The 119,333-nt window shown below is 41.3% G+C and overlaps 4 protein-coding genes across 4 annotated transcripts; 3 read left to right on the top strand and 1 right to left on the bottom strand.

The window, feature by feature from the left end:
• Positions 1 to 298: 298 nt before the first annotated feature.
• On the top strand, positions 299 to 13,694 carry CABP5 (calcium binding protein 5). Its single transcript, XM_057711947.1, has 6 exons — positions 299 to 1,182; positions 2,762 to 2,792; positions 3,482 to 3,625; positions 4,580 to 4,689; positions 7,686 to 7,833; positions 10,108 to 13,694. Exons 1-6 carry the CDS (start codon positions 1,120 to 1,122, stop codon positions 10,131 to 10,133), a joined length of 522 nt encoding a protein of 173 aa, XP_057567930.1. The 5' UTR covers positions 299 to 1,119; the 3' UTR covers positions 10,134 to 13,694.
• A 299-nt stretch (positions 13,695 to 13,993) lies between these two features.
• Positions 13,994 to 77,371, bottom strand: ELSPBP1 (epididymal sperm binding protein 1). The gene is made up of 7 exons (XM_057713676.1): positions 77,291 to 77,371; positions 33,126 to 33,214; positions 27,515 to 27,652; positions 21,259 to 21,405; positions 18,654 to 18,812; positions 15,701 to 15,865; positions 13,994 to 14,420 (listed from the first exon to the last, which is right to left on the bottom strand). Exons 2-6 carry the CDS (start codon positions 33,193 to 33,195, stop codon positions 15,708 to 15,710), a joined length of 672 nt encoding a protein of 223 aa, XP_057569659.1. The 5' UTR covers positions 33,196 to 33,214; positions 77,291 to 77,371; the 3' UTR covers positions 13,994 to 14,420; positions 15,701 to 15,707.
• On the top strand, positions 56,416 to 60,785 carry LOC130838131 (binder of sperm protein homolog 1-like). The gene is made up of 3 exons (XM_057710891.1): positions 56,416 to 56,419; positions 60,092 to 60,223; positions 60,643 to 60,785. Exons 1-3 carry the CDS (start codon positions 56,416 to 56,418, stop codon positions 60,783 to 60,785), a joined length of 279 nt encoding a protein of 92 aa, XP_057566874.1.
• On the top strand, positions 76,811 to 94,763 carry LOC130838130 (binder of sperm protein homolog 2-like). The gene is made up of 5 exons (XM_057710890.1): positions 76,811 to 76,835; positions 86,839 to 86,871; positions 90,169 to 90,309; positions 90,543 to 90,690; positions 94,643 to 94,763. Exons 1-5 carry the CDS (start codon positions 76,811 to 76,813, stop codon positions 94,647 to 94,649), a joined length of 354 nt encoding a protein of 117 aa, XP_057566873.1. The 3' UTR covers positions 94,650 to 94,763.
• The last annotated feature ends 24,570 nt before the right edge of the window (positions 94,764 to 119,333 follow it).

Here is a 119,333-nt window from a genome sequence, read left to right as displayed (position 1 = left end):
TATCACAGAGCTCATTCTACCTGTTCCCCTTTTGATATTAGGACCTCCCTTTTCCAACAGCGAGAAACCTGATATCCCATTATCCTTTATATAATCCCACACGACAAATCTCTCTTCTCCATTGCCATCCCACCCCTGTGGGGACACCTTTCTCGCCATGATCTGGCTTCAGCGCCCTACACCATGCTGCCTCCATGAGTGGCCATCCTCTTCACTCTGCTCACGGTGCAAACCCTTACCCTAGGCGATGTGTTACCTGCATGTAGCTGTCCTTGTCACTTAGTTCACACTCCAGTATTCCACACCAGGCTGCTCTTCCATGGGTTCATCCTCACCTTCCCAGGCCCCAACACTCTGGGCCATGCTACCTCCCTGTGGGTGCTACCCCCTTGCTCCACTACCCTGTTTTAAACTCTGACTCCCCACACCGATGGCCCCCAGTCCCCTCCCCATTCCGTGCAGACACCCTTATCACCTCCTTGGGCTCTGACCACCCCCACGAGCATGGATGCCTACCTTGCCCCTCCCCCCTGAATTATTCAGGAAGAAAGGAAGGGAAGAGCAGAGGAAGGGCAAATTCCACCCTCTTAGCCACTGTGCACGCCTATTCCTGAAGTCAGGCTGTCACGCAATTTTTGCATTCTCTCATTTACACACATTCCTGACTTACTTGAGAGCTCCTGGAGGCCAGATGTCCTCTCCATCTTCACACGCACAAAGGCCAGCAGAGGCCAGGCTTAGACTGATCACTCAACATGCCTGTTGGAACACTGTGTGAATGGATGCCCTCTGCTCTAATCCTAATTTTCAAAACTATCCTTCCAATTCTATTCTGGGGATAAAAGGTCAGAGCCTGACGCTGGCTCCCCCTCCAGTCTCCCTCAAGCCAGATGGGGAGGCAGGAACAACTGTGATCCCTCCCCAACCTGAGTGGAGATTTCCGACCCAGCTGTCACAGCTCGAAGGGAGCCAAGGTGACCGAGGGAGAGGCCAAGAGAGGCAGGAAGTGTTGGCAAAGGAGTGGTAGGGAAGCTAAGGAGGCTGAGCCACCAAGGAGGACAGGAAGGAGGGGGAGCCGTCTTGAGATTGGCGCCTGGTGAGCTCTGCCCTGCCGCCTCCATGCAGTTTCCCATGGGCCCCGCCTGCATCTTCTTAAGAAAAGGCATCGCTGAGAAACAGCGGGTGAGGTGGGGGACAATGGGGAAGGATGGTGGTCAGGGCAGAGGGAGCTGGGATGCGGGGAAGAGAAGGGACATGACAGTGCAGTGGAAGAGGGGAGCAGGTGGGGACAGGGTGAACTGAGAAGGTAGAAGAATTCCAGGGAGCGCAGTGGGGACATGCGGGTCAGTCAGATGGGAGAGGGTGAAATCGGAGGTCAGGACCAAAAGGTGGAAGATGAAGGAGGAGAAAAAGAGAAAGAAAAGGGGAACTGAGAGGATGTCATTGTGGATCATCTCATCATCCTTTTCTTTGGCACCCGTAGTGATGACAGGGATGATGGTGGTGATGGTGGTGGTGAGGACAATAGTTGCTACTTATTAAGTTGCTTATTAAGTACCCAGACTTGTGCACAGGGATTTGCATTCCTGATGTCATTTAATCCTCAGAATGACTCATGAGGTCTGTAATACTTTCGTTCCCATTTTACAGATGTGGAAGCTAAGGCTCTGAGTCCTGAAGTCCCTTGCTTTAAGCTTATACAGTTAGTAAGTGGCAGAGTCAGGTCTGTTTGATTCTAACGGGCATGATTTTAATTGTTAGTCTTTAACACTGTGAGAAAGAGAGAAAGGAGAGAGAGAGAGAGGTTGAGAGAGAAAGATCTGGGGGGAAGGGGATAGTAAGAAAGAGAAGCTGGGGGAAAATCTCCAAGGGTAAAGGGGGATAAGGGGGTAAAAGAGGCTAGGGGTTGATGGAATTTTCCAGGTGACATGCCATTTACCCAAGCATGACCCTTCAGGTATGTCCAGGAGTGGGTGGTGGCAACATGAAAGGTTTTAGGAATCTGGCATGCTGGCAGTGATCATCCCATCTGGGTGCCACTGAACGCAGCTCCCACACCAAGGGATTCTAACCCTTGGGAGGAAGCATGCAGGCAGATGGGAAAAGAATCAGTGGGGTATAGTGGAAAGAATTCTGACCTGGCAGCCAGGAGACCTGCATTCAAATCCCAGCTCTCAATGCACCTGAATTTCTGCATGACCTCAAGGAAGTGATTTAATGTCTCCCTGCTTTGGGAGGGGATCTGCCATTTATGAGCTGTGTGACCTCAGGCAGGTTCCTTAACCTCCCTGTCCCTTGACTTCCTCTTATACAAGATGGGAATGATAGTTGGCTCTACCTCACAGAGTGGTTCTGAAGTTTAAATGAAATGATTGTGGCAGCCTGGCACAGTCAGCACTCTGAATATGTTAGCTGTGATTCTAAGTCTGGCTTTCTTCATCTGGAGAAAGAGGGGATTGGATTCCATGGCCTCCAGGACCCATTTCAGCACAACGGGATGGATGTCTATTTGGGAAAGGCAGGAGGAGAGAGACCAAGATTCAAGGATGGGAGAGAGGAAATGAGAAGGGATGAGGAAGAGCAGGAGGAACAAACAGCCATGGAATGGGAGTCAGGAGATGGGAGAAAGGAGGTGAGAGGGGTAAAGGGGAGCAAGAAGGGAAGAGAACCAGGAAAGACTGAGGGTGAGATGTGTTTGGAGAAGTGAATGTAGATCCCTGATCCTCTCTCCAATTCCCCTCCCTGCTACATTCCTTTCTAGGAAAGACCACTGGGACCAGATGAGATTGAAGGTAACACTCTCTCTCCTAAATGCTCCCACATTGCCATCCACCCTCTTACCTGCTCTCTGTTCCCTGGTGCATTTCAGTATAAATCCCTTGACATGAAAACTTGACATCACTCTCTCTTCCCACTCAACTGTGATTTTGTGGCAGTTTAAGTACCTTCCAAAGTGTTTAGAACCCATCCCCATCCCCAAGTGTCTCAGAGACCCAAGAGTGACACATGAGTTTTAGGATGAGTCCAAAATTGTTGTTTTTTTCTCTTGGAGGTTTTGAAGTTTCCCATAACTTCACCCAAGAATGTGAAGGACTTCAGTGCTATCATTTAGTTGTCTCAGGAATTATTCCTCTAGCTAACACATTTCATACATCACTCCTTTTTTTTTAATGTAATTTTATTTATTTATTTTTAACACAACATTGTATTTTTTATTTATTTTTTTATATTTTGGCCATGCCACACGGCATATAGGATCTTAGTTCCCCAACCAGGGATCGAACCCACGCCCCCTGCAGTGAAAGTGTGGAGTCTTAACCACTGGACCGCCGGGGAAGTCCCATCACTCCTTTTTGAAATTTTATAACATATTCTTTTTTGAGGAATCTTTAGTTGGTGCCTCATTGATAGTTTCAAGGGATGCTACTCTTCCCCACTGACTGTTTCAAGTTCCCCAAAGTTCTTCTCTCTTAACTTTCAGAGCTCCGGGAAGCATTTCTTGAGTTTGACAAGGACCGAGATGGGTTCATCTCTTGTAAGGATTTGGGGAATCTCATGAGGACAATGGGTTACATGCCCACGGAGATGGAACTGATTGAACTGGGCCAGCAAATTCGCATGAACTGTGAGGCTGGGGGATGGGAGGAATGACTGGGCTTAGGGGAGGGCTAAAGGTGGAATTAGGAAGGATATGGAGGTTGAGAGTAGAGTTGGAGATAGGGAGGAGGGAAGAGGGGCTCGAAGTCTGTAAGGAAACAGTTCAGAGTGTACTTAGGGAGGCAGCATTTGAAGTGGTTAAAAGGGTGACTTTTAGAGATAGATTTGGATTCAAGTCCCAGTTCTGTTATTTACTAATTGCAATCATTATGAGAAGTGGAGTTGGCCCCCACTCTTGAGTCTCAGTTTCCCCATCCACCCAGTGAAAACAATATTACTCCTTACCTTGTGGGATTGTAGAAAGGAAGAGATAAAGACGCTAATACAGGTAAAGGCTTAGCCACCAATAAATGCTTATTAAATGTAGGTCATTACTGTCACCACTAAGATTCATCAGTGGAGTGCAAAATTGGAGCTGTATTTGCTGCTGAAAACAAACTTGGAGTTGGAGTCTAATGTTGGTGAATAATATTATAAAAAAGATGTGTTTTTAGATGGAGACCAGAGCTGATTTCGTGATCAAAGCTGGGATAAAATTGATACTGGGTTTGCTTCTGAGCATGTTACTGAGTAAACATTGAATTCAAGGAGATGATAGTATTCTCTCTGGAAGGGATTTAGTGCTCATTTAATTCATACTCTCCCTTCTCCAGATCTACAGATAAGGGAGCCTAAATCTGAACCAATTAAGAGATTTTCTCAAGGTCACACCAACAGTTACTTACTTCTACCATACCACACCCCATCCACTCCCGTTCAGATGAGAGGGACAAGAGGGCTCGAATTGGCTGAGAAAGGAAGCTCTTAGAAGGCAGAGAGATTGGAGCAGATCTATTTCTTGAACGGAATTGAAGGGCAAAGTGAGGTAATGGAGGGTTGGGGGCATGTGGAATCTCACTAGACCTGCCTCTTCTGTCCTCAGTGGGTGGCCGTGTAGACTTTGACGACTTTGTGGAGCTGATGACCCCCAAATTGCTTGCAGAAACAGCTGGGATGATCGGTGTCCAGGAGATGCGAGATGCCTTCAAGGAAGTGAGTTTCGTAATGTTGGAGGTGGGTGAGGGAGACCCCAGAGGTCTATGATTAGTCAATAACCATGGACAAAAAAAAAAAAAAACAAAAAACCATGGACAGAACCCATCAAAACCAGTTATTTTTCTAACTATGGTGGGATTTATAGGGAAGGAAAATAACACATTTCAGGCACTTGCAATGGACAAGGTCCTCTACCTATTTCATCTAATTTGGTCCTCACAAATAACATTAGGAGTAAGTAGTCATGTATCCCAACACTACATATGAGGAAACTGAGGCTCATGGAAATTACATATCTTATCCAAGATCCTACAATCTACAAAACACATTAGGACATCTAATTTCCGTGCCTGTAATAGGAAGAAGGAATCCAAGAATCTGAGATCCCAGAAAGGGGCTCCAAGACATCACCTGGTTGAACCCACTTGCTGTAGGGAAACTTAAAAAGATGAGATCCAGGGAGGGTAAGGGGCTTGCTGAAATTCACTTAGATTCCCTGATAAAATGCTCTCCTCACTCAGAAAGCTTTCAACTACAGAAGGCAAAAGTAAGGAATAGTACAGTATTTAGAAGGAGAGACCTTGGAGTCTGGCATACATGGGTCCAAATCCGAGCAAGATCTCCACTTACTAGCTGTGTGGTTTTCTCTCTCAGCTTCATGTAAAGAGCTAGAGCTGCATCATCCAATAGAACTTCCTGTGATCACGGAAATGCTCTGTCTGCAGTAATAACCACTGCCCTGAAATGTGGCCGGTGTGATTGAGGAACTGAATTTTTAGTTGTACTTAATTAAAAAAATTTTTATTGAAGTATAGTTGACTTACAATGTTGTGTTAATTTCTGCTGTACTGCACAACGATTCAGTTATACATATATAGACATTCTTTTTTCATTTTCTTTTCCATTATGGTTTATCACAGAAGATTGAATACAGTTCCCTGTGCTCTACAATAGGACCTTGTTTATCCATCCTATATATAATAGTTTGCATCTGCTAATCCCAAATTCCCAATGCTTGCCCTCCACTGCCCCCCTTGGCAACCACAAGTCTGTTCTCTATGTCTGTGAGTCTGTTTCTGTTTCATAGATGTGTTCATTTGTGTTATATTTTAGATTCCACATATAAGTGATATCATATGATATTTGTCTTTCTGACTTACTTCACTTAGTATGATAATCTCTGGGTCCATCCATGTTGCTGCAAATGGCATTATTTCATTCTTTTTTACAGCTGAGTAATATTCCATTGTATACACATAATTGTATTTAATTTTTATTAATTTCAATTAAATTACTTTCCATTTGTATTTAATTGACTATAATATAAATTCATTTAAACCTAAAAATAACTAAGTGCAATTATTGGAAAACTTTCATTTGGAACAACTTGGGTATGCAAATCTACCTTTTCAACTATACATTTCATGAAAACTAGATGCAGATCAGGTATTTCTGATAACATTTAGTGTCTGAATTGAGACATGCTGTGAGTATGAAATACATGCTGGATTAAGATTTAGTATCTTGCTTAAATATCCTTGGAGGCTAGGTGTGTTAACTAACCATGCTTAGGACATACTAAGTACTTAGTATGGTATTATACTAAGTCTTATGAAATCCAGTATACATAAAAAATATATATAACAGCCTTTCAGCGACTGTGAAGCTGGAGAGATCCTGGCCAGGAGAAGGATGGTGGGATCTCATTGTCCTTCCAGCCCTTTGACCCTTCCCTGAAGCCCCTCAATAAAATGGTTGATCCCAGGGGAAAAAAAAAAAAGAGAGAATATGACATAGCTCATTAATAATTTTTAAATTGATTACATGATTAAATCAATTTTAGATGTATTACATTTAAAAAATTTTAAATGATATTTTAGATAGATTAAGTAAAATTGATTATTAAAAATTAATTTCACTTGTTCCCTTAAAATTTGTGTGTGGGGGGTGCTGCTAGAAAAATTTAAATTACCCATGAGGTTCGCATTGTATTTCTTTTGGACCGTGCACTGCTCTAGAGGAAATCACATCCCAGGATTAGGAAGCAGCAGGTACAAACGCTGGAAGGTAGGAAGGCACGTCTGAGGAAGAGCAGAGAGCCTGGAATACTTGGAGAGGCGTGAGCCAGAGAGAAATAAACAAGGTCTCAGCTCAGAGTTGCTGAAGGCAGGACCCCATCTCCTAGGAGCTGGCATGTCACAGACCGGTGTCAGGATTTTCTTCTGAGTGGGATGGGAAGCCACTGGAGGACTTTAAGCCAGGGAGGAACAAGACCTGATTGGTGTTTTAAATGAACACAAGTGTCAAGTTCTGATGTATGGAGGACAGATTATGTAGGACCACAGTGGGAGCCAGAAGACCAATTAGGATGCTGTCACCATAATCCAGGTACGAGATGATTGTGGCTTGAACCAGGTTAGCATCAGTGTAGCTGGAGAAGGACAGTTGGCTCCCAGATATGTTTGGACATAGAACTTACGTTCTAAGACTTTCTAGTGGATTAAAGGTGTGCAGCATAGGGAGGGCTAAGGCTAAGACTTTCAGTGGATGACGTGCAAAAGCTCTTAGCTGAGTTTTTTGGCCACAGCACGTGGCTTGTGGGATTTTGGTTCCCTGACCAGGGATTGAACCCAGGGCCATGGCAGTGAAAGCGCTGAGTCCTAACCACTGGACCGCCAGGGAACTCCCATCTTTTTTTTTTTTTTTAAGTTTTTATTGACGTATCATTGACTTACAATGTTGTGTTAGTTTTAGGTGTACAGTAAAGTGATTCACACATATATATATTCTTTTTTTTTACATTCTCTTCTGTTATAGGCTAAGATATTGAGTATAGTTCCCTGTGCTATACAGTAGGTCCTTGTTGGTTATCTTTACCTGAGTTCTTGACTCATAGTAAGTGATCAATAAACACTGCTATTATTATTATTATTATTATTATTATTATTATTGTGATCATTGTTGCTGATTTTCTCCCCTGTGCTCCTATTCAGTTTGATGCCAACGGAGACGGGGAGATCACCCTGGTGGAACTGCAGCAGGCCATGCAGAGGCTCCTGGGAGACAAGCTCACGCCCCAGGAGATCTCCGAGGTTGTCCAGGAAGCTGACATTAACGGAGATGGCACCGTCGACTTTGAAGGTGACGTCGTATAAGGGCAGCCGCGTCCATTTCTGCAGTGTGATTTTCTTCCCAGATCAGCCACTCCTCCTCACTCTTCCCCCAGTTGGAGGTTGGAGGAGGGGGGTTAGGTTTTGGAAGTGTTTGTTGCATCCCTTTCCACCCATACCATTTCCAAGAGCTCATGCCTCTCACCTCTCCTTGTTTCTGCACTTGGCCACTCCTTGGAACACCCTGTCCAGAAGCCCATTCCTACCCCACCTCTCCCATCCCTTCCTTGTTCCCTGGGCACCTTTGTCATAGGAAGAAAATGTCCCATCCAAAGGAGAGTGGACTAGTTAGCCGCTGGGATGCTGGGGTCAAGTTCATGGGGTTCAAATTCAGGATCGTCTCTTACTAACTCTGTGGTCTTGTCCTAGTCACTTCCTCTCTTTCAGTGTCAATTTTCACATCTGCAAAATGGGGATGAGGATGACACCTTTCTCCCCAAGTTTTAGAGAAAAACTAAAAGAAATGATGCGCTACGGACCCTTCGCTGTCATCGCGCATGTCCTGTCTAGAACCTTTTCCTCTTTCTGCTGGCTAAGTCTTAGTTATGCCCCTGGATGGTGCCCCCATCTTTCCTACCAGGCTTGGCATCCCTCGGTGCTCTCAGAACACCCACACATGCCTCCGCAGTGATACTGACGCCTGACGTCACAATAGCTTCCAATCGTTGATTTCCTGTTTCCTTCTGTGGCCACAGACTAAATCTTTCATCCTTATACCCCCAGTTCCTAGCACAGAGCTCAACACGCGTGTATTGAGCTATTGAATAAGTGAGAACGATTGGAGTCTTAAGTGGATGGGAAGGAGAAACATTTTTGTGGGAGACATCAGTAGAGCACGTCAAGTTCTCATTGTAACATTCTCTGGTTCAAAAATACATCTGACTGCTGCCTATAAGGCAAAAGGCCAGACTTCCTAGTCTAATATTCAAGTGGATTCATGCTGCCCCACCCACCCACCCACCCGGCCATATCTTCTACAAACACGCTGAATTTTTATGCTCTGGTGCACACTTGGTACTGCTCTGTGTTCTCTAACTTCCATTCCTTTCTCCCTGCTCTTCCTTCCACTTACCACACCTTCCCCATGTCATCAATGCATTTTCAAATCCTATCCATCCTTCAAGAGTTCATGCCAGTGTAACCTCTGCTAAGAAGCTTCCCTTCATCTTTAGTTGGGCGTAGTAGTCCCAGCTGTGAAGACTTACAGGGGTTTTTCTATTCCTCTCCAAAGGAAGTTATGGCTACAGGGCCTTGAGTTGCAATTGCCTCCTGGGCTGTGAATTCCTGGGAGACAGAGGGAGCTTCTCTAAACCATCTCTGCTCTACAATTCCCAACATGGAAACTTAGATGTTTGTTGCATGGCTGCAACGTAGCAAATGTTTGCTGGATAGCTGCTGGATCTAGCCAGGCTCATGCGTACAGTAGGCATCAATGAAAATCTGGAAAAGGTAGAATGGTTTGAGGAAAGACATCCTCAGGCCAACTGCAGGCAAGGGAAGGACAGAAGTGCCTCCAGACCTGGGTGGGACCAATAAGTCCACCTGACATTGAGTCCCAGCAAAGTCAAGTACAACCTCGGTGCATTCCAGGGCTCTCCATTCACCATCCACGTGATCTCAGGCACGTTGGTCAACCTCACCAGCCTCAGTTTGCTTATCTGTAAAATGATACTTACCTGGTCGAAAAGATGAAATCAGAGACTCATAATGACTGTTTATTGAACACTGACTGTGTCTTCTAAGCATTATATTGTTTAACCATCTTAAAGTTCATATAAGGTAAATAGCAATGTTGATTCCCATTTTGGAGATGAAGAAATTGAGGCATAGAAGGGTCAACTAATTAATTTCCCAAAGATCACCAGTGGTTCCTGACACATAGTAAGAGCTGGAAAAAATAGTGGCAGCTGCTCTCACAAATAGATGCCTCACTTGGCACAGAGGGATAAATTAGGAGCTTGGGATTAACATACACACACTACTATATATAAAAGAGATAAACAACAAGGACCTACTATATAGCACAGGGAACTCTACTCAATATTCTGTAATAACCTATATTGGAAAATAATCTGGAAAAGAATGAGTATATCTACATGTATAACTGAATCACTTTGCAGTACACCTGAAACTAACACAACATTGTAAATTCACTATACTCCAATTAAAAAATTCTTTTAAAAAAAGCAAATGAAAACAACAACAAGAGCAAAGAGGTGCTTCACCTGAAATTTTGTTTTTTCAGAGTTTGTGAAGATGATGTCTCGTTGAGGAGATTCTGGAATCCCCAGTCGCTCTCCACCTGGCCAACGTGGATCAAGCCCTGGGGGAGGACCACATCCCCACGGGCCCTCACTGGAGAGAGGGTGGGAGGGGGTGTGGAGACTGGCATTGCAGTGCTATGGCTTGAGGTTAGATTAGAAATGATAGCTTTCGCCAGATGGGGTACGGGTTACATCTCTAGAACTAGATTAAGAAGGAAGAGTCCGTGTGTGGAATTGTGAACAGTACTGGGGTCTAGTTGCTGCTCCCCAAATTCCAAAGACTAATGACATCTTTCAACTTCATGTAATCCTAAATCCCTATAACCTGCCAGAGTCTCTTCCCTCAGTTCCTCTGGGTGAAAATGGTTTTTTCTCCTGTTAGACTTAGACAGTTCAGCACAGAGTCTACCCTTCTCCCTTCTTGTTTCAACTGCTTCAAATCCACTGTTTCTTTCTCTTGGTAAAAGGAGGCATGTGAATCATGAGGCTAGAAACAGGGTTCTCGATAAAACTGGGCTTGGAAATGGTTAATTAAAGAGGCATCCATATATTCCAATAAAAAGCTTTAAAAGGAAAAAAGAGGCATCCAAATGAGCTTAACAGCCCTGCCCCCTCTCCGCTCCCTTCCTTGATTTCCTGGAAACACAGTCTGTTTTTATCTCTCTTTTATCCTACTTCCTTCTCCTTGTGTCAGATACTCAGGCCACTGAATTAAATCACAAATCTGGATTATCAGGTTTAGAGCAAGCTGATCCCCCAGGGAATTAATCCCCCCTGAAATGACATCATGCAGAGAGAGAGAGGATGGGCACCTTCAAATCCTCGACTCAGTCAGGTCACCGTTAAGTCATTCCTGGAAGCCCCCTGCCTCTGCATCGGTCTGCCCTGGGCTGCTCAGAGACATTCTCTCTCTTAGATGGGAAGTTGATCCCCTCCCTCACATCCTGACCCTGATCTGTGCTGGGAAATTGGAAAGATATATTCCTCCTTACCTCTGCCTGTGAGCAGGGCACTTCAGTAATGCCAAGGTCCTCCAAATAAATGTTCATTTGACACCTTCTTCCGAGTTCTTCTCACTTTTAAAGTCCATTTAGTACAGATGTAGAGAGTGGGCCACCTAGTTCAATAGCCTCCTTTTATAAAATTTTAATTTAAATTTTAAAAAGTGGAACCAGAATATTTCCTAACTTCACTGAGGAAATAACATTCTCCTTCACCGTTCTTCACTATTCCGAGACCATTTTATTTTTAACTTTCTTCATTCCTTCCATCCCCCTTTCCCCTTCCTTCTTTCCCTGAGTCCACTCTTCATTTATTCGACAGCAGCATCTAAAGTGCCCTCTATGTGCCAGGCACTCGTCCAAGCATGAGGCTATAACTGAATAAAATAGCCCCAAACCCCAGACTCCAAAAGCTTCCATTATAATGGGAAGAGACAGACACAGGACAAAATAAATGAGTAAATATAATCACAACTCGAAGGTTAGAAGGTGATAAGAGTTATGGAGGAAATGGAGCAGGAATGGGGTTAAAGGATGGGAAGGCTCTGGGGATGGGGAAGAGTTGCCATTCTATGTAGGGACATCAGGGAGTTTATGAAGCCCTGGGGGCGTGTCCGGGGAAAGACATTTCAGACACAGTGTAGGGCAAATGCAATGGCCCTGAGGCAGGAATTGTACCTGGAGTGTTGGGTAGGTGGTCTGGGGTCTGAGCAGATCAGGGGTTAAATTATGTAAGTATGTTCTTAGAGACCATTTTGAGGACCTTGGAGGGTTTGGAGCAGAGAAGTGACATAGTCCAGATCACCTTATTTTTTTTTTTTTTCTGGCCATGTAGCATATGGGATCTTAGTTCCCTGACCGGAGATCAAACCTGTGCCCCCTGCAGTGGAAGCTCAGTGTCTTAACCTCTGGACCGCCAGGGAAGTCTCCCAGATCACACTTTAAAAGATGACTTCAACATCCTGTCTCATCCATCCCATCCCATCTCTACAGTCATCCATCCACCCATCCAGTCATTCATGCACCTGTTCAATATAATATTTGCTGAGTCTGTACTATATGCCTGGCATTGTTCCAGGTGATGGAAATAGAGCAAGGATAAGGTACTTGACCTCAAGGAGCTTGTATTCTAGAGCCCTGCAAGCCAAAAAGATCTTCTGCGATGGTGGACATTCTCTAGATCTGCACTGTCCAACATGGTAGCCACCAGCCACGTGTTGCTATTCCGTATTAAATGTAGTGAGTGAGGCTGAGAGACTGGGTTTCATTTTATTTTTATTTCATTAAGTTAATAACGTTTTGTTAATACATTATTGGCTTTATGAATTACTTGTTAAATTTAAATAGCCCCATGTGGCTGGTGGCTACCATATTGGACAGTACGTGTTCATGCTGTGAGCCTGGGAGTGTTCCAGGTCCTGGAGGTAGCCGGGTGACAAGGTCTTTGCTTTCTTGGAGCTTACAGTCCAGTGTTAGGGGAGAAGACAAAAATAATCACTTAAGAGAAGTTCAGACTGGGCTGAATCCTTTGAGGAAGTGGAGTGGTTACATCAAGAGAATTCGGGGAAGGCACAAGGGTAGTTTAATTAGCTAGAAGGGTCTGAAAGGGCATTTCTTAGAGACAGCCGTCTCCGGTTGGGCTCCCAGGGTTTCTCCTTTGAGAGTGGAGTCGAGCCTGCAGGAAGTTTATCAATGACTGTCCTTGGGATGGGTACCTGGGGAAGGAACTGGGATTGGGCAGAAGGAGAAGTTGAAAGGCGATGCAAACTCCACAATCTCAGCCGAGTGCACAGGAGCTCTTGACACAGCTCTTCTGACTTGTCTCATTTGGGTTGAAACAGCTGGGTCTTTAAACCTGCCCTTGGTCAGTTCTTGCATATGGACTGCCTGGGGAAGGGCATGACCTTGGGCAAGGGAGGCTACTCTGCAGTTAGGGACATCCCTGATTCAGGGCTGACCACTGAAGGCTGCCTGCAGATGGCACTCCCCAGAGCTGGGGGACATGTATTTTGTGGAAGGGGGATCTGGTGACACATCTCACTCTCCATCACGGGGCGTTTCAACAGAGACTGAACGAGGTGAGGAGGAGAGCTACAGGAGCACGAGAGGGGAAAGGGAACCCTGGCACCAGCAAGGCAGAGGCTGGAGAGAGCTTGGTGGGTTCAAGGAACAGAGCAGCAGCTTGTGTATCGTGAGTGAAGGGCACAGAGGTAGAAAATGGGATGAGGGAAGGCTCTAAGCAAAGGATGGAGATGTGGAATCTGGGAACAGGAAGACTATGTTTACGATGGTATATTTATATGCTTGAGTGAGGATCTACGCTCTGGCTGTTAAGCTAAAGTGAGAAAGATCTACCATTCAATTTTCAGGTTTCTCTCACATCTATGCAACCTCACGTTAATTTGACCATCAGATTGGAACTGAATAAGGCCAAATGGCTAAAATCTATTCCTGATGTCTGGTTGTAGTGAGGGACAATGGTAGTAGTTGCTCAGAGGGTTTTTATGAAGGAGGAGGACAGAGACGGAGAGAAGGAGAAGGATGGGGAGGGGAAGGGGGAGGTGGAGGAGGAGGGGAAAGAGGAGAAGGAAGGAGAGGGTGGAGAGGAGGAGAAGAACAACATGAGGTTGCAACTGGGCTCACAGGTAAACATTATGTAATCAATTTTTTTTCTTTACAAACTTTTATTGAGATACAATTGACATACAATAAACTGCATATATTTAAAGTGTACAATTTGATATCTTTTTCTTATTAGTAATTTGCATATGGCAGTCCCAATCTCCCATAATCAATTATTGATGTCTGTCATGGGCATAGGAAAAGAACAGTAGAGGCAGTCTTGCAATGAATTTTCTACCCTCCATTTACTTACTAATTTATTTATTAATGATTTAAAAAGTACCTACAAATGTTCCACCCAAATCTGTGATTTACCAGAAAGAGAAAGCAAGAATTACTTCCCAGGATGCCTGGGCTGAGAATCTGATCTCCCCACCATGTGACTCACCAACCCAGTCACCAAGGTCTCCTTCACCACACGTTTGGATCCCTCATCATCTCTCTCATTCTGGGAAGCAGGAAAGGCAGCCCCAGTGTTAACGTGGGTCTCCTTTATTGGTGATTTTTGCCACATTTCCCCTCTGTTCTTCACAAAGGACCAAGTGATTAAGCAAGACAGTGGACAGGGTCTTTCTAAAGGTGATTATCTAAGCTTGAAAGATGCTATGAAAAAGAAGAAGCAGGTTCCGGACTTAATATGTCAGCCTTCCGCTGAAGAGGTGTCTCCTTTCCTTGAATAAAATCAAAAGCCAGTGTTCAGGTCATAGGTACACATTGACTCAAAAATGTTACGTGAATTAAAAAGTGACTTTGTATTGAGTTTTAAGACTCAGCCGGATGTAAGATGAAGCGGTTGAGCCAAGAGCAGTTAGACACGCCCCCCAACCTCACGTTCGCTATAATAGGTTTGGTGGGAGCAGGACCTGCAAGAAGATGGCTCTGCTCTTTTTTTTTTTTTCCTGCCGAGGGGCATGCAGGGATCTTAGTTTTCCGAGGAGGGGTCAAACCCATGCCCCCTTGCAGTGGAAACTCGGAGTCCCAACCACTGGACCGCCAGGGAAGTTCCAAAATAGTTCTTCTCTGACAGATACAAATTGGAGGCTGGGGACTAAAAATGTTTTTACACTTAGCCATAGCCACAGCCTGGGGACCACTCTGGGTGTTTTTTAAATATCCACCCTGTTAAGATGGTACCCAGTGTCCCAAACCTACATCTTCACCTCTCCTCTGTTCGTGGGAGATAATTTTCACCACCAAGCCAAGTTTTAGGAAGAGTCACCAATTTTGGTGTCAGCCGTAAGTCACATACATCATAAGGGTAAATGCTGCTGGAATCAGCAGAATCGTCCACATATCTGATGAATGGGCTTCTGTTTACTTTTAAATTCCAGAATTACTGCCTGATTAGGTCAGCTGATCCATGCAGGAGGTCTAGAGAGAATTTCTATAGGCTTTAGAATACAGAAACCAGAAAGAAGAGAGTAGAAAAAAGGACGATGAAGTTGGTCCTGCGGAGATAGTTGATGAGATTATGTGCTGAGGTGTGGGAAAAGGCTCAGATGACAAGGAAGAGAGATAAACTCAGCCTTTTTCTTGATTAGCTACTCAGTGAAGGGGGTAATGGATCAACAGCAAGGCTTCTGGGGACTAGAGAAGCCTTGGTTATCTCCTTTCAAGTTTGTCTTTCATTTCACATTCTGGTTCAAGAAATTTTACTTTCCTAATTGTTCACACCCAAAGCCTCCCAGTACTAAAAGTTGGAATAATACCTTTCTGGTTCTGAAATCGTTCACCCACCTCCTCCCCCTGTTCTCCTGCTTGATAGAGACATCCCACTTTCTTCCAGCCTTTTACTTTGGGAAGTTGTCCCAGTCTCCCCCCAACCCCCGCTGAGTCCACCTTTCCCCTGAGAAATAGAACTCACCTCGCTGGGAACCTCAGTGAATCACGCTGGAATGAAAAGAGCCCACCTTCACATCAGCATTGCACCCAGGTGTTCTACATATCTCACCTTTGCATCAACAGTACACCCAGGTGTGGTCCCGGTCATAGTTGTAAGAGGTTGCACACCATAAAAGGTTCTCCTGTGATCCTTTGTTGGTGCAGTTAAAATAATTCTTGTTTTTATAGTTGAATGGAAAGTGGCAGGGAAAACCAGCCGTCAGTGAGGAAATTCCTATAGAGAAGATGGGGGTAAGACCGTGGTTACTCTCCTGTCTTCATGCTATAGTGAGGGTTTAGGCTCCACCCTTGCAAATGGCAGTGTTGTTTGGGAACTGATCAGAGGCTCCTGCTGGAGGGGTTAACATACTGACCTAACCCTAAATGTCAGGGGAATTTTCTTCCCTCAGAAGCTCCTTGAATTTTGGACTTAGGAAAAGGTGGGGGATTGACGAGGGTGGGGAGGGGTGTGGAATAGGGATGAAAGGCAGAGTGAAAGCACTAGGGGTGGGACTTCCCTGGTGGCTTAGTGGTTAAGAATCCACCTGCCAATGCAGGGGACACAGGTTCGATCCCTGGTCTGGGAAAATCCCACATACTGTGGAGCAGCTAAACCCGTGCACCGCAGCTACTGAGCCCATGCACCGAAACGACTGGAACCCATGCGCCTAGAGCCCGTGCTCCACAGCAAGAGAAGCCACTGCAATGAGAAGCCTGAGCATTGCAAGGAAGAGTAGCCCCTGCTTGCGGCAACTAGAGAAAGCCCGCAACGAAGACTCAACGCAGCTAAAAAAAAAAAAAAGTGCAAGGGGTCGTGGAGGGGAGAAAGACAATGTTATGTCACCCAGAGAACCAGGGAGTGGAGTGGGGGGCACACAGAGGACACAGTGGGTCCTCTTTATTCACAGATCCTGAATTTGCAAATTTGCCTACTCGCTGAAATTTATTTGGAACCCTGAAATCAGTACTTGCGGTGCTTCTGCAACCATTTCTGGACACACACAGCAGTGAAAAATTTGAGTCTCCCAACACCCACTTTCCTAGCTGAAGTCTAACAAGGCAATGGTCTGCCTTCTTCTTTCAGCTCTTTGTTTACCATAAACAAAGCTCCTTGTCTTGGCCTATGTCGTCCCTTCTCGTTTGCATTGTTGTGCTTTTTATTGGTGATGTCACTGTTTAAAATGGCCTCAAGTATAGTGCTGAAGTGCTGGCTGGTGTTCCTAGTGCAAGAAGGCTGTGATGTGCCTTATGGAGAAAATATTGTGTTAGGTGAGCTTCTCTCAGGCATGAGTTATAGTGCTGTCAGCTGTGAGTTCAGTGTGAATGAATCAACTCTATATACATTAGAGAAGATGTTTTCGAACAGAAACACACATAACACAGGTTATGTATTCATTGGTTGGGGAAGATGTTGTGATCAGAGGCTCGTGGGAACCTAACTTCCCCTAGAAGTGATGATTCAGCATTTGCCAGGTGGTTTTATAGATCGTAACTACCGAATAACAAGAATAGACTGTGTGAACCACTCCTGTGGACAAGTCTCCATCCAACAGCCCCGGGTACCTTAAGACCCCGATCAGAGGTTGGAGACTTGGATAACTTATAAGGAAATGGAGATGTGAAGGGAGAGCCTTGTCCCTGGACAAAACGATACCAAAATAAGCTCTACTGACCATTGCCCAAGAGCAGAACTGTGAAGACATATTACCAGTGTTATATTTTCCTTCCTCTAGGGCTTCTTCGTTGATCACCCACCGAATTTACTCTTGCTATCCTTAACAAAACTATCCAAAACTTGAAATGGGGCCACAAGATTGCCACTTGACCTTTTCGTGTCATCCTAGACCATTGTCTGTTAGACAATGTTGAGGCTTTAAGGGTCACCTGATTCTCTAACTCAGCAAACTTTTCCTGTAACGGCCCAGATATCCTCAACTTTGTACATTATCATACAGCCTCTGTCAAGACCACTTAGCTCCGCCCTTGCAGCCTGAAAGCAGCCATAGACATTCATCAATGAATGGCATGGCCGTGTTCCAATAAAACTTTATGTGTGGACCCTGAACCTATCAGTTTCACCTGTCACAAAATACTATTCTTCTTTTGATTTTTTTTCTAACCATCCAAAAATGTGTAAACTATTCCTAGATTGGGAGCTGTGTGAAAAGAAGCTTTAGTTCAGATCTGGCTCATAGGCAAGATGCAGTTTGCAGACCCCTGCTCTAGGGAAATACAACTTTGTGTGACTTTCTATCTGCTATTGATTGGAAGCCCTGACTCTGGAACAAATAGATGTAACTTGTTGAAGACTACTGGGTCTTGAATAGTTTTTGTTCAATAGAGATTCCAGTAATTTCTGTCTGGTAGACAAGATAAGCACAGGGGTTTAATTGCCCTTTGGTTGTTAACGGATTTTGTATCTAATTTAGCAACCTTGCTTCAGTTCAGCATTCTCTTTCTTCATGTGACTGTATACAGTCAACACTCCGTAACCACAGGTTCTCCGAGGATTCAATATCCAATTCGTGGAATTCAGTATCTGGTTGGTGAAACTGTGGATTCGGAACCCGCGAATACCAAGGGCTGGCTCTACTACACCATTTTATATAAGGGACTTGAACATCCACGGATTTTGTTATCCGAGGGAGATACAGGAACCAGTCTTGTAAGTCCTTTGAACTGGCTGTACCATCCTTCTAGCTCCCTTATTAATAGAGTTTTCAAAACATTAGCATGTACTTACTCTATATTTGTATCAGTGTTAGGTATTTAACATTTTGCAAATTTTATATTGGCCCCTTCGTTTTGGATCTTAAGCAGACCGTATTTTGCCTGTTGCCTTAACAGCATTGTTTATGCTATTTGTTCATCAGATCCATGAGGGCACGAATCTGCCTTATTCATCACTTTATCCCCAATGGCCAGCTCAAGGTCTGGTACACAGTAGGGCTGAAGAAGATGTTTGTTGAGTGAATGCATGAAGGAATCCGCCCATGCCCACCCAGTCCCCTTCCCCATAGTACTGGTGTCGGCACAGAGACTCCACTTTCTATCCTTATCCATGTTCTCCGTGGTCGGGCACCAGAGCTTGTTGCTTTCATCCTCAAGGCATTCAAAGATCACGTGATTTCTGTACATGGAGGGGAAGATGCAGGGCTTGCTGAAAGAATTTCCCCCGTACTCTGAAAATAACAATGGATATGTTACAGCTCAAGAAGAGATGTTGTGAAGGGCTCCCATTGATCACACAAAAACCATGTACCATGTTTTACCTCATGAATGGCAATATAATATGGAACATTCCCAAACAAGCTCTTGGTGTTACCATTTCCACTTTATAGACAATTGAGAGCTAAAACCATCCACACCCAGTTTTCTGTTTACATTAACCAGGCTTTACTGGTTCACGGATCTCATCAACACAACTCTACTAATCTAGGAAATTCTTGCCTTGTGGGATCTTAATTCCCTGACCAGGGATTGAACCCAGGCCATGGCAGTGAAAGCACCAAATTCTCACCACTGGACTACCAGGGAACTCCCAATAAGAGTCAGAACTTTTAACTTTTCTATAGATCCCATCAAAAGACTTTCATCTTAGAGACTCTTTGAATCCTTCTCAGAAATTTCACCTTGCCATGACCGCCAACTCTGAGCTGTCTATATTATGATCTGTACACAATCCTAATCACATCCTCACATTGAAAGACCCCAAGACCTCATTAATATCCTGACTTTGCCCTTCCCCCTCCAAGATGCTATTAAGATTCTGTCAAGGTAGTAATCTCCCTGACTTCGGTAAGCAATAAACTCAGTATTGCCTAACTAGAAAGGCTGCCGTGAGTGTTTTAGAAGGAGCAGATTTTGACTGAGGGAATTAGGGTTTAGAGGCAGTACCTACTAGGGATTATTAAGAGCAGGATTTCTGAAGCTTAGAGTTTCTAGGATCAAATCACAGCTCTGCCACTTTGTCACTGAAACTCTGTGAGCCTCAGTTTTCCCATCTGTAAAGTGGGGTTAATAATCAGACTTTTTACCTCAGAGGGGTTGTTGTGATGAATAAGTGAGTTATTGTATGTGAAGCACTTAGAACAATGCTTGGTATAGAGCAAATGTTTACTAAAAGTTCACTATATTGCGACCATTATAATTTTTATTATCTAATGTGGCCAAGATCATACAGCTGGTAAATGGCAACAGCAGAATTTTAACTCTTAGAATTCTAATTTCAAAGCCCATATTTTATGACTACTGGCTCAGGTGATAGGAAAGATGAAAAAGTCATATTTCTCAGGCATGCTATATTCAGGACGCCACGACAGATATTTTTTGAACGTGAACTCTAATCTTTTACAAAAACCCTTGAAATCAACCTTAGTGTCCTCATTTTGCAGGTAACAAAACTGACCAAGAGATTCAATAACTTTCCCCATGTAGTTGGGGAAGCCAGAGATAAAGGGTACGTTTTCTTCCAGTACCTTTTCTCAGGCATCTGTTTGGTAATTTATGCAAATTCAAATCTGTCACTCCATCATAATTGGGTCTAAGGAGCTTGGATAACATGAAGAAGAAATAGAAGTTTAGATATTAAGGCTGGCATTAAGTTACAATAAGATTTGAGATGGATTTAGAACTATACACAGTGTTACATAATCATAAACTTGATGTCTTAATCCACCTATTTGGTTTAGGGTTAAAAAATGCCTAAGGTTCTGAGTGTGTTCATGACAGAATTTGAAGTCAAGAGCAGAGATGGAGAAAGAGTTGGACTTGGGTGAAAATTAGGTTAAGCAATAGGACAGGGTTATGGTAACATTTAAGGATAAGGTTGGTTTAGGGTTAAGGAAATGAGTGATGGACAGCTAGGGCTAAGATAAATTAAGGTTTGATATGGGATTAGGATTTTTTGAGTGCTAAGGAAAGAACATAATTAGATTTTACACAGGAATAAGTGTACTCATATATAGATGCTTTGCATGCATTTTCATCTCTGGAGCCAATAATGCTTAGTGAAAAGGTAAGAAGGCATGGGCTTTGGAGCCCTATGGGCTTGAATTCAGATTTTAACTCTGACATCACCTAGGAGTGTGACCTTGGGCAGGACTTCATTTTACTGGGACCATTTACCAAGTGGGGAAAAAATAGCATCTCATAGAGCTTCCATGGAAAGATTCAATGGGTTATCGTATATAGAGCTTCTGGATCAGAGTCTAACACAGAGAGGACACCAGATTGAATGGAGGTCATTATTAAGTTAAGAGTAGGCATAGAATTAAGATCACATGTTAAACTGCTTTGAACTAAAGTTAGGGTCTGGCATTGGGTGAATCTAGTTACTGTCAATTCTAGAAACAGAAATACTTGAAAACCAACATCAGAACTACAGCCCATGGTTTTGCTCCTCAGGACAACTGGTTTTTCATACTGGCATTGGGGACTTGGAGGAACATGGCCTCAGGATGTTTCTGTCTCTTGTGGTTGTCACAGTGTACTCTCTGAGAAGACACCTGGTCACTAGAAATATTTCTCCTAGTTGCTCTGCTCTCCAACCTGCCACCATCCCCTCATGAGAATCATTGTCATCCACCTTCCTCCCCACCAAACATCATCCTTGCTCCAATGCCTCACCGTTGATTTCACAGTATTTCCACTGCTGCTTCTCATCAAAGCTGGAGGTGACTGAGCACCACAGCTTTCCCAGGAAGCTGCCTTCCGTGATGCAGTTATTATGGGACCTTCCTCGGTAGATGAAGGGAAAGACACATCTTGGGTAATCTGTATGGAAAGAAGTCCATGAGTGGCTGGACTTTCTCTCATCATTCATAGGACAGGGTTATTTGATCTCAGTCAATCAATCAATCAATCAATCAACCACCAAATTCCAGGACAAACATCAGGTTTGGAAGAGACTTTATACATTCATTTTGTCAAGCATTCAGTAAAGAAAGCCTACTCCACGTACTTTCACTCTCAAAGCTTCTCCAGTATGGTTCCTAGTCTCAACTCCTGGCACCTCTTCCCTGTTGAACAAATGTAATGTACTTTGCATAGAGTTTTAAAAACATCTGTTATAGTCACCAAAAGATCTGAAGGGATAAAGTCAAGATAAAGAATTTTGATGGTTTATTACCAACAGATGAAGCCAAGGTCTTGATATACAAAACATGGTGAGATTACCAAAAAAAAAAAAAAAAGTCAAATGTCAGTGAAGTCAAATATAGTAAAGTTATCACCTGGGTGCTTGTGTGTTGTTGCAACTTCCATAAATAGACTGAATTTCCCACCACAAACATAGTACAACAAATATAGTTTCAGGTATTATGTTTGTAGTGGGTGGATTTCCTCATACACAATGAGGGAATCAGGGTCATTTGGGAGTGATGGAGGAGCTGTCATAGATGATGGGGTGAGTGAAGGCTTCCTTGAGCACATGACATTTGAAAAGAGATCTTCACAGTGTGGAGAAGCCAGCCCTGTAGAAATCTGGCAGATGTGAGTTCCAGGTAGAGGGGATAGAAATGTGAAGAGTTCAAAGACAGGAAGGAGGTCTGAATATTCAAGAATCATGGTGACCATTGTAACCAGAGCTCAGTAGGCAAGAATAGGAGTGGTAAAAGATGAGGACAGAGAAGGATCAGATCACCTAGAACTTTTCAGACCAAGGCAAGGAGTGTTCCTTCCTTCCTTCTTTCTTTCTTTTCCCTATTAAGTTGTATGAGGGTTTTTTTTATTTTACATATTTTGGATATTAATCCCTTATCAGATATAAAACTTGCAAATATTTTCTCCCATTCCATAGATTGCCTTTTCATTTTGTTGATAGTTTCCTTCTGTACAGAAGCTTTTTAGTTTAATGTACTCCTACTTGTTTATTTTTGCTTTTGATGTCAAATTCCCAAAAAATCATCACCTAGACCTCTGACTAGGAGCTTACCACCTATGTTTTTTTCTAGGAGTTTTATTATGGTTTCAAGTCTTACATCTAAGTGTTTAATCATTTTGAATTGATGTTTGTACATGGTGTAAGATAGGGGTCCAGTTTCATTTTTTTTTGCATGTGGCTGTCAAGTTTTCCCAACACCATTTATTGAAGAGACTATCCTTTTCCCATTGTATATTCTTGGCTGCTTTGTTGTAAATTAACTCACCATACGTGTATAAGCTTATTCCTGGGCTCTCTATTCTGTTTAGCTATGTGTTGGTTTTTATGTCAATACCATGCCATTTTGATTACTATAGCTTTGTATTATAGCTTGAAATCAGGAAATTTGATGCCTCCAGCTTTTTTTTATCTTTCTCAAGATTGCTTCGGCTATTTGGGGTCAGGGTATTCTTTTTTTTTTTTTTTTTTTTTTGCCACGCTGTGTACCATGTGGATGTGGATTTTAGTTCCCCAACCAGGGATCAAATCCATGCCCCCTGCATTGGAGTGTAGAGTCTTAACTATTGGACCAAAAGGGACATCCCAGGATATTTTTCTAAGTTTGTTGGTCTGCCATGGAGTGGCATGAGCAGGGAAATGGCATTACCTGACTTAACCTAAAAAGGTTACTTTGGCTGATGTGTGGGGAAAAGATTGGAGGGAGGTGAGGGGTATTGCCATTTAGCAATATTTTGGGGCCAAGAGTTGATGGTGATTTGAAGAAGGGTGGAAGCATTGGAGGAATGGGAAGAAGCTGAAGTTGGGATCTATTCTGAAGTAGAATTAATAGGCTAGCTGGTGGATTAGATGTGAGGTGGGAAGGAAAGAAAAATCAGAGGTGACTCCCACTTTTCTGTTTTGTGCAGTGGTGGCATCTCATCCTTATTGAGGTAACCTGCAAATTAGTACATGAAAAAGTCTCTGCATGTTAGTTTTTTCTACTTATAGAAATAAAACTAACATCTTTGAGGATTGTCACATAGATTGAGTAGATGCATCCTGCAAGGCATTATTCGAGGTTGCCCTTGGAATACTAAGGCCCTTGTAAGCTAAGTAATGTTAAAGGTGTGCAGAGGTAGTGAGAAAGCTGCCTGTTATGAGACCAAAGAGCAGTACTTGGTTCAGAAATCAGAGCTGAGAGAAGAGATTCAAAAGGCAAGCCTTCATCTGAACAGGAGCCCTAGATCATTTGGCTGAAAAGAGGTTCAATCAAGAGCAGGGGTTCAATTCTTTAATTTGTTCAAAACAATGAAATGGTTGAATTAAATATCTGTCAGCCCTGATTGTGTCTGTATATATACTTTTGGAGTTTTGTCCCCATTTGTATGTTTAAAGCATGTTTGGAGACTTTTTTTTTTTTTTCAGTTCTTATTTATTTATTTATTTATTTTGCCACGTTGCATGGCTTGTGGGATCTTAGTTCCCTGACCAGGGACTGAACCTGGGCCCTCTGTGGTGGAAACACAGAGTCCTAACCACTGGACTGCCAGTGAATTCCCTGGAGAACTTTTTTCCAGAATTTTTTCCAAATGTCTATTTTTAATTTTCTAATTCAATTTCAGCCAGTTGATCCTCATTTGTTTGAACTGGATTGGAAGTTTTCAACAGAGGCAGTACAAGCTTACCTTGTTTTACTGCACTTTGCTTTATTGTGCTTTGCAGATATTGCATTTTTAATAAATTTAAGATCTGTGGCAACCCTGCATTGAGCAAGCCTTTCAGTGCCATTTTTCCAACAGCATTTGCTCACTTCGTCCCTCTGCGTTACATTTTGGTAATTCTCACAATATTCCAAACTTTTGAATTATTGTGTTTGTTATGGTGATCTGTGATCAGAGATCTTCGATGTGACCATTGTAATTGTTTTGGGGCGACATGAAACGCGTGAGCTATGGATAAGGAGTTGCTTCTTACGGATGAGCAAAGAAAATGGTTTCTTGAGATGGAAACTACTCCTGGTGAAGATGCTGTGCAGGTTGTTGAAATGACAACAAAAGATACCAAATATTATATGAAGTTAATTGATAAAGCAACAGCAGAGTTTGAGAGGATTGACTCCAATTTTGAAAGAAGTTCTACAGTACTTCGAGTAAAATGCTATCAAACAGCACTACAGGCTGCAGAGAAATCATTCACGAAAGAACGAGTCAATCGAAGTGGCAAACTTCCTTGTTGTCTTATTTGAAGAAATTGCCACAGTCACCCCAGCTGTGAGCACCCATCACCCTGATCGGCCAGCAGGCACCAACATCAAAGCAGGACCCCTCTACCAGCAAAAACTACACTCACTGAAGGCTCAGATGGTGGCTAGTATTTTTTAGCAATAAAGAACTTTTAAATTAAGGTATGTATTTTTTTTAGACATAATGTTGTTGCACACTTAACAGATGACAGTATAATGTAGACATACCTTTTACATGTACTGGGAAACCAAAAAATTCACGTGACTCACTTCACTGCGATATGTGCTTTATTACAGCAGTGTGGAACTGAACCCACAATTGCTTCCAGGTTTTGTTTTGTTTGTTTTCGTTTTGTTTTTATTTTGTTTGTTATGTTTTTTGGCTGCACTGCACGGCTTGTGGGATCTTAGTTCCCTGACCAGGGATGGAACCCCTGCGCCCTGCCATGGAAGCGCAGAGTCTCAACAACTGGACCGCCAGGGAAGTCCTTGTAGTCATTTTAGCTCATGTAATCAAAGAGATTCTTTATATGGCTGAGTAGTATTCTGTTGTATATATGTGCCACAGAATACTACTCAGCCATGAAAAGGAATGAAACTGAGCTATTTGTAGAGAGGTGGATGGACCTACAGTCTGTCATACAGAGTGAAGTAAGTCAGAAAGAGAAAAACACATACTGTATACTAACACATATATATGGAATCTAGAAAAATTATACTGTGACAGGGCAAAAATAAAGATGCAGATGTGGAGAAGGGACTTGAGGACACAAGAGGGGAAGGGGAGGCTGGGACATAGTGAGAGAGTAGCACTGACATGTATATACACCACCAAATGTAAAATAGATAGCTAGTGGGAAGCTGCTGCATAGCACAGGGAGATCAACTCGATGCTTGGTGATGACCTAGAAGGGCAGGATAGGGATGGTGGGAGGAAGGCTCAAGAGGGAGGGCATGTAGGGATCTATGCATACACATAGCTGATTCTCTTTGTTGTACAGCAGAAACTAACACATTGTAAAGCAGTTCTACTCCAATAAAGATGTATTTTAACAAAAAGAGAGAGCGAGATTCTGCTTAGAGGTACAACCCTGTGGCTACTTTTTAATGTCTTTTAGGTGACTTATGGTCCTGCATGCTTATTACTTTAGTATCAATTTCTTTCATTTTATTTCTCTCTTATATCACAGTTAAGGAATTATGTTAATTTATTTTGAAATTATGAATGTACATAGGTAATGTTATTTATAAATTTCATTTCAGATTAGTAAAAGGGATGTTATATTTATTATCTAACCGGGGGTGGGGGGGCATTGAAATAAGAGAATGAAGCACAGTGATACTAGGGAAAAGTAAATCCTAAATATTCAAAAGCTAGATACTAGCAGGAACAATTTAAATACCCAGCAGTAGGACAATGGTTAAAACAAAATAAATGTCTTTTGTCCTGTGCACAAAAAATAGAAATCATATAATGATTAAAAGTGTCTTGGCTTTGAGAAAACGTAAACAGAATCTCTCACATCCCTTTTCTTTTATACTTTGTTTCTTTTTTCCTTACTGATTTAAAAAAAAATTAAGAAAGAGACAAAGATTACAATAGTTCCCTGTGGTTGAGTGATCTTATAATATTACAATAGAGAGAGCACTATTTTTTAAAAGTGAAGTGTAGTTGATTTATAACGTGTTAGTTTCAGGTGGAAAACAAAGTAAACTATTCATATATACATATATTCATATATGTATTCTTTTTAAAATTCTTTTCCATTATAGTTTATTGCAAGACTTTGAATATAGTCCCCTGTGCTATACAGTAGTCCCTTGTTTATCTATTATATATACAGTAGTGTGTATCTGTTAATCTCAAACTCCTAATTTATCCCTCCCTCCCTTTCCCCTTCGGTAACCATCAGTTTGTTTTCTATGTCTGTGAGTCTGTTTCTGTTTTGTAAGTAAGTTCATTTGTATCATTTTTGAGATTCCACATATAAATGATACCATGCGATATTTGTCTTTCTCTGTCTGACTTATTTCACTTAGCATGATAACTTCTAGGTCCATCCATGTTGCTGCAAATGGCATTATTTCATTCTTTTTACTGGCCAAGTAATATTCCATTGTCTCTGTGTGTGTGTGTGTGTGTGTGTGTGTGTGTATGTGTGTGTGTGTACCACATCTTCACCCATTCATCTGTTGATGGACACTTAGGTTGCTTCCACATCTTAGAGAGCACCATTTTTAATGCTATGATCTTTAATGTTATTACCCATTTTTAACATTCAGCGTCTGGCCTTCCAGAGCATTGTCTATGCACACCTGCACAGTATAACTTGTATGCAAAAAATATGATCATGGGTCCCTTGTGGTGGAGTGGTTGAGAGTCTGCCTGCCAATGCAGGGGATGTGGGTTTGAGCCCTCGTCCTGGAAGATCCCACATGCCGTGGAGCAACTGAGCCTATGTGCCACAACGACTGAAGCATGCACGCCCAGAGTCCGTGCTCCGCAACAAGAGAAGCCACTGTGGTGAGAGGCCCTTGCACCCCGGTAAAGAGAAGCCCCCGCTCTCCGCAACTGCAGAGAGCCCGAGCACAGCAATGAAAACCCAACACAGTCAAAAGAAAAATAAATAAATAAATTTATATAAAAAAAACATAATTCTCTAATTTTAAGTGGTGCATATTTAAAAATATATATGATCATATTATACACATTTACACATTCTCTTTCATAATCCACCATCTTAAGAAACCTGCTGATGGGGCAACGTGGCACCTCTCACCTTCTGTGGTGCAGTGCTTCCACTGTCCGTCATAAACTGCTCTGGTCGCACACCAAGGAGAAAAGCTGTTGGCTCTGGTACAAGAGAAGTAAGTAGAACCCTTGTAGACGAAGGGAAAGACACATGAATCTCTCTTATCTGAAGGACAGAAGGACAAAAAGGGGGATTAGTCCCAAAGAATGAGCCAAGGATGAGACTTGGTCTGGTTTACGTGGTGGTCTGAAACCTACACGTGTAGTTCTTGCATCTAACTTCCCAATGACATATAAGGGCGCATCCAGTTTATGTTTGGACCAAGAGGGCTAGGGATGAGTTTCTTAAACAATGAAGTCAACCAAGATATATTATTCCTTCAAACCAGCACTTCTCAGCATGGGCGCCACTAATGTCACACAAGATACATTTGGTGAATTACAAGATCCCATCAGGTAATGAAGAGACACACATTAAATAATTTTGAAACACAGACCGAAAAACAATTTCCTTTTTCAATGTTCTTTCATTCCTTCTGATGACACAAAAGAGAAAGCTTCAGTTTAATGCTATTTCTCTATCATGTTTCTAATACTTAATAATCTCTCTTCTTAACAAAAGAGAGAGAGAGAGAGCAGGACTCAGGCTCAAAGCCCTATTTGGACAGTAGTATCTAGCAGAATTTAACAGTAGGATTTTGTTGTAGTATTTATTATTATTTGTACTTCCTACTTATGGCAAGTAGTAGTGCTTTTATAGATTACAGAGCTGATGCTAACTATTCTTTTAAAATAAGTGTATTGAAGTGAAGAAAACCGAGCACATTTGAAGAAAAACTTTCAGCACAGAATATTTCTGGTGACGTGCAGATGTGGCAAGTACAGAGGAAGTGACACTTGGATGAGTAACGTTTAGGAAACACAACTCTTGACCTTTCTGTTCTTCTGTATAGGACAGGGACTTGATCTTTTACACCATGTATCCTCAGAACCTAGAATAGTGATTTTTCATAGCAGATGCTCAAGAAATAACTGACGGACTAAAATAAGTTTGGGAAATGCCATGTTAAACAGATTTCTTTAATGAAGAATTCATCAGAAGGGTCCACATGCAAATAAGGATTGAATTAACAGGAGTGCTATAGAGTATATTGAGTTATTCTTTATTTTTCCCACTACTGAATAGTGCTAGAGACTAATGGTCCCTTAAACACGTCTTAAGAAATGCTGTTCTAGCTCAAATTCTTCATTTCATGGATAAGGAAATAAAGACCCATATAAGATAAGGAATGATTCAAAATTAATAGCTTTTTTTTTTTTTTTTTTAGCAGAACTAGAATGAGGACTTGGATTTTTCATCTACTACTCCAGGATCACAGCTTTCCTCCTTGCTTTCACCTGGCCATCTCCTCCACATTCCTCCTTCCCTCCCTTCCTCCTCCCTCCTTCAAAGATATAGTGATGGATTACTATAAGATATTCTGATAGGTTATTTGTGTGTGAACACACGTGTGCATGCTCCTGTGTGCATGTATGTCCATGCCTGTCTTCCTGCGTGTGTGTGCGTGTGTGTTAGCTCACGTTACAAAGATGGTGAGGCAAAGCTTCCATGTACTCACCAAACCCAGCTTCCTTTTCTTTCTGAGCTCAGAGCTAGAATCCATTGTTCAGCCTCTCTTATAAAGTTAGGTGGACTAAATTATGACTCATAGAATGTGTGTGAAAATGATGTTACCATTTCCTGGCTCAAAAAAAGAGTCCCAAGCGACCCTCCATGCTCCTTTGTTCCTTTGTCTGCCAGCTGAGTATAGAACAGTGGTTCCCAATGGAGAAGGGGCAATTATCACCCCACCCCAGGGGACATTAGACAGTGTTTGGAGACATTTTTGGTTGTTACAAGAGGGAGAGAGAGGAACTGGTAGCTGAGCTACTGATATCTACTGGGTAGAGGCTAGGGATATTGCTAAACATCTTACCATGCACAGGACAGGAGTCCAGAGCAAAGAGTCATCCCAAATGTCAACAGTGCCAATGATGAAAAACTGATAAAGAGGACCCTGCAGATAATGCTGAGGCCCTAGGGGGATGATGGAGCCACAAAAGGGAAGGATCTTGGGTCTCTGAATCACAGCAAAAGAGGCATCCCACCAAACACCCACACTGAAGTTTAGACAAGTTCAATGTGAACCTCTATTGAGTTAATCCCACTGACATTTGGGAATTGTTTGTTACAGCAGTTAGTCTGTTACTAATACAGATGGACAAGACATGGTCTCTCTCTTCAAGGTCTATAACCTAGTAGCCCCATCTTTATTCTAGATCCGATTCTTACCCTGATCACTTTGGCAAAGGCCACGATAGGGATGAGAGATGGGTTGGGAGAGAGTAGAAAATGCAGACCTCCATTTTTGAGACTCACCAACGGGTTGATGCAATTAGGGATCCTTTAGTAACATTGCATTTTCCACCTCTGGATCTTCTCTAGGGTCTCAGAACTGTTTGGTCTTGGTTTGGTAAAGCTTAAACCAGTAAATATCTGGAAAGTGCTTAGAAGGGTGCCTGGAGCATGACTGTTACTCAACAAAAGTTAGCTATCATTATCATCAATGATTTTCCTCCACCAGGAATACCGCTGATTATACGGGATGCTGGTGGTGGTGGGGAGGGCAGGAAGATACCCCCTGTACATAGAATTAAGTTTATCCTTGGGAGTTGTTAGTAAAAATCAACACATAATAGATACTATTAGCCATCTGTAAAGTAATCCAGCAGATGGTCTAATCTTCTTAACTGGGTTAAAATCCTCCATAATCCAAGCCCTGCTGACCTCTCTGTTCTCACTCCCTGATTGACATGTCCTTGACCTTACTCCGTGTCCTTTGTCTTTGGAGTTTTGCTCACGCCCTTCAACCTCCCCAGAATGACTTTCCTCCCTGCTACTCATTCATTAAGACTTGGTTCAGCCTGGATTAACACTCTTCCTCACTCTTATACTACTCAGAGCAATCTTTACAAATATACTTACCAATTTTTAAAATAACATTATCTGTTTATGTATCTACCACTTCCATTCAATGAGTGGAGGGCATGAGTTTTATTTATTGCTATGTGTCAGACCCACAGCACAGAGCCTGACACTTAGGAATCACTCAATAAATGTGTACTGAATAAATTAGTCTGTAAATACTTGCAAGCGGGACTTGGGGATATGGGGTGTCAGCACAGAAATGGGGATAGGGTCTCAGGAAGGTAGGACCAAAATGAGACAATAACTAGAAAAGCTGACACTCAATCAAGTATATTGTCTGAATAAACAGTGAGTTCTTTTTTTTTTTTTTTTTAAACAGTGAGTTCTTAACCTTCTAGGGACTTGTTAGTTCTTTGAAGATCCAACCCTTCTCTCTTGGAAAATGCTCATATGGTCATGTGGTATAGATTGCTGTGTGTTTACCAAAATCAGCTTTGTTTTGGGACTTCCCTGGTGCACAGTGGTTAAGATTCCACACTCCCAGTGCAGGGGCTTGGGTTTGATCCCTGATTGGGGAACTAGATCCCACATGCATGCCACAACTAAGAGTTTACATGCCACAACTAAGAGTTTACATGCCACAACTAAGGAGGATGCCTGCTGCAACTAGGACCCAGAGCAATCAAATAAATAAAATCAATCAATTAATTAATTATTTAAAAAAGCTTTGTTTTCCTCCCGAACTCACTGTTAAACTACATTTCCCAGACTCCCTTGCAGTTAAGCATCACGTGAGTTCTGGGAGGAAGTGATGTATGTCCCTTCCTGTCCTGGCCAAAAAACTCTCCTCCAAGATCCTCCAGACTCTCTTGATCCTTGTCTATCAGCTAAAAGCAAAAAATCCACAGAGTACTCTGATGCCCTAGGGGATGGTGGAGTCCCGAGATGGAAGAAGCTTGGATCCCTGCTGACTGGGTGTACCCTCATTGGATTTTATAGGAACAAGAAATATAAGTGTGACTGTTACAGTGACTATCCTCACTATCCTGATAATTACACATCTTTTTTATATAAATCCAGGGTTTCATGGACTCTAGGGTTTGCCTGGTGGCCCCAAACTAGGAATCTCTGGAATATTAAATGTGAGCATTGAAAAGACATTTCGTGGGATCCAAGTGCATGACTATAAGAATGTTTCTTGAATCTTATCCAAGGGAGGAAAATGTGTCAGGCAGGAAAAGATTCTAAGTTGGAGGATGTTTCACCATAGCTTGAGTGAACTATATATAATCAAGGTCTCTCATTGTTCTGCCTCCATGCTTACCATACAACCTTTGACTGGTTAATTTAGATTCCTAGATACATAGTGTGTAGCTGCACACTCACTGGAATGGAGCCTACTTTTTTAAAAAGCGGAAAATAACAACTTGGCAAGCATGTGGAAAATGTGGAACCCTAGTGCACTGTTGGTGGGAATGTAAAATGGTACAGCTGCTACGGAAAGTAGTATGGCAGTTCCTCAAAAATTAAAAATAGAATTATCATAGGACCCACTTCCACTTCCAAGTGTATACTCAAAAGAGTCAAAAGCAGGTTCTCAAAGAGATACTTGTAACACTCATGTTCATAACAGCATTGCTCACAATTCTCAAATGGTGGAAACAACCCAAGTATCCTTCAATGAGTGAATGGATAAACAAAATGTGGTGTATATATACATATTCAATGGAATGTTAACCATCTTTAAAAGGAAAGGAAATTCTGACACATCTTACAACATGGATAAAGCTTGAGGACATGATGCTGAGTGAAATAAGCCAATTACAAAAAGACAAATACTGTCTGATCCCACTTATTTGAAGTACCTAGAGTAGTCAAATTTATAGAGACAGAAAACGTAATGGTGGTTGCCAAGGACAAGAGGGAGGGTGGAGTGGGAGTTGTTTAATGGATACAGAGCTTTAATTTTGCAAAATGAAGAGTGCTGAATATCGGTTGCACAACAATATGAATATACTTACTACCGCACTGTACACTTAAAAATGTTTAAGATGGTACTTTTTATATTCTGTGTATTTTACCACAATTTTTAAAAATGAGTATAAAGGGGGTGTCCAAGTAGAGGGGTGGGGTCTGAGGTTTCAGTCCATTGGAATTGTAGAGCCCCCTCTTTTAAATTTTTCTTTTTCTTTTCTTTTTCTTTTTTTTTTCTTTCTCTTTCTTTTTCTTTTTCTTTTTTTTTGGGGGGGAGGAACCCACTTTCACAGTCTGTATTTGTACTGAGAATCAAGATCAAGAGAGCTTTTGCCCTTCTGCTTCATGGGAGGTTTCTGTCCTTCCTGAGCCCCCTTTTAAATTAAAAATATTTGCCTTTCCCACCATGTGCTGAGTCTATGAAAGATGCTTGTGTCTGTTATTTTATTTAATCTTAAATAGCCCCATGAGGTAAATGCCATTATTCCCCTTTCAAGGTTGAGAACTGACCGGAGAGGTTACAATGCATGACCAAGGTCTCACAGAGAAAAAGCGGCAGATCCAGGGTCTAACCCCCAAGTCTGTCTGAGATTTCTACCAACCTATCTCCTCCCTACTTGGATCCATTAATCTTTACTTTGGTTCATTCATTCTTTCCAGTTTCCAAATCCTCATCATCATCTCCCAGCATACTCACCTCCACTGGTTTCATAGGAGTAGAGGAGGAAAGTCATGCATCCCAGCAGGTAACTGGACCATCCATTCATCTCGGCTGGCTTCTTCTTTCTGGATTGAAGGAAGAAAAAATTTTGCTCCCACAGTTTCCTTCCTCTTCCACTAACTCTCAGGTTTGATGTCATGCATGCCATTTTCTTTCTATCCCCAGAGAGTAATAAAGAATAACTTATTCTTACAGAAAAGAAAAAATATATATATACTGTCATTATGGAGGGGAGGGTGTGATGGAAAAGAGAGACATAGCATTTGTCGAGCACTTATATATTCCAGGTTAGACGCTGAACACACTTTATGCCACTTGGTTCTCATAAATCAAGTGGCAGATTTTTGGGGGGGGGGGTCCTCTCTTTTGTATTTTTAAAAATTTTTTTCATTGAAGTAGTTGATTTACAATGTTGTGTTAATTTCTGCTATACAGCAAAGTGACTCAGTTATACGCATATATACATTTTTAAAATAGTCTTTTCCATTATGGTTTATCATAGGATATTGAATACAATTCCCTGTGCTATACAGTAGGACCTTGTTTACCCATTCTATATATAATTGTTTGCATCTGCTAACCCCAGACTTCCAATCCATCCCTCCTCTACCTGCCAGCCCTCAGAAACCACAAGTCTGTTCTCTATGTCTGTGAGTCGAGTGACAGATTTTTTTTCTTTTTCTTTTTTTTTAGAGTTGAGAGTTGAGTTTATTTGGGGCAAAATTAGGACTGCAACCCAGGAGACAACATCCCAGATAGCTCTGAGAAACTGTTCCAGAGAGGCAGGGGGAAGATTAGTATATATATATTCTTGGTAAAGAAGGAGTACATGCAATCAAACACATTTTTTTTGTAGGAGGTTTCTGCTAGTTACAAGGAGCAGACGTCACCATGTAGGGATTTAGTGCTTTTCTAGATATGAGAAGATGCAAGGGTTGGGCCCATAAAATCAGCTCCTGAAAACATCTAGCTATCTGAAGACCTGTTCCGCCCATCCTCCAAAGCACAGAGTGCCTCATTCCTGGTCTCCACCCTGAATTCCCTTTGGGGATGTGGAACAGCAGCACAAAGTGATTTAATTCTTGTACAGGCAGATGATAAGTTCCAATTTATAGTTGACAGATTTATGACCCTCATGGTCATAAATTCGACCATGCTTTGGGAGGCATTTCATGACCATTTCATCCCGTGGTGCTAGGAAGGTTCATTCCTAGGTAGAGTGACAGATATGTTTAATACCTATTTACAGATAAGGAAACTGAGGCTCAAGAAGCCAAGCAATCTGCCTGACTTGGTTACACAGGGAGAAAATGGCAGGATTCTAACCAACATAAATGGCTCTGAAGGCTCTACTCATTATGGGAACCTTAACTATAGCCTTAAACCTTCCTCACGTATCACACACATCTCCTTGGCCAGATATTAAAAGGTACCTTAATAATCTGCATTTACTATTCTTATCAATCATACTTTCTACTAGCTCTTGTTGCCTCTATGGCATTTCCTCAGGGACACATAAATATGCTATTCTCAGCAGAAACAACAACACAGGTCTTGGAACTGGTGGTCTGGGTTTGCTTTGAGGGTCAGCTACTATTACCATTTCTACTACTGGCTACCAGTTACCGAGTGCCTACTTACTGTATGCTAGATGTTCTAAGTTTTGTATCCACACTCCAATTTACTCTTTCTAACAACCAGAGGAGCAGGCATGATCTTCTCCATTTTGCAGAGGAAGGAAACTGGAATTTGGGAGGTTAAGTAACTTATCCAAAGACCACAGATGCTAAGTGACAGATATGAGATTCAACTGCAGATCTGTCAATGTTTTTCCCAATCTTTTGGGTTATCATCCCAAGAGTAAAGCTTTACTCTTCCCATCTCCTCCCTATGTCCTGTTAGTCATCAAATCCAGTTGATTCTACTTTCTGAATAGCTCCTGAATCCATCCCCTTCTCTCTGTCTCTACTGTTAGTGATCAAAGTCAGGCTTTCACCATGTCTCCCCTAAACTGTTGTTGTGTTCCCCTCACTGATGTATTGGCCTCCACTCTCTCTGCTGTCCAGTATACAAGGTTGCTGATAGTGAATCCGAGTTCCCCTGCTGAATTTATGATTAACCTCTCTATCCAAAACTTTACTCCCTTTCTTGCTCCACCCCTATTCCCCTCAGGATTGAGGAGTAACAAAGAAAAGGGGAGATTGCCCTGCACACAGTCAGTGTTTGTTGTTGATGGCGATGATGATTTGGTATTTTTCCAAAAGAGCAGCTCTCAAATCTGAGGGCCACTCAAATTAAACCCCAGGTCTATTTCATCAAGGAATTGTCACTCATTGGCATGTATGGCCTTTTAGCTAAAGACTAATGTGCTAAATGAGCAATGTTATCAACTGAATTCACTTAACTTGGATGATATTACTGTCTTCCAAGATGAAAGAGAGAAAGAAAGAAAGAAAGAAAGAAAGAAAGAAAGAAAGAAAGAAAGAAAGAAAGAAAGAAAGAAAGAAAGGAACTAAAGAGAGGAGATGAGATGAGACAAGACAAGACAAGGCAAGAAAGAAAAGAAAAGAAAAGAAAAGAAAAGAAAAGAAAAGAAAAGAAAGAAAAAAGAAAAGGGGAGATTGAAACTGAGAAATCCCCAGACAGGCTTTTCTCTGTAGCAGACTCCTTCATATTCCCAAAGCTCTCACTTAAAGAAATACTTGAGTCTCCTGAATGTCCCTTGAGTTTCAGAAAGTCTGGCTCAAAGGCTAATGATCAGAGGAATGAGAACATGCAGAGACAAAGAACAGCAGTCAGACGGGAGCACTGCTAACAATTTAAACAATAGATGAGTCCCAAGACCTTCAGTTCCTCCCTAAAGGGCACAGATAACAATGTCTGATGCAAATTCCTAAACTGTTTTTACAGAAACCAGACTCCCACCAGATGGAACTGCTGACCACAAACACATAGACCCTAGACTGGTTGGAAAGATCACCTTGTGACCTCATCATCAACCAATCAGGGAACTATGCACAAGCTGATCACACACTGTGATCCTCTCCCTCATGCTGTCTAAAAAAAACCCTCCCTGGGACTTCCTAGGTGGTGCAGTGGTTTAGAATCCTCCTGCCAATGCAGGGGACACGGGTTCGCTCCCTGTCCCAGGAAGATACCACATGCCGTGGAGCAACTAAGCCTGTGCGCCACAACTATTGAGCCTGCACCCTAGAGCCTGTGAGCCACAACTATTGAGCCCATGTGCTACAACTACTGAAGCCCATGTGCCTAGAGCCCATGCTCTGCAACAAGAGAAGCCACCACAATGAGGAGCCCATGCACCACAGTAAAGAGTAGCCCTCTCTCATGCAAGTAGAGAAAGCCCATGTGCAGCAACAAAGACCCAATACAGCCAATAAAAAAAAATCCAATAACTAAATAAATTTTTTTCCTTTTGTTTAAGCTCTTTATTGTAATATAATTGCTTTACACTTTTGTACCAGCTTTTAAGGTACACCAAAGTGAATCAGCTGTATTTATACATATATCCCCATATCCCCTCCCTCCCGCGACTCCTTCCCACCCTCCCTGTCCTGGCCCTCTAAAGCATCACCCATCATAGAGTTTATCTCCCTTTGTTATACAGCAACTTCCCACTAACTATCTGTTTTACAGTTGGTAGTGTATATATGTCTATGCTACTCTCTCACTTTGCCCTAACTTCCCCTTCGCCCCCTGCCCCCCCAAACTCATGTCCTCCAGTCCATTCTCTACATCTGCATCCTTATTCTTGCCCTGTCACTGGGTTCATCAGTACCATTTTTTTTTTAGATTCCGCATATATGAGCTAGTATACAGTATTTGTTGCAGCACTATTTACAGTAGCCAGGGCATGGAAGCAACCTAAATGCCCATCAACAGATGAATGGATAAAGAAGATGTGGCACAAATATACAAAGGAATATTACTCAGCCATAAAAAGGAATAAAATGGAGCTATATGTAATGAGGTGAGTAGACCTAGAGTCTGTCATACAGAGTGAAGTAAGCCAGAAAGAGAAAAACAATAAATAAATAAATTAAAAAAAAAAAAACCTCTCCCCTGAAAGCCATTGTGGAGTTCAGATCTTCTGAGCTGCCCATTCTCTTTGCTTGGCACCCTGCAATAAATGCTGTACTTTCCCTCACCACAACCTGGTGTCAGTAGGTTGGCTTTGCTTCATGTCAGACAACTGGACCCAAGTTTGGTTCAATGACAATTGGGTCTCTGTTGATTCATGCTTTTATGCATTCACTTAAGAACAAATATTATTGAGCACTTACAGTGGGTGGGGTGCAGGGTTAGATGATAAGTATACAGCAGTGTGGGAAACAGGCATGATTCTTCCTTTAATGGGACTGACAGTCAATGAAGGAGACAAACAAGAAATGAATAAACCAGAGACAAGCATATTCAGTTGACCCTTGAACAACATGGGTTTGAACTGCAGGGTCCACTTATACATGGTTTGTTTTCAACGGTAAATACTACAGTACTATACCATTTGAGGTTGGTTGAATCTGAGGGTGCAGAACCAGGAACCTCAGATTTGGAGGCTCCTGGACATGGAGAAACTGAGGATGTGGAGGGCTGATTATAAATTATACTGGATTTTCAACTGCCTGCACAGTCAGTGCCCCTGATCCCCATGTTGTTCAAGGTTCAGCTGTAACTCTTACTTGTGATCACTTTTGCAAAGAAGGAGAACAGAGGCTGTGATAAAGATTGACTGGGGCAGGGTTACTTTTGATTGGGAGGTCAGGAGAGGCTCTTCTGAGAAAATGACATGTAAACGAAGACCCTGAGGAAGAGAAGGATGAGTGAACATGAGGGGAGCCGGGGTGTGTGTGTCTGGGGCTCATCTAGGCAGAGACAGCAGGATGTGAAAAAGTCTTGAGATGGAAAGGAGTTAGATGCGTTCAAGGAACAAGTCGAGTCGGAGTGTCTGGGGCTATGAGTGGTGCTTGGCGAGGTGGATGGAGCTACTCTTCGTTGTGGTGCGTGGGCTCCTCATTGTCGTGGTTTCTCTTGTTGCGGAGCACGGGCTCTAGGTGCGTGGGCTTCAGTAGTTGCAGCACATGGGCTCAATAGTTGTGGTTCACAGGCTTAGTTGCTCTGTGGCATGTGGGATTCTCGTGGAGCAGGGATCGAACCCATGTACCCTGCATTGGCAGGTGGATTCTTAACCACTGCACCACCTAGGAAGCCCAAGACTTCCTTATATTCTAAATGCAACTGGAAACCACTGGAGGGATTAAAGTGGGGAGAAGTGTCATTTCATTAATTCAAAATTCTCCATCACGTTTATCATAAAATCCACAGTCCATGCCAAGCCCTTCCCCTCAAAGCTCATTCCTTATCAATCTTCTCTTCCTTTGATCTGTCCCGTCTACACTAGTCTTTTTATTGTTTCTTGCACAAGGCAGCCGAGCTTGCTTATACCTCAGGGTGTTGCTCCTCTCTCCCCCTGGGATGTTCCTCACCGCCCCCCCACCCCCCGTACCCAGACCAGGCATTTGCATGGCTTGCTTCTTTGTGCCGTAAAGGATTTTGTACAGACTGGAGGAGTTGATATGGGCTGCCATTCTGGAATGTTAATGAGTCTACTTGGATCAAGTCATGGATATTAATAGAAAATAGGTTGGGGGTGGTTCAAAGCAAGGATTGAACTGTAAAGTGAGCTTTAATAGTCTTAATAGCTGAATGTCTGGAACATTCAGGTTAGGACCAAGTTATTCCTCAAGCACCCACACATTCACATGCTTTGAAGACATTTTGTCCTGGGTCATGGGGTAGTTGGGGTTGGCATCCTGCCAGTGTCACCATACTGTTGGCTGGTAGAAAAGAGGGATGCTGGGGCTTTGGAGTCAACCCACAGTCAGACGTGGGTGCAGTTTTCCCAATCAACAAGTGAAGGAGAATAAAACCCACCACAAGACCTTGTTATAAGTGCAATAGATGCTGGAAAGTACTTTGCAAATGGCAGAGGGTGTACAAGCTAGATAATAATTACCATTTATGGATATGGGGAAGAGACAAATTTTACTACTTCCTCTAAACTCTTTAGCACCTGCAATTTCATGCTTATATCCCCACCTCACCAAAACCCCCAATATCTATACCTTCATTAATTCATTAACCTCATTTCATTTCTACCCCTCTTCCCAAGATTCAAATTTAATTAATAATTTTTTGCCAATATACTAAGATCCCCAAAGGCAGAATTTTGGAATGCTTAAAAGTGCCTGAACGTAGTTAGAAAGCTTTGCCTCTTACAACCTTTATGGCATTAAGAATGTTATTCAGTGCTCTGAGTACCAGTTCTTCATCTGTAAAATAGAGACGGTAATGGTAATTGCAGCTGCCTCAGAAAGTGAGAGTGAGGTAGTTAGTAGATGCCAATACCCAGATACCTATCACCACCAAAGAGATGTCCACATTCTAATCCCTGGAACCTGTGAATATGTTATATTACACAAGTTAAGCATCTTGAGATGGGGAGATTACCCTGGATGAGCTGGGCAGGCTCAAAGTAACCACAGGAGTCCTTATAAGAGGGAGGCAGAGGACTTCCCTGGTGGTGCCGTGGTTAAGAATCTGTGCTCCCAATGCAGAGGGCCCGGATTTGATCCCTGGTCAGGGAACTAGATCCAGAGTGCTGCAACTAAGACCTGACGCAGACAAATAATTTTTTTTTTTTTTTAAAGAGGGAGGCAGAAAGCTCAGGAGGTCAGATGTAACAATGAAAGCAGAAGTTCGAGTGATGCAAGGAAGGGGCCATGAGTCAAGGAACACAGGTGGTCTTTAGAAGCTGGAAAAGCTGGGAAATTCTCCCCTAGAACCTCCAGAAGGCACACAGCCCTGCCAACCCCTTGATTATAGCCCAATGAGTCTTCTGACCTACAGAGCGTAAGAGAATACATTTGTGTGGTTATCAGCCAGTTAATTTTTTTGCAGCAGCCCCGGGGAACGAATACAGACACAAAAGACTGAGAACACTACCTGGCCAATAAAATGTGCTTACAAATATTTGTCGCTATTGCTTTTATTATCACGGCCTCCATCTGAGTCAGCCATCCTGGAAGATGTCCGGAAAAGATTGTTTCAAATCCTAGACCTCCTCCCAAGCTGGCTGTGTGGCTCCAAGCAAGACATTTCACCACTCAGAATGTCCCTTTTCACAACTGTTAAATGTATTCGTGGTTGTGGCTTTGGAAAAGGATGCTCCAGATATGAATTCCAGTTCACCCGGTGGATCTTGGACTTGTTATGGAATGTGATTGACTTTCAAGGTCCTCATCTGTATATGGAACTACTGAAATCTATCCCACAGGGTTGTTTGAAGAATTCAGTGAGACCATCCAAGCAGAATTCTTGGTACACAGTGGGTACTCAATAAATAACAGTGGTTGACATTTACTGAGCACTTGCTGTGCGCAAAGCATAACTTTGGGTGCTTTGTTTAGTTAGCATTTAATTATCACAAAACCCTATGAGACAGGAACTATTATCAGCTTGTGTTATAGGAGAATAGGTATGGAGAGGTAAGGTAACAGCCTATAAAGGTAGACACATAACTCAAACCAGGCAGCCCAAAGAGCCTATGCTCTTAACCATTATACTAAACTGGGCACACATTTCTATAGAGCCAAATTTCTTTTCTTTTTTCTTTTTGGAAAATAGTTTATTAATTCATTATAGGGATAGATACATGATCAGTGCCTTGGCTTAACACTAAAGAATAATATCATAATTGTAAGTAGAAAAAAAATGCTGGAAAAATAATTAAATAATATAGCAAAACAAAATGCAGGCAAGTAAATGAGCAGGTATAAGTTACACTTGTTATGCATCAAGAAAAGGTTTTTAAATGAGACCCCAAAACCATAAGGCACTGTGGGTAGGTGACAAAGGGATTAATACCCCGTAAAAGGCCAATGGACTCTTTTCTCATAAAAATACGGCTACAGAGACACAAACCTGACGCTTCCAAATTACCCGGAGCCCAGTTCATATATAATGCTAGTGAGTTATGGCCACGTTCTTACCAATCATGAGTTACAGGCAGATACCAGATTTATTACTTATTCCAGAGCCAAGTTTCTTGAGAGAATTAAATGCAACTGGGGACTTTAAGACTCTCTTAACAATAAAAAACCATACCTGTGACTGTTACTAACCGCTCTGCCTGCAGCCCAGAAATATAGCCCAGCTTTGAAATGAAGGGAATTGAGTCTGAGAATGGGGTACCAACTTAGGTTGGTTGAAGAATTAAGGATGCAAAGAAGTGCCTGCCCTAAATGTCACTATTTTCGCTACACAGTTCACAGCCTGACTTCAAAGCTGACATCTCAATCACATGTTGAACCGCTTGCTGTTGACCTTCACCTTGCTTCCTCTAACATCCTCTTATGACCACCTTATCAACTATCAAACCAACACACCTCAAACCTGCAAAGGCTGTCAGATCCCGCAACCCCACCATCCCTAGCAATTGCCTCGTGACTCTGGCTCTCGTCCTCAAACGAGGGTCACAGTTCATTAAGTTTGCTAAAGACACATCAACTACAGGAGACCACAATATTCAAAACTATCTGGACAGGGATGTTTATAATAGCAATCACGGGAGACAAGCTGAAGGATGACCCCCAGAGAATTGGTACAGTAAGTTCTGTTTTGCTCACGTGGACAAACACTGTGATACTTTCAAATAGAATGAATTAGATGTGTATGTTCTGCTATAAAAATGCAGGTAGTATTAAATGAAAAGTCCAAGTTCTAGATGAGAATGAATAGTGTGATTCCAGTTGTATGTAAAAATGTCTATATCCATCTTTGGATTCATTCAGATATACTTTCACTCGTTTGTTAAATATTTGTTATGCCCCCACCATGTGGTGCTGCCAGTGACCTGGGCAGGGGAAGTTCCTGCTCATATGAGGCTAATAATTTACTAGGATTGGGGAGACAGAGAAAAGAAATAGGGTTTCCATCTGGGGTGGTGAACGTGTCCTAGAACTACATAGAGGTAATGGTTGCACAACACTGTGAATGTACTTAATATACCACTGACTGATCCACTTTAAAATGGTCCATTTTAGGGAATTGCCTGGTGGTGCAGTGGTTAAAAGTCCACTCTGCCTGCCAGTGAAAGGGGCATAGGTTTGATCCCTGGCCCAGGAAGATCCCACATGCCAAGTGGAGCAACTAAGCCCATGAGCCACAACTACTGAGCCCATGTGCCACAACTACTGAAGCCCAAGCACCTGGAGCTGGTGCTCCACAACAAGAGAAGCCACCACAATGAGAAGCCTGTGCACTGCAACGAAGAGAAGACCCTGCTTGCTGCAACTAGAGAAAGCCCGCACACAGCAGGGAAGACACAACACAGTCAAATAAATAAATAAATAAATATTCAAAAATTTTTTAAAAAGTGTTGGTCACCTCTGAGAAGTGGAAATGAACAACCAAGGGCACACACGAGAATCTTTCCATGTAAATTTTTTACCTTAGCTGGGTATGATTGTCTTAAAAACAATAATTATACATGCTGTATCTAAATGCATATATAATGTGTGTGTATATATGCACGCACAGACGTACACATTATAGATGTGTAAATATGTGTACACAAATATGTACACGTTGTAGATGCATATATATATACATACACACAAACATGCAAATAATTAAGACTTGGAAAGAAAGGATAGAAGAGCATCTTCAGGAAAGCAATAGAAGGCAATTTAAATTTTCAAAATTTAAAATGTACAGAGATGGCGGGCTTAAGAGTGGATTAATTTTATGAAGTGGCTCTTAGGTACCAAATTTATGGAACATCTGTAGAGCAAACCACAATGCTAGGGTCTTCCTCGGTGCCAGCATTTCATAGCGATTAAGAGCCTGTGGGGATGCTTCACTGACCGCTGGCGGAGTGACGCTGAGCAAGGCACGAACAGCTTACCCACTTTATAGACGTATCATTTTATAGATATTTATAAAATGGGGAAGCTGTTCTCTTTATGCTAGGCCTACAGTAATTAGTTAATTAAGAAAACTTATATTGGGAATATTCTAAGATTTTCTTCTTTCTTTTACTTTTTGTTATTTACTGTCTCCCAAACTTTTCTGAAAATGTTACCTTCTAGGAAATGTTTTCCCTGCTTAATGATATTCTTTATTGTTAGTATCTGTCTATCCTTCCATCCATCCATCCTTCAATCTTTCCATCCATCCATCCTTCAGTACTTCCATCCATCTATCCATCATCCATCCATCATCCATCCATCCATCCATCCATCCATCCATCCATCCTTTTTATCTACCCATCCAATAAATATTCCAGAACCCTACCATTTATACAGAACTGTGGCAACTACCAAAAGGAACTGGACACCATTTCTGACCTCAATAGTCAGATACGAGACATGGGCACCAATATCTATCGCCCAACATGGAAAATGAGAACAGCCATACCAGGCGGTATTAAGGTGCTGAGTGAATGGGTGGCTGGGGAACAGCCTAGCCTACAGCCTCTGCTCTCTGGTTTTCTTAAGCCAAAAATGTCACAGTGGACCAGTGAGAAAAGAGTGGCACCCAACCAACCAGGGTTCAGAGTCCACCTCTTCCATTTATCTACTGGATGGCCTTGGAAAGGTCCTTTCACCTCTCTGACCCCCAGTTTTCAATGTTCTCATCTGTTAAGTGGAAATTATAATCCAACTACGGCAGCTACTGTGAGAATTATGGGAGCTCACAGGCATAAGGCCACTGGAATAGAGTGTCTTCAAAATACTGAGTCCTTCTGCTTCTCAGTAGCAAATAACTCCATATCTGAAACAAAACCTCAACATAAGACCCCCTCAAAGACACTCACACACCCTTTCTATTATGTATTTAGGCTGCCTTTGGAGGGAGAAGAACAGGACCTCAGGAAGATCTCTCTGAATCACAGCTTCCTCCTTCATCAGACAGGGAGAGAGAACCTTACCTTAGACAGATGGTGCAAAGATTCATGGAACCGTCAAGGTATTAGTCCACTACAAGGAATTTAACAATTTATCCAGGCTAGTTTCTTTTTCTTCCATCTCTTCCCCCAAAGCTGGGATACAGGCAGCCTTTCTTAGCACGACAGCGCTCACACAATGTAGCTTTACCCACTCCTTTGAGTTTCTTAACAGAGAAACGAATCTGCCCCCAAGGCTCCCTTCCCCACTTTCTCTGGCTTTTCTCATCTAGAGCTCTAGAGCTGTGTTGTCCAATACAGTGGCCATCAGCCACTCGTGGCTCTTTAGCCCTTGAAATGTAGTGAGTTCTAATCATCATAGGTTGTAAGTATAAAATATTGGACTCTGAAAATGAAGGATGAGAAAATGCAAAGTATCTCAATACTATCTTATGTTGATTACATGTTAAGATGATATTTTGGATATCATGGTTCAACAAAATACATTATTTTAAAAAATTGCATCTGTTTCTTCTTATTTTTTTCACTGTGGCCACCATGATATAGATGGCTCACATCACATTTCCTCCAGTGGACAACACTGCTCTAGAGCCTCCTTCCTTGCTGTTGAGGCCCCCCAGGTCCCGATTCTCACACCCTCCCAGGTTTCTAGGTTGAGGTGTACCTTTGAGAGAGTCCTTCTTGGCCCTAGCTGTCTCCACGAGCCCTCTTTAAGGTTCTGCTCCCAAGATCTCTGGATTACTACTACTCTGGGGATTGTTTTGGCCCCAATCTGTCTGTAGGATAAGATTGCAGTTCCCCCAAGGAGGGATTTCTGTAAGTAGTTATTACAATCAAGGGCCGTTTGGGTGGGATAGCCCTACAGTTAATGATGTCCCAAGGTGACCTCATGCATATCCATGAGGCTCATAAAATTCAATCATGGATGTATTAATGGGGTCTTGCGGGGGCTGGGGTCATGGACAAGAATATGACTGAACAGAGGAGAAAGTGCTCCTGGATATTCAGCTACAAGGAATTGGACAGGTTTCAGCTGAATAACGAAAGACCAAGAGCCTGAGAATTTTCTAGTGTGAAGGGAAGGGTGGGAGTGTAGAAACTAGCTCTCTGAACCATATCACCTGATTGTTCCTAATCTTTAACTTACCTTCTCCCATTCTGGAATTTTTGGAAGAAGTCCAGAAAAATCTCCCTCTTGATATCTTTTAGGATGGACACCATAGAGATTTACCAAATGATACAGTTGATTCCCAGATAGGACTCCTGGGTTTTACAGATGTGGACACTGAGCCACAGATGTGCTTAGGGACTTGCCAGTTTGGTGGGGAGAGTGGGACTTGAAGCAGTGCATCTGGGGGCTCGTTTTCTTGTCACTTTGGTGCCATGTTCTCATCTCACAGGCGTGGGTGTTTTCAGAATAAGAGGATTTAAGGTTTCCGTTTTTTCACATGGCAGCCCCCTTCCCCCCATCCTCTCCATCTCTGTCTCCGTCTCCACTTTACTTCTTTCTCTGCATCTTAATGACTCACTCTCTTTGTCAGTCTCTCTTGCATCATCTGTCTTCTTCTATCCCCCTTTCTCTCTCTGCCCTTGTCTCCTTTTCCCTCCTCTTCCTCTGTCTCTGCCTCATTCTAACTAGAAAATATATATATATACACACATATATATATTCCCTCTCCTCCTCTCTTTACTCACTCATTTTATTTTATTATAAATTTATTTATTTTATTTGTTTATTGGCTGTGTTGGGTCTTAATGTCTGCACACGGGCTTTCTCTAGTTGTGGTGAGCAGGGGCTACTCTTCATTGTGGTGTGTGGGCTCCTCATTGCGGTGGCTTCTCTTGTTGCAGAGCAGGGGCTCCAGGCACATGGGCTTCAGTAGTTGTGGCACACGGGCTCAATAGTTATGGCTCATGGGCTCTAGAGCATAGGCTCAATAGTTGTGGTGCATGGGCTTAGTTGCTCTGCGGTATGTGGGATCTTCCCGGACCAGGGCTTGAACCCGTGTCCCCTGCATTGGCAGGCAGATTCTTAACCACTGTGCCACCTAGGAAGTCCCTATTTTATTTTATTTTATTTTATTTTATTTTATTTTATATTTTATTTTTTCTTATTTTATTTTATTTTTATTGGAGTATAGTTGCTTTACAATGTTGTGTTAGTTTCTGCTGCACAGCAAAGTGATTCAGCCACACATATACATATATCCCCTCTTCTTTGGATTTCCTGCCCATTTAGGTCACTACAGAGCATTGAGTAGAGTTCCCTGTACTATACAGTCTGTTATTTTAAAACAGGAATGAGTATTGAAATCACCAGAGGGCTTTAAAGAAAATACAGACTCTCGGACTCCACCTTAGACCTACTGACGTATTTTTTAAAAACATCTTTATTGAGCTACAACTGATAAGCAAAAAAGAAATGGGACATGTCTACAGTATACATTTTGATGAGTTTGGAGATATGCCTACACCTTCGAAACCATCTCCACAATCAAAGTATCCATCACCTCCAAAAGCTTCCTCCTGCCCCTTTGTGTGTGTGTGTGTGTGCGTGTGTTAAGAACACTCAACATGAGATCCCATATCTTAACAAAATTTTAAGTGTACAAAACAGTATTGTTAACTGCAAGCACCATGTTGTACAGCAGGTCTCCAGAATGTATTCATCTTATGTGACTGAAACTTTATATGAACAACTACTTTGGAGCCCCTCACCTCTGCATTAGAACCACTGCTGTAAAGGCAGCCATCGTTCCTCGTGGGGAATCTTCCCTGGCACCAGGCTCTTACAAGTAGACAGAGCGAGCTGCCATCCTCTTTGCTAGAACCCAAACAGGGCTATTTCCAGACTGATACCAGCCATTCCTGCTGAAGGTAGAACCTTCATGAAGACAAGGGCTGTCTCTCTTTTCCTCAGACTTCTCATACGCTGAGAGATGACAGAGCCGTCCAGGTAATGATGTACTTGACAGCTTGGTGGGGGCAATGGTGGATGCTACTGGCACACCTAAGGCAAGATGGAGGATTTGTGGGGTCCAATGGGGGTGGAGGCAAAGTGCCTTTCCTGAAAAATTCTGCCTCCTTGGTGGTAACAGAATTTTCCTAAACCCCTTGCCTTGGGCTGTACAGGGGAGAAGGCAGCTAGCCAGTCCTTCAGCCACTGTAACTCATTTAATCCTCCCACAGAGCCCTATGTCACAGACACTATTATCCCTAGTTTAGAGAAGAGGACGTTAGGGTTCAGAGACGGCAGTGATTTGCCCAAGGTCATACAGCTGGTAATTGACAGAGCTAAGATATAAACCTGGAAGTTCTGACTTCAATCTCAGTACAGTCTCTGTCTCCCTGACCAGGAATGAGAAGGTGGATGCTCAGAGGTTCAGCAAGGAGCAGATGTTTGCAGTTTCTAAAACTGGTGCTAATGCCTAGAATAATCAAAGAAGGAGAAGGAGAAGAAGAAGAAGAAGGAGAAGGAGAAGGAGAAGGAGAAGGAGAAGAAGGAGAAGGAGAAGGAGAAGGAGAGGAAGAGGAAGAGGAAGAAGAAGAAGAAGAAGAAGGGGGAGGGGGAGGAGAAGGAGAAGAAGAAGAAAAGGAAAGGAAAGGAAAGGAAAGGAAAGGAAAGGAAAGGAAAGGAAAGGAAAGGAAAGAAAGGAAGGAGGAAGGAAGGAAGGAAGGAAAGAGAGAGAGAAAGAAAAAAAGAAAGAAAAAGAAAGAAAGAAAGAAAGAAAGAAAGAAAGAAAGAAAGAAAGAAAGAAAGAAAGAGAAAGAGAAAGAAAGAAAGGAAAATCTAGTAGAAAAACAGGGAAAAAGGAAATGAGTAGAGGGAGAAGGCTGGATGGCTTAATTTAACAAAAAGAGGAAGAAACACTCAGGTGCATGAGTGTTGAGATAAATACAAATTCTAGCAAAAGTCTTGTTATTTGACTAAAATCTATATTCAACTTTGACCTTGGCATTTGGGCAGGCAGTCCTACTGCCTCATTCAATATCTTTCCTGGACTCTACAAACGCCTGTTTGATCAATGGTTTTTGTGATCACCTAGGCTGTTTTCATTTTTCACATGCATAAAATGCATTTTAATATGCATAAAACATCAGTAATGCCAGCAAGGCATGTTTTAAAATTCATTTTTAATATGCTAATATTCACCTTTAAATAGGAGTATGCATTCTAGATATAACTGGTAAGCAAACCTTCCTATGTATTTTAAATGTAGAAATTATGTCAGTGAGTGTCTGATTTGCTAATGTAAAAGCAAAACCCAACAGTAATCAATGCTGCTGTGAAAACCATTACTTTTGTACGAAAAAGTCAGTTATTAAGAACTTTCAAGCTGATATACAGAATAAGGGAATTTATTTAATGAAAATTAGTAAAGTTAATTAGCTAGTTAACTTTCATAAGAACATTGTATTCCTTTAGGGTAAAAGATTGGTATGATTTAAATTATCATAAACAAGGCAGAAGAGTAGAGGTCAACTGTTTATGTATATCTATATCTATATCTGCATAATTGTGTGGTAATTCCAAATTCATGCTATTAAACAAAATCTTTAGGAATCATATTTATTCCATTTAGGTCGTGGATCTTCAATAAGCCCTATTTTAGAATTCTTCCAATAGTATGAGCATAAATTGAAAGCATACTGACAATTTTGAAGCTCTTAATGTTCACCATGTGAAACCATCTTTTTTCCTAGGTAAAGAATATAAAGAGCATAAGAAAAAGAAGAGGGACTTCTCCGGTAGCGCAGTGGTTAAGAATCCACCTGCCAATGCAGGGGACACAAGTTCGAGCCATGGTCTGGGAAGATCCCACGTGCTGCGGAGCAACTAAGCCCATGTGCCACAACTACTGAGCCCACATGCCACAAGTACTGGAGCCCACGCGCCTAGAGCCCGTGCTCCACAACAAGAGAAGCCATGGCAATGAGGAGCCCGTGCACCACAACGAAGAGTAGCCCCCACTCACTGCAACTAAAAAGAAAGCCCTCACACAGCAAAAAAGACCCAACACAGCCAATAAAATAAATAAATAAATAAATTTATAAAAAGAAAAGAAAAGAAAAGAAACAATTGACTTGTGAAAAATTGATGGGACAAAGAAACTTAGGTTTGGGGTGCTGTTAGTGAAGAATCTAAATAGAGTTTGGGTTTGGGGTAGTAAACCGAAGAAGTAACAAAGTTTATACAGGATTCTTGGCTCCGATCTTTGACGATAACGGTGTCCTTCTATCTCCAGATTCAGGGGGTGCACCTTTCACAGGAGAGATTTTATTTCCTGCTTTCAGGGGGACTGAGGAGGGTCAGAGTTTCCTTCTTACACCAGCTGTTTCTCAAGCAACTTCAATTCAAATTAATCAATATCCCATTGTGGCATATTTGGGGGCGACCCACCCTGAGCCCCACCAGAGAGCATCTGATTTGATAGCTGTTGATATTTGGATGGTTGTAATTTGGGGTCAGGGCTTTCTTTCACCATTTTTCTCAAAGGAAATTCTCATCTTACTGATAAAAACAGCAGAGACAAAATGATAGACATGTTTTCAACTTTTAAGAACATTAATTAAGAATACAGTAGGGTGAGACATAGAAAACAAAATTATGGTTACCAAAGGGGAAGTGAGGAGGGATAAATGAGGAGTAGGGAGTTAATAGAGACATACTACCATATCTAAAATAGACAAACAAGAAGGATTTACTATATAGCCCAGGGAACTACATTCAATATCTTATAATAAACTATAATGGAAAAAATTTTAGAAATGTGTATAACTGACACTTGGCTGTACACCTGAAACTAACACAATATTATAAATCAACTATACTTCAATTTGAAAAAAAAAAAAAAAAGAATACAGTAGGGTGAGGCATAGAAAACAAACTCATGGTTACCAAAGGGGAAGTGGGGAGGGATAAATGAGGAGTATGGGGTTAACAGGTATACACTACCACATCTAAAATAGATAAACAACAAGGATCTGCTGTATAGCACAGGAAAATACATTCAATATCTTATCATACACTATAATGGAAAATAATATGTGTATATATATATTTGTATCATCAAATCACTCTGCCGTACACCTGAAACTAACACAATATTGTAAATCAACTATACTTCAATTACAAAAAAATACAGTAGGGTGTGTTTCAGAATTCCCAATTAATCCTACTTTTCAGAGTTGTGAGATGTAAGTGGCTATAAATGGTGCATTGCTTATTCGCAGAACTGCACGGCCACCTGCAGCTCAACAGCTAGATCACCAAGGGCCACCAGAGAACAGTGGCCCACACTGAAGGTTCACAGAGCTTACACAGAGAGGCTTGTATCGGCAAAGCAAACCTGCTTCCCCAGGCAGCCTCCCTGGCATCCTGCAGGGGATTCTTCAGCCCCGGCTTTCAAAGACCAACAAGGTCCAAGACTTGGATGAATCTCTGGCTGCCCCAGAGATCCTTGTTGTCATGGAAACAACTGGAAATTCTTCACAAGGTCTTTTCTAATCTTTGTCTTATTGAATGCCAGTTCATCAAGTGTTTCTTTTTGTGTGTGCCTTCCCTGTGGAAGGGAGGTGGTCTGGCTTTGGGGCAGAGAAAGAGAGAGAGAGAGAGAGAAAGGATGAAGGAAGAGGAGGAGGGGGAGGGGAGAAGGGAGATGAGAAGGAGAAGGGGCATTAGAAGTAGGATGGGGAAGGGAGAAGGAGGAGACCGGGGCTGATGGAAAAAGAGAAGGAGGAAAGGAGGAGGGGCGAAGGAGGAGGAGATAGGGAGGAGACAGGGGTTGTGGCTATAAAATCCTGAGGATGAGCTGGTGGACCATTGGTTCCTGAAGGGAGAAGCATGGCCCTGCCTGTGAGGCTTCTGTTGGTGTGGGTCTGCCAGCTCCACGGTGAGGTCAGTCTCCAACATGGAGGTGAGGAGTGATGTGACAGCATGTGGGGTCGGGCGTTTAAAAACCTCTTCTGCCATGTGTATTCAAATCAGAGATGCCATGAAGGGTAAGGACCATTCTTATTTCATGTACCCTCAGAAAGAAAGAGACACTCTTTGTATTTTTTGGAAACAGAATAGACACCATCCACTGATAGGCTTTTTTTAAAAAATAAGAAGATTCAGGGAATAAAAATGCAAGGACAGGAATGTAAATTAGAAAATTTTGTTGACAGAAGTCATGTTACTTGATCACCATGTAAGTCTTCTTTCATGCTAATACATGTTAAATGCCTTATGGAGAGATTTTGAATTGGATCTAATTTTTGGAAAGCCTATTCAATTCTTTTACCAAAATCATGTTGTCTTCAACAATTATAAAGTGACAATATGAGAAGGGATTTCAATCTGGGTACATTTCTTACATGTCTGAAGAGGCTTACACATAGCTGTGAAAAAATTTTTCATGGAATGGCCAAAAACTATGATCTTGCACAAACTACTTTCAAGTATTCTTCAGGCCATCTTTGCACTGAAAGAGAAATCAAACATAGTGTTGATAAATTTTTTTAAGGAAAAGATGCTCTTGGTGTAACTATGACCACTGCTTCTTATCAGAATTTTTTACACCTATTGAAAAATAACACTGTTGACTTGTACATAAGTTTTTTTACTGAGCTATCACCCTTGTACATACATAAAAAAGGAAATAAACATGAAAGAAGCTGGTTAAGATGATCCTAAAATTTCTTTACGTTTAGTGTCTGGCCTCCTGAATTATCAATGTCACATTTTTCCACATAACATTATCTTTTTGCTGCAGAACCTTAGCGATTGCAGTGATCTGTTCTCAAAACAATGTAGAAAAGAATTAAAACCCATTGGTCCTGGGCAGGTGAGCTGGTCTTTACAATTACGTAGTGATGGTCTGTCTACTTTCGAGTCTTCAGAACTGTTGCTTACTTATTCACTACCTCTCTCTCCTCTCACAACCTAAAGGTTAAGAGAGCCTGTTCTTGCCTCTGGGGGTTTCTTTTGAGCCACTCACATGCATACTACAAGTTTTGACGCTGACCTTATGAATAGCTTCATATTTAGTGCAGTCAATAACCACCATGTCCCCATAGCAATCGGGTCTGCAGAAAATAAGATGCCAACAACTGTAAAAGGCATTCTGATTTCAGAGACACTTGAACTTAAAAAGCCATACATTTTAGTGTTTTAGAAGTGACAAGGTGGTAGGTCTCGGATCCTGTCAGGTGCACAGGAAGCAGAGATTAAACGGCTTGAGTATCTCCATTCAGTGAGTTCACAGGTTAAAGGGAAGACAGACGATGGACTGTAAGTCCCAACAGCCTATATGCCTGTCTGGAGGTTGGAGACGTAATTGACCTGGCGAGGCTTCACAGAGGGCTCCTTTGAGTGATCTTGTTCCAGGACTAGAAATTTGCCATGCACAAAATGTACCTTCTCCACTATGACAAGCTGTTGGGCGTACTCAGAGATCCCATGGTAGTGGGGTCCCCTGCAGGAAAGACTGTGCAGGTGGGCAGACCCTGACACGCAACGTGAACCCAAAGTTCTGGGAGTGTCCATCCGTTGCCGGTTTCCATTCAGGCTCCTATGGGATCGGACCGCCCACTGGATAATAGTTAAACTTCAGCAAAGGTTTGTGCTAAAATGTGAATCTTGCGTTGCAAGAGCCTTTATTAGTTTATGGGAGGCGAGGGGGAGGTAGCCCAGAGTTTCTGGGCATCCCCCCTCCTTTGCTCAGCCCCCTCCAGGCAGGGTCCTCTCCTAACTCCGTCTGTAACCTCCAGCAAGCCTCTGAGCCTCAGATGCTCTGAGTTCCTACATCTGAAACCAAAGAAGAATTCTTCCTCCCTTCCCATCCCAGGGTTAATTCTATTTTTAATGTATCGAGCAACTTCTATACTGTCCTCCATAGTGGCTGCACCATTTTACATTCCTGCCACGGGTGCTTCATAATTCTTTGCTATTACGATCGGGTCAGGTTTTCTTTTAAAATTATTGAAAATCTTTGTGTCATGCAAACATTCCCACATACTCAAAAGAAGTGTCTGATGCCCTCCCTTCTGTGAATGGCAGGAAAAAAAAAACTCTAGCGTTAAGCAGATAGGGATGTTTGAGTGAGGCTCACGTTATAATTTTATAGCACATGCAATACAAGTGTCTTGTACACTGGCCTGAATCTTACTGACGACGGACGATAGTGATGAAATGATGGTGATGATGGGGGCGGTGATGATATTGCAGTAGTAATAACATTGTTGATAACACTAGCAACTATATGCGATTAAGTGCTTTCTTTGTTCCAGGCACTATTCTAAGTACTTTATATGCCTGATGCATCTGTTTCTCATAACAATCTCCTGGGGGAGGTAAAACTATTGCTCTCATTTTATAGAAGAAAATCTGAGGCTCAGAGGGTCTGGGTCATGTACCGAAAGTCACACAGCTAGCTAATGACACCTGGGATTCGAGCTAAAGAGTCTGAGAAACCATATTTTTTTTGCTACATCTTTACTCTGTCAATTTATGTCTACATGTCCTCCTACTGGAATCCTTTAGACTTGTACGTGGCCCCTTTGTGCCGTGTTTCCTGCTACCAGGGGGAGAAAGAATGTTTTTTGTGTTTTACAGGTTGCCTGTTCAAAATTTACAGGCAAATAAATACACACCCATTGAGATCCTGGCTGTGTTCTCATCTTAGAAAAGAGCAGTTGAAGATTTGTGAACAATGGGCTGTCCACGTATTATGACATGCCCTAGCGCTTTCTTTGAGATTTCTTGTAACGTCAATATTTGTAACCAAGCAGGACCCCATGGGGGCCTTTCCCTATATCCTCTGCTTTAGCTCCTCTCTGAAGTAGCTAGATAATAGTATTTGACATACATTTCATGAGTTGTTTTGCGGATGTAAAAAAAAAAAAACCCTCCCTCTCCAACAAATGGAAGGTGTTAACTACTTGACAGTCTGAGCACACAGCCCCCAGGCCTCCTGGAGCCTAAGGACCCATAATGAACCCCTGTGACACCACCCTGCTGCCTCCCCATCAGCCAGTCAGAGAATTGTGTGCAAGCTGATCACATACCCTGTATCGCCCCCATCCCTCACCTGGCTTTTTTTTTTTTTTTTAACAAATTTTGTTTGTTTGTTTTTAATATTTATTTACTTATTTATTTTATTTGGCTGCACCGGGTCTTCGCTGCAGCAGGCAAGCTCCTTAGCTGTGGCTCTTGTGGGCTCCTTAGTTGTAGCATTCAAACTTGCAGTTGTGGCATGCATGCAGGATCTAGTTCCCTGAGCAGGGATTGAACTCAGGCCCCCTGCATTGGGAGCATGGAGTCTTAACCACTGTGCCACCAGGGAAGTTCCTCACTTGGCTTTTCCTTTTTTTTTTTTTATTGGCTGTGTTGGGTCTTTTTTTTTTTTTTTTGCTGTGCGCGGGCTTTCTTTTTAGTTGCAGTGAGTGGGGGCTACTCTTCGTTGTGGTGCGTGGACTCCTCATTGCCGTGGCTTCTCTTGTTGTGGAGCACGGGCTCTAGGCACGTGGGCTTCAGTAGTTGCAGCACATGAGCTCATTAGTTGTGGCTCACGGGCTCTAAAGCGCAGGCTCAATAGTTGTGGCGCACGGGCTTAGTTGCTCCGCGGCATGTGGGATCTTCCTGGAGTGGGGATCGAACCCGTGTCCCCTGCATTGGCCGGTGGATTCTCCACCACTGCACCACCTAGGAAGCCCCTCACTTGACTTTTAAAAGTACTTTGCCGAAACCCTTAGGGGAGCTCAGGGCTTTTCAGGGCATGAGTCAGCTCGTCTCCTTGCTTGGCCTTGCAATAAACCTTTCTCTGCTCCAGGCTTGGACGTTTCAGTGTGTTTGGCCTCACTGCGTACACGGGCACACGAACTTGCCTTAACATATTTGGTGAATAGCAAAGTCTCCTAAACTTGAATTCTGGACAAATTTGGAATGTATATAACTTCTTTATGGTTTGTGGAAAACTATTGCAAACTTGAATGAGTCTTCCATCTGATAGGAGAGAAAGTAATCATCATTACTGTAAGAAGAGAAGGCCTTATCAATGTAATCAAATCGTCACCATGTTTGAAGTGCTAGCTAAGTACTGTCTACTGGGCAGAGCCCTGACATGTTTCGATTTAATCTTCACAACAAATCTATAAAATTGATGAAAAGACCCTTTTTTAACAGATGCTAAAACTAATTGGATCACACTTTAAAAGTGAAGGACAGTTAAGCAAATGTTTGCTTCAAATTGTACTTTCCAGAGAGTACTGAAAAGAAATAAAGTAAAACAAAACAAAAAGGGAAATACTGGTGAAATGATAAAACACGTTTTTCCTATTATGTGGTTTATTTTATAGGGAAGTGTGGAAAAAGTAAATCATTTACTTTTGACTGCTGAGGTTTTTGTTTCGTTTTGTTTTGTTTTAAAAATAACTTTAGGGCTTCCCTGGTGGCACAGTGGTTAAGAATCCACCTGCCAATGCAGGGGACACGGGTTTGAGACCTGGTCCTGGAAGATCCCACATGCCTCAGAGCAACTAAGCCTGTGCACCATAACTACTGAGCCTGCGCTCTAGAGCCTGTGAGCCACAACTATTGAGCCTGTGTGCCACAACTACTGAAGCCCACGCACCTAGAGCCTGTGCTCCACAAGAGAAGCCACCACAGTGAGAAGCCTGCACACACCAATGAAGAGTAGCCTCCACTCGCCACAACTAGAGAAAGCCCGCGCAGCAACGAAGACCCAACATAGCCAATAAAAATAAATTAATTAATTAATTAAATTAAAAGAAATAACTTTAATCATTCTTTATTCATTAACAATATTTGGAAAATACAGTTAGAGCAAAAGGAAAAAAGTAGAAATTACCCACAATCACACTACTGAAAATAAGCATTGAAATTTTGATGTATTGCCTTCAAAATATTATTATTCTTTTTAAAAACCTTTTTTATTTTTCTATAAAACAAATTTTTAATTGAAGTATAGTTGATTTACAATGTCGTGTTAGTTTCAGGTGTACACTACAGTGATTCATTTATACACATATGGTTTTTTTTTCAGATTCGTTTCCCTTATAGGTTACTACAAAATATTGAGTAGAGTTCCCTGTGCTATACAGTAGGTCCTTGTTGGTTATCTATTTTATATATAGTCATGTGTATATGTTAATATCCCCAAATATTATTGTTCTAACTAAAGTCAGATATTTCATTTTTATTTTATTTTAAAGGCTAAACCTAGTGAAATAAATATTTGTTTAAAATTGTGTCTTTCAGGTGAATATTCACCAACTATGGGTGAGTTAATCAAAACTCTTTCTAAATTTTGCAATAAGATGTGAAGCCGTTGAATACTGTACTTCTTTTCCTGGTAAGAAATCATGTTTTTCATGAAACTACTATTTTATGTCCTTGTATATAAGATAAAGTACATTCCATGTAAAAGAATAGTTAAGGAAAAAGCAGAAGAGAAAAATCGTGATTTTACTATCTATTAAACATAGTATCTGCTTTACTGCTAATATTTTTGAGTGATCAAATATTTCATTACATACAGCTTCATAATGTGATTTTATTCTTGCAAAAATAGAGTCTTCTGTAGTATAATGAAATAGAAAATGCCTTTTGTCACCTAAAGATGAAGTACAAATGTTTCCATATCTATTTATGTGATCATCTTTGTAGATGCCTACGTGATATTATAAAGCTATATTATATTTTTAAATTCCCTTAGTGATTGACATTTTTGGCTTTTTTTTTTTTACTGTTATTAACCATGCTGAAATGAACATCTTTTTTTTAAGCTCTTTATTGGAATATAACTGCTTTACACTCTTGTACCAGTTTTTGAGGTACACCAAAGTGAATCAGCTGTATCTATACATATATCCCCTTATCCCCTCCCTCTCACGACTCCCTCCCCACCTCCCTGTCCTGGCCCTCTAAGGCATCACCCATCATCGAGTTGATCTCCCTTTGTTATACAGCAACTTCCCACTAGCCATCTACTTTACAGTTGGTAGTGTATATATGTCTATGCTACTCTCTCACCTCGTCCCAGCTTCCCCTTCGCCCCGCCCAACCTCGTGTCCTCCAGTCCATTCTCTGCATCTGCATCTTCATTCTTGCCCTGTCACTGGGTGAAATGAACATCTTTAACCATAATGTCATTCCAACTGAAATCAGGAAAGCACAGAGGTGTCTATTGTAAACAGTACTAATATTATTCTAACATATGTGGCATTCCCAAAAGGACATAATCTGTAAGCCTACAGAATATACCAGGCAAAATTATTTTATGATTGTATACTTAGAAGCCTAGGAAAACCAGTAAAGATGACTAGCTTTTGAAAGAGAATCAGGCCATATGGCTGGATTTAAGATAGACATACAACAGTCAATAGTTTTTCTCTATACTTGTAAGAATCAACTAGACGTTGATAGAAAAGGAAATCATTTTGTTTTACATCAATGTCAAAAAATGCTTTGGGGTTACATCAGCAAGAAACATACGGGCCTTATATAAAGTAAATGATAAAATCATATTGAAGAACATAAAGTAATTTTTTTAAAAAATAGAAGATCATGCCATGTTCTTGGCTGGAAAACATGAGGATAGTAAAATAAATGTCAGCTTCGATTTTTGTTTTTCAGAAACTATAACTCACCTTCCAGAAGTCAAAGGTAAGTTGATCAGAAAACCTCTGCTAAAAAGCATATTTTCTTTTAATTTTGTAAAAATGGGGAAATCAGTGGGGTTTTTTCCTGGTAAAAAGTCTTTTTTCTCTTTTCATAAAATGTAATATAAGTACCTTGTAAACAAATAAAAAAAAAAAACAAGAAAGAGAAATCACTCTGAACTTTCACTGGCGCTATATGTTTCTACTCTTTAATTTCTGCCAATCTGATAGAGAACACCTGACTTTAAAGTTCATATAGAAAAACTCATATAGAAAAAAAAATGTAGTAATTAGGAATATTATGAACAAAAGTATCAATAGTACTGGGGTGGAGAAACACATTGTATTATCAGATATTTAAACAAACCACAAATATAGTAATATAAATAGCTTGGCATCAGCCTAGAAAGTGTCTAATAATAATAATAAAGAAGAGGAGAAGAGGAAGAATGAGAAGAAGAAGGAGAAATATTTACTGTTGCCTATTGGCTCCAGACCCTGTTCATTTTACCACCATCTACCTCCCCAGTAATTTCAAGACCTTGATAGAAAATATAGAATGGATCCCAGGATATTTTAAAATCAAATACATGGTTTCAAATGTGTGGATGGTTAAATGTGCCGGTGGTTCATTTTATCATCAGTTTGTCTTATTGAATATCTACTTGGAAGAAAATGAAGTTGCACTCCCTTCTTGTACCATATACAAAAATAAATTCCTATCCAATCAAGTATTAAATGTAGAAGAAACAAAAATCATTTAATGTAAGAAGAAAATGGATGAAAATATAGATGTGCCCTAAGAACCAGGAGATCTTTTATAGCAGACATGAATCATCTCTTAGAAAAGTCACCATTTAAAAAGTGTATAAATGCTTCATGCTGGTGAAAATTCAGGTAAAAGAGCTCATTGGTGGGAAATACGAATTGCTATTATCCTTTGAGAACGTAGTATCCATCGATGTTAAAAATTCACATATGGACTTCCCTGGTAGCACAGTGGTTAAGAATCTGCCTGCCAATGCAGGGGACACAGGTTCAAACCCTGGTCTGGGAAGATCCCACATGCCAAGGAGCAACTAAGCCTGTGTGCCACAACTACTGAGGCTGCGCCCTAGAGCCTGAGAGCTACAGCTTATGAGCCCATGCTCCACAACTACTGAAGCCTGCGTGCCTAGAGTCCATGCTCTGCAACAAAAGAAGCCACCGCAATGAGAAGCCCACTCACTGCAATGAAGAGTAGCCCCCACTCGCCACAACTAGAGAAAGCCCATGCACAGCAACGAAGACCCAGCACAGCCAATAAATAAAAATAAATTAATTAATTAATTTTAAAAATTCATATACACTTTAACTTAATAACCTTGCTTTGGGGATTGTGTTCTATAGAAACAAATGCTTTAATGCATAAGGATTTACATATTGGGATGTTTGCAGCACTTTATTTACAGCAGGGGAACAAATCTGAATACAGGAAATATTGAATAAGTTGTGGTAAAATCCATATCACAGAATAAGAACCAGCAATAGAAATGAGAGCTACAAAAGTTAAAAGGATAAGTTTAAAAGGATTTCTTTGATATGTTAAGTTGGAGAGTCAAGTTATGGATATAAAGCATGATTCATTTTGGGAGGGAGAAAAAAATCTGTGTATGTGTGCCTCTGTATCTCTGTGTGTGAATAATTAATAATAATAATAATAAATGTATATATGTTGTATAGTTTTATATATGTTTTATGGATGGAGATAGGTGATAGATAGATAGATAGTTAGATAGATGATAGATGATAGATAGATAGATAGATAGATAGATAGATAGATAGATAGATGATAGATAGATACCCACATGGGCATGGAGAAAAGTGTGGAAAGATACAAACCAGGCTACATACATTGTGTGTGTATGAGTGTGTATGATGGTAGAAGAGGGTAAAGAAAAGAGATACTGTGGATGGTGGTTATCATTTAGTAGATGCCCACATTCATATTTCTAAGCTTAAGGTATATTTCTGGAACTGGGGCCAAATGCTAAGCAAAATTTCAAGACTGTTTATGTCATGAGGAAAAGTGGGACAGAAGTAGGAATATAAAACAAGCAAACAAAAACTTTGATTAGTAGAGGTCCAACAGCTCTGCAATAGTGTGACTCGATATTGTTCAACAGAACCAGGTCCTAGCTCTAAGTCAGGGTGCAACCCTGCCCCCCACCCTGCATGGGACAGGAAAGTAACTTTGTAACATCTCAACTAACAGTCCCAGAGAGGGATGAAGCATTTTTGTTTCCTCTAGGTGGCACGTGTTTCTTTCCGTTCCACTACAAAGGTGGGCTCTTCCATGACTGTGTCAAGTTCAACGCAAAACACAAGTGGTGCTCCTTGAATGAAACTTATGAAGGATATTGGAAGTATTGTTCTGAAGAAGGTGAGTGTCTTGCCTCTGAATACAAAGTGGCCATTTTGATCTCAGGGGCTGAGGGTCCATGAGAGCACAAGAGGGTTCTGAAAAGGGACCCCACAGTCAATTAAATTGTGAAAATAAGGGATGCACCATTCTCCAACAGTATGAAAATCTCATTGCACCAAACGTATATTATGAATGCTTCAACCACCTTACCTTGAAAAGAAATCTTTCAGCAGAACCTCAATCCCTCGCCAATACTGTTTCCATATGCTTTTGGTGGAACAGAGCAGAGCAGATGGAGTGGGAACTGTGTGCGTGTGTGTGTGTGTGTGTGTGTGTGTGTGTGTGTGTGTGTGAGTGAGAGAGAGGGGAAGAGATGGCGAAGAGGAGGTACAAAATAGAAAGAATTCTGATTTTCATTGCTTCTCCCTTCTCTGTAGACTTCGCAAAATGTGTGTTTCCTTTCTGGTACAGACACATGATATACTGGGGATGTACCGAGGACGGGGACACATTTGGGAAACCATGGTGTTCACTCACCCAGAATTATAACAAGGACAAGGTTTGGAAATACTGTCTTTGATGGTGCGATTTATTGGGGCAGGGGATGAAGAGATTTCATTGTTCTCATGGGAAAGATTCTACAGTTTTTGTTGGGAAAGGAAGAAGTAAGACCCTCATTAAAAGGGTTTTTCCTGAGATCTGAGCTGAAGGCAATTCGGCTGTAAATAAGTTGGGGTTTTGATCATGGACTATGAGGTTTTGATATGGAAACCTATATTCTAGCCTCAGCATTTTTCTTGCTAACCGTGTAAAAGCAGACCCTTAAAAAAAGTGGATGGACTTCGGGTGATAATGAGGTATCAGTGTAGGTTCATAGATGGTAACAGATGTTGGGGGATGTTGATCAGGGGCAGGCTGTGCGTGGGTGGGTGTGAGGGTTATACGGGACATCTCTGTATCTTCTGCTCAGTGTTGCTATGAACCTAAACCGGCTCTAAAAATAAAGTGCATTAAAATTCATTACTTTAATACATAATTTAAAAAAAAAAGTTATTTATTTGGTTGCACCGGGTCTCAGTTGCAGCAGGCAGGCTCCTTAGTTGTGGCGTGTGAACTCTTAGTTGCAGCATGCATATGGGATCTAGTTCCCTGACTAGGGATCGAACCTGGGCCCCCTGCATTAGGAGCGCAGAGTCTTAACCACTGAGCCACCAGGGCAGTCCCACATAATTTCTTTAAACAGAAAAAAAAAGTGATAATTGAGGTGGGACTTGAGGTAGAAACATAGGTGTTGACGAGGGGAAGTGTTAAAGTGAGGCTCAAAGCAGCTCAGTTATGAACCGTATGAAGCAGGGGGTTGAGGCTGAAGGGAGCTGGCTACACGGCACAGTACACGGCTGTTTACCCCATAGTGGGGGTCATAGTTTTCCGGAGCCATTCAGCATTCAGGAAGTAAGCAAGTTTTATATAGCCACAATTATAGTTGATTGAACACTTATGACAGATACTACACTATGAGCTTTACACACATCACTATTAACCTTTATAACAGCCCCCCCCAAGGTCAATATCATTGTCACATTTTCAGAAACTCTGGACCAAGTGGATTAACTAATGTGCAAAGAGTTACATAGCTATAACACTTCTATAATATAAAAAGGCAATAAGGCAATCCCCTGTAGGTCCAGTGCTTAGGACACCGCGCTTTCCACAGCAGGGGTTTGATCCCTGGTCAGGGAACTAAGATCTCACATGTCACGCAGTTTGGCCACAAAATAAAAATTAAAAATTAAAATAAAAAGGTAGGGACTTCCCTGGTGGTCCAGTGGTTAAGACTCTGCACTTCCAATGAAGGGGGCACAGGTTCGATCCCTGGTCAGGGAACTAAAATTCCTTATGCCCCGTGGTGTGGTCTAAAAATAAAAAATAAAAAATAAAATGCATGCAAAGTACTTAGCACATTTGAGGGAAAAAGAAAAAAAGCGGTAATAAGATCAAAAAGCTAGACCAAGGATTACCGCATGACCCAGAAGTTCCCCTCCTAGGCATATACCCCAACAATAAGCCAGGACTTGGACAAATATTTCGATGCCAGTATTCTTTTCAGCATTATTTACCAGAGTCAAAAGGAGGAAGCGGTCCGAGTGTCCATCAACAGACGAGTGGATGAACAAAATGTGGTCGACTCATACGATGGGATATTATTCAGCCATAAAAAGTAACAACGTTGATATCTGCTACAGCATGGATGTACCTTGAAAACATTACATTAAGTGAAAGAAGCCAGACACAAAGGAACAGACAGTATATGCTTCCATTTATATGAAATATTTAAAATAGGCAAATTCGTAGAGATAGTATGTTAGCGGTAACCAGTGGCTGGGAGGAGAAGAGATGGGAAATTTTATTATATGTATACCTCCACAATTTTTAAAAAGTAATAATGTGGAAAAAGTTACTAAGAGTTATAAATTGAATTCCATCCTGGGACACAGAAAATATACCTATCAGCAAGTGGTGTATCTCAATCATGGGCATACGCTCAAACACTCATTAGTCCCTCTCTGCCATAACGAGCCCCATGTACTACAGTTTTCCATAAACTTGCACAAATATAGTGTGGCTTCTCATTGGCTACACAACGAAGCATCTTGATAGATATCTTTTTTTTTTTTTGGAATATTTATGAGTATTTAGTTGGTTGTGCTGGCTCCTTAGTTGCAGCGCGTGGGCTCCTTAGTTGTGGCATGTGAACCCTTAGCTGTGGTGTATGGGATCTAGTTCCCCGTCCAGTGATTGAACCTAGGCCCCTTGCATTGGGAGTGTGGAGTCTTATCCACTGTACCACCAGGGAAGTCCCTTGATAGATATCTTTTATTTTCCCCCAGCTCTTTATTGGAGTATAATTGTTTTACACTGTTGTGCCAGTTTCTGCTGTACAACAAAGTGAATCAGTTGTTTTTATGCATATATCCCCATATCCCCTCCCTCTTGAGCCTCCCTCCCACCCTCCCTATCCCAACCCCCTATCCCACCCCTCTAGATCATCACCAATCATCAAGCTGATCTCCCTGTTATGCAGCAGCTTCCCGCTAGCTATCTATTTTACATTTGGTAGTGTATATATGTTGAGACTCCTCTCTCGCTTTGTCCCAGCTTCCCCTCCCACTCACCCCCCACCCCCACCATGTCCTCAAGTCCATCCTCTACATCTGCATCTTTATTCTTGCCCTGCCACTGGCTTCATCAGTACCATTTTTTTAGATTCCATATATATGCGTTAGCGTAAGGTATTTGTTTTTCTCTCCTTGATAGATACCTTGAAACATCCCCTACTCCTCCCAGACCATTCTTTCATGTGATTTATTGTTCCTGTTCCTGGTCTTCTCTTCGACAACTGCAAGGACACGCAAAATGCCTCACCTGGGAGTGAGAATTCTCTTCAAGGTGGATTCTCTTCCCCTTGAGAATTCAATGACCTCTCCGCTGATGTTCTGATTTCTGTGAAACGGCTCTTTGCAATGGCAGTCATTTCACTTAGGACTACTGTCCTATAATGGAAGATCTATAGAAACTTCACGTTCCCCTTCCATCCCACACTTGCACAAGCATGAGATCTTAGGAGAGAAAAGACTCTTGATTTATGGAAAACCTGCTCTCTGCTAAGCAGTGTAACTGTTGGATTATATACATGGTCTCAGGGAGTCCTCACAGCGAGTTTACCACCCACCTTTTATGGAAGAAGAAATTGAGGCTCAGAAGAAATCAAAGTACACAAGGTGCCCATGGCCCTGTTACTCGCTAGGAAGGACTTGGTCAGGGACCACTGGGTCCTTCTCTTTCTTTATCTTCCCCATCTCTTCCAGGGTATCCAGAGATGGGGGGGGGGGGTCCCGGTTTCCTTCTTCTCTTGAGCGCTTTACACTCATTGCCCTGATGGAAGAAATTGACACATATTGAGGTATGGGGAAGTCTTCTGGCTTATACATGATTTGGCTTGAATTTTATGCTAACTAGAACAGCCTGTTTTGTGGCCTGTCAAATGAGCATTGTACATCTGCTTTAACCTTTAAAGAAAAGAATGCACTTAAGAGACTTCCCTGGTGGTGCAGTGGTTAAGAATTCGCCTGCCAGTGCAGGGGACATGGGTTCAAGCCCTGGTCTCAGAAGATCCCACATGCTGCGGATCAACTAAGCCCGTGTGCCACAACTACTGAGCCTGAGCTCTAGAGCCCACGAGCCACAACTATTGACCACGCATGCCACAACTAGTGAAGCCTAGAGCCTGTGCTCCACAACAAGAGAAGCCACCGCAGTGAGAAGCCCACTCACCTCAAAGAAGAGTAGCTCCCACTCACCACAACTAGAGAAAGCCCACATGCAGCAACGAAGACTCAACAAGCCAATAAATAAATATTAAATTTATTTTTTTTAAAAAGAATGCATTTAAAAATCAAAATAGGATGACTATGGTTCAGGTATCAAAGTGGAGCCAGATGGCCCTTGTGGACGTGGTTTCAGACACGGCCCTTCATCACTGGGAACTTGAACTTCCAGCCTCAAGGGTACGACCAGTGGTTCTCAAAACAGTATCTGCTAGCAGCTGCCAGCTGCTAACTGGTGGTCTCAAGGTCTCCCCTTGTAACTTTTCAACCAGTTTGGACCCCAACCAATCCTTGCTTAACAAGCACTTACTTCTTGCCAGCTCCAATCCTCATTCTTGACAAATGTATGTAATTTTGCACTTTGGGCCTATAATCCACCCCCCCACCCCCCACCTCCCACACACACACTTTTTGTAGGTGGGCAGAACACAATTCAAATGCTTCTTCTTTAAAAAAAAAAATTATTTGGCTCCATCAGGTCTTAGTTGTGACATGCAGAATCTTTAGTTGCGGCATGCGGACTCTTAGTTGCGGCATGCATGCAGGATCTAGTTCCCTGACCAGAGATCGAACCCGGGGCCCCTGCATTGGGAGTGCAGAGACTTAGCCACTGGACCACCAGGAAGTCCCATCAAGTGCTTCTTGAATCTGTGTCTCCCAGGCTATAGTCCTTAGTTTGTCTCAAATAAGACTCTTTTCTATTCCTATGATAGATTGTTTATTATTTTTGGCAACACCCCTCACAGGAAAAATAGGTATTTTCAAATAAAAAACAACAGTCCTTGATGAATTTTCAGATCATCAGCTGTTCAAATACTTCCTGCTAATAGTCTGTTCACTTTTTGCAAGTTTTTTAGGAGACATTTTTGAGATAAGCCTATGGAGGGTTTTTGTTTATTTGTTTGTTGTGCTTTTATCTCGTCATATGTAAAGATTCAAGATCCTAAGAAAATATCAAACTCCTTCTATAAATGCAATTTGCCTCCAAGGCTCAAATGAAAAATAGCTGTCAACGCTGTAAAATATGCTTTCAAATCTGTTTCTATAACATGTGAACAATATTTAATCCCCCCAAAGTCAGCTGTTCATCTACCATTTATTTTACACTGACCTAACTGAACTATAGAATTTAAGACAGTGGGATGAGAAAGGCCTTAAGTATTATTGAAACATTAAATTGTAAATGGCCATATAATAAAAGTCTGAATTCTTGTTTTTGCAGGTTTTAACATTTTAAAGTCTTCAAAAGAAAAAATAAACAGAAAAGTAGCAATCTAAAAAAAGTATACATAAGAGCTCATACAACTCAATATCAAAAAATAAAAAATGGGCAGAGGACTTGAATAAGCATTTTTCCAAAGAAGACATACAGATGGCCAACAGGCACCTGAAAAGGTGCTCAACCTCTCTAACCATCAGGGAAATGCAAATCACAAGCACAAGGAAATGTCACCTTACAGCTGTGGGAAAGGCTATTATCAAAAAGATAAGACATAGCAAGTTGGCTAAGATGTGCGGAAAGGGAAACCTTGGCATTGTTGGTGGGAATGTAAATTGGTGTGGCCACTATGGAAAACAGTATGGAGGTTCCTCAAAAAACTAAACATAGAACTACCAGATGATCCAGCCATCCCACTTCTGCGTATTTGTCCAAATGAAATGAAAACACTAATTCTAAAAGATACATGTATTTCTGTGTTCATTGCAGTATTATTTATAATAGCCAAGATATGGAAGCAACCTCAGTGCCCATCAATAGGTACACACACACATACACATATAGCCATAAAAAAGGAATGAAATCTTGCCATTTGCAACAACATGGATGGATGTGGAGGGTGCTACGCTAAGTGAAACAAGTCAGAGAAAAACAAATACTATATGATTTCACTTATAAGTGGAGTCCAAGAAACAAAACGAATGAACAACAAAATACAGCAGACACAGACTCATGGGTACGGAGAACAAGCTGGCTGTTGCCAGAGGGGAGAAAGGTGGGCGAACAAACAAGACAGGTGAAGGAAATCAAAAGGTACAAACTTCCAGCTATAAAATAAATGTCACAAGTATGTAATGTACACATAGGGAGTATAGTCAGTCATATCGTAACACCTTGGTATGGTGATGCATGTTAACTGGTCTTATCGAGGTAATCATTTCGTAATGTATAAAAAAATATTAAACAAGGGACTTCCTAGGTGGCGCAGTGGTTGGGAATCCACCTGCCAATGCAGGGGACACGGGTTCGATCCCTGCCCCAGGAAGATCCCACATGCCGCAGAGCAACAAAGCCCATGAGTCACAACTGTTGAGCCTGTGTGCCGCAACTGCTGAAGCCCGCACGCCTAGAGCCTGTGCTCCACAACAAGGGAAGCCACCACAATAAGAAGTCCACGCACCACAATGAAAAGCAGCCCCCACTTGCCGCAACTAGAGAAAACCCGTGTGCAGCAACAAAGACCCAACGCAACCAATAAATAAATAAATTTTTAAATGTTAAACCAATCTTTAAAAAAAAATATCGAATCGGTGCTGTATACCCGAAACTACTATAATAATGTATGTTAATTACGACAATAAAAAATTAAAAATAAAATAAGTGTACAGTTCAAATACATCTTTTGGATCTAAACAAGAGACTAGTGAAAAAAATAGAATTATCTTGTATTTGACAAATAAGTTATAACTGGCAAATGCAGGACTCTTTGTCTTGTTCACTGCTGTAGTCTTGGCATCAAGGAACCGGCTTAGCGAGGATGTATAATAAATATTTGTGGAATGAATCTCTCAGAATCCTATCAGCTGGGGTTCCTGAATGCAAGATTCGGGAATATGACTCTCTTACTCCCATCTGAGAGCAAACGCCACACAGGCAGCAGCAGTTTTGATCGATTCTGGCGGCCAGGGAGTGTGGTGGAAGCGATGTAAGCTGCTTCTAGGTCTGAGCGCTGGAACCTCCGTGTGCATCCCATCCCAAACTGTGTCTACCTGCTGGATGTAGAGGAAATAGGAGAGGACCCTAAACTCAAGAGAGAGAAAAATCATCACATGGGAGGACCTGGGGAGACCATCTCCCTCACCGGCACTTGTCAAGAACCAAACTTTCCTTTCCTTAAGCTCTGAAGTTTTCACATAGTTCAAAGTGGTCATGAGCCTGTCCTAATACACCTTCCGATAAGTTGGTATTCTATCTAAATTAACCAATGCCCACTTTTGTGGGTTGTAATCAAGATCCCTGTGACTAATAAACGCTGTCTGATTGACTTTTAAAAGTCTTCTATTCATGCTGAATCATCTAAAGATGCAGCAAAGCATAGCGTGGTGGTTAATGGCACTTACCCTGCAGTGTCCACCAATTACTATGGAAAACGCATGGTTTGCTTACCTTCTCTAAGTCTCTGTCTTAGAGGTCTACCCTATAGCACTGCTGTGGGCAAAATTGCAGACAAAGAGATAAAGACCTGTGAGAGAAAAATTTTTGTTCTTTTAAGCCAGACAGAGAAAGACAAATACTATATTATCTCATTTATATGTGGAATCTAAAAAAGCTAAACTCATAGAAACAGAGAGTAGATTGGTGGTTACCAGGGGCTGAAGGAGTGGGGGAAATGGGTGATGCTGTTCAAAGGGTACAAATTTTCAGTTCTAAGATAAACAAGTTCTGGAGATCTAATATTGTCTTAATGTACTTGAAAATTGATAAGAAAGTAGATCTTAAATGCTCTCAACACACACACGTGCGCACACACATAAATGGTAACTTTTCGAGCTGATCAAGGTGTTAACTAACTTTATTATGGTAATCATTTCACAACATATATGTGTATCAAATCATCACGTTGTATACCTTATCTTACACAGTTATATATAAAATATATCTCAAAGCTGGAAAAAATAAAATGAAATGAAACATGTAAAAATAACCAATCCATCAATCACATACATAAAAATAAATCCCATCCCCCAAAAATTAACATCCAAGATGTCTGACCAAATATCTGGGCACTGTGGCCCAGCCAATTCAACACATAAAATTAACCATCACAGGGGCTTCCTAGGTGGCGCAGTGGTTAAGAATCTGCCTGCCAATGCAGGGGACACAGGTTCGATCCCTGCTCCAGGAAGATCCCACATGCCGCAGAGCAACTAAGCCCGCGTGCCACGACTACTGAAGCCCAAGTGCCTAGAGCCTGAGCTCTGCAACAAGAGAAGCCACAGCAATGAGGAGCCTGCGCACCACAACGAAGAGTAGCGCCCACTCACCACAACTAAAGAAAGCCTGCACACAGCAAAAAAGACCCAGCACAGCCAATAAAATAAATAAATTAATTTTAAAAAAAAATTAACCATCACAATAACCAACAAATAGGGCAATCAAAGTTCAGGTTCTGAGTAGGTGGTTTAGTTTCAAGGGGAAAGGTAGAATACATTCCCCTGTGGTTTTGTGGACTTTCAAGATTCTATATAATAATAATAATAATAATTTGTTGAACATTTGTAATGAACGCCACCCAGTGCCAATTGATTTTTACACACATTTTAAACTCCTCAGGTGACTTCAGTGTACATCCAGGTTCAAGCCTCTATGACCCACCCTGTCCATAATCCATCCTCAAAGTACGCTCAGGTGATTCTCCTGCAGTGAGTCTCCCAGCCCAGTACACATTTTTTCTTTTTTTACATGGCAGAGGACATTTGTTTTCTAAACACCTGTGATCTTCCTTACGTATTCATGGAAGGTCAAAGAATCTATTTGCAACAGGCATGTCATCAAAGGGATATGCTTACTAATCCAGACTGTGTCACTTACAATGGGCAATTTCCTCGACCTCTCTAAGCCTGGGTTTCCTCATCTGTAATATAAGAACGGTAGATATCTCATGGCTATCAGTGCACATAAAATAATACCCGCAATTCCCATTATTCAACCCTGGGTACATCCTATAAAGCCGTCACGAACTGAATTAGTGACTACGGACCCACGGTTCCAGAGGGAAACGCAGAGCAACATGTTCACAACATTGACATTAACTGATCAATACATAACCTGGTTTTCTGTGTTCCTGTTTAAAGACACCTTATTTAATACATATTATTGGTTCATTCACACTGAACTCACAGCCAACAGCGCAGCAACTCGAACCTGAAGGAAATCTCACGTCACACATGTATTATCTCCTTGTAACATTCCCGCTTTCTTGGGTTTATGACACAGAGTGTACTTCAGCACTGCACTTGGGAACATTTTAAACAGCAAAATCACCGGGCCGGGTTGGGGGGGCGGGGGCGGGGAGGCACAAAATAAGCCGAGAAAGATGTAGCACTAAATACTAGACTGAGAAAGGGAAACTTGTTTACAGCGTGAAGGCTGAAGTAGGAAGGCAGAATTTTGCTTTGTTCTATCTCAACTGGGAACATGGGCACTGAGCTACTTAAACGTATCATTGCTCTGCGCATGTCTGTGAAGGACCGTGAAAACGCCGTGCATGTTGACTTTGTGGTTCCAAACAGCGAGTAAGCACATCTGCAAATACCGGATCCGCGAATAATGAGACCCACGGTGTATGCGTTTTTTTTCAAGCACAGTCCCTAACACTAGAAAGTAACCAGTAAATGCTAGCTAATTTTTGTTGCTATTGTTAGGGTAGGACCTAGATAAACAGGAGCTTCCCTCTTCCTAGTATTGATACCTGCCTCTTTTTTTTTAAAGAATTTTTATTGAGATATAATTGACATACAACAAACTGCATATATTTAAAGTATACAATTTGATATTTTTTCTTATTAGTAATGTATATATGGCAATCCCAGCCTCCCAAGATACCTGCCTCTTTCCACGGTTCAGTTTCCTTTCTGAGGACGGCCTTTCCAGGAATGATTGACAATGAGTATCCACTTGTGGGGGAACCTCTGCCCTGTGTGCGCTGTAAAAGACTTCCCATGACAAGACCTATTTTTGCTAGCATCCCTTCCTCTAGAGGAGAGGCCCTTCACCCATGTGCCTGTTTCTGGTGAGATTTCCAATCTGGGATTGTTGCTAGAAAGGATTATCTCTGAAATCGGTTTAATTATCTCAATGAAGATAGGCAGTACCTGCAGTGAGTGAACTCAGGTGTTAGCGATTATCCTTGAGGTGCAAAGAGATCACGGTGATTATATCAGACAACAGGGATTACTTCCTAATCAGGTCCTAGGAAACGGTGGACCCAGAGGGACATCTGGTGGTGATAAACTGAGCATAGGTTTTTCAGAAATAAAAACAACTGACAGCTCTCAATAGACTTATTACATGGAAGATCCAAAGGGCCAAACTTGAGTCACCATGCTAGAGTCAAAGTCTTTCACCTGAGACTTCCCTGGTTGTGCAGTGGTTAAGAATCTGCCTGCCAATGCAGGGGACGCCAGTTCAATCCCTGGTCCGGGAAGATCCCACATGCCAAGGAGCAACTAAGCCCATGTGCCACAACTACTGAGCTGAGCTCTAGAGCCCTTGAGCCACAACTACTTTGCCCGCACTGCAGCTACTGACGTCCCTGCGCCTAGAGCCCGTGCTCCGCAACAAGAGAAGTCACCGCAAAGAGAAGCCCGAGCACTGCAATGAAGAGTAGTCCCTGCTCTCTGCAACCAGAGAAAGCCCATGTGCAGCAACAAAGACCCGATGTAGCCAAGAAATTTTTTTAATTAAAAAAAAAAGAAGAAATGGATGTTGAATTTTCTAAAATGCTTTTTCAGCATCTATTGATATGATAATATGATTTATCTTTTTTAATCTGTTAATATGGTGATGTACATTGAATGATTTTCAAATGTTCAAACAACCTTGCATTCCTGGGATAAACTCCACTTGCTCATAAGGTAACTTTTTATATATTGTTGGATTCTATTTTCTAAAATTGGTTAAGGATTTTCTTTTTTTTTCTTTTTTTTTAATTTTTATTTTTTTTGGGGGGGGGGTACACCAGGTTAAGGATTTTCATATCTATGTTCATAGGAGACTTTGGTCTGTAGGTTTTTGTTGAAATGTCTTTGTCTAGTTTTGCTATGGGAGTAATGCTTAGTTGAGATAAATTCCTTCACTTTTTTGGAAGAGTTTTTGTAGATTTAGACTTATTTCTTCTGTCAGTGTTTAGTGAAGCCATTTGGACATGGAGACATCTCCATGGAAAGGTTTTTAACTCAAATTCAATTACTTTAATACATAGAGGGCTATTCAGGTTATTTCTTTCAGAGTAAGTTTTGGTGATCTGTATCTTTCGAGAAATGTATTTATTTCACCTAAGCTGTCGAATTTGTTGGTACAGAGAAGTTAAAATATCCTTTTATCATCATTTTAATAACTGTAGTAATCATTAACTTTCATTTTTTTTAAATTAAATTTATTTATTTATTTATTGGCTGCATTTGTGTCTTCGTTGCTGCACACAGGCTTTCTCTAGTTGCAGCAAGCGGGGGGCTACTCTTCATTGTGGTACACAGGCTTCTCATTGTGGTGGCTTCTATTATTCTGGAGCATGGGCTCTAGGTGCATGGGCTTCAGTGGCTGTGGCACACAGGCTCAATACTTGTGGCTCATGGGCTCTAGAGCACAGGCTCAGTAGTTGTGGCGCACAGGCTTAGTTGATCTGTGGCATGTGGGATCTTCCTGGAGCAGGGATCGAACCCATGTACCCTGCATTGGCAGGTGGATTCTTCACCACTGCACCACCAGGGAAGTCTCAACTTTTTCATTCTTGATATTGAGAATCTCTGTCTTCTCTCTTGTTTTCCTGATCAGTCTGGATAGAAGTTTCTCAATTTTATTGAACTTCTCAAAACTAGCTTTTGGCTTTATTGATTTTCTGGGTGTTTTTTTTTTTCTCATTTGTTTGTTTTTTAGTATTGATTTATATTTCAGTGATTTCCACTGTGAACTTTACTATTTCCTTTGCTAATTTGAGCTTTATTTCCTCATCTTTATCTAGTTTCTTAACGTAGAAGCTGACACCATTAATTTGAGACCTTCCTCCTTTTCTAACTTAGGTGTTCAGTGATGTAAACTTTCCTCTAAGTACTGCCTTGGCTGTATATCACAATTTTTCCTATATTGTGTTTTCACTTTCATTCAGGTCAAAATACTTTCTAATTTCCATTTTAACTTCTTCTATAACCCACAAATTGTTTAGAAGTATAAAATTTAGTGTCCAAACAGTTGGGGATTTTTTCCCAGATCTCTTTCTGGGTTTGATTTCTAACTTAACTCCTTTGTCATCAGGGAACTTGCTTTGTAGGAATTGAATCCTTTTAAATTTATTGAGACTTACTTTATGGCCTAAACAATGGTTTATTGTGGTGAATGCTTTATGTGCACTTAAGAAGAATTATTTCTGCTGTTGTTGGGTGGAATGGTCTCTAAATGTCAAGCAGGTGTCAATATCAAATTGGTTGATAGTGGGTTTTGTGGCCTCTACATCCTAACAGATTTTCTGCCTGCTTGTTCTATCAATTATTGAGAGAGGGGTCTCTCCAATGATAATTGTGTTTCTGTCTATTTCTCCTTGCTTTTCTACCAGTTTTTGCTTCACAGATTTTGAAATCAAGGTATTAGGCAGCTGTGTTCTCATCTGTAGGCTTGACCAAGGAAGAAGTTACTTCCAGGTTTATTCAGGTTATGGGCAGTTATTTGTGGCTGTAGGACTGCAGATCCCTTTTTTTTTTTTTTTTTTCTGCTGAGTGTTGCTCTCAGCACCCACAGTCTGGTCTCATGTCCTTGCTATGTGGCCCCCTCCATCTTCAAGGCCAGCAATGGAGACTGTCCCTCACATTGAATCCCTCTCGTGCTTTGAATATCTCTTGCTAGGGACAGCTCAGTCACTTTTAAGGACTCACCTGATAAGGTCAGGCCCACCCAAAATACTTTCCCTTTCCTAAAGTCTATTGTGCCACACAACATAACCTAATCATGAGAGTGACTCACCCATATCTATAGTTTCTCCCTACTCTCAAGGAGAGGAGATCACACATAAAGTGGGGCAGGGATTTGGGGATGCTATGTTAGAATTCTGCCCACCACAAAAGGCTAGAAAAATCTCAGAAGTCTTCACCAAGAGGGAACTACTGAGAGCAGGACCCACACAAGTTTCTCTGGGTGAAACCCACAGAAGGAAGATGGATCCAGAGGTAACAGGTTATTATCTCGGAAGGAGGCCGAAAATGACATCTTCCAAGATGGACACATCCCTCTGAAAGCCGTGACTTGTAGAGAATTCTGGGAAACAGAAGGCTGAAGTAGAAGACTTCTTTGATCAGGCTGGGTTTTGAGAGCCCAAGAAGGGGCTACCCAGAGGGTGTTTAAGTTTCTTATTGAAGCAATGGAGGAGAGAGTCTTTGAGGTGTGAAGCATGGTAAAATCCCTAGCCTCTACTCCAAACTCCCTAGGAACTTTCAGCTATTATTCCACCACCTCACATAGTTACCATTTGTGTGTGTGTGTGGTGAGAATACTTAGGTCTACTCTCTTAGCAAATTTAAAGTATACAACACCTTATTATTAAATATAGCCATCATTTTCTCCCATCTTATTTGTTCCCATATGTTTTCCCTCTGAGTTCTGGAAGGTTTTTTGAGTTCATCGTCAAATTCATTGATTTGAGTTTTGGCATTTTCCTAATTTGCTCTTTGCTGCTTCCATTGCATTCTTTTTCTGTATTTATTCATTTATTTAATTCTTTTTTTTTAATATTTATTTATTTATTTATTTTATTGGCCGTGTTGGGTCTCTTTTTTCTGTGCGCGGGCTTTCTTTTAGTTGCAGTGAGTGGAGGCTACTCTTCGTTGTGGTGCAAGGGCTCCTCATTGCCATGGCTTCTCTTGCTGCAGAGCACGGGTTCTAGGCGCACGGGCTTCAGTAGCTGCAGCACATGGGCTCAATAATTGTGGCTCACGGGCTCTAAAGTGCAGGCTCAGTAGTTGTGGCACACGGGCTTAGTTGCTCTGCAGCATGTGGGATCTTCCCAGACCAGGGATCAAACCCGTGTCTCCTGCATGGACAGGCGGATTCTTAACCACTGCGCCACCTAGGAAGCCCCATTGCATTCTTTTAAAAAAATTTTTTTTAATTTCACTTTTAACAATCCTATTCTTATTTCTAAAGCAATCTCTCCTAATTTCAAATAGTTCCCGTTTTAAATAAGTAGTATTTTTTAGAGTGACAGCTTTATTTAGGTAAAATTCACATAGCATAAAATTCACTCTTTTAAGTGTACAATCTAGTGGCCTTTATCAGATTCATAGACTTGTACAATCTTCATCATTATCTAATTTCAGAACATTTCCATTATTCCCCAAAGAAACCCTATTTGCTTACTAAAAATCACTTCCTATTTCCCCTACCTGCAGCCCAGCCCCTGGCAACCACTGATCTGCTGTTTCTATGGATTTGTCTATATTGGGACGTTTCACATGAATAGAAGCATAAAATATGTGGTCTTTTGTGTCTGATTTCTTTCACTTTGCACGTTCTCAAGGTCCACCAATGTTGCGGCATGTATCAGTACTCCATTCTTTCTATTGCTAAATAACATTTCCACGTGTGTGTATAATTTTGTTTATCCATTCATCAGTCGATGGACATTTGTGTTGTTTCCCTTTTTTGGCTATTATGAATAATGCTGGTCTGAACATTTCTGTATAGGGTATTGTGTAAACATATGTTTTTATCTCTTGGGTATATTTCATTTCTCTAGGAGTGGACTTTCTGGGCAATATGAGAGCTCAGTGTTCAACTTTCTGAGGTACTGACAAAAGTTTTCCAAGATGGCTGCATCATTTTACATTCCCACCAGCAATATATAGCATTCTACTTACTCCATGTCCTCACCAATGCTTTTTACTGTTTGTCTTTTTTTATTACAACCACCCTGCTGGGTGCAAAGTGGTACCTCATCATGGTTTCATTTTCCTAATAACTAATATTGTTGAGCATCTTGTCAAATACTTACTGACCATTAGTCTACCTTATCTGGAAAAATGTCTATTCAGATGATTTAAAAATTAATTATTTGTCTTTTCATTGTTGAGTGGTAAGAGTTCTGGATCCAAGTTCCTTCCCAGTTATATGATTTGCCAATACTTTCTTATATTCCCTGGGTTGTCGCTTCGCTTTCTCCAGGTTTCTTTTGAAGCACAGAGTTTTTACTTTTGATGAAGTCCAATGTATCTGTTTTTGTCTTTTTTGTTTGTGCTTTTGGCATCAGATCTAAGAACAATTGCCTAATTCAAGATCGCAAATATCTGTGCCCATGTCTTAAGAGTTGTATACTTTTAGCTTTTCCAATTAGGTCTATGATTTATTTTGTGTTAAATTTTGCATATAGTGTGTATATGGTGTAATGTTCTTTTGCATCTTGTTGATAACTCCTCATCTTTTCAGTTTCTGGCATTTAGAGTTTTCTAAAGTTTTTTGTTTGTTTTATTTGTATTATTAACTGCTCATGGATGGGGTCATTTAAGTTTACTCCTCTGGTTAATCTCCTTTTATAGATTAAAACTGATGCTTTTCATCTAGAAAAAATAAATAAGTAAGCTCACCATGCTGTACATTAGGTCTTTAGAATTTATTTATCTTATAACTAAAAGTTTGTACACTTTGATCAATATCTCCCCATTTTGCCCACTCCATGTCCCCTGGTAACCACCCTTCTATTCTCTGTTTCTACGGTTCCACTTTTTCCACTTTCTCTTATAAGTGAAGTCATACACTATTTGTTTTTCAAGTGACTTACTTCACTTAGCATAATGCCTTCCGGGTTCACACATGTTGTCACAAATGGCAAGATTCCCTTCTGTTTTAAGGCTGAATATTGTTCCATGTGTATGTATATGATATATATATCATTTTCATTAGCTGTTTATTCACCAGTGGAGACTTAGATTGTTTCTCTATCTTAGCTGTTGTGAGTAAAGCTGCAATGAACTTGGGGGTACAGATATCTCTTCAGGATAGAGTTTATTCCCTTTGCATATATACCCAGAAGTAGGATCGCTGGATCCTATGGCAGTTCTATTTTTAGTTTTTTGAGGAACACCCATGCTCTTTTCCACAACGTCTGTACCAATGGGCACAGGGCCTGGATAGACATTTTTCCAAATGTCTGACAAGTATATGGAAAGGTACTCAACATCACTCATCATCAGGGAAATTCAAATCAATACCACAATTAAGTATCACCTCGCACCTGTTAGGATGGCTATTATTGAAAAGCCAAAAGGTAAGTGCTGGCTGAGATGGGGAGGAAAGGGAACCTTCATCTCTTCTCCTCGAGGAATCCACGAGGGGTCAGGCTTGAGCCCATCGCTGTTCAAGCTTCATGTAAAAGATAACCTTCCACCTCACCATTGGAGGGAAGCATGATTTTGTGAACTTAGTAGGCCCTTGTTCAGAGGGGTCATGTAGCATGGTGGCTTAGAACACTCTGGAATCAGACAACATGGGGTTTGAATCCCCACCTCACATTTTACCAGTGGTGACACTTCAGACAAATTAACTGTTTTCAACCTTGGGTTCTCCATCCACAAATTGGGTTCATACGGTGGCTTCCCTTATAGTGATTTTGTTTGGATCATATAATGATAATTCTAAAATAATAATTGTATTATTATTTGTTGTAGTAATAGTTGTCCTAGCAGAAGCTATGATTAAAGAAAACGATTGTATGCTACTTACTCTGTGCTAGGGATTGTTTCATCTCCTTCCACATAATATCCCACAGGATACAGCAGTCTTATAAATCGGGTGCTCTTGTTATCTCCGTCTTATATATCAGAAAAGCGAGGCACAAAGCAGGCTAGGTCACATAGCTGGTACGGGGAGGAGCCAGGAGGTGGATCCAGGCAGTTTGAGAACAGGAACTGAGTTCTTAACATTAATAATTACTTAGCAACGATGATTTTGCTCAGGAGCATGTGTTGGCCTGATTGTTTTACCACATTAGCTCATAAGTCCCTCACATCAAGCCTTGGGGGGATGCCCGGCCCGTTCATGCAACGATGGTTGTCGGAGAATAATGTATATGCGTGTGTGTATGTATTCTTTTTCAGATTCTTTTCCACTATAGATTATCACAAGATATTGCCTACAGTTCCCTGTGCTTTGCAGTAGGTCCATGTTGTGTACCTATTTTATATACAGTAGTGTGTATCTGTTCATTTCAAACTGCTACTTTACCCCTCCTCCCCCTTTCCCCTTTGGTAACCCGTAAGCTTGTTTTTATGTCTATGCGTCTGTTTCTGTTTTCTATTTAAACAAGCAGGCTTTTCTGAGCAGATGACATTAAATCACGGAGATCTGAGGAAAGGGAGGGAGGGGAGTCCTGCCTGACATCTCTGAGGGACAGAGTTTCTGAAAGACAGGCAAATGTAAAAGACACTGTGTTTGGGGTGCTCGAGGGGTAGTGGGGGAGGGGGCGCGCTTGGTTTGAGCGAAGGATGGGGAACGTGGGAGGTCAGATCAAGTAGGGGCTTTTCATTCTTTCTAAAGTCGTGGCAGGTTATCAGGGATTCTCATCCTAGAAGCAACAGCATCTCTCTCTGGATGCTGTGTGGAGAGAATTAGGGGAGGCAGAGGTAAAAATCAGGGAGACTAGTTAGGCAGCTGTCGTGATTCACTGGGAGAATGACTGTGGCTGGATTAGAGAAAGAACATTGGCAGAAGTGAGAAGTGGCTGACTATGGAGAACAGTATGGAAGTTCCTTAAAAAACTAAAAACAGAGCTACCATATGATCCAGCCATCCCACTCCTGGATATGTATCCAGAGAAAACCATACTTTGAAAGATACATGCACCTCAGTGTTCACAGCAGCACTGTTTACAATAGCCAGGACATGGAAGCAACCTAAATGCCCATCAGCAGAGGAATGGATAAAGAAGATGTGGTACATACATACGATGGAATATTACTCAGCCATAAAAACAACAAAATATTGACATTTGCAGCAACATGGATGGACCTAGAGACTGTCATACTGAATGAAGTAAGTCACACAGAGAAAGACAACTATCCTATGATATCACTTATATGTGGAATCTAAAAAAAGGGTGCAAATGAACTTATTTACAAAACGGAAGTAGGGTCATAGATGTAGAAAACAAACTTATGGTTACCAGGGGATAAGGGATAAATTGGAAGATTGGGGTTGACATATACACACCACTATATATAAAATAGATAACTAATAAGGACCTACTGTATGGTACAGGGAACTCTTACTCAATACTCTGTGATGACCTATATGGGAAAAGAACCTGAAAAAAAAAGAGTGGATATTTGTATATGTATAACCAATTCACTTTGTTGTACACCTGAAACTAACACAACATTGTAAATCAACTCTACTCCAATAAAAACTTTTAAAAGAAAAAAAGAAGTGGGAAGTGGCTGGATTCAGGATAGATTTCAGTGGTAAAGTCTGCAGCACCAGCTGGTGGATTGGATATAGGGAGAGAGAGAGGAAGCAAGGGTGACTCCAGGGGGACCCATGCACCCAGGAGAATCGTTGTGTCATGTAAGGAGCTTCAGTGGCAGGATGAGCAGTTTGGTGGGGAAAACAAAGAATATTTTGATGACCCCAATTTTATAGATGAGAAAAACCAGATTGGAATAGGTGAATCCAATAGCCAGACTCTCACCATGAGAAAAAGGTTATTACATTCAAACCCAGGCATTTCTGGCCCCTAACAAAATGCTCACTCACTAGCTCATCAACCCTTCTCTGTGTGCCTGTGAATTCTCACAACTCTAGTTTTCTCTGTCTCTTGGTTTTTTGGTTTTTGTTTTGTTCTGGCAGCGCTGCTTGCGGGATCTTAGTTCCCCAGCCAGTGACTGAACCTGCGCATTCGCCAGTGAAAGCCCAGAGTCCTAACTACTGGACCGCCAGGGAATTCTGCCTACTTCGCTCTTGAAATTATCAACTGCACGAGAGCTGTAGATTAAAATTAAGTTCCAATTCTCTGCACGTGCGTACGGGTCAACTTTCTCAAGAATCAAGACATCTTTGCTTTTTTATGGTGACTCTCAATTTATGTCCACGAGCTCAGATTCTCTCATGGTATAAATGAGGCTGAGACCAATAGTCTCATTTTGCAGAGATAAATCAGAGTATTCAGGACTGAACTGTGTCTCTCCCTAGATTCACATGTGGATGTGCTAACCCCCAAGGAGACACCAGAGATCTCTTTCTTTCTTTCCTTTTCTCTCTCCCTCTCTCCCTCCCTCTCCCTCTCCCCCCCCCCCCCCCCCCCCCACATGAGCACAGAGCAAAGACCTTCAGCACAGCAAGAAGGCAGCCTCTACAAGCCAGGAAGAGAGCTTTCTCCGGAAACCTAATTTGCCAGCACCTTGGTCTGGCCTCCAGAACCATGAGAAAATAAATCTATGTTGTTTAAACCACCCAGTCTGTGGTATTTTGTTATGACCTCCTCAGCAGGCAAATACGCACGCAGGGTTTCAGGATTTACTTATCTTATCTACAATTACTCAACTCTTAAAAAAACAACAGATACCAGCAAAGGTTGAAAATCTGCTGTTTCATCTCGTGCCACGCATCTATGAAATACAGGTATTAAGCAACTCTTGTAAAAAAAATAGTGGTTATCTAATTAGTGTCCCCAACAAATAAGTGGGAAATTCGGGGTTTGAAAGTTAGTCCCTGTGACATGAATGCTCATATATTTTCCACTAGTTCTAGAGTTGGCATTGCAAGATTTCAATCCCAGGTGGCATATATCTCTGCATTTTTGCCGAAGATAAAACTGAGCCCCACATCATCCCCTCGCTGCTACAATCGTGGGTAATTTCTCTCTACTTCCCTGTGGTTGGAGGTATTCATATGGAATCTCCAAGATTCAAGTCCAGCTCTGCTTCTCAGCACGTTCATGACTTTGGTCAAGTTGTCCTTTCATCCTCGCCACATCCCTCCCAGTACTGTTGGCTAGACACCAACTTTGGTTTCAAAAAATAGTTTACCACAGTTGGTTGAGTGCCTTGGGGCATAATGACTGTTCGGTTGAGCAAGAAAGGAATAATGGGTTCTTTCTGACGTCTCCTTCAGCCCATCCAGGGGGTGGGATGTTCTGTGTTTTGCTCACAGCGTCCTGCCTATGACTTAGGGTGTAGGATGGGATGAGTGTGTAGAACGTGCCTCACCAACTCAGCATGCGTTCATCACCGCCTCCGTAACCTCATAAATATTCAGGAATATAACTTCCCATTATCTTGGGGAGAGGTTGTAATTAGAACTGAGAGTATTTTTTAAAATTCACCAAAAAAAAAAAGAGAGAGAGAACATCAAAGATGCACAAACTATCTTCCCTAATCAAGGACAAGAATTCAAACATCTGCCACAAATATTAGTCCATTAAATAATAGGTATAGAAAATAATCATTATAATAGATATAGAAAACTGGCCTCACAGTCCATTGATTTTTTTGGTAGGTATCATGGACAGTCAGAATGATAGACTATGGTGTGATGAAAAATAATTAATTGGAATTACTCAAAAAAAAAAAGTGTTCACTGGGCTCTCAAATCAGATGCAGGTAGCCCAAATATTTTAGAGATCTGGTATGTAAGCTCAGAGTGCAAAAGTAATTTTCCAGAGTCACTCAGCTAGCAAGTGCCAGAGATGAAGTAAGTTCATGGGTAGAGAATAAGAGTTGAACTTGTGGCTACAAAGAGACCAGGCTTCCTATGAAGAGACCTCACTAACAACGGGGTGGCGGAAAGCAGGATGGCTTGATGTCAGACGCCCGGATTGAGTCTGTGCCCTTCCACTTCTGCACGAGCCACATAACTTTGACAAACGATATTGCCTCTTTGAGCCTCAGTTTCCCCAGATGTCAACCAGGGATACAATTCTCACGCCAAGAAGTTGTGTGAGACGTCTCTCAGTCCTGCGGGTGATGCCAGCCATGTTGGTTACTCATGATTGACAGGTGACCTCATTACCTGTAGAGAAACCAGAGACTGTGTTAAGATCTATCAGTTCAGCAAAATAGAGAAATAGAGCAAAAGCCTACGTGTCAGACAGAAAAGACCTGGCTTCTCTGTGCCTTTATCAGTTCCTCCACTTCTCTTGTGTTCTGTTTTCTCATTTCTATCTAGGATAAACAAATGTGTTTCGAAGCAGTACCTGGTCTCCCTATGTTTTGCAAATGGGGCATAAGTGAAGTAATGTCTGAAAAGATCTCAGCACAGACAGATGGGGAAGGATGGGCGTTAATCCCCTCCCTTCCTGATGTTGTCATGATGCTTGATCTCCAGGGACGGCTTGTTCCTCATCTTGGATTGCCCTGGGGGTCCACCAGGACACCCGCCTCCTTAGGGGAAGTCACTCTTCCAATCCCTCTCTCTCTTATAAAGCGCTCTTCCCGGATCCCTCCAGAGATGGCAGATGGGAAAGGAATTCTAAAGTGGACCAAGACCACGCAGAGGGACTTGGATTAAGATCTGTCCTTTCCACACACTGACCACAAGGCACAATGCTTAGCCTTTCCAAGCTTTATTTATCCAGGAGGCTAAAGCTGCCTTTGCCTTTGTTGCTGGACTTTCTCTCTCTCTCCCCTCCCCTCTCTCTTTTAATAATCAAGGGAGTAAATGATATGGAATGGATACGAAAGTGTTAAGCGAGATCTGAAGCAGTGCTTCTAAACCTTTCTCAAACATCGGATTCACTGGGAGGGCTTGTTACAACACAGGTGACTGGTTTCATCCCCAGAGTTTCAGCAGGTCTGGTGGCGGGCCCCAAGGATTGGCATTTCTAACAAGTTTGCAGGTGAGGGTGATGGAGCTGGTCCAGGGGCCGCACTTTCAGAGTGCTGCCAGATAGCATTCTGAGATGGATGTTCCTAATTGTTCTCGGCACCCTGAGATTTAAGGTATGAGAGAAAATGCTATAGAGTGTGTTTGTGAGCTGTGGGACCAGGTGGAGTAGGAGGGGCAGAAATTAGAGAGTATAAAATCAGAGGCAACACTTGCTGCAGTGCAGGCCATCTGCAGGTAGTTGGAAGTGATGACAAATCTGGCAAGCTGGGTGTCCTTGGTTCTCTGTATATATGGGCTGAAAGCAGGTGAGATGGCAAGAGGAGGGAGTGAGGGGAGGAGGGGAGGACAGAGGAAGAAGGTGAGACCTGGAAGGCAGTGGTCTGGGGTGAGACAGAGGAAAAAGATTCTATCCAATGTCCTTAATATCCCTTTTTTAAATTAATTTATTTCTTTATTGGCTGTGTTGGGTGTTCGTTGCTGCTTATGGGCTTTCTCTAGCTGTGGAGAGCGGGGTCTACTCTTTGTTGCGGTGTGTGGGCTTCTCATTGCAGTGGCTTCTCTTGTTGTGGAGCACGGGCTCTAGGAGCACCAGCTTCAGTAGTTGCAGCATGCAGGATCAGTAGTTGTGGCTTGGGCTCTAGAGCGCAGGCTCAGTGGTTGTGGCGCACGGGTTTAGTTGCTCTGTGGCATGTGGGATCTTCCTGGATCAGGAGTCAAACCTGTGTCCCCTGCACTGGCAGGCGGATTCTTAACCACTGCACCATCAGGAAGTCCCCTCCATAATATCTTTTAAATATAGCATAATGGTTAGTGCAGGATAGAGGATTTGGAGCATTCTGGGTTCAAATCCTGTCTCTTTCCCTTGTGCATGAGCAGGAAACTTTGCCTTTCTTTAAGCCTCAGCCTTCTCATCTATATAATACTTAGAACAGTCTTTAAGAAAGAGGAAGCTTGGACAACCCCCGAAGAGAACAACTTGGATGAACCTGGGGGACATAACGCCATGTGAAATAAGCCAGTCACAGAAGGACAAATACCGCATGGTTCTACTTAGATCAAGTATCTAAAATAGTCACACTCATAGAATCAGAGTGTAAAACTGGTGTTGCCAAGAGCTGGGGAGAAGGGGCAATGGGGAGTTTGTTTAATGGGTAAAAAGTTTCAATAATGCAAGACAAAACAGTTGCAGAGGTCTGCTGGAACACATGGTGTCTATAGTTAGCAGTACTGGTTTGTGCACTCAAAAATTTGCTGAGAAAGTAGATCTCATGTGAAGCGTTCTTACAACAATTTTAAAAAAAAGAAAGAAAGAGAGGGAGAAAGAAAGAAGGAAGAAAAGAAGGTAAGGAAGAAAAGGAAGGAGTGAGGGAGGGAGAGGAGGAAGGAGGAAGGAAGAAAGGGAGGGAGAGAGAAAGAAAGAAATAAAAAAGAAAGAAAGAAAAGAAAGAAAGAAGAAAGAGTGAAAGAGAGAAAGAAAGAAGAGAGTGAAAGAGAGAGAGAAAGAGAAGAAAGAAAGAAAGAAGAAAGAGAGTGAAAGAGAGAAAGAAGAAAGAAAGAAAAGAAAGAAAGAAAGAAAAGAAAGAAAGGAAGGAAGAGAGAGAGAGAGAGAGAGAGAAAGAAAGAAAGAAAGAAAGAAAGAAAGAAAGAAAGAAAGAAAGAAAGAAAGAAAGAAAGAAAGAAAGAAAGAAAAAGAAAGAAAGTTTATTATATATTGCTTTGGAAAGTTCTCCAAGATCTTTTGTTAAGGGAGCAAGTTTCAAAATAAACAGTATGTAGGCCAAGCTCCCCTTTGTGTAAAAAGGGAGTAAAATGATATTAATATACACACTTGAATATTCATAAACTATCTCTGTAGGTTTCAAAGAATTACGAGATGGTTATTTATCTGTGGGGAGGCTGGGGTCAGGGACGGCTGGAAAGACTGATACGATTTCCTTTTATAACTTGTTTGAAGTTTGAACCACATGTGTTGCCTCTCCAGAAAACAAATATATTAAATAGAGGGCAAGTGATCTTTCTCTCTCGTTGTTGTAAGGATTAAAATAGAAAAGGTAGGTAAAATCCTTAAAACTGTCAATGTCCTGCATCTAACCAAAGCCCACCAGGAACAAGGATGTTGGAGAAATTGGTTTATCACTCATTGGAGCCAAGAAGACCACACAGCATAGGGTACCGTGCGCTGTCTCAGGAAGAGGGTGTTAGAACCTATTGTAGGGTTTGGGCTCTGGGTGGAAGACTGAGGCAGGGGGAGGGGGGTGTGAGCAGAAAGTGGAGACAGTTCTACCCCTGGGTATCAATAAATCTTCTCTAGAATGAAGACAGAACAGCACTGCGGAGAAAGGTGTAATCCGCAGAGAAGCAGCAATCACTCTTCTTGGCCAAGGGGACAAAGTGAACTTGTTTTTGCCTGCGCTTAGAAGTGGTTTTGCTTTATCACATTTTCTCATGATCTCAGAGTAACCTTGTCTGAGGTCGTGATTCTGTGAGTTTTTTTACCTCCGACTGGAGAACGATATGGCTATGACCCTCTAGTGCCAAGTCAGCTTTCAGACATCGGGGCGGGGGTGACTTTAGCGTCCTCTTTCTCAGAACATATTGGGCGAAACTGTAAGGCCTCAGCTGACACTGGTGGTGGCATTTCTTCTCATCATTAGCTGGCGGTGGGGAGGGGGAGGGGAGGGGAGGAGACGGAGGAAGAGGAGGGAGTCGAGGAAGGGGTGGGGGGAGGGGATCGAAAGGTAAAAATGGGAATGTTTGGTCAGGCGTACAATGTCATCAGGACATCAAGCACGGTGACAGGAGAGCTGCATGGATTTAACCTTGTTTAGCAGTATTAGTAGATGAAATGGCAAACGACCATTTCTGGGGTGGAGAAAGAAATAGCGTATTTCCTGGACTCAGACAGAGCTGGATAAGGGCCCAGGCTGCACCCGTTCTCTTTCACCAGTAAAATGAGGAGAAGGCTGTGAAGATTAAAAACTGTAAGATAAGAGGCTATAAAGGTTAACTGCCGTGACTGGACAAAGCAGGAAACTCACCCAGCTACTGTTGACCTTTATAGCGAAATTTAAGGACCCACACTTTTATCCTAAAGCGCCCCTCATCTGCACACAACGGAGCTTCAGCTTTGGGGCAGCACCTCCTAGAAGAGTTTCGGAGCCCGAACACCCCCACCCCCCACCCCCCACGCCAGAGGCAGGATTATTTCAGAGGCTCAGTTTCTGCAGCCAGAGTACCTGAACTACTTTTTAGTTCTCTGACTTTGAACAGGCGGTTTCCCTCTCCAAGCCTCCATTTCGGTATCTACAAAACGGAGATCATCATTAATAATATGTAACCTATAAATATAAAACATAATGATACCGACTTTACAGGGGCGTTGCAAGAATCGTTTCGGTGAGATAATTAGCAGAAGGCATTAAGAAAAAAACCACTTTGAAAACATTGACATCTTCAGCTACTTTCCGAAAAGCAGGGCTGCTATTGGCGGATACGGATGCCGTAATCACCACACGGTACCTCCTGCGTTATAGACTCTCACCCAGACCTAAGAATTAGCATCATTATATCAAAGATCAAGAGAGTGGGGCACATCAATTAAGTCACTTGCACAGGTAAGGGACATTTCCAAGGTAACGGCAATGTGGTGTCCAGAACAGAGTCTTCAGAGTAAGACTTCTTGAGTTTGAACCTTGTTTCCCCTAGTCAGTGGTCACAGAACTTCCAGTAGTTCTTTGCTGCCTACGTTTTCTCATCTGTAAATCTTTGCGAGTCAGGGAGAAGAGGGTTTTAAATTATAATCTCTCCTTCATAGGGCTGTTGTGAAGATCAACTGACAGCAATGACTGAAACATAGGAATGGCAAATTCAATATTAGCTAATGCTATTAATTAACAGGTCTTTGTACTTCATTTCTAGTCTTTAACCAGGTCCAACCTGGCTTTTATGGTGGTGGTGCCACGGAGACATGCCCTGAAACAGGTTCAGGGATAATAAAAGAGCAAAATGATTTTTTAAAAAAATCAAACAAAATCATCAAGGCTTCTGGAAATATTCCACCTCTAGCACTGAACAAACAACAGGTTGTTTTCTTGAAAAGTTGGCATGTGGGCAAAAGATAGACTGTTCATCCCAACCTTCTGACTTGTGGAATTTCATCCAATGATTGGAAGTTGAGTAACTTTGGATAGGGTAGATTTACACTAACGTACACAAAGAAAGACCTTCGGAATAGTTGGAGGTCATTCCTGAATTAATGGGCTGTCTTGGATGGATGCAAGATCCCCCTCCCCACTGGACATTATCATAAGTCATCCAAAATGGGATCGTTTTTCTGCAACAGGAGAGCAGTTGACTGCATGAACTTCAAAATACTTAGAATAGCCATTAGTCTAAGAATGGCGTATTTAGGAGGTGGTCTAAATTTTAACCTTTTTTTTTTTCTCTTTCAGACTTGATCGTCCGTATCCGTCCTCCGTTTCCAGGTTGGGAGACGTCTTTTTACCTGTTAGCATCTCAAATGTTAGCCCCACCCCCACCCCCCCCACCATGGAACAATGTTATGTTCCTGAATGTTCCTTGCACTTACTTCACTGTTGTTTTACTCTTTCTTTCACTGCTCTTCTGGCATAAAAGGCCCTGCCTGATCGTGGTAGCCAAGCCATATATTTCAAGACCCAGTTAAGTCAGCCCTGGAAGGTTTCCTCCCTTGTTCCTCCAGAAATTGCCATCAGCATTTGTGGGTCTTATTGTTTGTATGTTACTTGTAACAGCCTTTTATGTAGAGATATTATCTACATACCATGAAATTCACCCATTTTAAGTGTACCATTTAATGATTTTTAGTACCTTTACAGAGTGATGTAAACATCATCACAATCCAATTCTAGACTGTTTCCATCACCTCAAGAAGAGCCCTTGTATCCATTTGCCAGCCCCATGCCATTCCCATCCCTAGGCACAGGCAACCACTGATCTAGTTTCTGTCTCCGTAGATTGATCTCTTCTGGATAGTTCATAGAAATGGAATCATATATGTGACATTTTTTGTGTGTCTGTTTTTTATTCTTTTTTATAAATTTATTTATTTATTTATTTTTGGCTGCATTAGGTCTTTGTTGCTGCCCACAGGCTTTCTCTAGTTGTGGCAAGCTGGGGCTACTCCTTGTTGTGGTGCACGGGCCTCTCATTGTGGTGGCTTCGCTTGTTGCGAAGCATGGGCTCTAGACACACAGGCTTCAGTAGTTGTGGCAGTTGTGGCATATGGGCTCAGTAGTTGTGGCACATGGGCTTAGTTGCTCCGTGGCATGTGGGATATTCCTGGAGCAGGGGTCGAACCCATGTCCCTGTGTTGGCAGGTAGATTCTTAACCACTGCGCCACCAGAGAAGTCCTGTGTCTGTTTTTTTTTTAAGTTTAAAAGTTAATCATGGGGATTCCGTGGTGGCAGAGTGGTTGAGAATCTGCCTGCCGATGCAAGGGATGCAGATTTGAGCCCTGGGCTGGGAAGATCCCACGTGCCACACAGCAACTAAGCCTGTGCACCACAACTACTGAGCCTGTGCTCTAGAGCCTGTGAGCCACAACTATTGAGCCCATGTGCCACAACTACTGAAGCGCGCATGCCTAGAGCCACAACAAGAGAAGCCACTGCAATGGGAAGCCCTCACACGGCGACAAAGAGTAGCCTCTGCTTGCCACAACTAGAGAAAGCCCACGAGCAGCAATGAAGACCCAATACAGCCAAAAAATAAAAATAAAAATAAATAAAATAAAATAAATTTATAAAAAAACTTAATCATGGAACTCATATGGGGTCATCACAGATAGCTTTGCCAAAATACCCCAATTCTTGGAAGAGTTGAACTATATCCACATGTAGACAAGCGGGACTCAATTTTAACCTATAGCTCTCATGAAGTTGAGAGTTTCAAGAAAGAAACACAGATATGGGAACACTGTATGGGAATAGTCAAGCCAGTGAATGGGAAACTTTAGTTACAAAAGATGTTGATTGGCTTTTTAACTATTTGAACCACCAGTTATTTGTTTGGGGGTTGAACCAACACAGCCTGGAGTATATGGTGGGAAAATGTGGCCTCTTAGCCCTCTTGGTTTTGAGGTCAGAAGAAAGTTATTTTCAGAGCAGCGGACAGCAGGCTTTCTTTGTTTATAAATTGAGATCATATGCTGAGGACCAAAGCTGACCTTAGGAGAAGCTGATCTTAGGAAAAGCTGACAGTACCCAGCTCATTGGACTGATGTAAGGATATTGTTAAATGTGTTAGTCTTTGTAAATTGGGCATGTTATGTCCAGCACAGAGTAAGCTGTATAATAGCTCATTATATAAATAAGTTATAATAACTGACTCACAAATAATGAACATAGTTATAACCAATTCTAAGTGATAGAAAATTGTTACACAGTAATTTAAAATGTTATATGATAAATATTATAATTACAGTGTAATAATAAAAGTACTAACAGGAATTCCCTGGCAGTCAAGTGGTTAAGACTCCATGCTTCCACTGCAGGGGGCAAGGGTTCAGTCCCTGGTTGGGGAACTAAGATCCCCTATGCCACATGGTGAGGCCAAAAAATAATTAATTAATTAATTAATTAAATTTTAAAAATAAATAAAAGTGCTAACATACATGTTTAAAGTAATAAAATAATCATTAAATAAGAAATATAAATGATGTATACTGATAAATATGAAGTAATTGCTAAATAGTAAAAATCAATGAATTTTGCATCAAAATTATTTCAGGCTTATGAAGGGCCAACCAATATTTATTATGTTTCTAGTACGGACCAGTTCCTATCAGTTGATACCATGGGTCTAGCATTGAACAAGATATGTGTGGTCACTTCTGACAAACAAGAGAGACACTGAAGAAGTTGTTACATGTTAAATAAATATAAAAACTTATAAGAACTATAAGAGAACTTGTAAGGTCCTCTTACAGTACAAGTGGATCCGGCGTCATCTGGTTGTTCAAGGGAATTCCATGGAGATTTCTACATTTAGCCTAAACATCAGAGGAAGGTAAACAGGCAGAGGGTGTGTGGCGTTCCTTCCAGGCAGACATCACATCTATAAATCCCCAAGGCAAGAAAGATGGTGGTACACAGGGGAGACCTTACAAAGCTTGAGCAGGGAGGGCACAAGGAAGGGTGGTCCAAGGTGAGGCTGGAGGTGTATTTGGGAACCAGATCGAGTAGGGTATCCTAAGCCATTTCAATGCTATTTCTTATCCTAAGAGTAATGGAATATGAATAGCTTGTGTGGCAGAGTCAGGTTAGTATCCAAGAACAAACATACTCCCTGCAGTGGGAAGAGCAGATGGGACCAGTTGGTTGGAAGCGTACAGAAATAAGTTACTGAGTAGTCAAGGCAAAAGGTGTGGAAGGAAGTGAACAGTTTTGAGAGATATTTAGGAGCTAACTTTGACAGGCTGAGAGATTTATTTTTCTAAGAGAGAGAGAGAAAAAAATCTAAGAAAGACTCTAGAATTTTCGCTTAGGAGATCTGGTGCACAGTTGCTAAAAGACTCACATGAAAAGGAAGCCAGTGACTCCAGTCTGCTTCCAGGTCCTGGTTGAAATAGGCTTCCTTCGATATTCACATGTACATTTTGTGCCAAACCCAGAGAAGGCAGTTAGGGAGACCAGCCACACGTGGATGCGGGGGCGGTTGGTGCCAATGAATGTGGTAGATGTTAGAAAGTCAATTCCCTTCGTAAGCTTGGTCCACATTCTGCCTGTTTTCTCTTTTCCAGTATATTTTAACCATTCCTGTATCTTTCCATTTGTGTACGGCGGCGTCATCTACTACAACTGCATCTCCGTCCGCAGTGATTATGCCTGGTGTTCTATTGACAAGGTATTCCAAGGCAGATGGCGGTACTGTACCGCAGCAGGTGAGGACCCCTAGGTTGGGCTGTCTTTGATGCCTAGGATCCAAGAAGCAACTGACAGCAGCAGACTACATGGTTTGGGGGGTCAAGTAAACGTGAGTCCAAATCCTGACTTTTCTACCACCTTGAAGACAGTTCTGTGTGGTAGAAAAATCATGTGTTATTAGGGTAGCAATGGTTAATCTTAAGACTTTTCGGGTTCACGTTTTTCCTTCTACTCCACCCTTTCTCTGCAGATCCCCCAAAGTGTACCTTCCCTTTCTTGTACAGAAATAAACTCTTTGATAGTTGCACCAAGGAAGGCTATATTTTGAGTCGCAGTTGGTGCTCACTGACAAAAGATTACAGCCACGATGGAAAATGGAAACAATGCTCTCCTTACAAGTAAGTTGGCTGGGGAAGGATGGAGGGGGGGTCTTCCAGATCTCTTAAAATGGGGAACCCTCTGGCTTAATGGAAAGGGAAGCTTGGGGTCTAGATTATCTAGTGATGGCATAGATCAGAGGTCACCAAACATTCCCTACAAAGGGCCTACTGGTAAGTCATTTAGGCTGTGCAAGCCATACTCAACTCTGCCTTGTAGCACAAAAAGAGCCTCTGGTAAATAAAAAAAAATAATAATAATGAACATGATGTATTCCATTAAAACTTTATTTGTAGGCCCTGAAATTTGAATCTCATATAATTTTCAAATATCACAAAATATCAGTTACCTTTTGATTTCTGGCTTTTGTCAACTGCTTGGTTTTTTTATTTGCATATGAATTCTGTTTCTCTATTATATTACTTTTTGATGAATTGGAAGTACAGCCATTGCTGTCAACCATTCAAAGAAGAGAAAACCATTAGTTCACAGGCCATCCAAAAACATATGGTGGGTTGGCTTTGCCTTCGGGTTCTAATTTGCTGGCCCCTGGCTTGAATGATTTGTCCGTGAGCTCATTCGAGTGAAGAAATGAGGTGAGTTTCCATTCAAAAGAAGATATGGGAAGGAGAAAAATGTGATCAACAGACATTGCAGAGTTCACCCATTTCTATGCTCGAATTATATCGAGCTTGGGAAGTGATTATAGATGTCATTATGCCCATAGAGAAACAAGGAGGCTAAAGCATAAGAGGCTAGGCTATACCCAAACCCAGTGTCAAACCCCATCATCTTAATAAAGTTTCTTTCAGAGACCACTTATGAACCATTTCCATTAACTGAGCCCATACTATACACCCTAGTATGAGCTTTCCACTAAATCTCTCTCTCCCCATCAAAACTGAAAATTTATGGATGTAGAAATGGACATTGAGAGCCTGGGCATCTTAGCCAATCAGCTAGTAAGAGATGAAGTAAGAGATTTAGCCTGGACTCAATCTGAGTACTGATGGCTAAAATCAGTATTCATTTCCACACCCCCAGCATCTGTCAAAACTCATACGGGAACTACTTTGGAGACGTCTTTGGGGTCATTTTCAACAGTAACCCACAGATAAAGACTCACATGGGGCATTCCCTTTCCACATTGTAACTCTAGTAAGTGATCAGGTTGACCTTTCTTGCTGCACTTCCAGAAAAGTCGAGGCCCCATTTGGGACCCAACACAGCAACTGTGTTGTTTGATATGTACATGGGTTCCAGTTTCTCCCCCAAATGACTTTGATTGATTCTTGAACCTTCTCTGGAGCTCAGCCCATAGTCATTCATTCCTAGGCTGGTCTGCAGATTTTCAGCTTGCTAAGATGCCAGGAAGGTTCGGAGGTTTCTAAATTTGGCTTTTAATTGGATGTTACTCATCTGCAAGCTTTTTATTACTTTATAAAAGGGTATCAGTGGTGCTTGTCTATAGCCATTCAGTTTCATTGTTTGTATAGTGATTGTTTCCTGGGCGTTCTTAGCCAGCTAATGTATGCCTCTCTACGGGATACTGTCCCAGTGCAAATCCAGGGAGAGTTTTAACAGTTGGACCGCCACCTCGCACTAGGAGCTGTGTCTTCTTCACCTACCACCAGTAATGGGCTCCTCCTTGCCCTCACAGATTGGGAGTGACCCGGCTCCAAGTCCCCATCTGATGCCTACTTTCCTGGACCACTTCCAGTGCTGTCACAGACTGGGTCCTCAGACACAGATTTTTTTTTCTCTGTCTCCCTTCTTTCCTCTCTCCCTCCTTTCTTTTTTACTCCCTTGGTCCAGAAATTTTGAGATGGCTAATAAAAATAATTAGCCTTACAATAATAAATGTAATTAATGGATGAAAACTCAAGGAAAATTCAGAGTAATATAGCAGGAGGTAAAGTTAGCACTCTATGATGAGACAGAGCTTCCTAGCAGCCAAGTAAATAGGAATCTATGTTTAGTTCCATTAATTACATTATCCTTAATATTGAAAACCTACTTTCAAGAGAAGACTTTTAGAAGGGCTTATCACTCTCCTTCATAAGAAATGTTTAGTTTTATGCATGAAAATAACTCTTTCCTCCACCCCATCTTCCTACATCCTGCTACCTTTCTGCTTTGAAGGGTCATACTCGGTAGTGGCTAATCACTAATTCACCATTTACTTCACCTCTATGAGCCAGTTTTCTTATCTATAAAATAGATTTAAAATGAGCATTTTATAGACAACCATTCATAATCATTTATAGTGCTTATGAAGGTGGCCTAATACAGGGTAAGTGTGATATTGTGTTTGCATTTTCCCCTCACTTCTTTTCCTTCTCTCATTCTTTCTTTTTTCCCCTTTGTCCCTTACTTTCCCTTTTTTTTTTTTATAAAAACAGATTTAAGGCGGAGTGCACAGCCATATAAAATAAAAGACAGCAATAATTAGAAGTAGGTTAAAAATATGGAAGGATGACTGAGATGAGGATGAATGGGATGTAGAAGGGAGCCTGCCCTAAGATTAACAGATTAAAATAGAACACAGAGCCTTCCTACCTGTTACAGGTGAGCCAGGGTTTGGGTGACCTTGAACTCTTCTTGTCAGTAAATAGCGATGCCCCTGGACCCAGCAATTGCCATTCTACGGATGTATCCTAAAGAAAACACTGGACAACCACACAAATATATATGTAAGGCAATGGTCCTCATGGTGACCAAGAAACAGTTACCATATCCATCAGTTATATTTGAATCAGAAGAGGCACAGTAAAATAGAATATTGAAAATAGACGTGTAGGTTGGTATTTAATGACATGAAAAATGTTCAAGATATAATTTTCTGTTACAAGGTAGACAGCCTTAAGAAACACAGCAATTTTAAAATACTCATAAGTATTTTATTCTAAACATAGAAAAAAAGGTCCTAGACAGGTAAGTATGAGAAAATGTTAGTTATAGTCACATTTGTATTGGATTGTTGGCAAGTTCCACATTCTTAGTATTACTATCTTTCCATGCTGTCTAATATTTGTAATTATATGCATGCATTGCTTTTATTTTTTTAGTATTTATTTTGATTTACACAAGTGATATGTGAGTAGATGCTCATTTAAACATTGAAGCAACACGTGGATACAGGGAGTAAAACACTATTCCCTCTCACATTTTCTCTACCCTTTCCACTCTCTTTCACGGCAGAAAATGCAACTGACGATTCAGGATGTGTTCTTCCAGGTTCATTCTATGCATTACAGGAGTATAAAATTTTAACACCTTTTTAAACATAATTGAATTATGCTGTCCCCTTTGTCCTGTGACTTGATCTTCATTTGAATATATACATTATGGAGATTTTTCCACACGAATGCATAAACTCTCCTCACTTTTCTTCATGCTTTTAATCAAATTTCATAATATGGATATACCATTCCCCTGTCAAAGTACAGTTTGATTGTTTTTAATATCTTGATGTGACTGTGGCCAAATGGGTACTGTCTACATTGGTTTTTTAATACGTGTGTAAGGGTTTTTTAAATTATTATTAAAATAGCTGAGTGAAATCACTGGGTCAAAGAATATGTACATGTTAAGTGTGTGTGTTAAATTTTAAGTTATTCCAAAGTATCCTCAGTCAATATTATGAGACTGACCATTTTAACAACTTCCTTAATGTTGAAAATTATCAACTTAATAAATTTGTTCAAATAATGGACTATATAGCTTATGTTAAATTAACCAGCAAATTAAGATGGTCAATAATGGCATATTAAATTTCAAAATGAGAGAGAAATACTTACACCTTCCTTAGGCCACTGATCACTAATGTTCTTCTCTCCTCCTGTTCTACTTATTCATGCCATTTAGTTCTTAGAGGTAGACCAGATCTCCCATCTGGGAGGAGCAAGGATTAGCCCATCTTGAATAGTGATAGATTGTGATACTGATTCTAATCTCTTTTTTCTTCCACAGTGTTTAGATAAGTCTTGGTGTTCTTGAAGAGGCACAAGTTATAGGATTCACCTGCTGCCTCCCAAAATACATCCTTTCCCTGATCATTCTGACCAATAAATATTTGCTCTCTCTTCCACGTGAATGACTCCTTTTCTCGAAAAAAGACACAGCCAAAGCTCAATGGTGATCAATGCAATGCTGGCCGTGGTGGAGTGGCAGAGCAGTAGGGCATTGTGGGGAAGACTTGAAAATCCTGATGAATTGGTTTTTTTTCTGATGAATTGTTAACAGTATAATCTTTGGCAAGTTAACTAAATGCTCAGAGAAACTTACTTCCCCTTCTACAATTTAAAATTGTTTAAATTTCTTGAGGTAAAATCTCTGATAGACAATTAACCATTTTAAAGTGAACAATTCAGTGGCATTTAGTACCGTTACGATGTTATGCAGCCTCTACCTAGTTGCAAAACATTTTTGGCATCCCAAGAGGAAACCTGGTACCCATTAAGCAGTCATTCTCCCATCCCTCTTATCCCCAGCCCCTGGCAACCACTAATCTTTCTGTCTGTGTGGCTTGGCCTCTTCTGGATATTTCATGTAAATGAAATCATACAGCATGTGACCTTCTGTGTCTGGCTTCTTTCACTTAGCATAATGTCGTGGAGGTTCACCCACGCGGTAGCATGCGTCAATACTTAATTTCTTTCTATGGCTGAGTGATACTTCATTGTCTGGCTATACCACATTTTGTTTACCCATTAATATGCAGATTTTATAAAGCGCCTATGTCACATGTGTAGAGCTAGGTGAATTTTCCCAACCTAAACACTCCATGTAACTGAAAACCGTATTAAGAAACAGATCGTGTCTAGCCCTGGTCCATGTCCCCTTCCAGGCACTACCCACCAAGGGTAACCACCAGCCTGATTTCTGAGAGCATAGATGAATTTTGTCTATCTTTGTGTTTCATAAAAATTGAATCATACCTTTGTGTCTGGCTTCTGTCATTCAGTATTATGTGTGTGAATTTTATCCGTACTGCTCTGTGTAGGTGTAGACCCTGCTTTCTCACTGACATGTAATTTTCCACTGTCGTTAGGGTGATCCTCAACCAGGAACATTATGGGCGGCACCACTGCCAACATTCCAGTACATCTCTGACGAATGTATATACTAATGTAACAGAGAAGAGCAAACCTGACTCCATATTGAATCTATTCCTTTCCCTCTAACCTCTGTGCCCTGTTTGCCTGAGCCTAGTCATGCTGGCTCTGGCACCTTTGTAACAGAATGTTGCCTACAGCCTGAAATATACAGGATAGCCCATTCTCAAGGCTCTGACTTTTAAAGGAATAACACTTCCATTCATATAGAGATTAAAAAGTTACAGACCAGAGAGTAACATTTGGAGGTTTATAAGAACACTGTGGGGAGTTACCTGGTGGTGCAGTGGTTAAGAATCTGCCTGCCAATGCAGGGGGCGTGGTTTGAGCCCTGATCTGGGAAGATCCCACATGCTGTGGAGCAACTAAGCCCATGCGCCACAACTACTGAGCCTGCACAGCCTGTGCTCTGCAACAAGAGAAATGACTACAATGAGGAGCCCACGCACCGCATCAAAGAGTAGCCCCTGCTCACTGCAACTTGAGAAAGCCCACATGCAGCAATGAAGACCACATGCAGCCAAAAACTGAAATAAATAATTCTTAAAAAAATTTCAACGGGTAAAGAACAGGTGGTGTGTGTATATGTGGAATATTTTTCAGCCATGAAAAGGAAGGAAATTCTACCATTTGTGGAAATTCTACCATTTGTGATAACATGGATGGACCGTGAGGGTGTTATGCTAAGTGAAAGTCAGACAGAGAGAGACAAAGAACATACGATCTCTCTTATATGTGGAATCTAAAAAAGCCAAACTGCATCTTCCAGGAATAGGAGGGCAGGGATTGAGGCCTCATGAGTCTGGGTTTTCAGTTGAGGTAGAGAGAGAAGACAGTGGTATAACCAGAAAGTCCAGAGTGGGGTGTCATTACCTCCAGGACTTGTGACTGTTAACTCAGCCTGGGCTTCGTGAGTCATAGAAGTGGATTCCTGAATGAAATAATAGTTTCAAAAAATTTAAAAATAAAATTAAAAAAGCCAAACTCAAAGAAACAAGGTAGAATGATAGCCTCCATGGGGCTGGTGGGTGAGAGAAATGGTAGATTTTGGTCAAAGGCTACAAACTTCCAGTTATAAGATGAAAAGTCTAGGGATCTAAATGTACAATGTGGTAACTATAGTTAACAATACTGTATAGCAAACCTGAAAGTTGCTAAAAGCGTAGATCTTAAATGTTCTCACTACACCAAAAAAAAAAAAAAAAAAGTAATTATGTGAGGTGTCAAGCAACCCTATTGTGGTAATCATTTCACAATATATATATGTATCAAATCATCATATTGTACCCCTTAAATTTACACAGTGTGACTCGATTATATCTCAACAAAGCTAGGGAAGAAACTGTTTTAAAAAGAATTATGGATAAAGCAAGTTGGCTTATTAAACATCAAATAAGTTCATAGCTTTTTGGAGAAACACACTTTCTTCATATGCTTGCTCTTCTGCTATGCAAAGAAGGGGATTGGTTTTGACCAGAAAACAAAACAAAAACAAACAAACAAAAACCACCAGAAGAAGCCCAATGAGCAAGGACTTACAAAAGTGGGGTTTAGTTCATCATTTAAAAAAAAAAGAGAGAAAGACTCCTAACACGTATAGCTCCCTTAGAAACTCTAGAATTCAGGCAACACAAACACCTTTTTAAAAATGGAGAAGAAACAGTGGAAAATAACCTCCAACAAATACCAAAGCAAAGACAAAAAGAAAGAAGACAGGAGGACTAAAAGAAAACAGCTGAAAGGCTGTAAGATCAAATGTGTTAGTGATAAGTCAGTTAAAATAGGTTGAATACCCACATTAAGAAAAAAGAAAACTATTTCAAAAGAACAAATTCGCATGCTACAGTGCTTGCAGGAAGCAGGTTGAAAGGGTGCAGGGATGGGATGGGGGCACAAGATGTGGTTGTGCAGGCAGCAGAGGATTGTGGGAAAATCCTTGTGAGAAAGCAGGGGTCCTTGATCCCTAGACGATTCACATAACTGCCACCCAGCACTGCAGATGGGATCTCTGTAAATCTAGTAAGACAGTAACAAAATAGCCTTTTGGTTCTTAGATAGCAATAGCACTCTGTGTATGAATGAGAGCTGTATGAATGTCATTAAGGTTAATGAGGTGGAGAGCAGAGCTTGATACTTTGTTCTATCTTTCAGATGCCTAAACATTGTGTTCAGAGCAGAGATGGGGCTCTGTCTGAAAGGACCATTAAATGGCCATTGCTGGTGTGCCCTGGGGACAAAGGATGGCCTCAGGCCTTTTCTCCATTCCACCCACTCCCTGCTCAAATGTTTGCACTCACCTGGACTTCTCCAGTAGGGCTATCTCCATATTCTGCAAATTCCGAAGCAAAGCGGCTGCACTGTGCAAAGCTATACAAACATCTCTGGACTTCTTTCAAATGCAGCAGTGTTGTGTGTTCATTTTTGCACAGTATATACGTAGCTAAAGATCGTATAGCAGAGAACTTCTAAATTCTGTGTTGAGAACTTGCTGGTTTTTGGAGTCTGTCCTCTCTTCCTGGCATCATAAAAAGGCTTGGAATCCTAGGCTTCACTTGAGATGGGTGAGATTCTGAACAAGGTGAGACAGCTTCAGCTTTGCACAATGGAATTGATGGGCATCAACTTACAGGGAAGACTCATGTAGCCCTGGAAAGAGCCGTGTAGAATCACAGAGTTCTGTGTTAGTCATCTGGGGCTGCCATAGCAAATTACCACAAATTTGGTGGCTTGAAATAACAGAAATGTCTTCTCTCACAGTTCTGGAGGCCGGAAGTCAAGGCGTTAGCAAGAACATACTCCCTCCGAAGGCTCTAGGGGAGAATCCTTCCTTACCTCATTGGATCTGGGTTGCACCTGGATAAGCCAGGATGATCTCATCTTGGAATCTTTCACTGCATTACATTAGCAAAGAACCTCTCTCCAGATAAGGTCACATTGATAGCTTCCAGAGGTAAGGACATGGATGTATCTTTGGGGACCACTATTCAACCCACTCGAGCATAGAATGGAAAGAAACTGCCAGGTTTCCAACCTCAGCTCTGCCACTTAGCAGCTGCATGGTAAACTCTTAACCACTCTAAGCTCCCATCTCTCTAATTCTAAAATACGGATAGGACTTTCCTGGTAGTGCAGGTTAAGAACCCGCCTGCCAATGCAGGGTTCAAGCCCTGGTCTGGGAAGATCCCACATGCCGTGGAGCAACTGAGCCTGTGTGCCACAACTACTGAAGCCCACAAGCCTAGAGCCCGTGCTCCGCAACAAAAGAAGCCACTGCAATAAGAAGCCCACACACTGCAAGGAAGAGTAGCCCCCGCTTGCCACAACTAGAGAAAGCCTGCATGCAGCAACAAAGACCCAATGCAAACAAAAATAAATTAATTAATTAAAAAAATAAAATACAGAGAGTGATATTTCCTTAATATAGAAGGCATTGCTAAGACAGCAAAATTTGGCGTTTGTTTTCTCACTCATCTATCATTTTATACAGTTGATTTTGGATCCATACTTGGGTTCATTTCTTGGACATGGCCCAATGAAATTTTACATTGCTCTGCTTTAATTAACCCATTTTCCTGCTGGCTTCTCAACTGCTCAGGTCTTTCTGCACTTGCCTCATAGCAGAATAGAGGAAACCACTCAAATCACCTTCTGCCTGATATATCTGGAATTCTGTAACTGGGACTCCAACTTACTTTTCTCTTATTCAAACCCTATGTTTCTTTTTTTCCCTCTCACAGACCCCCTCTTGGGTTGGCCACACAGAATATCAAAAGCTAGTGCGTCTCAAAGGCGACCAGTAGCATCAGCATCACTGGGGTACTTGTTGGACATGCAACCTCTGGGGCCCCATTTGGACCTACTGAGTCAGAAACTCTGGAGATGAAGCCCAACAACCTGTGTTTCAACAAGGTCACCAGGGTTATTTCTGTGTCTTGGCTACCGCGAATAAAGGTGCAATGAACGTGGGGGTGTGACTATCTCTTCGAGATCCTGATTTCATTTCCTTTGGATGAATACCCAGAAGGGGGGTTGCTGGATTATATGGTGGTTCAATTTGTAATTTTTCGAGGGGCCGCCATACTGTTTTTCTATGTCTATACTGATCTGCATTCCTTCCAACAATGCACGAGGGTTTCCTTTCCTGAGGTATGCTAAAGTGTAAGAGACACTGGGTTAGGGATGAGATAAAGTTCAGAGACAGGGCTCTGATTAAGGAGAGGATTTGTGTTTAGAATATCTAATAATGGGGACTTCCCTAGCGGTCCAGTGGTTAAGAATCTGCCTTCCAGGGCTTCCTAGGTGGCGCAGTGGTTAAGAATCCGCCTGCCAATGCAGGGGACACAGGTTCGATCCCTGCTCCAGGAAGATCCCACATGCCATGGAGCAACTAAGCCCGTGTGCCAAAAAACAAAAAAAAGAATCTGCCTTCCAATGCAGGGGACGCAGGTTCGATCCTTGGTCGCGGAACTAAGATCCAGCATGCCATGGGGCAACTAAGCCCATGCGCTGCAACGACTGAGCCCGTGCATCTCGACTAGAGGGAAGCCCACATGCCACAACAAAGACCCAATGCAGCCAAAAATAAATAAATAAATAAATAAATAAATAAATAAATAAAATATTTAAAAAAGAATGTCTCATAATGAAAGCATTAATAAGATTAGAGATTATGATAATATCAAGAGACATCATTGGTTGAGCACTTAATCTCAGAAGTATGTTATCTCAAAAAGTGTTCACATTTGTTCCTCGAGGATGAATACGAAACTGGGGAGATGCTCTGAATTCTGTGTTGAGAATGTGCTGGTTATTGGGTTCCCTTCCGGGCACCTTCAATAACCTGGAATCCCAGATACCCACCAGGGAGACCTGGACACTGTGGCATGTCTTGAGTTGAGTCTAAGTCTGAGTGATGAGGGGAAATCGTTGTACCAAATAGGACCCAACACATAGTAAGTGTTCAAATCACTCAGGAATGTCAGGTAAAGGAAAGGATCAGAGGCATAATCTGTGGCATAAGGTGAGGGACGGTGTATCAGGGGTCTCCAGAGAAGCAGAACCAACTAGAGATTGACCGATTGACTGATTGGTTGCTTGATTTTAAGGAATTGGCTCGTGCAATTTGGCTAGCAAGCCCCAAATCGTAGGGCAGATCAGAACGTTGGAAACTCGGGGAGGATATGTTGCCACGATCTTGTCTTGAGATTTTTCCAAGAAACCTGCTTTTGCCCTTACATCCTCAAACTGATTAGATCAGGCTTACCTAGATCATCAAGGGTTATCTCCTTTACTGAAAGTCAGCTGATTATAGATGTTAATCACATCTACAAAATGCTTTCGCAGCAACACCTCAGTTAACATTTGATTAAGCAACTGGATGCTATAGCCAAGCTATAGGACTAACCACTGACATTGTCAGGGTCAATTGGTAGAAATTAAAGGACTTCAGTTAGTATCAATAGTTCAGTAAGAACACATAAGGACTTCCCTGGTGGCGCAGTGGTTAAGAATCCGCCTGCCAATGCAGCGGACGCGGGTTCGCTCCCTGGGCTGGGAAGAAGCAACTAAGCCTGTGAACCACAACTACTGGAGCCTGGGCCTAGAGCCAGTGCTCCGTGACAAGAGAAGCCACTGCAGTAAGAAGCCCTCACACCACAACAAAGTGTATCCTCTGCTCACGGCAACTAGAGAAAGCCCATGCGCTCGCAGCAATGAAGACCCAACACAGCCAAAAATAAACAAAGACCAGGAAGGGCTTTATAATGCATTAAAAAAATGTTTGCCAACAACCTCTTTTTCAAGGTGAGTTTGGGGATGGTTTGTCATGCGTCAGTGAATAAGCAGGACACTGACAATTTCACAATTTTGATTTCATAATCAAAGCACATTGTAAAGGTTGTCATTTCTACACTAGTAAGTATTGTAAAATACTCCCAGGGTTGGACTTCCCTGGTAGTCCAGTGGTTAAGACCCCCAGCTTCCATTGCAGGGGGCACAAGTTTGATTCCTGGTTAGGGAAGTTCTGCATGCCATGGGGTGCAGCCAAAATACATATATATATATATATATATATATTTTATAAGTATACTAAATATATTCTATTATAATGCTATATTACTATATTAGTATATTATCATATTATATAATCATGTTTATATAATAATACAATACTATATTATATTATATATTATTTAAATGTATTTAAAAATATATGTTTTATATATATATATATTCCCCCCCCTGCCCCACCAAGGTCACTAGTTCCTTTGCAAACATGATCTTTCACAGGTCAAATGTCTTATAAAGTGTTCTGATTCCACTCTCAGAGTAATGATTCAGCACGGGGATCTAAACACACTAGAGTCTGAATCACAACTTGGTCACTTTCTAAGTCTGTGACCAAGGATGGGTTACTTTATCTTTTTTCCTGTTGAATCAAACTGATAGTTACAGTGTTGTAATTAAGAGCATGCATGCTGGATTCAGACAGCCGATGTGTAAATCCTCTTCCTTCACTTACTGAAGGCTAATCAGTAATCAATAGCATGCAGACTTCAAACACACCAGCCATTGTTACTGTTATTTGTATTACTGCTATCCCAATTACAATATGTTATAGCTTTTAGGATTCAAAAGAACAAACGTGAAAGGTGGAAATATACGTCCATTTGGAAGATGGCATCCATTATAAATGTAGTTTCAGGGGACTTCCCTGGTGGCGCAGTGGTTAAAAATCTGCCTGCCGATGCAGGGGACAGGGGTTCGATCCCTGGGCAGGGAAGATCCCACATGCCAAGGAGCAGCTAAGCCTGTGAACCACAGCTACTGAGCCTGAGTGCCACAACTACTGAAGTGCGTGTGCCTAGAGCCCGTGCTCTGCAACAAGAGAAGCCACAGCAATGAGAAGCCTGTGCACGGCACCAAAGAGTAGCCTCTGCTCACCACAAGTAGAGAAAGCCTGCATACAGCAGCGAAGACCCAACGCAGCCAGAAATAAAATAAATAAATAATAAATCTTAAAAATATACACATATATGTTTGCATATATACCTCCAGGTGATAGTCTGCCGTTTCTCTCTGCCTTAGTCACAATGGTCCTCACCCTCTTTCCCTGGGTAACTTGTCCTTCCTCTAAAGACATGTTTTCACCGGGGGCCTTTTGGAGCATTTTTGGTTGTCACAATTGGGGGAAGGGGTGCTACTGCCATCTAGTGGATAAAGGCTAGGAATGCTGCTAAACATGCTACAGGTGCACAGGACAGCCCCACAGCAAAGAATGATTGGGGCCAAAATGTCCACAATGCCCAGAATGAGGTCTAAGTCTTGGTCTAGACCTTGCACCTCTCTCACAGGGTTTGGGCGAGGGATTCCCTTGAGGGCTTTCAATGTTTCAATGTTCAGGCCTTTCAATGTTCTCACCTACTACTTTGAAATGGCCTGCCTTCTCACCTGTCACCCCCAGAAGTTCAGGATGATCAGGGACGGAATCTGTTTCATATCTCCACCTCTGAAGCACGTGTGTGGCATTTACTAGCACAATTTCCTTTACAGGATAAAAGAATAAATTAGCGTTTGCTTGAATATCACATATCCTCAGCGCTCTCCATTGGAACTCTTGACTGAAGAAAAACGCACGACTGAAAAGTTTGTGAGTTAACTTTTACTTAGGGATCTGGAGACAGCCTTTCAGATAGCTCTGAGGAACTGCTATATAAGGGAGGAACTAGGATATATACCAGGTTGTGTTTTTTTGTAATGGTTGGGTTTTGCTGGGGAAAAAAAACAAAAACAAAAAACCAAAAAGAAACATGCAGTTGAACATCAAGAGAGTACTGTGAGTTATGAAGAGCTGATTTCACAAGTTAATGATTTTAGTGCTTTTTTGTGTATGGGAAGATGCAAGAATCTGGATTCGTTGAAATTATTTCTTAGATGTGTAATCTTAACTATCTAGGGCCAGTATCCAAAGCAAAGAATTCTGCCTGTTTTTCTCCATCCTGAATTCCCTCAAGGTACACCATTGTCGGGCAGCCGCAGTGGCTAGTGGCTTGATCCTTGTAGAACCGGAATGGCAGGCAATAGTCTTTGTTTACAGTGCCCCCTGTTGGTCATAAATGCGACCCAGGTTTGGAAAGCACCTGGTGACCAATTTGTCCCACAACTCTAAGAAGTCTCACTCTGAGGTCGGACAAGAATTTCGTTGCTAGGACGCTCAGTGTGCTATTTTAGGATTAGACCCTGGTGATAAACGAAAGTACCCTGGATTCTCTGTCTTACCAGTCTGTTATGATCCTGATGTCTTCCCCTGTTGCTTCTGCCTGTCCCTAGAGTTGCACTACTACAATTATTCTAGATAGTTATATATGTGATCAATTGCCTTAAGACATTTAGCCATCATTCATTTTGCCGGAGGCCTGATTACACCTTGGGTAACTCAAGAGACAACAATCTTATAAAATAGACAGGATGTAAATAATATAGCTAGTAATATTCATAAGGTCATAGTAGAGCAGAGAAAGACACCAAGCGTAAACAGTTTGAAAACCACAAAGAAAAAACAAATTAAAACAATGATTAGTGTAACTAGTTGTAATCTGGATTGCAAAAGGCCATCAAGTCCAGAGGGGAGTTAGCTGGAAAAGCCAGAAGCTGGAGGGATCAGGAAGAGAGAAAAAGATACGTTTCATCTTTGTTTACAAAGGGATACTTTATTATCTTGCTGTAGAATGTAGTTAGCATAAGAGGAAAGGGTTTCTGGAAAGACAAAGATTAAAAGCCAGTAGTATTTCAGACATACAGTCATAAAGTTACAAATCGTATTTATGAGTTCATTCAGTCCCATGTAATTAATGCCTGTTGGTCTGGATAAAGCCATCTGGTTTTCTATTCGAGTTTTGTAATTTCTCACCCAGTTCGATGGTATGATCTGAAAGTCACCAGAAATCTTATTTGTCAAAAAAGTCTTTTTTATGAACCTTCTTGAAGATCTTCATTGTGTAAAAACATCAGAGTAAAAAACTAACCGTTTATAGACAACAAAAGACAAAGTATCATGGTTAAAGATCTGATTATAATGCAGAAATCGGTCCACCGAGAAACCAAGCACCACACACGGAAGGTTGGAGAACTCAGGTTCATTAAGCCCGCAGCCCCAGATGAGCTAACGTTCCAAAGTTCTGGGCCCTGAACTCAGGGTGAGCTTTACTTTTATAGTGCACATGTTTACAGAGCATGGAAGTTTCCAAACAGAAACTTGCAAGAGCAGGTGCAGAACATTCCATTCTTTAGCAAAACATCTTAAAGTTACACTGAATTGTTAGGTCATCCTGTTTTTCTCTTTTTCTCCTGGCAGCAAGCATATTTCACAAAAGCAAAACAAGCATGGAGTTGTTTTTAGCTGAGTGTAGGTTTCTAACTTTCCTCTTCAATTATAATGCAATTGACCAGAAACTTGGTTATTTCTGGGACATACAACATTTTAAGATAATAACTAGAATTATTATGGATAAGACTATACCAGGACATACCAGATTTTTAAGAATTCCATGTAATTTTTGGAATATCTATATTAATGATATTTACCCATACAATATAACCTAAGAAGGTTTATCACCCCTTCTTTGACAATGTTTCCAATGTAATTTAATATACCAAATAAACCCAATTAATTAATGTCTCTCTTTGGGGTGTTTCAGGTGCCCCTTGAAGCATCACCCCAAAGTTAGGTAGAGGTCAAAAGAAGTTCATATACAAGTGAGTCAAAAATAATCCGCACTCTGGTTTTATTAAAACTTCTGTTGGCCACACTGTCTTATCAGAGCTTTCCATTCAAGGATACTGTCTCCCTAGTCACTGCTGTGCAGGTGTGTCTGTCATACAAAGTGAAGTAAATCAGAAAAAGAAAAACAAATACCATATGCTAACACACATATATGGAATCTAGAAAAATGGTACTGATGAACCTATTGACAGGGCAGGAATAGAGATGCAGATGTAGAGAATGGACTTGAGGACACAGTGGGGAGGGGGTCCAGGGGCGGGGGTGGGGAGTGGAAGGGGGAAGCTGGGAGTAGTGAGAAAGTAGCACGGATATGTACACACTACCAAATGTAAAATAGATAGCTAATGGGAAGCTGCCACAGAGCACAGGGAGATCAGCTCAATGCTTTGTGAAGACCTAAAGGCGGGGATAGGGAGGGTGGGAGGGAGGTTGGAGAGAGAGGGGATATGGGGATATATATGTATACATATAGCTCATTCACTTTGTTGTACAGCAGAAACTAACATAATACTATAAAGCAGTTATACTCCAATAAAGGTGAAAAAAATTTAAAGGCAAATACAGAAAGTTACCACAGATTACTGAAAAGGTAAAGAAACTTTACAATCTGTTGTCAAAAGCAGATCAAGACTTTTTTCTCTTAACACAGAAAGAAAACCAAATTCCAGTTTTGTACCAGCTTACTTTTTTTTCTAAATCTTTATTGAATTTGTTAAATGTTGCTTCTATTTTAATGTTTTGGTCTTTGGGGCCATGAGGCATGTGGGATCTTATCTCCCTGACCAGGGATAGAACCCTCACGCCCTACATTGGAAGGTGAAGTCTTAACCACTGGAGCACCAGGGAAGTCCCTACCAGCTTACTTCTAATATGAAAATATATTTACTCAAATTTTATTTAAACTAAGAAGTAAGCAATTACAAACTGTCTTTTACATTAGCATTCTGTAGATTGGCAAAATTATAGATACTATTTATAATTCCTAAAAACTTGTGCTTTTTTATAGAAAACTTTTTAGTGTGGAAACAAACATTATTTATTAATAGTCCTAAATATATTTCTCTGTGAATTTAATTTGGGGTGAGGGAAATTTGCAGCAGTTTGAGTTTAAAAAGGCCTCTTTTTTTTTTAATTTATTTATTTATTTTTGGCTGCGTTGGGCCTTCGCTGCTGCGTGTAGGTTTTCTCTAGTTGTGGAGAGCGGGGGCTACTCTTCGTTGTGGTGCGCAGGCTTATTGCGGTGGCCTCTCTTGTTGTGGAGCACAGGCTCTAGGCACACGATAGTTGTGGTGCACGGGCTTAGTTGCTCCACAGCATGTGGGATCTTCCTGGACCAGGGATTGAACCCCTGTCCCCTGCTTTGGCAGGCGGATTCTTAACCACTGCGCCACCTGGGAAGTCCCTAAAAAGGCCTCTTTTTTGAATGAAATAATGCCATTTGCAGCAAAATGGATGGACCTAGAGACAATCATACTAAGCAAAGTAAGTCAGAAAGAAAAAAGCAAATACCATATGATATCACTTATATGTGGAATCTAAAATATGATACAAATGAACTTATCAATGAAACAGAAACATACTTACAGATATAGAAAACAGACTTGTGGTTGCCAAGGGTGGGGGGAGGGATGGATTGGGAATTTGGTATTAGCAGATACAAACTATTATATATAGGATGGATAAACAAGGTCCTACTGTATAGCACACGGAACTATATTCCATATCCTGTAATACACCATAACGAGAAAGAATATGAAAAAGACTATATAGATAGATAGGTAGATAGACCAGATATATATATGAAACACTTTGCCGCACAGCAGAAATTAACACATTGTAAATCAACTATATTTCAATAAAATAAAATTTTTTTTAAAAGTGCTCTCTGAGGCATGGATGAACCTAGAGACTGTCATACAGAGTGAAATAAATCAGAAAGAGAAAAACAGATATCGTATATTAACACATACGTGCGGAATATAGAAAAATAGTACAGATCAACCGGTTTGCAAGGCAGAAATAGAGACACAGATGTAGAGAACAAAGATACGGACACCAAGTAGGAGAAGTGAGGGGCTGGGGGGGAATGAATTGGAAGATTGGGATTGCCATATATATATTACTAATAAGAAAAAAAATCAAATTCTACACTTTAAATATATGCAGTTTATTGTATGTCAGTTGTATCTCAATAAAAGTTCTTAAAGAAAAAATAAAAAAATAAATAAAAGTCCTCTCTGAGTCACAGTGGAATGACTTTGTCTTTTCCCTGCTCTGGCTCGCTAGGACCAAGGACACAGCCGAATTTCACTAGTCACGATGAACACAAAAACATACACAATACCTTTTGGCAAAGCAGCAATCGAAATTGCTCCATCATTTATCATTCTGTCCTTCAAAGGGAATTTCACTGAGAAGCTGGGAAGTCTCTTAACAAAACAAAAACATCTGCAGGTTCCAAGGATATTTAAAAAGGTTTCTATTCTCTTTTTTAAATGTTTGTACTTTACTACCTTATTGGAAAATACAAGAAAATATAAATGTATATACACATGTTTATGTGTACTTGAGTTTATGTCACCAATATTTTGTTTTTTCTGATGCTTTCTTACTAGATTACATCTTTATATACTACGACACAAAGATAAAGGGATTTGTGGGAAAAAAGTGATCATTAAAAAGCTATTTATGGATATTTTATTTTCAAATAGTTTTAAAATTTGTTTAAAAATTAAAAAATAAAAAGTCCTCTTTTACCCCACCCCCACTCCTTTTTTTCCTTTGGTTTCAGATTCTAATTGAGATAATGAGGCTGTTTCATGTCATTGTGGGCTGTATTTACATTTCTGATTTGTAGAGATTTGCAAGACAAAGACAGTTGCTTTTAATTTCCCAAAGAACTGGCCTGCTGCCTAATTGATATCAAAAGATTGATTTACCAACTACTTTTTCTTTAATTTGCTTTTATTAGTCCCTGAATATGAACCCCCAGTTTTTACTTTATATTGTGTGGGCTCAGGTAACCCTACTGGTTTCCTTTAGTATGTTTAATTAAAATTGCCTGGGCAGTAGGTTTATATGCCCTGTCTTATAACATCAGGCAGGGAAAGCATTCCCCAGTGAGACATAATGTCTGTCTCATAATATAATTAGGCAAAAGAGATGTAACCATCCGATATAAAGCCCTTTCAAATACACCAATCATTATAAACTTTCATCTCAATTCTATCAACTCTTATACCTTTACCTTTAGCTTTTGTTAGGGCCCCACCAAGTCTTGGTCTTACAGGGAGTTCTAGAAAGTTTCCTTTTTATCCCCCATCCATTTTATCCATTTTTTATGTTAAAGGTCCCAGTGATGGGTCAAGCAAAGGGACTCAGGAACTTTTGTCAATCTTTAACTTAATTGATTTAACCGTTATCCCAAGTAATTGCTGCGTAGGTATCTCAATGTAGTTTTCTTCCAACCTTTAAAAAAATTTTTTTAAACTGGGGTAAATAAAGCAGACTTGTTTGGGGCCCTTTAATGTTGGAGGTATCAATAGAGGGTTCTTTTTGAAACCAAATTCCCCCCAAACCAAGTTCCCCTGTTGAGTTTATGATTAAACTCTCTATCCAAGATTTTGTTCCCTCTCTTGTCCCTTCCCTGTCTCCCTCAGGATTGAGAACTATCAAAAAAAAAGGGGGTTATTGACACTGAGTAGGACCCTGCTGGACCGTTCTGGATACAAAAGCCCCTCCATGTCCCCGGTTCCTTGTTTGCAGAAAAAGGCTTTAGTCTCCTAGGTCTTCCCAAAGTTCCAAAGAGCAGACTCAAGCAGTTACTAGTTAGGGAAGTGAGGGAATGCAGAAACAAAGGGAAAGCAACTAGTTCAGCAATAAAACAGAGTCCTAGTTCCTCCTCAAGGGATATACATAACAATCTGATGCTTCTCTTTGAGTTGTTCCTAAGAAGCTAAGACCCTTCCCCTGATTGAGGATGCGGACTACATGCTGATCACAAGCACATAGACCCCAGATTAGTTAGAACCAGCAGGTTGATGATTAAGATTCCTGAAACATCACCTCACCACCAAAACATCAGAAGAAAGTCCACAAGCTGCAACCCTCACCCCAAATATTGCCTCTAAAAGCACTTCCATGAAAGCCATCATGGAGTTCAAGTCTTTTGAGCATGAGCTGCCTGTTCTCCTTGCTTGGTGCCCTGCAATTAATGTTGTGTTCAATGCTTTCCTTCACCACAGTCCAGTGTCAGTAGATTGGCTTTGCTGCATGGCAGGTGAGCAGATCCAAGTTTGGTTTGGAAACACTTTGGCCCATCCAACCTGAGGTAGTATTGTAACAAAAATCTTTGTTTTAAGATGGCAGAGTAGAATCATGTGTGCTCACTCCCCCTTGCAAGAGCACTGGAATCACAGCTAACTGCTGAACTGTCATCAACAGGAAGACACTGAAACACAAAAAAAGATACCCCACATCCAGAGACAAAGGAGAAGCTGCAATGAGACGGTAGAGGGGCACAATTGCGATAAAATCAAATCCCATGACCACTGGATGAGTGACTCACAAACTGGAGAACAGTTATACCGCAGAAGTCCACCCACTGGAGTGAGGGCTCTGAGCCCCATGTCAGGCTTCCCAGTGTGGGAGTCTGGCAATGGGAGGAGGAATCCCCAGAGAATCAGACTTTTAAGGCCAGTGGGATTTGATTGCAGCACTTCCACAGGACTGGCAGAAATAGAGACTCCACTCTTGGAGGGCACACAAAAAGTAGTGTGTGCACCAGGACCCAGGGGGAAGGAGCAGTGACCCCATAGGAGACTGAACCAGACCTACATGCTGCTGTTGGAGGGTCACCTGCAGAGGTAGGGGGCAGCTGTGGCTCACTGCGGGGATGGGGACACTGACAGCAGGGGTTCTGGGAAGCGCTCATTGGCATGAGCCCTCCCAGAGTCCACCATTAGCCCCGCCAGAGAGCCTGTAAGCTCCAGTGCTGGGTCGTCTCAGGCCAAAGAACCAACAGGGTGGGAATGCAGCCCCACCCAGTGGCACACAAGCGGATTAAAGTTTTACTGAGCTCCAAGCACCAAAGCAACATCCAGCCCTACCCACCACCAGTCTCTCCCATCAGGAAGCACACACAAGCCTCTTAGATAGCTTCCTCCACAAGACGGCAGACAGCAGTGTCAAGCAGTATCAGCAGTATTTCATTCTGTGGAACTGAAAACCACAGCCACAGAAAGACAGAGAAAATGACAAGGCAGAGGACTTTGCACCAGATGAAGGCACAAAGATAAAACCCCAGAAAAACAACAAATGAAGTGGAGATAGGCAACCTTCCAGAAAAAGAATTCAGAATAATGATAGTGAAGATGATCCAGGACTCTGAAAAAAGACTGGATGCAAAGACCAAAAAGATGCAAGAAAAGTTTAACAAAGACCTAGAAGAATTAAAGAACTAACAAATAGAGATAAGCAATACAGTAACTGAGATGAAAAATACACTGGAAGGAACCAATAGCAGAATAACTGAGGCAGAAGAACGGGTAAGTGACCTGGAAGACACAATGGTGAAAATCACCAATATGGAAAAGAGTAAAGAAAAAAGAATGAAAAGAAATGAAGACTGCCTAAGAGACCTCTGGGACAACATTAAATGCATCAACATTTATATTATAGGGGTCCCAGAAGGAGAAGAGAGAGAGAAAGGACCTGAGAAAATATTGGAAGAGATTATAGTCGAAAACTTCCCTAACGTGGGAAAGGAAATAGCACCCAAGTCCAGGGAGCACAGAGAGTCCCAGGCAGGATAAACCCAAGGAGAAACATGCCAAGATACATAGCTGTCAAATTGACAAAAATTAAAGACAGAGAAAAGTTATTAAAAGCAACAAGGGAAAAACGACAAATAACATCCAAGGGAACTCCCATAAGGTTAACAGCTGACTTCTCAGCAGAAACTCTGCAGGCTGGAAGGGAGTGGCACAATATACGTAAAGTGATGAAAGGAAAGAACCTACAACCAAGAATATTCTACCCAGCAAGGATTTCATTCAGATTAGGCAGAGAAATCAAAAGCTTTCCAGACAAGCAAAAGCTAATAGAATTCAGCACCACCAAACCAGCCCTACAACAAATGCTAAAGGAACTTCTCTAAGCAAGAAACATAAGAGAAGAAAAGGACCTACGAAAACAAAAACAAAACAATTAAGAGAATGGTAATAGGAACATACATATCGATAATTACGTTGAATGTAAATAGACTAAATGCTGCAACCAAAAGACACAGACTGGCTGAATGGATACAAAAACAAAACCCATGTATATGCTGTCTACAAGAGACCCACTTCAGACCTAGGGATACATACAGACTGAAAGTGAGGGGATGGAAAAATATATTCCATGCAAATGGAAATCAAAAGAAAGCTGGAGTAGCGATACTCATATCAGATAAAATAGACTTTAAAATAATAAAAAAATGTTGCAAGAGACAAGAAAGGACACTACATAATGATTAAGGGATCAATCCATGAAGAGGATATAACAATTATAAATACATATGCACCCAATATAGGAGCACCTCAATACATAAGGCAAATGCTAACAACTATAAAAGAGGAAATTGACAGTAACACAATAATAGTGGGGGACTTTAACACCCCACGTACACCAATGGACAGGTCATCCAGACAGAAAATTCATGAGGAAACACAAGCTTTAAATGACACAATAGACCAGCTAGGTTTAATAGATATTTATAGGACATTCCATCCAAAAACAGCAGATTACACTTTCTTCTCAAGTGCACATGGAACATTCTTCAGGATAGATCACATTTTGGGAACATTTTCCAGGGCAGATCACAAATCAAGCCTTGGTAAATTTAAGAAAATTGAAAGCGTATCAAGCATCTTTTCCAAGCGCAATGCTATGAAATTAGAAATCAATTACGGGAAAAAAATTGTAAGCAACACAAACACATGGTGGCTAAACAATATGCTACTAAACAACAAAGAGATCACTGAAGAAATAAAAGAGGAAATCAAAAAATACCTAGAGATAAATGATAACAGAAACACAACTATCCAAAACCTATGGGATGCAGCAAAAGCAGTTCTAAGAGGGAATTTTATAGCAATACAATCCTACCTCAAGAAACAAGAAACATCCCAAATAAACAATCTAATCTTCATCTAAAGAAACTAGAGAAAGAAGAGCAAACAAAATCTAAAGTTAGTAGACAGAGAGAAATCATAAAGATCAGAGCAGAAATAAGTGAAATAGAAACAAAGAAAACAACAGCAAAAATCAATAAAACTAAAAGCTGGTTCTTTGAGAAGATAAATAAAATTGATAAACCTCTAGCAAGACTCATCAAGAAAAAGAAGAACAGGATTCAAATCAATAAAATTACAAATGAAACAGGAGAAGTTAAAACAGACACTGCAGAAATAAAAAGCACCATAAGAGACTACTACAAGCAACTATATGCCAATAAAATGTAAAACCTGGATGAAATGGACAGATTCTTAGAAGGGTATAACCTCCCAATACTGAATCAGGAAGAAACAGAAAATATGAACAGACCAATCACAAGTAATGAAACTGAAACTGTGATTAAAAATCTTCCAACAAACAAAAGTCCAGGACCAGATGGATTCACAGGTGAGTTCTATCAAACATTTAGAGAAGAGCTAACACCCATGCTTCTCAAACTCTTCCAAAAAATTTCAGAGGAAGGAACACTCCCAAATTCATTCTAGGAGTCCACTATCACCCTGATACCAAAACCAGGCAAAGATGTCACAATAAAAGAAAATTACAGGCCAATATCACTGAGGAATTTAGATGCAAAAATCCTCAACAAAAGACTAGCAAACAGAATCCAACAACACATTAAAAGGATCATACAACATGATCAAGTGTGGTTTATCCCTGGAAAGCAAGGAATCTTCAATATATGCAAATCAATCAATGTGCTACACCATATGAACAAATTGAAGGATAAAAACCAAATGATCATCTCAATAGATGCAGAAAAAGCTTTTGACAAAATTCAACACCCATTTATGATAAATACTCTCCAGAAGGTGGGCATAGAGAGAACCTACCTCAACATAATAAAGGCCATATACGACAAACCCACAGCAAACTCCATTCTCAATGGTGAAAAACTGAAAGCATTCCCTCTAAGAGCAGGAACAAGACAAGGATGTCCACTCTCACCACTACTACTCAACATAGTTTTGGAAGTCCTTGCCACAGCAATCAGAGAAGAAAAAGAAATAAAAGGAATCCAAATTGGAAAAGAAGTAAAACTGTCACTGTTTGCAGATGACATGATACTATACATAGAAAATCCTAGAGATGCCACCAGAAAACTACTTGAGCTAATCAATGAATTTGGTAAAGTTGCAGAATACAAAATTAACACACAGAAATCTCTTGCATTTCTATACACTTAACAATGAAAGATCAGAAAGAGAAATTAAGGAAACAATCCCATTCCCCATTGCAACAAAAAGAATAAAATACCTAGGAATAAACTTAACTAAGGAGGTAAAAGACCTGTACTCAGAAAACTATAAGACAGTAATGAAAGAAATCAAAGACAAGACAAACAGATGGAGAGATATACCATGTTCTTGGATTGGAAGAATTAACATTGTGAAAATGACTGCACTACCCAAAGCAATCTACAGATTCAATGCAATCCCTATTAAATTACCAATGGCCTTTTTAAAAGAACTAGAGCAAAAAATCCTAAAATTTGTATGGAGACACAGAAGACCCTGAATAGCCAAAGCAACCTTGAGGGAAAAAAACGGAGCTGGAGGAATTAGACTCTTTGACTTCAGACTATACTACAAAGCTACAGTAATGAAGACAGTATGGTACTGGCACAAAAACCAGAAATATAGATCAGTGGAACAGGATAGAAAGCCCAGAGATAAACTATGGTCAACTAATCTATGACAAAGGAGGCAAGGAAAAGGCAGCCTCTTCAATAAGTGGTGCTGGGAAAACTGGAAAGCTATGTGTAAAAGAATGAAATTAGAACACTCCCTAACACCATACACAAAAATAAACTCAAAATGGAATAAAGACCTAAATGTAAGACCAGACACTATAAAACTCTTAGAGGAAAACATAGGAAGAACACTCTTTGACATAAATCACAGCAAGATCTTTTTTGACCCATCTCCTAGAGTAATGGAAATAAAAACAACAATAAATAAGTGGGACCTAATGAAACTTCAAAGCTTCTGCACAGCAAAGGAAACTATAAGCAAGACGAAAAGACAACCCTCAGAATGGGAAAAAATATTTGCAAACGAATCAACAGACAAAGGATTAATCTCCAAAATATATAAACAGTTCATCCAGCTCAACATCAAAAAAACAAACAACCCAATCAAAAAATGGACAGAAGACCTAAATAGGCATTTCTCCAAAGAAGACGTATGGATGGCCAAGAGGCATGTGAAAATCTGCTCAACATCACTAATTATTAGAGAAATGCAAATCAAAATTATAATGAGGTATCACCTCACATCAGTGAGAATGGGCATCATCAGAAAATCTACAAACAGTAAATGCTGGAGAGGGTGTGGAAAAAAGGGAACCCTCTTGCACTGTTGGTGGGAATGTAAATTGATACAGCCACTATGGAAAACAGTATGGAGGTTCCTTGAAAAACTAAAAATAGAGTTACCATATGACCCAGAAATCCCACTACTGGGCATATACCCAGAGAAAACCATAATTTGAAAAGATACACGCACCCCAATGTTCATTGCAGCACTATTTACAATAACCAGGTTGTGGAAGCAACTTAAATGTCCCTCAGCAGATGAATGGATAAAGCAGATGTGGTACATATATACAATGGAATATTACTCAACCATAAAAAGGAACAAAATTGGGACATTTGTAGAGACATGGATGGACCTAGAGACTGTCATACAGAGTGAAGTAAGTCAGAAAGAGAAAAACAAATATCATATATTAACGCATATATGAGGACTATAGAAAAATGGTACAAATCAACCAGTTTGCAAGGCAGAAATAGAGACACAGATGTAGAGAACAAACATATGGACACCAAGTGGGGAAAGTTGGGGAGGGGCAGGTTGGGGTGGGATGAATTGGGAGATGGGGATTGCTATATATGTATTACTAATAAGAAAAAAATATCAAATTGTACACTTTAAATATATGCAGCTCCTCAAAAAAATAATAAATAAAATGAAAAATAAAAATAAATAAATATATGCAGCTTATTGTATGTCAATTGTATCTCAATAAAAGTTCTTTAAAGAAAAGATAGTATGCGTGATGTCATTCGAGTATTTCTCAAGTTAATTAGGGTAACTCATACAAATAATTTCATTTGCTTCTAAAACAATATGAAAATCCAAATCATGGACCAAAAAGAATAATTCCTGTGATAGCTTCATAGCCAGGATGAAACCATAAAGTTCACTATATTTTGTCACCTTCAGTGTGGAAGATTTATAGTAGTTATACATTTAAAATAAGCAAGCTAAACATTAAGAGCCTCCCACATGTTTTCATTGGTCCCTTCACGCTCACCATCATGGCACTTATTACACTATTAGATGTGGTTTAGTTTCTTGTCTTTCTCCCTCAAAAGCACAAAAGATCATGGGCTTTCCTGGTAGCATGGCAGTTAAGAATCCGCCTGCCAATGCAGGGGACACGGGTTCGATCCCTGGTCCGGCAAGTTCCCACATGCCTCAGAGCTACTAAGCCCATGTGCCACAACCAGAGCCTGCGCTCTAGAGCCTGCAACCCCCAACTATTGAGCCCATGTGTCACAACTACTGAAGCCTGAGCGCCTAGAGCCCCTGCTCCACAAAAAGAGAAGCCACCACAATGAGAAGCCAGCACACCACAACGAAGAGTAGCCCCCACTCGCCACAATTAGAGAAAGCCTGTGCACAGCAACAAAGACCCAACACAGCCAATAAATAAATAAATAAAAGCACAAAAGGTCAACAACTGAGTCAGATTTAAATCTGTGGATTTTCAGCACATTGTTTGACACACAAGTGCTCAATCTATTGATCTAGCTCAGGAATAAACAGAAAAGAAAAAAAAGATGGTGACTTCTCTTGATTATCATTCTAATTTAGACATTGTTGCCTTCAAATCTGGTTTTTGCATCATTCATTAGATGATCTTAATTTTAGCTGACTGAAGCCCCCTGGGAAATGATGGAAATCTAGATGTTTCTTTAAGCACTTCTAGAGTCAATATTTTATACATTCCGTGGGCACTCTCCCTTTTGCTTGTTGTGTGAACACGTGATGCCATTGGCCCTTAGAGTCCTCCACTGAGAAATAGAAGGTGGGGCCAATAAAATAACAGGTGCTGTTGTGGGTTTTCGATGTGGCAGAGATGAGAATTCTCTTAGCCCAGTCCCTAAAACCTGAAAGCATTTAGTAAATTCTCAGTATGTTAACGATTAAATGGCACGTGAAAATTGGATCCTATAGTCCAGTTAGGTATACTATAAACTCAACCCCACACCTATGAGTCTAAAGCGACTTCTTGACTCTTTATGCTCAAAAAGAGAGAGTTCAGTCCGTGGTTTCACAATTTCCTTCCAGCTGATTGTCACTATATTTATTTATTTAGTTTTTACTTTGATTTTTCATTATCTTCAAACTTAGCGGAATCTTGCAGGAAATGCCCAAAAAATTCTTGTACACAATTCACACAGATTTACCAATGGTAACATTTTGCAACATGTGCTAGATCGTGTCCTCATTTCTTTCACTCTCATATATAATATTAACATTCTTAGCCGTAAAAGTTACAGATATCATTTCCTTTGATCCCTCAAAACGTCAGTGTATATTTTCTAAGAACAAAGATATTTCCTTTGTAATCACAGAAAAATGATAGAAACTGGGGAATTTCTGAGGCAATACTGATTCATACTGAGGCAATATTATTATCTGCATTGTGCATTCAAATGTGGCCAACTGTCCCAATAATAAAAATGATAGCATTTTCTGTGGTTTAGGATGCAATCTAGGATGTAGTTTACATTCTCCTTTACTCTGGAACATATCCTCTGCTTTTCTTTGTTTGTTTTTATAAATTTATTTTTTTACTTAATTTATTGGCTGTGTTGGGTCTTTGTTGCTGCGTGCGGGCTTTCTCTAGTTGTGGAGAGCGGGGGCTGCTCTTCATTGTGGGGCACGGGTTTCTCATTGCCATGGCTTCTCTTGTTGGCAAGCATGGGCTCTAGGCACGCAGGCTGCAGTAGTTGTGGCATGTTGGCTCAATAGTTGTGGCTCGCAGGCTCTAGAGCACAGGCTCAGTAGTTGTGGCGCATGGGCTTAGTAGCTCCTCGGCATGTGGGATCTTCCCGGACCAGGGCTGGAACCCATGTCCCCTGCATTGGCAGGTGGATTCTTAACCACTGGGCCACCAGGAAAGCCCTGTTTGTTTTTTAACTTGTGCTTTTTATTCCCTCTGCCCAGAATATTTTTCCTTTCCTTGTCTGATGAATTCTTATCTTTTAACTCATTGCAGTGCACAGGCTTCTCATTGTGGTGGCTTTTCTTGTTGCAGGGTATGGTCTCTAGGTGAGCAGGCTTCAGTAGTTGTGGCGCACAGGCTTAGTTGCTCCGAGGCATGTGGGCTCATCACTGACCAGGGATGGAACCCCTGTCCCCTGCATTGGCAGGTGGACTCTTAACCACTGCGCCACCAGGGAAGTCCCTGTTTGTTTGGTTTTGTTTGTTTGTTTGTTTGTTTGTTTGGCACACGGGCTTAGTTGCTCCGCGGCATGTGGGATCTTCCTGGAGCTGGGATCGAACCCGTGACCTCTGCATTGGCAGGCAGATTCTTAACCACTGTGCCACCTAGGAAGCCCTGTTTGTTTGTTTTCATAACAATTTGATGATTTGAATGGTACCAGACAATTATTTTGTAGAATATCCCTCAATTAGTTTTTACACAATGTGTTCTCATTAATATATTCAGGTCTAGAGTTCATGTTTTAAATATCCCCACATAAAAGGAAGGAGAGGAGAGAGTAAATTTACAGTGGGGAAATCTAACAAACATTACTTCTGCCAGGTGATCAAGGTCAACATCAACAGTGAGATGCCAGGTTGGTAGTAAGTATCCTTGAAACATTGTGATTATAATAGTATTTTACCTTCATGATCTTTCTCTCCAAAACCCATAAACCCAGTCTAATTATGAGAAAAACATAGGGCACACCCCAATAGAGGGACGCCTCCAAAATACCAGACCAGTAATCCTCAAAACTGTCAAGGTCATCAAAAACAAGAAAGTCTGAGAAACTGTCACAGCCAAGGGAGACCTAAGGAGACATGACAGTTCATTTTAATGTGATGTCCTAGATGGGATCTTGGAAGAGAAAAAGGATATTAGGTAAAAACTAAGGAAATCAAAATAAAGTATGAACTGTGAGGACTCTTTATACTATCTTTGATGCCAAAAGCTCAGCTTCTCTGTACACTGGTGCCAAATCAAATCTTGGAGACAGAGTTTTGGGTGAAGTAAAAAAGGATAGCTTTATCATGTTGCCAGGCAAAGGGGGAGACAATAGGCTAGCGCCTCAAGAACTCTGCCCCCCTCCCTGGGGAACAGGGAAAGGTCTTATAGTCGGGGCTCGTGGTCCCGGGTGTGAGGTAAGGATCGAGGCAGTGACAGTCCTGCATTCTTCTGATGGGTTGGTGGGAGGTAAGCAGGAGCC

The sequence above is a fragment of the Hippopotamus amphibius genome, chromosome 16 (genome assembly GCF_030028045.1).
Source record: "Hippopotamus amphibius kiboko isolate mHipAmp2 chromosome 16, mHipAmp2.hap2, whole genome shotgun sequence".
Lineage (NCBI taxonomy): Eukaryota > Metazoa > Chordata > Mammalia > Artiodactyla > Hippopotamidae > Hippopotamus > Hippopotamus amphibius.
Note: the sequence above shows the minus strand (reverse complement) of the source record. Positions and strands in the feature narration are given on the sequence as shown.

Excerpts from the sequence above, each read along its gene's own strand:
- ELSPBP1 (XM_057713676.1), bottom strand. The coding sequence starts at position 33,195 with ATGAATGGATGGTCCAGTTACCTGCTGGGATGCATGACTTTCCTCCTC. Across the intron at positions 21,406-27,514 it reads GAAGCACTGCACCACAGAAG|ATTACCCAAGATGTGTCTTT; the intron begins GTGAGAGGTGCC and ends CTTTCCATACAG. Across the intron at positions 18,813-21,258 it reads GAAATACTGTGAAATCAACG|AGTACGGGGGAAATTCTTTC; the intron begins GTGAGGCATTGG and ends TGTTATTTTCAG.
- LOC130838131 (XM_057710891.1), top strand. Across the intron at positions 60,224-60,642 it reads GAAGTATTGTTCTGAAGAAG|ACTTCGCAAAATGTGTGTTT; the intron begins GTGAGTGTCTTG and ends CCTTCTCTGTAG.
- CABP5 (XM_057711947.1), top strand. The coding sequence starts at position 1,120 with ATGCAGTTTCCCATGGGCCCCGCCTGCATCTTCTTAAGAAAAGGCATC. Across the intron at positions 4,690-7,685 it reads TGCGAGATGCCTTCAAGGAA|TTTGATGCCAACGGAGACGG; the intron begins GTGAGTTTCGTA and ends GCTCCTATTCAG. Across the intron at positions 7,834-10,107 it reads TGGCACCGTCGACTTTGAAG|AGTTTGTGAAGATGATGTCT; the intron begins GTGACGTCGTAT and ends TTGTTTTTTCAG.
- LOC130838130 (XM_057710890.1), top strand. The coding sequence starts at position 76,811 with ATGGCTATTATTGAAAAGCCAAAAG. Across the intron at positions 86,872-90,168 it reads TATCCGTCCTCCGTTTCCAG|TATATTTTAACCATTCCTGT; the intron begins GTTGGGAGACGT and ends TCTCTTTTCCAG. Across the intron at positions 90,310-90,542 it reads GCGGTACTGTACCGCAGCAG|ATCCCCCAAAGTGTACCTTC; the intron begins GTGAGGACCCCT and ends CTTTCTCTGCAG.